The 142,323-nt window shown below is 42.8% G+C and overlaps 10 protein-coding genes and 1 long non-coding RNA gene across 18 annotated transcripts in view; 6 read left to right on the top strand and 5 right to left on the bottom strand.

Moving 5' to 3' along the window:
* The window catches only part of PIN1 (peptidylprolyl cis/trans isomerase, NIMA-interacting 1), an 11,170-nt gene extending 3,594 nt beyond the window's left edge, over positions 1-7,576 (bottom strand). The window contains exons 1-2 of the mRNA XM_081136149.1: positions 7,446-7,576; positions 5,344-5,556 (exon numbers count right to left, since the gene is read on the bottom strand). Of these exons, the coding sequence (XP_080992275.1) occupies positions 5,344-5,556; positions 7,446-7,503 (271 nt within the window). The 5' untranslated portion in view covers positions 7,504-7,576. The remainder of the gene's footprint in view (positions 1-5,343; positions 5,557-7,445) is intronic.
* A 5,282-nt stretch (positions 7,577-12,858) lies between these two features.
* Positions 12,859-17,509, bottom strand: UBL5 (ubiquitin like 5). 2 transcript variants are annotated; one of them, XM_081136150.1, is made up of 7 exons: positions 17,259-17,509; positions 14,915-14,983; positions 14,186-14,519; positions 13,856-13,922; positions 13,608-13,691; positions 13,449-13,486; positions 12,859-13,026 (listed from the first exon to the last, which is right to left on the bottom strand). In XM_081136150.1, the coding sequence occupies exons 4-7, from the start codon at positions 13,909-13,911 to the stop codon at positions 12,983-12,985; spliced, it is 222 nt and encodes a 73-aa protein (XP_080992276.1). In that variant the 5' UTR covers positions 13,912-13,922; positions 14,186-14,519; positions 14,915-14,983; positions 17,259-17,509; the 3' UTR covers positions 12,859-12,982. The 2 variants fall into 2 exon arrangements, with proteins under 2 accessions (XP_080992276.1, XP_080992277.1); XM_081136151.1 differs by lacking the exon at positions 14,915-14,983 and having other exon boundaries at positions 17,259-17,438.
* FBXL12 (F-box and leucine rich repeat protein 12) lies at positions 16,988-22,051 on the top strand. Its single transcript, XM_081136138.1, has 3 exons — positions 16,988-17,290; positions 17,379-17,451; positions 18,281-22,051. Exons 1-3 carry the CDS (start codon positions 17,205-17,207, stop codon positions 19,100-19,102), a joined length of 981 nt encoding a protein of 326 aa, XP_080992264.1. The 5' UTR covers positions 16,988-17,204; the 3' UTR covers positions 19,103-22,051.
* A 2,720-nt stretch (positions 22,052-24,771) lies between these two features.
* On the bottom strand, positions 24,772-47,922 carry LOC308556701. 3 transcript variants are annotated; one of them, XR_013998745.1, is made up of 5 exons: positions 47,619-47,896; positions 34,742-34,862; positions 34,070-34,194; positions 28,434-28,556; positions 24,772-25,851 (listed from the first exon to the last, which is right to left on the bottom strand). It is a non-coding gene; the product is annotated as an uncharacterized lncRNA (long non-coding RNA). The 3 variants fall into 3 exon arrangements; XR_013998746.1 differs by having other exon boundaries at positions 34,747-34,862; XR_013998744.1 differs by lacking the exons at positions 24,772-25,851; positions 28,434-28,556 and adding an exon at positions 33,116-33,470 and having other exon boundaries at positions 34,747-34,862; positions 47,619-47,922.
* Positions 47,923-48,907: 985 nt separating this feature from the next.
* On the top strand, positions 48,908-55,806 carry LOC308556305 (zinc finger protein 846-like; the record flags this gene model as incomplete). The annotated part of the gene is made up of 5 exons (XM_081135460.1): positions 48,908-48,929; positions 49,951-50,039; positions 50,251-50,377; positions 53,547-53,629; positions 54,128-55,806. The coding sequence occupies 5 exons, from the start codon at positions 48,908-48,910 to the stop codon at positions 54,524-54,526; spliced, it is 720 nt and encodes a 239-aa protein (XP_080991586.1). The 3' UTR covers positions 54,527-55,806.
* Positions 49,381-65,866, top strand: LOC308556689 (olfactory receptor 7D4-like). Of its 2 annotated transcripts, none has more exons than XM_081136137.1 (3): positions 49,381-49,457; positions 63,441-63,550; positions 64,489-65,866. In XM_081136137.1, exon 3 carries the CDS (start codon positions 64,502-64,504, stop codon positions 65,501-65,503), a length of 1,002 nt encoding a protein of 333 aa, XP_080992263.1. In that variant the 5' UTR covers positions 49,381-49,457; positions 63,441-63,550; positions 64,489-64,501; the 3' UTR covers positions 65,504-65,866. The 2 variants fall into 2 exon arrangements, with proteins under 2 accessions (XP_080992263.1, XP_080992262.1); XM_081136136.1 differs by having other exon boundaries at positions 64,486-65,866.
* A 3,748-nt stretch (positions 65,867-69,614) lies between these two features.
* Positions 69,615-89,774, bottom strand: LOC308556686 (zinc finger protein 177-like). Its single transcript, XM_081136131.1, has 6 exons — positions 89,486-89,774; positions 74,471-74,556; positions 73,725-73,851; positions 72,981-73,073; positions 72,381-72,469; positions 69,615-71,835 (listed from the first exon to the last, which is right to left on the bottom strand). Exons 2-6 carry the CDS (start codon positions 74,501-74,503, stop codon positions 70,723-70,725), a joined length of 1,455 nt encoding a protein of 484 aa, XP_080992257.1. The 5' UTR covers positions 74,504-74,556; positions 89,486-89,774; the 3' UTR covers positions 69,615-70,722.
* On the top strand, positions 80,212-82,331 carry LOC308556693 (olfactory receptor 7D4-like; the record flags this gene model as incomplete). The annotated part of the gene is made up of 2 exons (XM_081136142.1): positions 80,212-80,244; positions 81,377-82,331. Exon 2 carries the CDS (start codon positions 81,393-81,395, stop codon positions 82,329-82,331), a length of 939 nt encoding a protein of 312 aa, XP_080992268.1. The 5' UTR covers positions 80,212-80,244; positions 81,377-81,392.
* Positions 89,775-94,981: 5,207 nt separating the features above from the next.
* On the top strand, positions 94,982-108,691 carry ZNF699 (zinc finger protein 699). Of its 4 annotated transcripts, none has more exons than XM_081136122.1 (7): positions 94,982-95,472; positions 96,229-96,345; positions 99,095-99,147; positions 100,104-100,230; positions 102,524-102,622; positions 103,018-103,201; positions 103,551-108,691. In XM_081136122.1, the coding sequence occupies exons 3-7, from the start codon at positions 99,100-99,102 to the stop codon at positions 105,004-105,006; spliced, it is 1,914 nt and encodes a 637-aa protein (XP_080992248.1). In that variant the 5' UTR covers positions 94,982-95,472; positions 96,229-96,345; positions 99,095-99,099; the 3' UTR covers positions 105,007-108,691. The 4 variants fall into 4 exon arrangements, with proteins under 4 accessions (XP_080992248.1, XP_080992245.1, XP_080992246.1 ...); XM_081136119.1 differs by having other exon boundaries at positions 103,548-108,691; XM_081136120.1 differs by having other exon boundaries at positions 95,052-95,472; positions 96,229-96,299; positions 103,548-108,691.
* A 9,674-nt stretch (positions 108,692-118,365) lies between these two features.
* Positions 118,366-121,274, top strand: LOC308556304 (olfactory receptor 7E24-like; the record flags this gene model as incomplete). Its single annotated transcript, XM_081135459.1, has 2 exons — positions 118,366-118,373; positions 120,323-121,274. The coding sequence occupies 2 exons, from the start codon at positions 118,366-118,368 to the stop codon at positions 121,272-121,274; spliced, it is 960 nt and encodes a 319-aa protein (XP_080991585.1).
* Positions 121,275-129,808: 8,534 nt separating this feature from the next.
* Positions 129,809-130,747, bottom strand: LOC308556695 (olfactory receptor 7D4-like; the record flags this gene model as incomplete). The annotated part of the gene is made up of 1 exon (XM_081136144.1): positions 129,809-130,747. One exon carries the CDS (start codon positions 130,745-130,747, stop codon positions 129,809-129,811), a length of 939 nt encoding a protein of 312 aa, XP_080992270.1.
* Between the last annotated feature and the right edge of the window lie 11,576 nt (positions 130,748-142,323).

Below are 142,323 nucleotides of genomic sequence, written 5' to 3'. Positions count from 1 at the left end.
TGCTATGGCCTGCCAGGAATGGTGGCTTCTGCCCACAATGCCCTGGTGTGGTCAGAACACCCCCCTGGGGATGATGGATGGTGCCTCTGTGCCAGGTGCATCCATAGGTGATGTCACTAGGATATCCCTCCTTCTCCTCTCCCTGTACTTCCAGTTATCTCCTTGCCCTCACCCTTGCAGCACCAAGGTTCCTCCTCCTCTCTCTTCTGTCTGGACCTCAATTTGCCAGCCCAGGAATCCTGAGCACTCAGTGCACCAACCCATTCATATGGCATAACTGGTCTGGTCACTGTGGCTCAGTGGTTGAGTGTCGACCCATGCACCAAGAGGTCACCGGTTCAATTCCCCGTCCTGGCACATGCCCAGGTTGTAGGCTTGATCCCCAGTAGGGGAGGGGCATACAGGAGGCAGCTGATCAATGTTGATGTTTCTGTCTCATCAATGTTTCTATCTCTCTCTCCCCCTTTCCCTTCCTCTCTCTCTAAAATCAATAAAAACATATTTTTAAAAAAGGGGAAAAAAAGAGGCACAACTGTGCCTTTCTAGAGGCTGACCTTTAGGGAAGGGTCTGGTCCTGGCCACAAGCCAAGATGCAAGGGAACCTTCAGGCCCCTGTGTCCCCTCAGCTCAGTCTTTTACCTCCCTGATGTCCCTCCCAGTCCTGCCCTGCTTCTCTGCTCCCTCAGCCCCAGCTACCTGCCACCTCGATGGTGTCCATAATGCTACTCTTGCTTAGGCGTCTCTTCCCACCTTAAGCTTGCCTGCTGTCTCCTGGTCTCACCTGGGAGCCTTCCATAAGACCCTGCTCTGTGAGGTGCCTCCCCTAGGCCTTGCATTTAACACTGTCCTGTTTGTGCATCTGTGGCCTGCCTCATACTGGGAGGACAGGGGCTGGGTCAGCCTTGCTCACTGCTGTGTCCCCAGCACCTGGCACTGTATACAGAACAGATGTTCACTAATGTTGAAGGAACTCATAAATAAATGAGACAGAAACAGGCCACAGAGAAGGAGGGAGAGGGATCCACCACTGAGCTCTGTAGGCAGAAATGCAGGAATCTCATACTTTTTCTGTGAACCTCAGGTCCAAATGCTAAAGAGGAGCAGAAAAGAAGTACAAACCAGTCCGGCTCCCCCCTGGCCTTTCCCAGCAATGTCCTGGCCTCACCTGTGTCAACACCAGTCACCATGACAGCACTCATCCAGCGCCCATCCAACCCTCATCCAACGGAGCTCCGGCTGGGACACTGAGAGCTAGTCAGACCATGGCGGCCTCTCAAGGAGCTCCCAGTCTGGAGCAGGCACCTTCCACCTGCTTTGGGGAGTTCAGGAACTCCTGAAACAGGATGCACAACAGACCAGCATCTGCCTCTGCTGGCAGATCACAACATAGCCCCAAGGCTGGGGAGGGTAGACTCTGAACCTTAACTGCTGTGTTCAGATCCCAGATTTACTGCTCCTGAGCTCTGACCCTGGTGGGTGACTTTCCCTCTTGGAGCCTCACTTTCCTGATCTGTAAAATGGGCTAATTAGCAGCTCCCACCTTGGAGGGTTATTGTGAGGAGTAAAGAAGTTACTGCTGGAGCAGGGCGTGGCCCAGAGCAAGCCCTTGACAGTGCTGTCAGTCCCCATAATACGGACTGAACTGTGTGCCTCCAATTCATGTATTGAAGCCCTGATCTCTAAATGTATTTGGAGATGGGTTTTACAGAAGTAATTAAGGTTAAATGAGGTCATGAGGGTGGGGCCTTGATCCAATAAGTAGTGTCCTTAGAAGAGACACCAGAGAGCTCCATCTCTCTCTTTCCAAATGGGCACGCACCAAGGAAAGGCAGTGTGATGACAGCAAAATTACCTAAGGGAAAGTGAGTGAACAAATGGGGTGGTCTCTGACCCTAAAAAGGTTTGGAGACAAACAAGGGAAGAAACTTGGATGGGAGAAATGTGATAGGCTTAGTTCTGTCATTCCAGAAGTCCCAAGATCCAGCAGAAATGGCCCAGAGAAACCAGAGACCTAGCCTGAAGCCAGCAGGCTAGAAGTCACCAACCTAGGGTGGAAAGATTTGACCAAAAGCACTCATTGGCCTTCGCTCCTTGGCATGTGTATGTTTGGGGGGACTTCTGTTCACACCAGGCCTCTCTGGGACCCTCAGGCCCTGGGCATGCAGGGCAGAGGGATGGAGAGCAGGTGCGGAGGGCTTCTCCATGGCCTGGCCTCCTCATACAAGGACACTAGCAATTACAGGCAGCCAGTTCTTGGATCTCTGACCGCCCCTGGCCACAGCCCAGCAGCTGCAGAGGAGCCGACACTAAGAAAAGGAGCATCAGCAGAAAACTTGGATGCGCTGGTTCTCACTGCAGGTAGCTGCTACTGTCCCCTTGGGGCGATGGGGAGCACTGGCTCTAAATGGATACTGATGAGACTCCAGACCAGGCTGCCAGCTACAGAGTGTGCTGCCCAAATCCTCACCTCCTGATCACCTGGAACAAGCCCATGACAGGGGGAACACTCACTTTCATGGGAGAAAAAGGAGGCCCAAACACTCCAAGCTCGCTGACATGGCACCACAGCCCGCATCTTGCTTCTCCCTCCGAACTACCTGAAGGAAGCCTGCTCCAACCCCATCTCAGTGTCTTAGGACACTGAGGCCAAAAGAGGGAAATCACTGCCCAAGGTCATCAGAGGGTCTGCCCGCTGAGCCCACCAGCCTCCCACGTCCCTGCCCAGAGCTCTTCCCATGGGCCCAGAGCTCTTTCCATCTGCCTTGGGGAAGTAGCAGGGGCTGCCTGCGAGTAAAGACCTTGTCTTGACCTTGGCCCCCACCACACACTCCTAAATGACTGACGTCAAGGCTCCACCACCTAGACAGTAAGCACCAGACACTGAGCCCATTCCATTGGTCTACTGAGTACTCTCTGGATCTTCATGCCCACCTTGTCCCCATTTTACAGAAAAGGAAACAGAGGCTTTGAAAATGAAGACACTTGCTTAAGGCCACACAGCTGGCACCAGGATCGACCTCTGTGTGACTCCAGGTTGGGCCACACTGGTTCCGACTTTACCCCACCCCCGGCCATCTAATCCATCACCCATTCCTCTGGATTCTGCCTCCTAAATCTCTCTAGAATCTGCTCCACCCCTCCCACCCATCTCCAAGTTCACTTCACATCATCTCTAGCTACAATTCCTCCCAGAGCTTCCACCAGGTCCTCCAGCACAGGCGGGCATGCCCTACCTGTAAACCATAGTCTGCATCCACTTAAGGTGTCTCCAGGGTCCAGCTGCTTAGTGGAAACACAACCCCTCCCCCCCCCAGGTTACCCTCCCCAAGACCAAAGCTGACTTCAGCACTCTCAGGCCCCCACCAGCGTCAGTCCCACCAGATATACATCCCATCCTAGAAGTGGGGGAGGCATCCTTACCTGCCACTTCCAGGCAGCCCTCACAGCCTGACAGTTTTCCTTCCAAACCACAATGAGATCTTACTGTGCTCACCTGTCTTAGCCTCCTATCTTGTCAGGACTGTTCTAAGAGCTTCTGTCTCTGGCCTGGCTGCTCTGCTGAACCCAAGCGCTCTCTCAGTTGCCTCCCCAATGTCTCTTCCTCGGGCCCCCTCAGATTTAGTGAGTCCCTCCCCAGACATACCTCTTCCCAAGTCCCCTCTACCAGCAGTTGTTCCTCTTGCCACTCAATCCCAAATGTCTGTTACCTCTTGCTCACTCTTGTGTGGTCCAGAAGCCTCAGAACAGGGACCACGTGAGCTGGGAGGAGGAGACATCACCTCAAGATATTCTCTGAGTTTTCCCCACCCACTACCTTCTTTACCCTGGGGCAGCCCAACAACCTCCCTACCCGTTCTCCATCACTCATAGCTGGTCCCAGCCAGCCTGGGCCCTGGACCTTCCGGCTTCCCTGGCCCTTCACCCTCCAGCCACACAGTTCTGAAAGCACAGCACTGCAGGGCCCCTCTCCGGTCAAACTTGGCCATGTTTCCTGTTATGACCAGGAAAGACTCCAACTCTTTGCTTCACTCTTGACCCTCAACCTGGCAGGGACCTGCCCTTGAAGGATCTGGTCCCTCTTCAGCCCCCTGCACAGCCTTCCAGAATTCTGTTTACAGTCTAGCCCCAGGCCTTTATTTCTGTCATTTCCTCTGCCAAGAATCCTTCTCACTTCCTACTGGTTCACGAAACAATGCTGTGAGTGCTAACATGGGCCAAGCTAACATGTGTGTTAGGTGGTGGGAATACAGCAGGGAAAGACACTGATCTCACGAAGCTCAGGAGGCAAGCTTTCAAATCTGCCTTCAAGATTCTGTGCAAGAACTGAGATGCTCTCTACAATGCTATGAGGTATGAGGCTAACAGGTACCACTAATGGTGCAGACATCATATGGGGGAGGGGGTGTTGCATGTGTGTAAGTAATATCTTATAGGCCAAGCACTGGAACAAGTGATATGATACTTAAACAACAGCCAAGACTGACTGGGTACTCTTTGCCAGACTTGTGCTAATAACACCAATCACTATCACCGCTAGCAATTATAGAACATTTACTAGATGCCAGGTGCTGTTATTCGTGCTTTACTGTATTAGGTCAGAGTCCTCACATCTACCCTATGAGGTGGGTCCTATTATCACACTAATTTTATAGGTGAGAGACTGAGGCTCAGAGATGCTAAGTAACTTGCTCAAGGTCACACAGCCAGGACCTGGCAGAGTCCAATGGGAACTTAGGCTGGATGGGCGTGAATGAGGGACCAGTTATATGGAAGAGCAACCACGGAGAGGTCTGGGGTCTCTGGTGGGAAAAGATGAGTGGGTGATTAAATCACACATGAGATCCAGACCAGCAATGTCCAATAGAACTTCTCGCAAGGACGTAAATGTTTTTACATCCTACCTGCGCTGTAGAAGGCAGCCACCAGCCACTAGTTGAAGTGCGACTAAAAAAACTAATCTTTAGTGTTACTTCATTTTAACTCATTTAAATGGACATAGCCATATGTAGGTAGTGGCAGCCATACTGGCCTGTTCTAGATCAGGGTTCTGCCAACAATGGCCCACAGGACAAAGCCTATTTTTTTTTCATCCTCACCTGAGGATATTTTTTCCATTGCTTTTCAGAGAGAGTGGAAGGGGGAGGGGGGGAGGGAGAGGAAATAATAGTTGGTCACGTGGGCCAGGCTCATTTTATGTATAGGCACTTTGGTGTCAGCCAATGCCACACCTGACAGCTGAGCAAGCTGGGGTGTAGGGTCTAGTGTGATTTCTACAAGGCTTGTCCTGACGCTCTTCGGGAGAGGTACCCTCCCTCCCCCCAGATCATCTCTAGCCCTGCTCACTGTTGATCAGCTCCAGGGCCTCTTCCTTGGTCCGGGTAATCTTCTCTTGCCTCCAAGACGAAGGCCGCCGTGACTGGCTGTGCTTGACCAGCAGGTGTGAGCAGCGGACCCTGGTGGGTTCCCCCTGTCCATTTTTGCCGCTCCCACTGTTGTTGCAGCTTGGCCGTTCCCATTGGCTGGCGTTAGTGATGTGATTGAAGTAGTATACCCTGCCTGGGGGAAGAGGAGGTGGGAATTCAGCTGGCACTGCTCATAGGACATCACCCTGAGGCCAGAATAAGGGACTGGCCTATGAGATGCCATGATTCAGCAAATCCACTGTGTGTCCACCACGTGATACAGGCCCTTAGGGAGCTAACATTCTAGATGGGGAGAGATCAGCACCAGTCAAGCAAGTAAGAAAATTAGAAATGATAACTTCAGTCACTGATAACTTTGAATAACCCAGGGTGACAACAGAGAAGCCAGGGTAGGGGAGATGACGTGGTTCAAAGCATGCACTCAGCAGCTGGACCACCTATTCAAATCTGGCTCTGCCCCATACTCACTGTATGATCTACCTTCCCCAGGCCTCGGTCTTCTCACCTGTAAAATGGAGAGGACAACAGTACCTGCCTGTTGGGTTGCTTAAGGACTGAATGAGTTCACATCTGAAAAGTACTTAGGATAGCTCCTGGGACACATTAAGAGTGTGAGAGATACTATCTCCATTTTATAGATAACAAAACTAGGTAACGTTTCTTGAGTGTTTACTGTGCTCCAAGCACATTATGGAAGGAGGCAGGAACTGTACCCAGGAGTGTCAGATACCAAAGCTCTGCTCTTTCCCCCTACAATGTACTGTGGTACACAACGAAGGTCAAGCATTACTGGGGGCCAGATATTAACCAGGGACTGAGGAGCATGGAGTGAACACAGCACACAAAAAATTTTAAGTGGGAGGGGCCCAGAGTTTGCCTGTGTTACATAGAGGACTTGTGCCCAGCACTGTGAAGGGCTGAATGTCACCCCGAGGAGGACTGTCAGGGGCGAGCCAAGCAGATATGGCAGAACTGGGGACTCAGAGTTGAGCAGAGCATCAGGTTATGCCACAGGTCACAGTCACAGGCCAGGGCTGGAGCAAGGTGAGAGCTGAGCCACTGATGGTCTATAAAACTGTGGTAATGGACTCTATCTCCTTGAAAAGTGGCAGTGGAGAGATAAGGCCACCAAACTACATGGGGGTTAATGTGGAGAGTCAATGACGATGTATGCAAAGTGCTCACCAGAATTATTACTGCGACTATGATTAATATGGGCAGTGAAGGCAGTGGAATACAAGACGCAGTGCCTGCTTCTCTGCAGTTTGCAGAGACAAGGGCATGGGGCTCTGCAGTCAAACTGACTGGGTTCTAACCCAGCCTCAGCCCCCACCCCCTGTAAGGAATGACTTTGGTAAAGTTCCTTAAATTTTCTGGCCTCAGTTTCCTCACTTGCAAAATGGGGGTAATGACTGCCGACTTCCCAGAGTTGTGGCCATTCAGAGAAGTCACTTAAAACGATTGGCACAATGCTTACAGCTCATACAAGTGCCCTGTTGTTGACATTATTATGGATAAGCCTTAAACTGGACCCAAGAACAGAGGCTCAGCATTAGGTGTGGGTGGCAGGCGTGGTAGCAGGAGTAGGTTGTGCATCCCAGGCTGGGGTACACCCTAGGGCCACGCCCTAAGCACGGGCTTCGGGTGTCCTCCCCCAGAGGTGAACCCCCCCGGGACCAGCGGGGTGCAGAGGCGTTCCCCCGCGACGTCAGGTGCATTGGGCCGAAAGGTGCAGCCCGATCCACAGGGCCAGGGGCCATCGCCCGGAGGAATGCCGTGGGATCACCAGCCCTTCACCGCCCCCCGCAGCGCGCTGGGCCTCCCGAGGCCCGTCCCAGACTGTTTTCTCCAGCTTCCCGGCTCCAAACCTCAAAAGGGCGGGCCGAGCCGTTACCCGGACGACGCGGAGGAGCCAAGACCCCACCACCGGAATCAGGCGGCGCCACCGCGCCCGAGGGGCGAGCTCGAGCCTTGCTTCCGCAGACCCACGCGGCCCCGCCCCAGCCCGGACCCCCGCGGCACCTGAGCTGCGGCTCATGCGCTTCTCCCAACCGAGAGGCAGCTTCTCCTCGTCCGCCATCTTCCCTCCTGCAGCAGAGCCTGCTCCGCCTCCGCCTCACAGACTATTCCGCCCGCCCCCGCCCCCCGCCGCTGCCTATTGGCTGGGCGTGCCTTGCACCGGGGCCTGCCGACGGCTCCCATTGGGCACCTTAACTGGACTTCTGGCTTTCTATTGGGCAAAAGCGAGAGTGGGCGTATCCTCCCCACTTTTTATTACCTGGGCCCCGCCCCCTTCCTCTCCTCGTCCCCTAAGTGGTGAGGCAGGAATACGCTCCCGCCTTCTCAACGCCCTTTGGCAAGCTTCAAAGAAGTCCCGATCCCTCCTTTGCGTCCTTAGCCACATAGCCTATCGGATTGGCTACTGCAGCAGCAATTCCTGTCTTCCTAACCCGTTTCCGGAGGGCCGCAGCCCACCATACGGAAGTGTCCGGCTAGTGTGGAGGTAACGGCAGCCGACGAGGTGCTTGGGAGATGCGGCGCTGTCTCTGCTGTTGCCATAGTAACGCAGTTGCCGTGGTGATGAGCAGCTAATAACCAGAAGCCTAAATTTGGCTTCTCCATCCTCCGTTTTCTCACCTCTTTCCTCCAGATGTCTAAGACTAACCCACCCCCTTTTGTTTTTTTGTGCAAAGCTAACCCTTTCCCTGTGCCACTGACCCAAACACTTTCCACTTACTCTGGCACCTACTCACTTCACTTATTCCCTCTCAAACTGGCTCTTGCCTCCATCCTGATGACTAATGGGTGTTGGCATTGCCACTCAGATGGGGACATAGGAGGAGGCGAGGGTGGGAGGATGATGAGTTCAATTTGAGTCAATTTAAAATGGAGTTGGCAGCGCCCATGGGACACTGAGGAGGTGGTTGGGGACCCAGGGCTGGAGATAGATATGGAAGTCAAAGACACTAACAGGGAAGAGTTCAATTACAGCTCATCTACCGCATGGGCCCTCATGTGACCGTTAAAAAGAAATGAGGCCCAGTGAAAAACAGGGAAACATGTTCACAAGAAAGTAGAGACAGGATGCGGTAGAAGGTAAGAGCACTCAAGAGCCAGATTGCTTGAGTTCAAAGCCTGGCTCTACCATTTGCTATGACCTTGAACAAATTACTTACTTAACCTCTGCATTTCAGCTTTCCCACTTACAAAATGAGAGTAAGAAATAAAACATATTTCATGCATACCTTTGATATAAAGCTTAAAGGAGTTAATTTATATAAAGCACTCAATACAGTGCCTGGCCCATACATAGCAGGGATGTATTTGCTGGGTGGAAAACAGCAAATCATAGTACAGCATAGCAATGATAGTATATAAAAAAGCATAACAAAAAAAACCAACAAATAAAATTACTTAATGACATCGTTTATGGAAATATATCAAAGAATTAAAAAAAGTATAAAAAAGCCGACGAAGCTGCTGAACAGTATCAATATTAGATAGTCTGTATAATTGTGTAAAAACTATAGGATTATATCACAGAAAATTTCTGGATTCAAATATGTTAATGACTACCACTGGTGATGCGGGTGAAGGAAGAAATGAGCAACTTAAATATGCCATTTTGATTTTTTTATGAGCACATATTATCATAATATTTTTTTAAAAGATAATTTTAGATTTAGGGCAGAGTTGCAAAAGTAATATAGAATATTTGAGTTTCATACACTCTTCATCCAGCCTTCCCTTGTATTAGTATCCTACAGATGGTAATAACAGAACAGAGGTTCTTAACTAGAGGTGATTTTGTTCCCCAGGGGACATTTGACAATGTCTTAAAACATTTTTGGTTGTCACAAATGGGGGGTTGGGGATGTCACTGGCAGTGGGTAGAAGCCAAGGATTCTGCTAAATATCCTCCAATGCAGTCCCCACAACAAAGAATTATCTGGCCCCAAATGCCACTAGTGCCAAAGCTGAGAAACTCTGCCACAGGATAATTATCAAAATTAAGAAATCAACATGGTGGGCAGGAACGGAATGGAGAGTGTCAATGGGGGAAAAAAGGGGACATCTGTAATACTTACAACAACAAAAAAGAAAAACAAATCAACATTGGTACAATACTATTAACTAGATTAGACTTGAATCTATATTGTCACATCTCCTTAGTCTCCTCCAACATGTGACAATTTTTAGGTCTTCCTTGTGTTGCACAATCCTGATACTTTTGGATAGTAGAATGGCCCCCATTCTGTTTTGTCATGATGGGGTTTGTCGGGCATTTTCTCATGATTACATTGAGGTTATACATTTTTGGGAAGGATACCACAGAGACAATATCTCAGTGCACCATACCTGGTATGCAATGTATTCCTGGTTGTATTAAGGTATCTATTGCTGCAATAACAAATTACCCCACATCTTAGTGGATTAACACTTATTTTCTCACAGCTTCTATGGGCAAGGAATCCAAGCATAGTTTAACTGGCGTCAGCAGCAGCGGCTGTGGTCTAATCTGAAGGCTTGACTGGGGCAGGATCTACTTCCAAGCTCTCTAGGGTGGCTGCTGGCAGGATTCAGTTGCTAACAGGATGTTTCTGAGGATTGCAGTTCTTTGCTGGATACTGGCTGGGGGCATCTCCATAATGCAGCTCACAACATAGCAGCTGGCTTTCACCAATGAACAAGTGGGCAAGCAAGACAGAAGCCAGTCTCTTTGCAACCTCATCTCAGAAGTGATATTCCATGACTTTTGCTATGTTCTATTTGTTAGAAGCTAGGACTAGCCTAAACTCAAGAGGAACGGATTACACAAAGGTGTGAATACACAAGGATGAGGAGATTAGGGGCCATCTTAGAGCCTGCCTACCAAACTTACAGTATTAACTTTGATAACTTGGTTAAGGAAGTTTCTGAACTTACTATTGTAATGAATAAATACTTTTGAGGAGATACTTTGTGAGATTGTGCCCTTTCAACATGTTTCCATCCTTTTTATTTGGGCACTTCCTACTTCCTGACACAAGATGTTCCATACTCAGCTTGTATTTTCCCTGCCCTACCTGTGGAACCAATCACTTCTCCAAGAATCCCTAGTTCCTTTCATTGGAGAATATTATTTAGAAACTAAGATCTGGGTGCTGGGCATCCTCATTGCTACTTGGGTGTCACTGCTTCTGGTCCCTCTAAGTGGAAAAAGCAAGGAAATATATGTATACACACATATCTGCATTTCTGCATGTGTATATACATAGTAAGTAAAAACCATGAGTCCACACTGATGCCACCAACTCTAATCCAGTCCCACAGGGTTCATTCTAACCACACCCTTCCACCCACCCCTGCCTCACTTTATTTCTAACTTCTTTCTCTAGCAGTGAGAAACCTGGCTCTCATTACCTACAATATATTTACCCATTTGTTCAACTGTGTGTGTGGATACGCATGTACAAAAGTTTCAGTATTGTTAAATCATATCCCTGTGAGGAACATATTTACCAACTAGAGTACAGTGCTTTTGTACACTTCCTTTTGTCTTCAGCTTTCCAGTATCCCGTCATATACTTTCCCAAACTTAGGTCAGCTTTCTTCCCCACCTTCTTCAGTGTGGTTATGTGATTTATTTGTAATACAAGCAGATTCATTTGATGGCCTGCATTCCATTTCTTCCTACATCCTTTCTGACAAATGAAGAGTCCTGCATCCACCACCACAAAAATCCCTCCATACTGCCCTTTTATGTAAAGAAAAAAAATTTTTTTAAAAGATTAATCAATAAAAATACTAATGAAAAAGAATGAAACATAATTTACATGGAAAGATATCAAAAGCATAAAAAAGCAAACTGCTGCATGGTATATGAATATTATAGAATGTATTAATTATCCCAACTGTATAACTATAGGTTGTATTTCAGAAAAAATGTCTGGATTCACTCAAATATGTTAACTGCTACTGGTGGGCAGGTGGTGTTAATATAAAACAATTTTTAACAAAACATTTAGATTTTTTTTACAAGCAGATATTAGCATAGTTATCTTTTAAAAATAAAACTGAAGTTTATACAAATGCACTGAAAAAGTCCTCACCTCAGAGAGAATGGGGTGAGAAGAGGGGTTTTACTTTTAGCATGTATTTTCTATGCTGATTTGAAATGATAAGGAATCACCCTGTCAAGGCTGTCCTGTGTTTATTTATTTTGCTTTACCTCAGGTCTTATACTTCTTTTTATATATTTTTTGTATTACATTTATTGGGGTGACATTGGTTAATAAAAAGGCTGTCATGTTTAGTTAAAAAAATTTTTATTTTTTTATTTTTTGACAGGCAAAGGGGAAGATTGAGCTCTCAGGGTAGGAAGAGCAAAGGTAATAGGAAACAGACATGTCTTACGGGTAGGAGGGAAGCCAAGAGGCAGGTAGGAAGGTGACTAATGGAAACCAAAGAGAAACCATTCTCAATGGACTACAGGCCAGCTGCATCCCAGGCAGCTGGCACACATACCTCTGAAGAACCTTGGTGGTTAAGGGAAGGCAGGGGCTGGGAGGAGCTTGCAGGGAAAGGGAGGAGCAGTGGGCTAGACTTGACTGTATTTACATCCTGAGGATAGGGCAGGGGAGAAAGAATGGAGCAAGGTTCTGGGTGAAGCTCCTGAGAAGGGCCCCAGAATACAGCTCTGGGAAAAGGACAGGGCCAAGGTCAACCTCAGGATCTGTGGCTAGGGGAACAGAGATGGGGTGTTTGGTATCCTGTCTACTCACACGGAGAAGAAAGCTGGAGATAGCAAGTAACACTATGTAGCAGACATCTTGCTGTTTTAACTGCATTATCTCATTGAGATGTGGGTATCATCATGGTACCCCATTTTAGAGGAGGAAACTGAAGATCAAAGAAGCTGACTTCCTCAAATCCCACTACTGATGATCAGTCAAAATTCAGCCTATGCCACAATGTTTTGCTCTGTCCACTAGGATTTCATAAGTGCCAGGAACTGTAGATGCTTAACCATGTTTTATCTCATCTACACTTCACAACACGACAATGAACTATCAGTTCCAGTTTGGAAAAGGATATGAAGGCTTAGGGAGGTTAAGTAACTTGCCCAGGGTTACCGTTGATATGAGCTGGGATTCTACCCATAATCTGTCTGAATCCAGAACCTGTATTCCTAACTACTCCATCTATTATCCCTACCCAGAGGCCCCTTGGCCTATTAGGATGACAATAATCCCAGGATCTCTTGCCCTTCAGAAACCCATGGCAAGCTCCAGAGCTCTGGGCTTCCACACAGGGTCCCAGTCTCCCGGCTTCTCTGCCCTCACTGATCCAGTCAATCTTGAGCTCTTATTGGGCAGCTGGGCACTGAGAGTATAGCGACAACCAGATACCAACCTTCCCTCATTAGACAGCCCTCATTCAAAGATGACAATAATGAAGCTGCTTCTACATTTTTATTAACATGAATTTTTAAAAACAAGCATCCATACCAGTGTGGGGGGTGAGGGTGGAAGAAGAGGGAAGGGGAGGGGGGCAAGGCATGGGGAAGGAATTCTACTTTATTGGTAATAAAGCTCCAGGTTCATCCCATCATGGATTTCATCTGGAGTAAAGGTGTTAAGGAATCCTTACTGTGGGTTTGGTTCCCCACTCTTTCATCTCTCATAACTGGGACAGGGTGGCCTGAGGGATCAGGACCAAGGAATCCATTTTGGACTGGGTCATTTTGATTTGCAAAGAATACAAACTATAAAAAAAAGTTCATGCTCCTTTTGCACAGCAGACATGACCCAGTCTCACTCCACCCTGACCTCCTTGAAGTGTCTCCTAAGTCTCAAAATATGTTACCAGTCAACCACCCTCCTCCCCCAACAAAATAATTACATGGCCCCATTTTGTAAATGCTTATCACGTGCTACATACTAAATTAAACACTTCATGTACATAATCTCAGATAGGCTGTTTTGAACAAAGAACCAGGACACGGTGTGTAGACCCTTCCTCAAGAAATCACACAAAGGATACAGTCTCCCAGAGAAACGTGGTCCTTAAAAATCGTGTACCTATGGGATAGAAAACTTTCAGACAGAAACCTAAGGTGGTCTTCACCCTGGAGGCAAGCACTACCCCAACCCAAACCTTCTGGCATAGTCCTGTCCAGGCCCCAGCGGTCACTGCACTCACCACTTCTTTAATACGATCTTGTTCCAACGGGTACCCGTTTGGGCTGCGATGAGCTTCTTAAGGTCCCCGATGGTGTCATCGGTGCTGCACGCAGAGGAGTTAAGGAAAATGGTACGGGGTGCTAGGACGCAGAAAAGGGCTCTGCAGGGCTAAATGCACTCTGCCAGGACCCCACCCGCCCCTTCTACAACACAGACTCTCAGGCCAAGCACCCCCCGGGCCACTGTCTCTCCGCCACCGGTGGATACTTGCACTTCACGCGGACTTTCTTCCCCAGACGGTCGTTGCAAACAACCTCGATCATTCTGTCTGGAGCTGCACAGGGCGGGGGTTGTGAGGCAGCAGAGTCAGGACATCAGGGGCCTCCGAGACCCCCAGACCTCCGGGTGAGACGTACGCTCACCCCCCCCCCCCCAGACCCGCGTCCTCCGCCACCCAAGTTCCGTGTCCCAGAGCCGCGTACCCCAGGCAACCGCGCCTCCCCCACTTCAGGTCGTCTCCCGCAGGCCCTTGGGCCGCCGATGGCCGGATCCCACCAGCTTTCTCCGACTCCGGACCGCTCCACCAGACCCCCTTACCTCGAACCGCCTAGAACCTGCCGACGCCACAACCTCGTCGCTCCGGAGCAAAGCTGGAGTCCGAGCAGACGCTGAGAACCGGAAGCGGAAGTGCGCAGCCTACAGCGTCCGCCCCTCCCTCGGTGCCACTTTACGCCTGGGGCGTATTTCGCGGTCGAAGCCCCCGCGTGGGCTAGCGGTCCTCAGGCGCGGCTTTGGGGTCGCCACGGGAACGCTTGCGATCGGTGCGTGGGACCGAGTGGGGGTCCCGGCCCGTGAGGGTTGGGGGAGGGTCGTGGAGGGAGAGTCGGAGGTCAGGGGCCGGGGCGCAGCTCCTCGGTTGAGGCGCTGTTCGCTGTGGGGAGACACCGTCAGTTGGTGGGGACCCTAGAGGGGCGCGGGTGACATCGGGAGGGGTAGGTGACCTGCCGTTCCTGAGCCCGACGAAGCCTCTTACTGCAATTATGGGGATACGGGGAGGCGGGTGGAGCCCTCCAGCTATCATGTTCGGCCCCCAGCCTTCATTCGGGGCTGGCCTCCCCGCTCACTATTGCTCCTGCCGCCTGGGGGCACCTGGGGTGCGGACTATAGTCAATAAGCGAAGGAGCCGCCTGATCCTGGCCTAGGTACGAGCACTTATTAGAATGGACTTTGCAAGCTAATGGGCAACATGCAAAATCTTTCAGGTCTTTATCTTAAAGAAAGGTCGCTCCTGCCCTGAGGGGGGCACTTTGTAGATCTCAAACTTACCCTGTAGCCCCTGTATTGTAGGTCTGGTTCCCCAGGGCTGGTGAGACAGAGGACACCCCTCCCTAAGTTCTGTGGATGAAAAGGGGGTTCTAAGGAAAGTAACTTCATAGGGTGATGTGATCATAATTCCAAACTGGGAGGTCATGGTGGGTTGCTTGTTCCAAACATATGATGTTCTTGTAAAAGTTTTATTTTTGCTTAAGGCCAGTCCTGTCCATTGTTTCTGTGCATCTAGGTTAATCATGCTTTTGTAATAAGCTTCACTACCATCAAGAGAGCACATAATATTGTTAACTATCATATAATCCAATCCTTGCCTTGCTTTCTCTCATCTCCATGTAGGTTCCCTCTTTAATTTCAAATGCATAAAAGCTGCAAAACTGTTATTCTCTGGAGCATTTCAGATCTTGCCTCCCAGCATGTGTCGTCAGTTTGGCTCATATAAACTCTTATAAAAATTCTCTACAGGTTTGGATGTTTCTTACCACGACATCACCAGATGGAATTGCTGAGGCTTTTTCCATGTTTGGTTTTTGGTATTTTCCCAGATTATCTACAATGAACATATATTACTTTTGTAATTAGGGGTAGGGGAGTAAATTTTTTTGAAAAGTTCTGATTTCTCAATGTTTGATCAAAGATAGCTCAAGTACAGGATCTTGATGCTGAGTTATGCGCTGGGGGAGAATTGAAAGGGGTAGGGAGTGCTTTTGAAAGGGGAGGAAAATAAAGTTTGGGATTGCTGGGGTCTTGGGCTTCATGGGGAGTGGTGAGGATCTTGGCAGGGGGAGGGCTGGCTGCCAGCTCCCAGCGGTCTAATGGGAAGTCCCAGAGCTAGACTGCCAATGCTACAGACACTTCCCTGAACCCAGGTGAAAGGGGGAGGGGCATCAGGAGACATGACACTACACCTTAGTGACCATCCCCACATCCTCGTAATTATAATTTGGAAGTTTCACTTGCACTGGAGGCTAACGTTGCCTTTAGCTCAAAACAATCTGCATACCACAAAGGCACATCTTGGGGTGACTCATTCTGAACCCTTCACAATGCATATACATACATACAAATGCATGAACATACGTACATATGTAAAAGAATGCTTAGCTCCAACAATTGTGGTGAATCTGGAAGCAACCTAACTGAAAATGTTTCAATAAACCTCACTTTCCTTATGAATTGCTATTTTAAAAAAGTGGTATTTGATGAGATTGTCAACAGCCTCTGTGGGAACAATTTGTCACTATCAATAAAAATGAAAAACTCAACACGCCCTTTAACAAGTTATTTCACTTCTACAAATTTATCCTCGTGCATATGCATCAAAAAGCAGTTAAGCCAGCCGGTATGGTTCAGTGGTTGAGCATCGACCTATAAACTAAGGGGTCACTAATTCCATTCTGGGTCAGAGCACAAGCCCGGGTTGCGGGGTGGGCTCATCCCCAGTAGGGGGCGTGCAGGAGGCAGCCAGTCGGTGATGTTTCTCTCTCATCAACGTTTCTACCTCTCGATCTCTAAAAATCAATAAAAACATTTTTTAAAAAAAAGCACCGTTAAGTATTAAAGCGTAGAAGCCTCGCTCTCCACCACGTCCTCCGCGGGCAACTCTGACCCCAGGCCTCCTCACTGCCTCAGCTGCGCCTTCCCAGCCTGACCTTGGTCCCCAGCCCCGCCTCCCAAGACTCGTCTTGATTTGCTCCCTGGCCACCTCACCTCCCCCAGCTACGCCCCCGGGCCTCTAGTCACTGCCCCAGCTACGCCTTCCGGGCTTGGTCCCCGCCCCCGCCTCGCCCCGCCCCGCCCCTGAGTATCGTCACCGCCCTTAAGCCCGCCCCTGACGTCGTCACCGCCCCAGCCACGCCCCCGGCGTCGTCACCGCCCCAGCCACGCCCCCTGCGTCGTCACCGCCCCAGCCACGCCCCCTGCGTCGTCACCGCCCCAGCCACACCCCCTGCGTCGTCACCGCCCCAGCCACACCCCCTTCGTCATCACCACCCTAAAAACACGCCCCTGTGTCGTCACCGCCCCAGCCACGCCCCTGCGTCGTCGCCACCCCAGCCGCGCCCTCCGAACTTAGTTCTCGTTTGCTGCGGCTTTCTGCGCGTCAGAGCCGGGTCTGCGGCGGGGATCGGGCCGCGCTCCCTCAGACCGAAAGCTGAAACTCTCCACCGGCTACCGGAGGCCGTGGCTACCTCCCTGCTGGCACCCCCGCTACCCCCGCCTCCTGGGGCGCTGCCAGGGCAAGCCCGGGAGTCCCTTTAGCCACAGTGGACATGCGTGTCGGCGGATCATGGCCGCTCTTTCGGACCTGCCGGACTCGCTCGTACTGGAGATCTTCTCTTACCTCCCGGTGCGGGACCGGATTCGCCTCTCCAGGTGCGGTCTCGCCCCACGGTGGCGGCGGGGTGGGGGGCCAAGGGCCGGGCAGGGTCGGGGTTGTTCTAACCGCGGTCTCCCTCCTCAGGGTCTGTCGCCGTTGGAAGAGGCTGGTGGACGACCGGTGGCTGTGGCGACACGTGGACCTGACCGTCTGCCGGGTAAGTGCGCTGGGCCGGGCGCGCCTGGGCCGCGCTCGCGGCCGGACCTCCAGGACCCGCCTTCCCAGCCGGATTCCGAGCCAAGGCAGACGGGGCGCGTCCTGGCCGCGTCGCTGACCTGCTTCTCTGCGACCCGCACATACACAAAACCTCCTCTAAATCCACCGAGACACAAAACAAAGAGAAAAATCAGGACATGTGAAAATGTACCTGGAAAAGAACTGAAAACCAGTCAATTAAATCAAGTTGGAGTACAAGGCAGCCTTGCTTCTGAAATCTGTGTGTGGGTTTTGTTTTTGTTTTTTTAGTGAAAATGTACATGCAGTGAAATGCACAGTGCTATCAGTTGTTTGTTTTCTACTAAGTCTAACTTCCTAGGGTTAATTTTTGACAGCTTTCGCTCTTACCAGGCTGTGATTTTTTTTTAAAGCCTACATCTAATGTACCCTGGGCAGTTTTAGCCTTTTTCAGTTTTCTTTTACACTGCTTATTTCTTTCCATGGTGGTCATTAACAAAGGAATAAAAACCCGAGTGGACTGCTTTGCTTTCTTACTTACTCCAGAACATAATGAGAATCCACTCTGTTGCTAAAGACAGATCTGTTATGATCTCTTTCCTTGCTTTTGTTCAAATCTGGGAGTCAGAGTGGTGGGGTTAAACTTTTGTTACTCCCAGAGAGGTGTCCTGTCTGGTGAGGCTGGAGATGGAAGGACAATTCCAGGGGAGCAGCAGAACCTCCCCTGGGGCTTGCCTGACTTCAGACAGGTGGGGACCTTGAAAGATCTCCTGTATCTCTCACCTAGTCACCCCTATCTTTGGTTCTTACAGATGCGGCCTAAAATCATGTGGCACCTCCTACGCCGGTACATGGCATCCAGACTCCATTCCCTGCGGCTGGGTGGCTACCTGTCTTCAGGTTCCCAGACTCCCCAATTGTCTCCAGCCCTGATGAGGGCCCTGGGCCAGAAGTGCCCCAACCTCCAGCGTCTCTGCCTGCATGGTGCTGACCTCAGCATGGTGCCAATCACCAGCCTGCCTTCCACCCTGAGGACCCTGGAGCTGCATAGCTGTGAAATTTCCATGGCCTGGCTCCTCAAGGGGCAGTACCCCACTGTGCTGCCCCTGCTCGAGTGCATCGTGCTGGACCGTGTCCCTGCCTTTCGGGATGAGCACCTACAGGGCCTGACGCACTTCCAAGCCCTGCGTTCACTGGTGCTGGGTGGCACCTACCGGGTGACTGAGACTGGGCTGGATGCAAGCCTGCAGGAGCTGAGCTATCTGCAGAGGCTGGAGGTGCTGGGTTGTACCTTCTCGGCGGACAGCACCCTCCTGGCCATCAGCCGCCACCTCCGAGATGTGCGGAAGATCCGGCTGACCATCACAGGGCTCTCTGCCCGTGGCCTATCTGCCCTGGAGGGAATGCCAGCCCTGGAGAGTCTGTGCCTGCAGGCCCCGCACATCACCCTGGAAATGCTTTCCCTGGCTGAAATAATCTCCTGCTGCCTCACCATGCCCAAGCTAAGGGTCCTTGAGCTGCAGGGGCTGGAGTGGGACGGTCAGGAGGTAGAGAGGATCCTGTGCCAGGGCTTGCCCCACTGTCTGGTCATCATCAGGGCCTGCCCCAAAGAGTCTATGGATTGGTGGATATGATTCACCACCTGTCTCTAAGAGCCATCTCAGTTTTCATTAACGAGCAAGCCATCTGAGCAGCACCTTGCAGATGGCAGGTAATTAGGCTAGAGGGGCCTGAAGGCCAAAGATAGAGAGAAATGAGGCCTTGGCACCGCCAGACAATGGGAATTGTTTGTCAGTTGTGTGGATTCTGTGACATCAGCCAGCTGGTCCCCAGATCTGGAAATGGGGAAGACTACATTTACCTCATGGTTATGTTGCAAAGCCTTATACTTGACCCAACCCAAGAAGGTCCTCAATGAAGGGTCATTCTCAGGGCAGTCCTCAGGAACAGGATGGATGCAGAAGGGTGTGGTTAGGAGGTAGGGGGACCTGAGGAGCCAGGGCCCCTGGAAGAGCTGTCTACATGTGCACCATCACACCTACACCACTAATTTTCCTACATGAGTGGAGGAGACACAGAAAGTACAGGTGTGACTTGTCTTTGGTGATCAAAATAATGAAAGTTCTAAACTATTTTTTTATATTTCCCAAGTTTTCCACAATCTATATTATTTTGCTATTAAAGAAAATTACTCATTTTTTCAAAACATTCAGTTTATTCATTGGACAAACATTTCTAAGCCCCTGCAATTTTGCAGGCACTGTCCTAGGTGCCGGGTCATATCAGTGAACCAAATGCACAAGACCTGAGAAAACAGGGTGATAAACAGGCGAGCACATCCATGGAACCGTTTCAGAAATGGAGACAATAAGCCAGGGTCACTTGATGGAGGTGCAGGTTTCGTAGAGCGGGTCTGAGCCAAGACATGAGAGGAGAGGACGAACCAGCCCTGGGAAGTGCTGGGGAAGGTGGAAAAGCAAAGATGCTGAGCTGGGAGTGACCTTGGCATTTTCCAGGAACCAAGCAAAGGTCTGTGTGGTTGGGGGAACAAGGGGTGAGCAATAGGGAGTGAAGGGGTGAGGTTGGACAGGGCCTCACAGATGGCTCAGGTTTTAGGGGCTCTTCTTCCTGCGTTTTGAGTCTGAACCACTTGAAAGGTGCAGGTGGCAGACATAGTGATCATGGGCACCAACCCGCAAGGTGAGCGTTACTTCTGATCTGAGCTGGGTAGGAGGGCTCTGTGGGCTCACCACCTGCCCCATCAGCTGGTGTGCCTGCTCTGTGGTGGGCAGAGCTAGGGGAGAGAAAAGGGGCTGAGCTGGGTACTCTTGGTTCCTTATTGGCCATGGTTCGGGTCTACTGGTCCCACACTGTGACAAACCTGGCAGTTCCAGCTTGGCCGGGGGCGGGGGGGGGGGGACCGACACGACTAGGTTGATCCAGGCTGAGGCATGGGGGACTGGAGAAGTGTCAGGCAGGGAAATGAGGTATGTCTGGAGATCTGGGGTCCGTTGCGGGGAGTATGATGGGAGGGTCAACACCAGTCCTGGGCTGAGCCCTCCTGGTCCTGGAGGTGGACTGCAGATGCCCCACCTGGAGCAGCTCCAGGGGAAAAAGCTTCCTTTCACTCTGCCTTTCCAGTAGAAATGGAGAAGCAGATGTGAAATTCAAGGCAGTGGCACACATGTAAACGTTTAACAGACAGTGTTAGCAGGTGGTGGTTGGGAAGTCCTGATGTGTAGCATTTGTAGAGTATGCAGACTTCTGTGGTATAAATACTGTCATCATGGCTGGTTTCAAGCTGCCAACAGTTTAACAACTGATTCACAAAATTCCTGAAAGTTTAGAAATTGGTTCTCCTGAGCTGCCATGAGCACAGCACTGGTGAGAGGTCTCTCTTCTAGAGGACTCTGCCTTAGGGATCCCTTCCCTGGCTTAGCTTTCAGGAGTGGTGGGGTTATGGGACATCAGACAGAGCTCTTCCCCTCTTTGGATCCCCCACCCCTAACCATTGCCTTCTCCCAGATAAGAGTCTGCAGGTTTAAGAATACCCTCCCGTGGGAAATAGTGAAATTACTTATTTAAGCATGTAATGCAACATCTGAAATCTACTAGAGTCCCGTTTGCACTTATACTCTAGCCTTCCCGAACCAACCCACCATTACCACCAAAAAAAGAAAACACCACACACACAAAAACACCTGGAATTTGTTTCAATCAAGGATAGTGACAGACAGGAAGAAAACTGTCTTTGAAAAATGAGTTTATTACATACAATTCCCAAAAGAAGGGGGCACACCATGCCACACAGGGCCACACGGGAGGAGCACCAGAATTGGTCAGACTGAGGGGAAAGCATGGCAGAGCCTTTATTATGACTTTTGTGGGAAGGAATGGGCAAGGCAGGGTAGGCAAGCTGAGCAAGCTTAGAATTGGCTAGTTTGAATAACTGCAGTGGTCCTGGGGTGGTCCCTTGTGTGTTACCTGGTCCTGGGGTGATTTAGGGCAGAGGGCAGATTGGTTTAGAGTGGGAGAGTTAAAGGAGGTGGTTGAGTTGGTTGGTTTGCATTTTAAAGGTGTGCTCAAAGGCAAGTTGTTTGCTGCCTCTAGCAATTACCTGACCCTTGGAGGGGTGATCCTTCCCCAGGTTTGCAAGGCCCTAAGATGTCAAAGCATCATAAAATATAGGAAATTTAAAAACCATGATTAATACTCCCTCCAATAAAAGTTAAGGACAATCATAATAGCTGACATTTATTGTTTATTTTATGTAAGGAACTGTGGTTAGTCCGTCACGCATGGGCTCCTACAGGCAGCCCAACGAGGAAGGTACAGAGGAAGAAACAGAAACGGAAAAGTTACCCAAAGTGACACAGCTGTTAAAATAGCAGAACTCAAGGAATCTTATTCCACAATCTTAACCATTGTGCGAAGTTATCTCGTTGACATGTAACAGCATCTGAAAGGACGGCTCAGTAACTGTGCCCATTAAAAACTAGACATATAAGCTATTTTTACAGCTTTATTGAGGCATAATTAACGTATAATAAACTGTACATATTTGAATAATTTTATGACGTTTGCCATATATATACACTCATGAAACCATTGCCACAATCAAGATGACAAACATATCCATTATCCTCCCAAATTTCCTGTGGGCCCTGGTAACTCTCCCTCCCTCTACCTATGTCCCCAGGCAACCACTAATCTGCTTTTTAAAAACTTTTTAGAAAATTTATTTGAGAGAGAGACAGAGAGAGCGGGAGATTTGTCGCTCCACTTATTTATGCATTCATTGGTTGATTCTTATATGTGCCCTGACCAGGGACTGAACCCACAATCTTGGTGTATTCGAATGATGCTCTAACTGAGCTACCGGGCCGGGCTCACTAATCTGTTTTCTGTCACTAAAGAATATTTTGCTTTTCTAAACATTTTATGTGAATGAGTCATAGAGTATATATTTTTTGTGCATAGGGGGACCAATCTTGTTTTTCACTTGGCATAGTGATTTTGAGACTCATACGGGTTGCAGTAGGGATCAATAGTTTCTTCTGAGTAGTAGTGTCCCTGCTCCTCCATAGAGTTTCAGTTACCTGAGGTCAACCACAGTCTGAAAATATTCAATTTCTCCAACCATTGACATCATCTGCTCCTGACATTCAACTATTGAGGTCATCATGTCTCAGTGTTCCAGGTTCACCTGAACCAGATGGTCCTCCTCCTGACTTATCCTCAGAAGGTCAGTAGTTGCTTAAATTATGTCACAGAGCAAATGTCATTTACCTCACTTCATCTCATCATGTAGGCATTTTATCATCTCACATCATCACAGAAAAGGGTGAAGGCAGTATAATTATTTATATATATTGTTAATTCTCACCCGAGGATATTTTTCCCACAGTCTCTGGAGAGAGTGGAAGGCGGGGAGAGAGAGAGAGAGAGAGAGATCGGTTGCCCCCACTGGGCTGGGGATTGAGCCTGCAACCCAGGTATGTGCTCTTGACCAGGAATCAAACCCACAACCCTTTGGTGCTCAGGCCAATACTCTAACCACTGAGCCACACTGATGAGGGTCAATAAGATATTTTGAGAGAGAAATACTACATTCACATAACTTACTACAGTATATTGTTATAATTGTTCTATTATAAGTTAATTGTTGTTAATTTCTTAATGTGCCTAATTGATAAATTAAACTTTAGCATGGCATGTATATACAGGAAAAAACAGTATATATAGGGTTCAGTACTATTTGTAGTTTCAGGCACCTCCTGGGGGTCTTAGAACATACCCCTGTGGGTTAGAGGGAACCACTATATTCCATCGTGTGGCTATAGCACAGTGTGCTATCCATTCCCTGATGATGAATATTTGTGTTTAAATGTACACTTTTTGTTGTTAAAAATAATTTTCCTGGTGGAGAAAATAATACATGCTTGTAAAGAATTTTAACATTACAGATAGTGAAACTCTTTCTAATCCAGGCCCCAGAGGGAATCATTGTGGAAAGTTTGGTATATAATCTTCTAGAACTTTTTGTCTACTATTGGGACTTTGGAGAAAATGACGTATCTTAATTTCCCTCCCAAGTTTAAGACCAGTCATAGGAATCAGAGATCATTTAATCAGCTATATGACTGACAAAAGCAGGATTGGAGCATGTGGCTTCACTTCGAGGACCCAGTGGGCTTTTTGATGATTTCACCCCTGAATTTGCTAAACCTATGGGCACAGCACAGCTGGTCAACCAGAAGGCTCCTCTGGGTGATTACTGCCTGTCCTCAGCTGATCAAAATACCCTCTCTCTGGGCTCCAACAGACTCCCAAAGGGAGAGAAAAAGGGTATGAGCCACAGAAGCTCAGTTCCTTTTTTCAAACCCACTGTTAGATAAAGTGTGTGGGTGTGTATGTGCAGAGACGTCAGGACTGGCACTTCAGCTCAGATTCCCTCTACTTGGACTCAGGAAGCCAGAGGAATGGAGTTTCCTCCCAAAGTCAGACTAAAGTAGATTGCATACCTGTTTTGTGTAGGTTGCAGCCTACTGATAGTGATGTTATTGGCTAGGGCCACCTAGAGCACTCAACTGGGCTCCCTACAACTTGTGGTAAGACCCCCTAGACATTTTCCTGACCAAAGCCAAGGTTGTGCCTCCACCTGCCCTTGTAGTTCCTATTATGATCGAAAGACACACTTCAGCAACAACCATTAGTGAACTTTGAAAAGACAACGTTCATTACTCACAGGTTCCTGGAGGGTACATAGCATTCCAAAGGCCGTACACTGAGGTCATAGGTAGAGAGAGTGTGGACCTGGAGCTCTGTCTTTATTGGGGTCAAGGGTGGGGGGCCTAGGGTTTCAAGGGTTCACTCTGTAGTGGTGAATTTAAAACACAACAGTGGGAATTAAGGCCTGAGAAGGGAAAAGTAGGGTCAGTTTTCTAGGTTACTAGGGCTTTCTAAAAGGAAAACCATGGGTGGGGCAGCCTGGTTTCTGTCTGGTTGTTTAGGTAGTAAGTGATTCACGCAGTGGCAATATGTTTGAGATGGATGTCTCTGAAATGGATGCCTCAGCAATCAAAAGCTTAATGTCAGGCACCCACACTGCACCTCATCGAACACAGACATTCCCTGAGCTTTTCTTACTACTCTCTACAAAAGTTTTTTTCTGCCTAATCTTGAAATGCTTGTAGAATCTTTTTTTTTTAAATATATCTTTATTGATTTCAGAGAGAGGAAAGGAGAGGGAGAGATAGAGATAGAAACATCAATGATGAGAGAGTCATTGATCGGCTGCAGCCCGCAACCCGGGCATGTGCCCTGACCAGGAATCGAACCCTGATCGCCTGGATCCTAGGTCGACGCTTAACCACTAAGCCACGCCCGGCCGGGCGCTTGTAGAATCTTATGGTCTCCTCATTGCAATAGGCCTTTTCTCCCTGTTGCAATAATCTTTTTGAATGAAGTCTCTCTTTACTGATGTCCAGAATTATTTTTGACAGTGGAAAACAAACAATCCTTGGAGTCATTCTTGACTCCTTGCTCCAAACTACACATCAAATCCATCAGCAGATACCCATCTGGTTGGCCTTACTACCCAAGTCCCAACTCCGTCCCTTTTCCCTTTCCACCCTCATCCAGCCATTTCCATTTTTCCCCTGATTTGATCTTTGCCTCCCTTGAGTCAAACAAAAGACAAAGAGGTCTTTTAAAAATATACATCATATATGTCAGATAATGTTGTACCTGTAGCGCAAAACCCTTCATGGGCTCCCCATTGCACACAGAGTCAAACCTCAAATTCCTATAGTTGTCCAGATGGCCCAGTATAATTTGACAGTTACTTTTCTGACTTCAGTTTTTTTCTAATCTCCATCCTGCCCAACTCACTTCAGCTCTTTCAGACACTGGGCTTCTGCTGTTAGTTAACGAGGCCAAACACTCAGGGCCTTTGCACTTGCTGTTCACTCTCTCCCCAGAAATCCACAGACATTCCCTAAATTCCTTCAGCCTGGTTGCTGGGGATGAAGTGTGAGAAATTCTGTGTCCAGATGACTCGGCCTCAGTTTTCTCATCTGTCAAATTGTCACTCCTCTCCACCATCATTCCTTTCTCCACAGCGCAAACATTAGGCAGATGTTATAACCCAAAGGTATAGTGCTTTGAAAATGCTTTAAAAAAATTTTTATTTTTGAAAACACTTAAAAAATAGGACCTTTCTAATGGGGAAGGAAAGTGACTGGTTTCAAGAATAGCTGCTTGAGATAGTAATACCCGTCATTACCAGCAGATGGCAGCACGTCCCTGGATTTGCATGTAAGTTATGTCTTCATAACACAGAAACTGAGAAATTCCCAGCATTTGTAGACTTCTTTTTACCCTTCAGAAGGGAGAAAGAGAAAGAAACGTATATTTATTTGTTGGGCACCTGCTGTATCCGTTGGATGCTCTGATTTACATTTGTGATTTAAGTTAGAGTATGTCTCTCATCTCTCAGAACTCCCCAATAATAAAAAAATGGGAAATGAAAAGAAAAATTAAGTGTATTATATACAGTGGCTAGGAGTTAACCTAGTTGAAAGATACAACCTACTAAAGAAAGTTAAAACCTTCTTCAAGAGCCTAAAGGAGGAATGGGATGAACGGAGGCGTGATCCGCTTTGCGGACTGGCTGGTACCTTCGCAAGCCTAGTGTTCTCGGATATAGTCTGGGGATGTAGAGGAAAGAGCTGGGAAAGCTTTTATTGGGCAGCCTGAGGACTGGGCAACTAGCAGCGAGGCCCCGCCCAAGCCCCGCCCTCACACCTGGCCCCCCGCCCCCCGGATTGGGCCGCCGATCCCGGAGCCCGCCCCGCCCCGCCCCGCCCGCCCCGCCCCCGCCCCGCCCGCCCCGCCCCCGCCCCGCCCCGCCCCGGGCCCGGCGGCTCTTAGCCGCGCTGGTCTTCCTTCTAGGCTCGCTTTCCCGGCGCTGTGCCCGCCACTGTCCTGCTCGCTCAGGCTGGAAGGCGTTCCGTCCCTGACGGCCCCTCCGGCTGCTCTAGGCTCCTTCCTTTCCTCCGCTCAGCCCGCGCAGCTCGGGGGCGCGCCTTCCCGCTCCCCCAGCCGGGCGCCGGGTGAGCCTCGGCCCGGCAGTGGGGGCGGGGCGCCGGCCCCCAGCCCGAGTTACACCGAGCAGTACGCGTCCGTCCACAGCGCTGAGCAAAAGAAACTAAATTACAAAAAACCAGTGTATGATTCCGTAAAACTCAAAAAGAGGCAAAATTAAACTGTGGTCTTAGGAATGAACACTTAGGTGGTAAAATTATAAAGACAGGGAAGTAATTACCATAAAGGCAGGGTAACGCTCCATTTCAGGTGGGGACCCGGGGTTTATAAGGTGGTGGATTTTAAAAGTATTCATCGCAGTATAAAATTGTTTTCTGTCCTTTTTCCGTGTTCTACTTATTTTTGAAAAGGCTTTAAAAAGCAATGATTGGCCCTGGCCGGTGAGCTCAGCTGTTCCAGCGTCGGTCGCCCTCCAAAGGGTGGAGGCCTCGACCCGGCCCGGGGCGCGTACCGGGCTGCGGGCTGCGGGCTGCGGGCTGCGGGCTGCGGGCTGCGGGCTGGGCCCGGGGCGGCTGGGGGCAGCCGATGGACCGGTCCCTCTCACATCCCTGCGTCTCTCCCTCTCTCTCCGTGTGGTCGCCCCCCCCCCCCCCCCCCCCCCCGGGCCTCTGAAAAAGCAGCGGAAAACATCCTCAGGTAAGGTTTAACAAAAACAAACAAAGATTGAATGGCTCCCCTCAGAATGAAATTTGGAGACGTACTGGAAACACTGCCATGTGGCACTGACACGACGCTGTCCTGAATATTTGTTCTACCATCTTTCCTCTTCCCTGATTGAAATAAAAGTCCTGTGAAGGGAAGACTCAAATATTTGAACGAACGAACGAACGAATGAATGAATGAATGAATGAGTGGAAAGCATTTTTTGAGCCTCCCTCTACCTGGCGGGTCTGGGCAGTCGCGCGGCCTCGTGCAATCGGCCCTAACCCGGGCCGGGCTCCCAGCGCCGCCCCCCGCCGGGCTCTGACCCCCAGGTCCCGGGTGCAGCCCGCAGGCCCCGCAGCCCCGCACGCGCGGGAGGCCCTGGGGCTGCAACGCCTCGGTCCGCCCCGGCCGGGGGGAGCCTTCCAGCCGTTCAAGCCCCGAGCCGAGGAGCGGACAGCACGTCGCCAGGGCGGCCGCCTCCCCGGCAACGGCTCCTCCGGCCGCCGCCTCCCCCGTAACGGCCGCACCGGCCGCCGCCTTCCCCGTAACGGCTCCTCCGGCCGCCGCCTCCCCGGTAACGGCTCCTCCGGCCGCCGCCTCCCCGGCAACGGCTCCTCCGGCCGCCGCCTCCCCGGTAACGGCTCCTCCGGCCGCCGCCTTCCCCGTAACGGCTCCTCCGGCCGCCGCCTTCCCCGTAACGGCTCCTCCGGCCGCCGCCTCCCCGGTAACGGCTCCTCCGGCCGCCGCCTCCCCGGCAACGGCTCCTCCGGCCGCCGCCTCCCCCGTAACGGCTCCTCCGGCCGCCGCCTCCCCCGTAACGGCCGCACCGGCCGCCGCCTCCCCCGTAACGGCCGCACCGGCCGCCGCCTTCCCCGTAACGGCTCCTCCGGCCGCCGCCTCCCCCGTAACGGCCGCACCGGCCGCCGCCTTCCCCGTAACGGCTCCTCCGGCCGCCGCCTCCCCCGTAACGGCTCCTCCGGCCGCCGCCTCCCCCGTAACGGCCGCACCGGCCGCCGCCTCCCCGGTAACGGCTCCACCTGCGGCTCCCGGGGCGGCCCCACCGCCCGGGAGGTGGGAGCCGAGCTGGCGTTGCCCCGGCCCCGCCTTCCGTCCTGTGACCTGGGGACTTCGTGGGTTTGGGGGTGAAGGGGTGCCTGTGAAATTTACATCACGGAGACCCCTTTCTGCCCTCCTTTTGAAAGAGAATTCTACCTGTGACTTGCTTTTGCGAGCATCGTTGAAGTGAGATCGTGAAACTTTCTCAGTTACCTACGCTTGACAAATTCACTTGGGAGAATACTTTCTCAGGATTCTCGGGTGAGTGTAAATAAATAACTGTAAAAAAGAAAAGAAAATGAAGTAGAATGAGTGAAAATGAAAATAACAGGAGTTAAAATTAAAGTAAGATTATTCAGCTGTGTACTTCTCCAGTCAGCTCCACCTCTCCTCCAGAGGCTATGATCCCCGCAGAATTTTAATAAAAAAATATTTTATTGACGAGAGAGAGATATCCATTTGTTCTTCCACTGATTCGTGCGTTCAGTGGTTGCTTCTTGTACGTGCCCTGCCCTGAGACTGAACCCTAAACCTTGGCTTATCTGGGCAGTGCTCTAACCAGGAAGAAGGGTGGGGCAGGGGAGCTACTGACAAAAGAAAATAAAAGTATATTTGGGCTAGAACTTCTTTTCTTTAAGGAGAGAAGGGTGTCGACGTAATAAATGTCCAAAAGTGTAGAGAATTTTTGAGAGTTTATTTGAGCCAGACTGAGGACATATGCCAGAGAGCAACATCTCAAATGCTCAGAAGAATAAGTTTGCAGTTTTCTTTTCTTGATCGGCTTTTTAATTTTTAATTATTTTTTAAATCATTATTTTTCAATTACAGTTGACATACATTATTATATTAGTTTCAGGTGTACACCCCAATGATTAGACATTATACAACTTACTAAGTGGTCATCCCGATAAACCTCATACCCATCTGACACTGTGCATAGTTATGAGAATATTCCCTATGCTGTTCTCCTTTACATCCCCATGACTATTCTGTAATAACCAATTTGTACTTCTTAATCCCTTCACCCTTTTCACCCATCACCTCAACCCCCTCCCATCTGGCAACCATCAAAATATTCTCTGTATGAGTCTGTTTCTGTTCTGCTTGTTCATTTATTTTGTTTTCTTAGGTTCAATTGTTGATAGATGTGTACTTATTGCCATTTATTGTTCGTATTTTTAACCTTTTTTCTTCTCCAAGAAGACCCTTTAACATTTCATGTAATACTGGTCTGACGGTTATGAACTCCTTTAGCTTTTCCTTGTCTGGGAAGCTCTTTATTTGTCCTTTGATTCTAAATAATAGCTTTGCTGAACAGAGTAATCTTGGTTGTAGGTCCTCGCTTTTCATCACTTTGCATATTTCTTGCCAACGCCTTCTAGCCTGCAAAGTTTCTGTTCAGAAATCAGCTGACGGTCTTATGGGAGCCCCTTGTAGGTAACTAATTGCTTTTCTCTTGCTGCTTTTAAGATTTTCTCTGTCTTTAACCTTTTGAATTTTAATTGTGATGTGTCTTGTGTGGGCCTCTTTGGGGACTCTGTGCTTCCTGGACTTGTAAGTCTATTTCCTTCACCAAAACTTAGGGAAGTTTTCTGACTTATTTTTTCAAACAGGTTTTCAATTTCTTGTTCTCTCTTCTCTTTCCAGCACCCACATGATAAAAATGTTGGTGTGCTTGAAGTTGTCCCAGAGGCTCCTTACACTATCTTCATTAATGTATGTCAACTGTAATTTTTTTTTTCTTTTTGCTGTTCTGATTGTGTGTTTTTTGCTTTGTTATGTTCCAAATTGCTGATTTGATTCTTGGCTTCACCTACTCTACTGTTGATTCCCTGTAAATTATCCTTCATTTCAGTTAGTGTATTCTTCATTTCTGATTGGTCTTTTTTTATGCTGTTGAGGTTCTCACTAAATTCATTGAGCATTCTTATAACCAGTGTTTTGAACTCTGCATCTAGTAGATTGCTTGTCTCCATTTTTGTTTAGTACTTTTTCTGGAGTTTTGTTCTCTTCTTTCAATTTGGATATTTTTTTGTCTTCTAGGACCTTTTGGCAGCCTCCAAGTGTTTGTTTCTATGTATTAGATAGAGCTGTTATGTCTCCCAGGCTTAGTAGAGTGGCCAAATGTAGTAGGTGTCCTGTGGGGTTCACTGGCACAGCCTTCCATGGTCACCCTAACTGGGCATTTAAGGTGTGCCCTGCCCCCATGTGTGGGCTGAGTACATCCTCCTCTTGAGCCTGAATTGCAGTTGGCACTTCAATGGGAGGGATTTACCCTCAGGGCGATTAGCTGCTAGGACGGGCTTTGACCACTGACCCACTGACCTCCAACTACAGTCTAGGATCAGCTGTGCAGAGGTCTACTCCACAGAGTTACAAAGCAATCCACAGATGGCTGCTACTTGTGCTGGGCTTGGAGGTGCCCAGTGTTGCAGGTTTTTAAAAAAATGCATTTGAAATTAAGAAGGAGACTGAGGAAGATTGGGGAAAGCAAGGTGGGATTTAATTATAGGATAGTTAACAAGATTATGTGCTCTCTTGAGGGTTAATGCCTCCTCCAGGGATATTACTTCTGGTATTTCAAAGGTTTGTTAACCTAGATGCACAAGAAAAATGGACAGGGCTTGCTTAAGGCCAAGGTAAACCTTTTACTAAAAAGTTATAGGCATGAGGCATGACTACTCACCATTACCTGCCCAGTTAGGAAATTATGATCAGATCACCCTGTGAGGTTACTTTCTGTGGGACTGCTTTTTGTTCACAGTACTTGACAGTTTAATTCCTCTCAGTTGCACAAGTAATACACGGGTATGCTTTTTTTGTTGTTTAACATTCAAATAATTTGGGAAACTATAGTGTAAAAAATCACAGTGCCAAATGCATACACAGTATCTTGTTTTTCTCCAGAGGCCAACTGTGTTACCAGTGGCTGTGTGGCCTTGCAGTCATTTTCTTTTTTTAAATTGTAGCAAAATATACATAACAAAAATTACCTTCTAACATTTTCTGAGGATACTTTTCAGTGGTATTAAGTACATTAACATTGCTGTGTAACCATCACTAACCATGTCCAGAACTTTTTCATCTTCCCAACTGAAACTGTACGCATTAAACAAAAATTTCCCCAAACTCTAACTCCCTGCCAACCTCTATTCTACTTTTTTTTTTTAATGTCTTTATTGATTTCAGAGAGAAAAGGAGAGGGAGAGAGATAGAAACATCAATGATGAGAGAGAGTCATTGATCAGCTGCCTCCTGCATGGCCCCTATTGGGGAATCGAACCTGCAACACTGGGCATGTGCCCTGACCAGGAATTGAACCTCAGTCTCCTGGATCAAAGGTTGATGCTTAACTGCTGAGCCACACCAGCTGGGCTCTATTTCTCTATGAATTTGACAGTTGTAGGTACCTCATATAAGAACCATACAATATTTATCCTTTTGTGTCTAGCTTATTTCACTTAGCATAATGTTTTCAAAGTTTATCCATGCTGGGGAATTAGAATTTATGTCTAAAAAATGTTAGCTATTCCTATGCCTTCAACCAGCAACTCATAGGATTGTAGACAAGAGAAACCCTTGTACTTGTGCAGATAGTGTATTCAAGCATATTCACTACAAACATGTTTTTGTTTTGTTTTCAGTCTTTACCCGAGGATATTTTTTCCATTGCTTCTCAGAGTAGAAAGAAGGGGCGGGGGGGAAACATCGATGTGAGAAAGAAACATCAATTGTTTGCCTCCCCCACGAGCCCTGACCAGGACCAGGGACGAGCCTGCAACCCAGGTATGTACCCTTGGCTGGAACTGAACCCAGGACCTTTCAGTCCACAGTCCAATGCTTTAAGCACTGAGCCAAACTGGCTAGGGCTTTCCATTGATTTTGAGAGAGAGTGGAAGGGAGGGAGAGAGAGAGAGAAACATCGATGTGAGAGAGACACATCAATTGGTTGCCTCCCCCATGAACCCCTACCAGGGCCAGGGATCAAACCTGCAACCGAGGTATGTGCCCTTGACCAGGAATCAAACCTGAAGACCCTTTGATCTGCAGGTCAATGCTCTAACTGCTGAGCAAACTGACCAGGGCTCAGTACACACTGTTTGTATATGTGTAAGAATTTCATTTCTTTTTAGGGTTGAATGATATTCCATTGTAAGTTGTAGACAATAAAAGGGGTTCTACATAAAGTAATCTCAGAGGGTGATCTGGTCATAAATTCTGAACTGGGCAGGCCATGGTGGATAGTCACACCCTAGGCCTATAACTTATAAGTAAAAGGCTTATCTTTGCCTTTTGCAGGCCTCGTCCATTACTTCTGTGCATGTAGATGAACAGTGTCTTGAAAAAAGCCATAACCACCCTCAAAGCACATAATCTTGTTAACTATCCTGTAATCCAATCCCTACCTTGCTTTCTTCTACCTCCAAGTAATCTTCCTTACTGTCCTTCGTTGATTTCAAATGGGTAAAAAGAAGCTGTAAAACTGTTATTCTCTGGAGCATCTGAGATCTTGTTCCCTGACATGTGTTGTCAGTTTGGCTCAGATAAAGGTCTTATAAAAACTCCCTTTATTTGCAAATCAGTTTGGATGTTTTTTGCACCAACAGAGTTCTATACATTTTGTTTATCCATTCATCTGTTGATAGGCACTGTTCAGAAAATGCTGCACAGAGACGTGATGCTGGAGAATTACAGGAAAACCTGACCTCAGTGGGTAAGGCCAGCTTTGTCTTCACTGGTAGATTTTTACTGCACATATTTCTTAAGCACCCGCTATGTCCCGGGAATCATTCTTGGTCTTGGGAAGAGAGTGGTGAAGAAAGAGATGTGACCTACACTTTGAGGAGTGACAGTGTAGAGCAGGGGCAGGCACACTTTTCCTTTAAGGGCCAGAGAAGAAATATTTTCAGCTTAGTGGCTAATAGGATCTCTGTTGCAACTACTCAGCACTGCCAATGTAGTGCCAAAGCAGCCACAGATGGTACTTACAGAAATAGACAGGGGTGTGTTCCAATAAAACTTTATTTACAAAAGTAGGTGGCTAACCTTTGGGCTGTAGTCACCAACCCCTAGTCTAACATCTTCTCTTGAGAATGAAGATTCCTCCATTATGATGACTTTATTCTCTCCTTGATAAGAAGCTTGGTTTTCCTGAAGTGCGTCTCTGTACTTGGGTCTGAGGATCCCTGATTCCTGTAGGGCATGACATTAGCTAGTTTGAGTTTTAGGTCCTGGGTACCATCAATTTACTGCTCATGGGGTCACACATGCCCATCTCTTGAAAACGCTGGCCCCACTCTGGGGGGGGGGGGGTGGTCCCTTGTCATCCCTTCACATCCCTCCTACATGTGCAGAGTATCATCTCTGTAAGTCCACTGTGCTCACTTAGGTGGAGCAGGAGGAGCTGGGGAACAAGAGGAGAATTCTCCCACACACCAGTGCAGGTGAGCCCTGGATGAAAGGAGCCCCTTTAGGGAATTTCTAAAATGTTATTTTGTCTGAGAGATTGTCTCAGCCCACTTGGGGGGTGAGTTTCCTCTGGAAGTTTCAGCTTTCCTTTCTCACCTCCTCTCTTTTCTCTCCACTTTCTTTTGCTCTCAGTGAAAGCTTTGTCCTGCTTCCTCTTTCCAGAACATTTCCACTTTTGTAAATGAAGTGTTACTGGAAATAGCCTACTTGTTTGTCCATTCCCCCCCCCCGCCGTTCCCAAACTTTGCTTGCCTAATAGTACCCCTCTATCAGACTATTAGCTCCCATCTAATTTTTGACAAAATTATTTCTTAGCAAGTCACCTGCCACTTTCCACTTCTTGTTCCTATCATTATCAAGTTCTTCACATTGCTGAAATCCTTGAGGTCTGCCTTTAGCTGCTGGTCTATTCCCTGTCACATTGACTTCTCATGCTGAGGGTCCGTATCTGAAAAAAAATTAGCATGGACCTGGCATATTTTTAAAAATTACCTTTATCTCATTTATTTCTTTAAGAGCTTAGTTTTTTTCTTTCCATTAATTTCAGACTAGAAGTCTTGACTTCAACCTAAAACCAAAGAGACTACTGCAAAGCAGAATAAAATTTGGGAAAAACCATCTACTGGCAGGAAAAGGGTAAGGGCTGTCCAGGGCTCATTGCTGGCTTTCTGTAGTGGAAGTCTGGGTTTGCCTTGAGGGAAAAGAACAGTACAGCCACAAGGAGAGACAGTTGGGGCCAGTGACCTTCACTCAAGAGAAGTCATTTCTTAGGAGAGAGTCTCTGAGTATTATGAGTTTAGGGAACATTCTATACCAATTTCAAAATTTATTTATTCATGGAGAATTCCCACAAGCATATCCACAAATATGACTCAGATAGTGAATATTAACATGTAATTCAGTTTTTGTTTAAACAATTATCAGAAAAAAAGTCTGTACATAATAAGCAGTATGAATGTCATGACTGTGATAGAACGTTGTGGCAGAGCATTCACCTTACTTAATTTGAAAGAACTCAAAGAGGCTGGAAGCAGCAGGCAGGCTCTGGAAATGGTAGCAACTTCTAGTGTGGGATTTTGCTTTCTTGATACTTCAGACTTTCTCTGGGGGAGAATCCTTGTGAGTGCAATGAAAATGAGAAGCATTTAGTTACCACTTATCCCTTAAGTAACAGGCACCAACTCATCCTGGAGTGAAACCCCATGAATATAATCTATGTGGAGAAGTCATCAGAAATTGACATTTTTTTGCCCAAGAGAAATTACACAAGAGAGAAGTGTAATGAATGTAAAGAATGTGGGAAAGTGCTATTATCCTTCAACCCTTAAAATCCATGCTCAAGCTCATGCTGGGGAGAAACGCATATGAATGTTTTTGGTACGGGAAAGCTGTTAGTCATCACTAATCCTTTAGGACACACTTGGGAACTCACACTGTAGAGAAACTGTAGGCATATAACCTGTGTGGGAAATTCTTCAGATCTAGCTCAAGCCTTTTCATACACAAGAGGGTACACACACTTGGGAGAAACTACATGAATGCTGTTACTGGGGAAAAGCCATCAGGAGCAGTGACCTGACTGCATAAGAGTGCATACTGGGGAGAAACTATCTGTGCAGTGACTGCAGCAAAAACTTAAGCAGGAAGTTCTATCTGCTGGTGCACATGAGAACCCATACTGGGGAGAAGCCCTACCAATGCTGTGACTGTGGAAAAACCTTCAATAGGGGCTCTAACCCAACTGCCCACAAGAGGGTACATATAAGGGAGAAGATGTACCAATGCAATGACTGTGGGAAACTTCAGTGGTCACTCATTCCATAAGAAACATGTGAGAACTCACAGTGAAGAGAAGCCCTAGGAATGGAAGCATGTGGGAAAGCCCAATTGACGTTACATGTGAGTATCTTCAGTCTTGAGAAGACTTCTGCTGGGACTTCACCTTTGTACGAGGAAATTCAGAGTGGGAGGGAAACTGTAAATGTTGCAAATGTGGGATTGTTTTATTTTTTTTAAATCAATGTCTTATCCTTAAGTTGGAAATCTAACATTATTTTTCAGCCTTTGTTTTTTAATATAAGCATTTAAGGCCCTAGATAACCCTTTAAATACCCCTTTTGCAACATTACACGAAGTTAAAAAATAATTTTTATCTTTTTGGTGTCTCCCATATATATAAGTGCTATAGACACATAAGCATAGAGTAAGAATGGTTTATATTACATTTTTCAGCTTTTTTAAAAAAATGTTTTTATTGATTTTTAGAGAGAGAGGAAAGGAGAGGGAAAAGGGGGAGAGAGAGAGAAACATCAATGGGCTGCCTCCTGCACACCCCCTACTGGGGAGTGAGCCCCCAATCTGGGCATGTTCCCTGACAGGGAATTGAACCAGTGACCTCTTGGTGGATGGGTCCACACTCAACCACTTAGCTATACCTGCTGGACTCTGCTGTTCTCTGATATTTTTAATTTTTTGAATACTCAATGCCTCAAGCTGCTGCAGGGAGTTCCTGAGTTTGCCCAGGTGGAGCTGACTCATGGCAGCATTGTTGTTGCCCACTGCATTTGTTGGGTCAATCCTTAAAATTTCTGTGAATCTCTAAGCTTCTGTGAAGTTATCCTGACTGTGGTGAAGGAAAGCTCTGTTTTTTAAAACCATTATCTTCCCCTGCAGTCCATCCAGTTTCTGTGTTAATTCCTCCACATCTTGAAACCACTTTTCAGCTGCTTTTAGGTCTCCAGTATGAAGGGAAATTCAGGGATGCACTGAGCAGCTTCTGCCCGGGGTGGGCCTGGGTGACAGAGTGGTACCATCTACCACCAGCACATAGTCCCAGGAAGTGCATGCCTCCCTGGGCTTCCACAGCCAACCTGGAACTGAGGCCCTTCTCTAAACAGAATCAGTGAACATCCTCCCATCATGGAGGCTATCTGAGGAGCCTCTGGTGGTTATTTAGGCCTGAGGGTCTTTCTGCTTCCACCTTTTAAGTAGCAACAGTATTTCACCTGGACTGTCTCTAATGCTTTCTTCTTCAGAAGCAAGCAGTTTGCCATGGAGCACATCATCTGGCCCAGGTGGGACCGCTGCAGCTGCATGGAGGCTTACTCTGACCTTCCCGCTTACTGAATGTGCTTTTTTCCATGCCAGGACTAATGGTCAATTTTGAGATGATGATCACCTAGAAATTATGCTTAATATTGGAGTGATTTATTCCTGGGATTATCTGGTGCAGGTGGGTCTTCTTCACTGGGCTATGTTTATAGGCAAAATTTATGTCTTCAACTGTAATTATGTCCTTGAGGAGCTGGCAGTAGTCCACTTTCCATACAGCCCAATTGTCCTGAAACTCATAGGCAAGAATAGTGGCTCCCAAAGCAATTCTTTTCCAGTTAGTGGGACAAATGTCAATCTTGGCATAAGTCAAAAGCCTTTCAAAGTAAACCAGTTACTATTGCAGCCAGCTGTTAGCTGTGTGGCTCTGACGAACAAAATCTGTATATAAATCTGGCTTTGGGATTATGCTTAAAGTATCCTCTGGAACCATTTCTCATATGAATGGACATGTTTTTTCATCAAAAATATCATATGATCTACTTCCAGCTCTGTTTTCTTCTTTTTTGTTTCCAAGGGGTTGCACCATTCCTGGAAGTACTGCAATACCAGGTCGATGTGCAGCATGAATGGAGCAAGCTCCGATTCCATCTCCCTGCTCCAAAAATCCACTTAATATGTTGTCCTCAGATAGAGGATGGATCAGATGTTAAACTGATAAGAACAGATATCTGTGCTTGATCTTAGGCAAAGGCCAGGAAGTGGTCCATCTCTGTTTTTTAGGAGGAAACATATTTCTAAGCTCACACACTGGACTGTGGTTCTAAGATTAGGCTGGCTGGCTGTGCTGCCATCTAGGAATACTATTGAGCATGAGCGAGTTACATTTTTTGGTAAGGTGCACTGGAAATACGTGGTTTAAGAAGTTCCTCTTCTCTTGCTCATTCGTTTCAGACTTGTTCAGAAAAATTGTGCTTGCCTTTGGGTAGTCAGAAGGGTTTGATTCTAAAGGTACCTCTTTGGGCATCTCCTTGTTGCTCAGATGCTGCACATTGTGGCCCTGGAAGGCTCCAAAATCCAACTTGACAGGCTCCAGAGCAGATTGGGCTGGTGGAACTGTCACTGAGTCCTGGCCTCCACCTCATAGACCTCAGACTCATTGTCAGGCTTCACTCACCTGGAGTGTGGGCCCAGATTGGGGCTGACATTGGGCTTCAGGCAACAGATCAGTTTGTTCCCCATGAGGAACCTCTGCTCCTCTCTGCTGTGACCACCTTGGCACTCAGCAGTCTCCCTCCCTCTCCCAACAATGGCAAAGCTCTGTGATGCACAGGGACCCTTGAGCTATGGGCCCTGGGCAGGGCTTAAGGCCTGGCTGCAACCCCCACTGTGGTGCTGCTACTGCCTCTCTTGAGTTACCTAGTCTGTAGATACATTTTTTTTGTTACATTTTTTTTGTTAATCAGCTGAGGATATTTTTCCATTGTTTTTTTTTTTATCCTCACCTGAGGATATTTTTTCCATTGCTTTTCAGACAGAGAGAGAGAGAGAGAGAGAGAGAGAGAGAGAGAGAGACATCAGTGTGAGAGAGACACATTGATTGGTTGCCTGCTGCATGCACCCCAACCAGGGCTGAGGATAGAACTTGCAACCCAGGTATGTACTCTTGACTGGGAATCGAACCCAAGATCCTTTTGTGCATGGGCTGATGCTCTAACCACTGAGCCACACTGGCCAGGGCTGTGCCCTTTATTTCTTCATATGCAGTTAACAGTAAGCTTGCAGAGGTCCACAAAAAATCATTCTGGTATCATGTCTGGAATTTAACTGAATTAGTACTGGTAGAATCAACATCTTTATGTTGTTAAATCTTTCAGGCCATCAACTCAGTATCTGCACTTATTTAGGCATTCTTTAATGTGTTTCAGTAAAGTTTTATATATTTTTCTATGGAGGTTTGGCACATTTATCATCAGATATCTTCCTAGGAATGCCATATTTTCTCATGTTTTTCTCTCATGTTTTTCTTAAAATTGTTTTTTTCTAAATACACAATTGACTCTGAACAATGTGGGTGTTAGGGGCACTGATACCGTTAAAAATCTAGGTCAAGACAGCCCAATATACTTCATATAACTTTGAACTCCTCAAAAACTTAACTCCAGTTGTACCTCAATATCTGGAGGAGACTGGTTCCAGGAACCCCACAGATGATATAAAATGGGATAGACCAATGCTATATAGTTGGCCTTCCATATCCATGGGTTCTGACCCATGGATTGAAAACAGTATTTTGGTTGAATCTGTGGATGTGAAATGGAGATATAGAGGGCTGACTGTATATTTATTGAAAAACTACTAAAATGGTCAAAGTCATAGAAGCAGAGGATACAATAGTGGTTTCCAGAGATTGGGAGGTGAGGAAAATGGGGAGTTATTATTGTTCAATGGGTATTTAGTTATGTTAGATGAATTATTTCTAGAGCGCTGCTGTATAACATAGTGTCCATAGTTTACAATACAGAATTGTCCATTTCAAAATTTGTTAAGAGGGCAAATCTCTTAAGTTCTCTTCCCACACACACAGAAGAGAGACACAAGGAAACTCTGGGAGGTGTTGGATATGTCTATTACCTTGATTATGGTGATAGTTTCATGAGTGTTTTCATATGTCCAAACCCATCAAATTGTATACCTTTAATATTTGCAGTTTTTTATATTTCAATAAAGCTGTCTTTAAAAAATTTGCATATAAGTGGACTTGTGCAGTTCAAACCAGTGTTCTTTAAAGGTCAACTGTATAGTAAAAATGTAATTTTCTTTGTGCACATATAATCTTAATGTTTTTGGATGCTAGAGATCAATGTTTGTTAAAAATTCTAACCCAGCCCAACCAGCATGGCTCAGTGGTTGAGCATCAACCTATAACCCAGGCAATTGCTTCGATTTCCATCTGGGCACATGCTTGGGCTGCAGGCTTGATCCCCAGTAGGGGGTGTGCAGGAGGCAGCCAATCAATGACTCATCGATGTGTCTATCTCTCTCCCTCTCCCTTCCTCTCTCTGAAATCAATAAAGACATATTTAAGTTAAAAAAATAATTCTAACCCAGTGATTCCACTTCTGGGAATTTATCCAAAGAAACCCAAAACACTACTTTGAAAGAATATATGCATCGCTATGTTCACTGCAACATTATTTACAATAGCCAAGGTTTGGTAGCAGCTCAAGTGCCCATAAGTAGATGAGTGGGTAGAAAAAAGCTGTGGTACATTTACACAATGGAATAGTTTTTGACATAAGAAAGAAGGAAATCTTACCCTTTGCGACAGCATGGATGGAACCTGGAAAGTATTATGCTAAGTGAAATCAGCTACTCAGAGAAAGACAAATACCATATGATTTCACTTGTATGTGGAATCTAATGAACAAAATGAACTAACAAGCAAAGTAGAAATTGACTCATAGATAGAGAGCAGGCAGACAGCTGTTGGGGGTGGGTATTGAGGAGCCGGGTTGGAGGAGGGTGGTGGTGGTGGTGGAGGGATTGAACAGAAAAGAAAAAAAAGAATTCATGGATATGGACAAGAGTGTGGTTATTGCCAGGAGGAGGGATAGTGGGAAGAGGTGGAGGAGGGTATGGGGGGGATAAAGGGTGATGGAAGGAGACTTGACTTGGTCGGTGAACACAATACAGATGATGTGTTGTGGAATTGTACACCTGAAACCTGTATAATTTTGCCAACCAGTGTCACCCCAATAAATTTAATAAAAAGGAAAAAAATTAAAAAAATCTAAATCTTGTCGAACATTTCCAAAAAGATCTCTAAACATAGTACCTTCTTTTTTGAAGGGTAGCACTTTGGAGACAAATATGGTAAGACAATGCAATTTGAATTAACAGTTCAAAATCTTTACATCTTTGACCACATAATTTATGTTCAAAGTCAAAAGGTGAACACCATGAAATGGAAGTTTGTGCTAATTGATGAATCACAGAGTTTTATAGTTCAATATCTGTTCTTTTTCTATTCCCTATTTCCAAGACCAAAAACATCTTTAAACATGTATTTCATGCAGGCAATAATTTCTTTCAATATATCTTAAAATTGTTTAATTTTGTCTCAAAATGTAATTTACACATAATAAAACAACCATTTTAAATGTACAGGTTGATGAGATCTGACAAATGTTTACACCCCCATAAATCACCACCCCAATTCAGATATAAAACATTTCTATCACCCCAGAAAGCATAACATTTATTTTGCAGAATGCTAACAAAGCTGTAAACTGGAAATGGAAATGCTTTTGTCTTCCATAAAGAAGTAGTAATTTGACAGAAAAAAACCACCTGACAGTAAGCCTGTTCAGCGGTTTAACCTGAGCAAACAGCCTAGGAAGAATATTGGCTTTTTTTCCTGTTTAAGCATTCCTACATCCACATGACCTGGAAGTCAGCATCCTTGCCAGTAATCCAATTAATGGCTATGTCCCCAACTGTAAACTCCTTGAAGCAGTCATTGCATTGGGGCTTAAATTGCAAGCTGAACTTACTGTTCTAGGTCAAGTTAGCTTGCTATATACTCCTTTCTATTCTTAGCCCCCCAAAACTGTAGTTTAATTATTTGTATTTAGTGCAAATTTCTGAACCTTCTGTTATCAGTGGAAGTGGAGTTCTTGAAGTGCCATTGGGAAAATAATTTCCTGAGGCCTCCATGGGAGGATGGGGTATCACGGAAAGCTTTATTGATGATGTAAAATTAAGGGAGTTCCTCTTCAAGGTATCATCTCCATTCATCCCGCCATAGAAAAAGTCAAAGCTTGTCTTCAGAAGGGCTAGAATTAAGGCCACTGCCCAGAGCCTCCACTCTATATTAAAGCACAGTCTAGTCTAGCACCTGGCTAGCTTATCTTGTGTTCCCAGCTGCAGTCCATTGAGAGTGGGGTCTGCATGGCCATAGGCCATGCAGCTGCTTAAGGCTACATGGTGGGCAAGGGCATAGGGTGACTGTGGGTCATGGAGCAAGTGAGAGCAAGAAGAGAGAACTCTTTGTGGATTTTAATCTAAGATTTCCCGCACTTGCCAATTCACCCTACAAGCCAATGATCTTTTTCCCAGGTTAGACTGACAGGCAAGCACCTTCCCTGTATCACCCCAACTTCACTGTGCGTGTGTTCATCTGCCCCTTTGTTCGATTTCTTCCCCCAGTGATCTGTAGGGAATGGGCTAGTGGTTTCCTGGGGAGTGTGAAGCTGTAGCTTCCTGGCAAAGCTGCTCTGATGACCATGCTTATAATGTCTGGCCTTTCCTTTGCTCTTCTTTCCTTTATTAATCTTAACTAGCTAATTATGACAATAACACTACTGTTTAAGACAGGAGTCTACAAGCTTCTTTTGTAAATGGACAGATAGGAAATACTTTAGGCTTTGTGGGCCATAAGGTCTATTTTGCAACTATTCACCTCTGCCATGTAGCAAAGAAGTGGCCATAGAAAATTCATAAATGAATTTTGGGGACTTGTGCCAATAAAACTGTTTATAAAAACAGAAGCCAGGCCCAGCCAGGTGTGGCTCAGTAGTTGAGCATTGACCTAGGATCCAGGAGATCGTGGTTTGATTCCCAGTCAGGGCACATGCCTGGGTTGCGGGCTCAATCCCCAGTAAAGGGTGTGCAGGAGGCAGCCAATCAATGACGACTCTCTCATCATTGATATTTCTATCTCTCTCTCTCTTCCTTTCATCTCTCTGAAATCAATAAAGGTATATTTAAAAAAAACAAAAAACAAAACAGAAGTCAGGCTGGCCAGTCCTTTTTTTAAGGCAAAGAGCTTGCATTTAAAAAGTTATGAAAAGACTGGAGTGGTGAACATACAATACAGTGTACAGATGATACATTACAGAATTGTGCACCTGAAACCTGTATAATTTTGTTAGCCAGTGTCACTCCAATAAATTTTTTTAAATCCTCACCCCAGGATACGTTTTTATTGATTTTAGAGAGAGAGGAAGAGAGAAACATCGATGTGAGAAACATCAATTGGCTGCCTTCCACACATGCCCCAACTGGGGACTGAACCCACACCCTTTGGTACATGGGAAAACACTCTAATCAACTGAGCCACAGTGGCCAGGGCACCCCAATAAATTTAATAAAATGAAAAAAAGTAAAAAGTTAAGAGGCTTATTTTCCAAAAGCCTTTTACCTTTCTAAAAACACACGCACAACTCTGAAGTGGACATTGGATCCTTGATATCTAAAAAAATCATTTCTATTGACAAATATGAATCTTGAAGGGAGAAGGGAACCAGAAAAAAAGCAGCTTTCAAAATTCAGGGAACATTCCATTTTTGGTGAGCATGGTAACATGGTGTGGCCATTTTGAAAAATCATTTTGTAAGGGTCCTTTTTAAAACATAAATTACTGTTAGACCCCAAGAGAAATAAAAAGATATGTCCACACAAAAGACTTGCACACAAGTGTTCATAATGTTAGAAAGGACATGGGTTTCAAGGTCTGGGTAGTTCTTACTAAATGCTAATCTTGCTAAATGTTAAAATGCAGCGCAGTATTTTGCAGATGTAGCTGAGAACATGATGAGCTTAACAGGAACTCAACGGGGTAAGTGTGGCCAACTGCAAAGAAGAAATTAGTGTGTAACTGACCAAATAGTGTATATAAGCAATGACTAGGCCCTCCTGGGAGACAGAGCTTTGAATGTGAGTCCCGTCTCCTTTACTTGCTGCAAGTAAATAAAACTACTTAACAATGACCACATCTCGATCTTGAACAGAACACCCAAGCAGAGAACATCAAGTTCTGTGACAATAACATGTTTTATAATTGCCAAAGGGGGAAAACCCAAGAGCCCATCAACTAGGGAATGGATAAACAAAATCTAGTTATCCATACAATGAAATATTACTTGGCAATACAAAGAAATGAAGTTCTGATACATGCTACATGGATGAAACTTGAAAACTTGTTCAGAGAAGGAAACCAGTCACAAAGGACCATGTGTTATATGATTCCATTTATATGAAACATCCAGAATAGGCAGAGTCATAGGAACAGTAAGTTAGTGTTTGCATGGGCTGGGGGTGGGAGCCCAATTAAACAGGCATGAGGCATTTTTTTTTTTATTAATTAAACCATTCAGACTGTTCTCTCCCCTCCTACTCTCTCAAAAGAGAGAGAACAGTCATTGAAGGCAAATGGCAGTTACTGAAACAACATCAAGAGCTGCCACACCCCAGAGAGAGCGCCTCCTTCTCGTGGTTTTGGGGGCTCTACACATGCAGAGAAAGTCCTCTAGTAACGAACTATAGAAATGATCCCTGAAAGTATAGTCTTAGGCACGAGGTATCTTATTGGCTTGATGGAAACGTTCTAAAACTGGTTCATACTGATAGTTGCACAACTCAGTGAATTTACTAAAAATCACTTGAATTGTACACCTAAAATGAATGAGTTTAATGGTATTTAAATTATGCTTCACTAAAGCTGTTATTACAGGAGTTTCTATTGTGTGTTCATTTGGATAAATCTATCTACAGCCTCCATTGTGGTAGGATATATTCATAATAGTTTTGAAGTCATCCTTGCAATTTTGGTGTTCTTCTATTTGGTTTTCTTTTATTACTATTTGTCTGTTATATATTTCTTCATCCTTCTCATTTTAATCTTCTATGTACTTAAGCTTTATTTTAAATTTTTCTAAATATGTTTTTATTGATTTCAGAGAGTGGAAGGGAAAGGGAGAGACAGAAATATCAATGATGAGTCATGGATCGGCTGCCTCCCACACGCCCCCCGCTGGAGATTGAGCCTGCAACCTGGGCATGTGCCCCGACTGACCAGGAATTGAACCACCATCTCCTGGGTCATAGGTCGATGCTCAACTGCTGAGCCATGCCAGCTGGGCTGTACTTAAGTTTTAGATGTGTCTCTTGTAAATAGGATGTAGCTGGATCCAAAAAAATTCCAATCTGAAAATGTATTTTAATTTGTAAACCATTCCAATTTTTTATTGTGATTCCTAATATATTGGATTAATGTCTACTACCTTAATAGTTATGATTTCCATTCTGCATTTTTCTTTTCAAAAAATTAAAAAAAACATATATATCTTTATTGATTTCAGAAAGAGGAAAGGAGAGGGAGAGAGATAGAAACATCAATGATGAGAGAGTCATTGATCAAGCCCGCAACCAGGGCATGTGCCCTGACCAGGAATCGAACCCTGATCGCCTGGATCCTAGATCGACGCTCAACCACTGAGCCACACCTGGCTGGGTTGCATTTTTCTTTAAAAAGTTGGAAATAGATGAAACTGTATACATACAGTTAAAAAACAATAAACTTGTACCCATCAACTAAGCTAAGAGATTGAAGATTGCTCTACCTCAGAAGTCCCATGTGTGTACCTTCATGATTATTCTCAAGAAATAACTATTGTGATTTTTTAAATGTATCAATGTTGTTGTCCCTGCATAAGCACATGCTATCCAGGGTTGGGGGAAGGTGAACACAAGGGAGCTTCTTTACAGTTTTGTATCCCAGTTGTGGGAATGGTTACTTGAACGTACAGGAGCGATAAAATGTCACAGAACTTTATTATTCATGTATTACCCACAGAACTATGTTATTTCCTCCCTCCCCCAGCCCCAGAAAAAAAAAGCAACAACTAGATAAGGACTGTACTTGAGTTAATACTAGTGCAGCAATGTCAGTGTCCTGGTTTTGAGAATGCACTATGATTATGTAAGATACCTTCACTGGGGGAAGCTGGGAGAAGAATAGATGGAAAATCTGTATTATTTTTTGCAATTTCTTGTGAATCTTAAACTATTTCAAAATAAAAAGTTACTAAAAAATCAGGAAGGAAAAAATATAACATCCTATTACGTATACACACTTTAACAGCTGATAGCTCAATTTTGAAAATGAAATGTATTTTAACAAACACTACCTTTATAATTATTCAAAGTGTGTGTATACCTTTTTTTGGGACACCCTATATTCCTACATGCCATACTTTTGTTCACATATTTTAAAGATTTATTTATGTGTCCCATGTAGCTGTAGTTTATTTAACTGCTGACTGGGATATTTTGTATGAGTATATCACAATGTACCCAGTCTCTAGTGGAAGAACCTCTTTGGGCTGTTTGCACATTTTTTCCATCATGAATAATGCTGCCATACACATTCTTGAACATCTCTCATTGCACATATGTATGAGTTACTTTAAAGATGAACTTGCGCCCTGGCAGGTGTGACTCAGTTGGTTGAAGTGTTGCCCAGACACAAAAAGGTCCAGGGTTCATTTCCTGTCCAGGGTACATATCTAGGTTGTGGGTTCAGTCTTGGTCGGGGTGCACACGAGAGGCAACCAATCAATATTTCTCTCTCACATCGATGTTTCTGTCTCTCTGCCTTTCTCTCTCTAAAATCAGTAAAAAACAATATCCTTGGGTGATAATTAAAAAAAATAAAAATGAACTCGCTGGGTGTAGAATACGTATGTACAAATTTGTTTTGTATTTTATGTTTTTGTATTTTATATTTTATAGTTAAGCAATGTTATTTTATTGTTTTAATTTGCATTTTTTTCTAATTACTAATGAGAATGAGCATCTTTTTATATTTATTGGTCATTTTGAGTTTCTCTGTAAATCAATGGAAAAAATATCCTCACCCCTTGGGTGAAGAGAAAAAAAAAAAAAGACCACTTGTAAATTCTGCCGCAGCATCAAAGAAGACTGCACACAATTATCCGAAGAGGCTGTAAAAATATGCCATCCTTTTCCATCTGTGTATCTGTGTGAAGCTGAATTTATTCACAAACTTCAATCAAAACAACAATATATCACATCTCTTGGCTACTGTGAATAATGCTGAAGTGAACATAGGGGTACACATATCTTTATGAATGTTTTCAAATTTTTCATTGGTTGATTCTTGTATGTGCCCTGAGTGGGATCAAACCTGAAACCTTGGTGTATTGGGATGATGCTCTAACCAAATGAGCTACGGGGCCAGGGCCTCAGTTGGATGTATTAAAAATAACAGAAGAAACAAAATTTCACATGTTGATAAAACTAGACCTGACAAATTAAAAAGACATAATTTCTCAGGAACAATCAGGGAAACATATAATTAAAATAATGCTGAGACACAAGTTTCCTCCCATCGGAATGGCAAATTATTTTAAGCTAAAATTTGTATAATCCCCTACTTCAACCCCAGCCCAAGGCAACTACTAATCTACCTTTTGTCTCTGTGGATTTGTCTAGTCCCACATTTCATATAAGTGGAATCTTACAATATGTGATCTTTGCATCCGGCTTCTTTCAGTGTTATACCATGTATTGGTACTTAATCTCTTTTTACAACTTAGTAATATTACATTGTATGGATATATCAACATTAAACCATCAGCTGATGTACACTGGGTTGTTTCCATTTTGGGGGCTATTACAAATAACACGAGATACCTTTTAAGCAGTGATCAGAAAAAAATTCACGTTACTAAACACATCAGCGCAATGAGAGAACAAAAAATGAATTCTGAGCTCAAAAAATCTCCTCACAAAAACCATGAAATACAGTATCCATGCAAACCAAGATATAAAAAGTTATATAAGACGCTACACTACAAAAAACCCATCAAACCCAGGTAGGTTGATTTTGGTTTGGGGGGTTGGGTTTTGGGGTGTGTGTTGGTTCTGGTAACGGTCTCCTTGAGATAGAATTCAAATGCCATACAATGCTCCCACTTAAAATGCACATTCAGGCTTATCTTTGTAAATACTTACACGTCGTTGCATAACGTCGAAGAAACAGGGAAAAGCCTGCGGGAAAGTGTCTAATGAGCCTTAGATCTGACTCTGCCCGGAACCCGACTCCTGCGGCCAGGCCTCGACTTAAACCAACCCCTCCGCGTCTCTCCGCTTCTAACTCGGTCCTCTGCGCTCCGCTCGGCCTTCGGCTGGGCACTGCCCTCCAGGACTGGTCCATGGGAGAGCCCGCTGTCGAATCAGGGCTACGGCTTCCCCTCCATCTACTAGCCACGGCCACCCCGGTAGGCGTCCATCTCGGCCTAACGGCTTACTGAGGCTCCGCCCCTTACGCTCTTCGCCCTGCGGCACCGGAAGCGGAAGTGCTTTCCGTGTACGTCCTACTTCGCGTTCCTCCTCGTATTTGAGATGGGTTTTCTCCTCTGTAGGCGATCGGGCTCGGCTCTCAGGCCCAGCCGCTCGGGCTGACCGGAGTCGCGGAGCCTGCTCGCCGCCTGTGCGCCGTGCTCGAGGCTTCCGTGGCCGCCGCGGCTCGTCGGGGCTCCGCCCGTGCGGGTCCGGCTGGTGGCTCGGAGTCTCGGTGGAGGCAGGGCCTTTCCTCCAGCCGCCGCGCACCTCTCCTCAGAATCTGCCAAAGCAACCTCCTCGCCTTTCTCCAGAGGGAAAAACATTTACGCTGTTCTGGGAAATGGCCCCAGCGTCCTCTTCTGCTGACCGACCTGGTGCGTTCCGATGAGCGCTGGCCGGAAATGCCTCGGCTGTGGGCATGTTAGTGAAGTTTGATGAATGATTTAAGTGTTACCTGGCCCGGAGTGAATTCCGGTCATGTCAGGAAAACAACCACAGGAGAGCAGGCGCTTCACACACTAACCTGTGTCTACTCCTGGCTCATGCTTTCTAACTGGTGATTTTGGGTCAATTACTAATTATGGTGAACCTTAGTTTTCTCATTTATGAAATGATAGTATTAATACCCAATTTGGAGGGTTGTTTGGATAACTGAAGGAGTTTATATATGTAGAATTACTTAACAGGTGCTCAGTAAATAGCAATTGTTAATATTTGCATAGTGTATTAGTTTTTAATGGCTGTCACATGTTTCATCTGCAGAGATGGCTAAAGAGTGATGGTTGACAATTGAAAAATATTGCTTGATAATCAAATGTTGTGAACCAGTTACCAAGACACTCTAGTATGTGAAGATAAATTGAAATCAACCTCTCACTTTAAATTCAAAAGCTTCTCTGATGTGATCTGCTGAGCAAGAAGTGAAATGTTTTGGGAAATCTCACTATCAGGTTCACAGTATGCCAGTTATCGATCTGACTTGTGAGTGGTGAGTCCTTTTTGATGCTTCGCAAATCGTATATATAGTTTCTTCACAAATGGCACGTCTAGTGCTCAAGGGATGAGTGGGCCATATAAGTGGGATTGAAATGGCCAGAGTGAGTATAAGTCAGGCTCCTGGAATTTGAGATGCAAGAAAGTGTGTGTGCTTTTTTGGGGGAAAATGTTTATGAATCTTATCATGTCTGTCAAACAGCTCTGCAGCTTTGTATTTTTAATTTGTGTACTCTAAGATGGAATTTTTAACTGGTTCCTCATGGTAGCAAAATACTGAAAACCATTTTCTTATGCCAGGTAACTCAAGGCTTTGTCGTATTATGGAAGTAGTGTGTGGTGTGTTATGTGTATGGAATGGAACAGCTTATAGGCATGTGATTGTTGGAATTGAATTGGCTTCGAAGTCCATGTCATTATTCTCTCTCAGATCATCTTTCTTGGAATCCTTACTGTCTTTGTGAAAGGAAAATTGAGGCAAGGATGGTGGCTGGGTTACTGATGGATTCTTCTCAGGTGAGTAGAAAGTTGACTTTTTTTCAGAATATCATGTTTGTTTCTGTTAGGCAGACATGACCCCAAGCTTCTTAAAGCAATTATGACTATGCTGAAGGAATGATTCCTGGTGAATTTCTCCAGGACCCATGCTCTCTCAGGTTATACAAGATAACACTGGAAATGATTCTTTTTTTTTAAATTAAAATTTTTTTAATTGATTTTTTTTTTTTTTAGAGAGAGAGGTGAGCGGGGAGAGAGAGAGAGACATTGATGTGAGAGCGAAACATCAAAGCAGCAACCTTTTGGTGCCTGGGATGATGCCCAACCAACTGGGCCACACTGGCCAGGGCTGGAAATGATTCTTTAATCTCAAAGAATTCACTCATTCTTTCTGATCCTCAGTGATGCTTATTGTTTTACCCAGTATTATAACAGATCTTATGAAAGAAAATGAAAGTACTTAATTTTTTAAAATTTGGTGTCACCGTGGCAATAATTCTTTTGTTTTTAGCTTTTACAAAGTGCTACATTGTGTTCAGTGCTAACCATGGCCTGTCAACAGAGGAGGATAAGACAAGAAGAGCCCATGGTAACGCTGTGGTAAGATAAATTCAGTTCCATGCTAGTGATCCTGATAAAATCTACCTGACTGAGTGTAATCACCAGGCTGTATCTAAAGCTAGAGAGAAGAGGTCTAGGCCCAGGAATACTGTAGACTTCTGGTCTACCTTCCTCACTGCCTTATGCATCTTCCTGAGAACATCAGTGAAGGTGGTACTTAGCTGCAGCCAGCATGTGTTTGATGGTTTAGCACTTAGTGACCTTTGAGGATGTGGCTGTGGACTTCTCCCAGAAGGAGTGGACTTTGTTGGACCAAACGCAGAGAGATCTCTACAGAGACGTGATGTTGGAGAATTATAAGAATCTCATTACTCTAGGTAAGGCTGGCATCGTTTCTTTACTGAGTCCTTTATGAAGTGAAAGTTGCTTCAGTAGCTTTGCTATCAAATGGGAATACTGTGATGAATAAGACAGAAATAGTCTTTGGCTTCATGGGCCTTTACTGTCTAGAGGATTCTCCATGAAAATAAAAATCTGTGCAAATAAAATACTTTATTTTCTTTAGGGACTAAAAACCTAAGGGCTTTAAATATGGATGAGGTTGGACATGGTTTTCAGGTCTTAGAGATCTCCAGGCATTTGAGGGTACAGAGAGAGAATGTGCTTGGATTTCTGTTCCTTTAAAAATAAGTTTCATTGGATTTATTCAAAATTCTGTTTGATTATTTGCTGTTTGTAAAGTGAGACCTTACCATCTTGAGAAGCCCTGAAGGCTAAGGGTTGGTTCTTGAACCAAGGACATGTTTTTTATGTCTTACAAGACCTTCCTTAGGTATTTTTCCCTTATATAGGGTATGAATCAGACAAGCCCAGCGTCAACTGTGGTTTGGAAGGAGCAGAAATGCTGAGCTTAGGAACTGGAGTTCTGCAGGGTAAATTCACAAGCAGATACAGTTTTGTGAAGAGCAGTGCGAGTCTGGGAAAGGTGCAGTACCTTTGCAAATGTTACTTTGCAAGCTTTTAAAAGCATACTCTTTTTCTCAGAAGGCTGAGGCCATTTGATTTCTGAGTTTCCTCAGGAACCTTCAACCTCCCTGTACCCTTAATTGCCATTGATCTCAATCTTTTTTTATTCTCTCAGAAAGATCTGTTTGGCTTACTTGAAAATTTCATTAATTGAGGATAGCTTTTTCCCCAGTACCTTCCTATCTTGTCTTCCTGATTCTCCCATCTTATTTATTTACTGTCAGCCTTAGTTTTGTCTTAAATTTTGTAAGTTACCTACAATTTTGACAACATACCTTTATCATTGCCAAACTCCTAACACAGCCAAACTCTTTATGGTCCATCTTTCTTTTTGTTTCACCATTTTTGTTATGTTTCATTCATATTTAAATGTATACATGTGCCACATGCTTTATTTTGAGGTAAAATACACATAAGTTAACCATTTTAGTGAGTATAGTTTATTGATATTGAGTACATTCACAGTATTAGGCAACCATTAGCTCTTTTTAGTTTCAAAATATTTTTATCACCTCAAATGGAAACCATGTACTCATTAAGCAGTCAGTCCCCACTTACCCCCACCCCAATCCCTGCAACCACTAGTCTGCTTTCTGTCTTTACCTGTTCTGTAGATATCTTATAAATGGAATTATACAAAATGTGAGATTTTGCGTCTGGCTTTTTTCACTTAGTATAATGTTTTCAAGGTTCATCCAAGTTTTGGTATATATCAGCTCTTCATTCTTTTTTATGGATGAATAATGCTCAATTTCATGACTATATCACATTTTGTTTATCTAGTTATCCTTTGATGGACTATTTTTCACCTTTGGAAACTGGGAATACAGCTGCTGTGAACATTTGTGTACAAATATTTGAATACCTGTTTTCAACTCTTTTGGGTACATAACGAGGAATGGAATTACTGGGTCCTGTGGTCATTTTATGTTTAACTTGTTATAGATTACCAAACTATTTTACACAGAGGCTGTGCTGTTATATTCCCACCAGCAATTTAGTGACTTTTACCCATTACTTTTGTACGTTGTACATTCTTTTTAGTGCAGCCCCTGAAATAATGTGTTCTGCTAGCTTAGTTGTCACCTTAGAATGACAGAAATTCCTTAAATGCTTGGAGTCAAGAGAAGAAAACTAAACATTTTCTTTTAATTTTTGTTCATTTGCTGTGGGTTGGGCCACTTCTGCAGTGCTTAGCCAGGCCATTTACAACTCTGCCTTAGCTTTCTTTCCAAATGAGTAGATTTTTAAGATCAGCTGGAGGTGGAAGCTTTCATTCTCTTCAGCCTTTCTGAGCAGGCATGCTTATGGACTTCTTGATTCCGTTGTAAACGCTCAAGTTTTTAAAAGCCTTATTCACCCACATATAACATCCCCAACTCATTTCTTCTCAGACTTGTCTCAGCCATTTTCCATTTCCTCATGCTGTTGTGGCCAGTACTTCACCTCTATACACTTTTAGCAGAAGCTGCCTGGAATGTTTCCCCACTCCTGGGAACACTGAGTTGGGTGAAATAAGGGGAAACCTGTGCACCGGTACCTGAGGAAGCTGCCAGACAGATCAAAACACAATGGTAGTTCTTTGAGAACAAGGTCCATATTGCTTCTATTGGCATGAGCAACTTGCTCAAGGAGCGTTTCCTGCCATCTATGTGGCTGCAGCTTATCTGGAGAGTGTGGGTGGTAGGTGGGAACATTCTCTTGATGAAATACAGCTGCTTCTTTCTTAAGTGTTCCTTGACTTTTGTACCTTTTGATTAGATTCCAAATTCTGCAACTTTTGGTTCTGATAGTTTTTGTAAGCTTGTTAGTTGTTTTCTGGTGGGAGCCCTGGAGTTCCCTATGCTCCATATTTTGTGGTGTCATTTTCTGTGCCATTTGTATGTTTTTAAAAATCCTCACCTGAGGACTTGTTTATTGATTTTAGAGAGAGGAGAGTGGGGGGAAGACATCGATATGAGAGAGGAACATCAATCGGTTGCCTTCCCAATGCACCCTGACCTGGGATTGAACCTGGAGCCAGTTATGTGCCCTGACCGGGAATTGAACCTGCCACCTTTTGGTGCACAGGACAACACTCCAACTAACTGAGCCACACTGACCAGGGCTGTGCATGTTTTATTTTATTTTGAGAGTATGTTTATTAAATCTGGAGTCAGTGAAACAAGGAATGGCTTAGGATAGAAGAAGCAACAGGGGAGTGCCTGGGCAGGGCTAGTTTGGCTCTCTAGAAGTGTTATAGGAAAGAAATGAGCCTAGGCAGGCTGCTTTGGCTCACTGAGAAGTCAGAGAAAAGGGGGCCTTGGAGATAGTTTCAGGAATTAGCCCAGGATGAGCTGCCACTGCCCATTGCTCCCCTGGTTACAAGTCTTGTGGGCACCCTTAGAGTTTAGGAGATGCATGCCTGAGAGGGAAGAAAGGTATGGGCATGCTCCTGAGAGGGAGAGCGCTGCTGTATGTTTTTAAACAACTTTATCCCACAAATTTTCTTCAAATTTGAATTTTTCTACTTTCTTTCAGAATTTGATTTACAACTCAAAACCAAAGTTTCCACACCTCTTCAAGATATTTCCATGGAAAAAACATCAAATGGAATACAATTGGTAAGATCTCCGAGAAGTAACTTTTGTCCTCCATATCAGGACCAGAAGTACAAAATCCATGCAAATTATATGAGATAAATACCATTTACCCAGAGAAAGCAGAGTGAGTCTATGAAAAGATTCTCTGAGTATCAAGAATTTGAGGAACACTCTAAACTTACTTCATATCTGTTTCTCCATAGAGGGATCTCACAAATAAACATCCACATATATGTAACTCTGTTATCCAGTTTTTGAAATACAATTTAGTCTAAATAATTGTCAGAAAAACTCTCTAAGGTGCTCTATGAAAGTAGAGAATATATTGCAGGGTCCTGGCCTCATAGTCAGCTTATTCACCTTAAAATAAAAAACAGGGCAGGAACTTCGTACACTTAATGGAAATAGGAAAAAAATTAATTATGGTAATGTATCCAGTGCATAGAAGTTATGATGGGAGACATTCTGTTAATACAATAAATGTGAAAAAGTGTTTAATGATCATTTATATCTTAACAGGAGAGAAGCATTGCTAGAGTGAAACAATATGGCTCTATCCTCTGTGGAAAAGTATTTAGTGAACACTTGTTTCTTATGACTCACATTAGACAGAAAATTTCTAAGGGTAATCAGAGTGGAAAAGCTTTCAAAAAGAACTGTATTCAAAGCTTCAAGGAAGTCAACACTGGGGATAAAACTTACATGTGTGTTCAACATGAAAAAGCCTCTGGTCAGCTTTCAAATTTTATTTGGCACAAAAAAATTCAGACACGAGGGAAATTGTGTGAATGCAAAGATTATCAGAGAACATCTGTTAATCAGTCATCCTTTAAGGTTTATTTGAGATACCACAGCCTTCACCCATTCCTCATACCTTACAGATCATATAAAAATTCACAATGGAAAAAAGCCCTATGAATGCATGGAATGTGGGAAAGCCTTTACTCGATCCACAGGACTTATTTTACACATACAAATTCACACTGGAGAAAAACCGTATGAATGTAAGGAATGTGGAAAAGCCTTTATTCATTCCTCATACCTTACAAAGCATGGAAGAATTCACAGTGGAGAGAAGCCGTATCTATGTAAGGAGTGTGGGAAAACTTTTACCCGTTCCTCAGGACTTGTCTTACACATGCGGACACACACTGGAGAAAAACCCTATGTATGTAAGCAATGTGGGAAAGCCTTTAATAATTCTTCAATGCTTAATCAACACATAAGGACACACACTGGAGAGAAGCCATATGAATGCAAGCAGTGTGGGAAAGCCTTCATTCAGTCATCGGGCCTTACTACACATTTAAGAACTCACACTGGAGAGAAGGCCTATGAGTGTAAAGATTGTGGGAAAGCATTTGCTCGTTCCACAAATCTTAATATGCACATGCGGACACACACTGGAGAAAAGCCGTACAAATGTAAAGAATGTGGGAAAGCCTTTAGATACACCACATGTCTTAATATTCACATGCGAACTCACACTGGAGAGAGACCATACAAATGTGAGGAATGTGGGAAAACCTTCACTCAATCTTCAGCACTCACTGAACATCTAAGAACTAAGCCTTGTGAAAAACCCTGGAAATGTTCCTCAGGACTTACTATTCACATCTAAACTCATCGGCCTAAAGACCTTATGAAAGCTCTTTTTCTTCAGTGAGGGGCTGACAGTTCCCCCAGCAGACGCAGAGAAGCATATCTTTGTGAATACTCTGATAGGCAAGACCATCACCCTCAAGGTCGAGCCCAGTGACACCACTGAGAATGTCAAAGCTAAAACCCAAGACAGGCAGGGCATCCCACGTGACCTGCATCTGATTTTTGCAAACAGCTGGAGGATGGCCACACTCTCTGACTACAATATCCTGAAAGAGTCCACCCTGCGCTTGGTGCTTCCTTTGCAGGGAGGCATCATCAGTCCCTCCTTCTGCAAGTTTGCCCAGAAGTACAACTGCAACCAGATGGTCTGCTGCAAGTGTTATGCCCACCTGCACCCCTGTGCTGTCAACTGCCACAAGAAGTGCAGCCACACCAACAACAACAGCCCAGAGAAGGTCAAATAAGGCTCCTCTACCTCCTCCTTGGTTGGCAGGGCAGCTTCCTGCCTAAACCCCAGCCCTGGGAGCTCAATAAAGTAGTTTCCCTGTGGTTGGGAAAAAAGACCTTATGAAAGTAAAGAATATTGAAAACTTAAGTCAGTTTTTATCCTTATATGATATGTGGGAACTTACTCGGGGCAGAATTTCCATTCAGTTGGGTCTATGGGAGAGCAGTAATTGTTTACTCCTTACAGAATGTGTAAGAACTCACACTTGAGAGAAAAGCCTAGTTATATGGCATGTGAGAAAGCCTCTCTGGTTAATTTTTGTTCTCACATTAATTTTACATATTTAAAGTGGCATTCCCCTAAAAAGCAGTATCTCTGGTAAGATATTCTGAATATGATGAACTTAGGGGTATCCTAATGTCATAGATGGAAGTGAGCTGTCCACCTGTGAGGATCCTTTCCCCAGTGGGTACTGGGGGTCAGGTTCTTACAATATCTTGAGAAAAAGAATTTCCCAAGAGGTGCATGGGAGAGTGAATGACTTTTATTTGTGTGGAATTATATTCCTCAGTTTTAATAGTCCTGTTTTCCTTTGACCAGTTCTGGAAAATATGTAGGCGGGGGTTCAGCAAAGCTAGAAGCAAAGTCAGTGTTCAGAGTTTCCATTCTATGATGGAGCGAAGTCCATCATAGAATCAGGCTAACCACAGTCCATTAGTCCATTGTGTGTGTGGTCCACATGGCTGTGAGCCATTTTGGCAAGTGAAGAGAGCCCCACAAGCCAGGAGTCAGGTTCCAGGAGCAAGAGAGAGAGAGAGAGAGGGGCCTCCTTTGTTCAGGAGCTTAAATATCAAATCTTCCCATGCTTGCAGTGGCCACGGCTATTCTGGCCAATGCCCTTTCGCAGGTATGACTTACAGGCAAGCACCTTCCCACATCACTCAGACTTTACAGGGCATGTGTCTCTTGTCCAGTTCCTTCCCCCAGGATCTGCAGGGAATGGACTTGGAGAGTTTTAAACTGCAGTTTCCTGGCAAAGCTGTACAAAGGCATGTCTATATTATCTAGCTTCCCCTTTGCTCCTTTCCTATTAATAACTGGGTTATTACAACAGTATCACTAAACCTAGCTTGAAATTTGTTGTTTAGATTTTCCATACTCGTTCATATATATATATATATAATGAGACACTGAGTTTTTAAAATAATCCAAGAAACTATCAGAAAATTTAAGATTGGAGCTGAGGCAGAAGAATTCATCATCCAACTTAAAGCAGCAGGGTTGGAGGTGTATAAATGTAATGGAAATGGTAAAAATAATCATTGTATTGATGTTTTGATTTTGAGATGAGTAGGATTAATGAGTCTGAGATCTTTTAATTATTTATTCATTGCCACAACAGAACACACAATGGATGGGAACTCTGACTATAAGCATAGTAGAAAAGACTCCAGCAAAAATTCATGCCATAAACTCAGAGGATATCTCAAAATGGAGGGAACACTCAGGATGGTGATCAGTACAGAAAAAGTGACCTTGCTCTGCAGAAAAAAACCTCTGCTGGAGAGAAACTTTCCATGTTTAATTGGCATGGAAAAGCTGTCAGCCTGACTCTAAATATTAGGTACTGGAAAACTAGCATGCAAGAGAAAGCCTTCAAATGCAGTGGCAATGGGAAAGCCTTTGTAAATAACTCTTACCTTCAGCACATACGAGTAGTCAGAATGGAGAATACCATGAATGGAAGGAATATGGGAGAGCTTTTATTAACTCCATAAACATTGGTGTCACTGTAGAAACCCACCCTGCTAAGAGGTGTTATGAAAGTAAGGAATGTGGGAAAACCATTCGATACTCATATTTGAAGTTCACATGGGGATCTACACTGGAGAAAACCCTATAAATGTAAGGACTGTGGAAAAGCCTACCTTTAATCTCATTTTAGGGAACATATAGAATCTAATACTGGATAGGCACTTTCCATGTTCAGGATATATTCTATCTATCATCACATTATATGCAAACCCTTACTTGAGAAAAATCCTATGAATGAAAACAATGTGGAAAATCCTTCTGAAGTTCCTTAGACCTTAAGGACATTCAAATCTACACTGGAGAGAAACCCTATAAATGTGAGGAATGTGGGAAAGCCTTCACTCAATGCTCAGGCCTTTGTGAAGATGTACAAATTCATAGTGGAGAGAAACCCAAGAAATAATGTGAGAAAGCTATTGGGTATTTCAATTCATTTTACATATATTAAAATCTCACCCTGTAAAGAAGAAAATGTAAAATGTGTGGGAAAGCCTTCTGTTCTCTCAGTTCTTTTTAATTTCATGGAAAACGTGACTCATAGTCAAAAGAAAGTGAATGTAGGAAATATAGGATGTACTACCCTGGGTCTGAAGTCTAAGGGTTTGCTGAGAGGCACAGTGGTCTGGGTGGTTCTATAGATCTATTTTAAGCATTAGTGATTTGACCCTTACCATACCTGTGCACCATGTGTGTTCTTTCTGCTGATAGCCAAGGCAGGCCAGTTTAATTGCTACACCATCCAGGTTGCAACCTGACCAAAAGTGGGTCTACAGGATTGACTCTCAATCATCTTCTAATCACCTGGATTTTCTTGTTGGGTTAATATGCTTTTACACTGTAAAGATAGCGACTGCCTCACTGTCTACACTGCTCACTGAGCCTGTTTACATTGAGTCACTCTGGCCAAGGCAGTGTGGGAGAGCCTCCCTTGGTTGAGGCTATGTCTGATAGGGACGTGGATACCCCGTGGGGAAGTACTTGGTATCGTTAAAAACAATGAACAGAAAGCACTCTTGTGAGGTAAAAATTGGCTGCCTCCTTCAAGGGACACAGCAGTGGAGACTGCATGATGGCCCCATTGCTAACAAAACAGTAATGATGATGGGGGCAGGTGCTCTCCCACTAGTCTCTGGCTTTGCCTGCAGATTTCACCTTGTCCTATCCCATCCCAGAGGAGTTTGGTCCTGGCTGTCTCCCTCAGCCCCCAGTAATGTCATCCATTGAGGGTTTCATGGGAATTGTCTCTTAGTATTTTGGTGGCTGCTGCAGTCACTGCAGCTCTGGCCCTTTCTTCACTCTCAGCTGAGACCTGCCTCTCTCACAGGCCATTGCCTTCTCTCACCTTTCCTATTTCCTTGACTCCTCTGCCACTTCCTACATAAGTGGTGGCCTGTGGGTCTGGGGAGGGGGACTTTACAAAGAAAATTGCTGCCACTAAACAGTATATCTTTCCACAGAATATAACAGCAGGAAGGCATCCCTTTAGTACAAGAGCCTTGAGGTGGGGCAGGTTTTTTTTCATTAGAGGTGAGGAGAGCAGGGTCAGCTTTTGCATTTGTGTTCAATCAGGGGGAGAGGACATACTCTTCACTTTGAGCTTGTGCACCAGGTAACTTCTGACTCATTGGAATATATCTCACCACTGCCCCTCAATGCAAAAAGGAATCACTTTTATCAGTGGAATCAATTTCATCATTTTTAGTGTAATTGAAAAGTTAATGGGACTGGGTGGAATTCCATCTCTTTCAGTCTGTGTGTGTCTTTCAATTTAAAATGTCTCTTATAGGTAGCATATAGATGGGTTTAGTTTTTGACTCCCAATATTGAATGCCTTTCCCCTATTTCCCCTGGTTTTTCTTGATACTGTGGAATGGGTGCTTTTATTTGTTCTCCAAATCCTCTCAAATCCTCTAAGTATACTATAAAGAAACACTGCCAAGGCCATGCAAATTCAGCATCTCAGGAGAAACCTAACATTAGGGAACTCAGTATTTTACGGGTGCCCAGGGGACTTCTAGTATGCAAATGGCGCTAGTTACTCTGTTGGCTACTGCCCAACCACAGGAGTTCCCCCTAAGGACTAGGTAGAATGGGAAAAGGTAGCCAAACCACTCTTGCAGACACATGGAACAAAGTGACCGGATTAATAATCAACACTGTTTGGACAGATTTGATCAAAAGGGGGAAATATGAAACTGGAGAAGAAATATATCTGTCAAAATGGGCTCCTCATGGTTAACTGAGCTCAGGGTCTAGAAGCCACTGTAGAGGCCTCCCATGCACTCTGCATTTCTGCAAAATCCACAGACTGAGCTTTCAATGCTGTACAATGCTGTGGCCTGTTGCCTTTCTGAGTCAACCACTGCAGGGAAGCCCTGGTTTTGTATTTAACCAATGGACTGAGACCTGTCCTGGCCAATCAGAACTACACCAACTTATCCTCATTTGCATCTATACCAACCAATCAGAGCATTGTGCAATTTGGAAACCTCATTGACATAAAATTGGGAATTTGGGCAGAACTTTTCTCTATAAAAGACAGCCTCCTCTTTGTTTTTATGGAGCACAATTTAAGTTGCTAAATGAATCTGTGTCTCCTGGGCTGCAGCTCCCTTGACTGAAATAAATGCTTTTATTTTTATTACAGTCTAACATTAACTTGTTTAACAATGTACAGAAATATGCACACCTTTGGCACCTAAGAAAGTATTTTATTTTTCTACTTGTATATAATAAAAAATAACAGCTAAAGGTAAAGCCAAATTTTCAGATGACAATATTCTCAAATAAGAACATTTTTATGCAACAAAAGAGGCCTCAATCAATTTCCCTCAGTGTTCACCAGAACACACCCTCCAGGTATGTGAGAACAGGGGGCCTGGGAGGTAGAGCAACATGACTCACACAGTCAAAATTATTTTCCTTCTGGAGAGAAATCAAAAAGGTTAGACTGAAGGTTTCTGAAGAAGGACCACAGTGGATGAAAATACCCCACTGACACACTCTTACTGCACTTCTTAACCCAGCTCAGTTATGGGGATTGAGGGCCTGGCTGTCACAAGTGGAGGGGGCCTGTCTAAGGAGGCCTCCCGAAGGTCAGGTCCAAACCTGTCCTTAACACCCTTCTTGTGCCCCAGGGCCCTCCCTTTACACGGGCCTCACTCAGGATGGGCTCAACCACACGAGAACCAATGTGAATCACTCCAAAAGGCTGAATCTACTAACAATCCCTAATTTCTAGACCCATGATTTCGCTACCCTGGTGATACAGCACATCCTTCTTGTCATTGATTGAGGGTGTGTACCGCATCCTGTGAATCATGTAGCCAGACTGCCTGTGTATTCTAATGCCTGCACTAAATATGATCTTCCTCTTTGAAAGTACATGTGTTCCCATATTGTCTATTAAAAAAAAAATTGAAAGCTCCCACACTCCATACTTCCTTTCGGCTATTTTACCTCTGTTCTCCCCTTCCCTCACAAACTGTATAGATAATTTATGTTTGCAACCTATATTTCCCCAATACTCACTCTTCCACCCACATTAGCTGAGCGATTTCTGTTCTTACCCCTTGATGTAGAGGTAGTAAGTGGGGCTCCTCCCAATATCAACAAAGGCTTCCACGTCACCAGCAAATGTCAAGGGATGTTTTTCTGTTCCATTTTGCTTGGTCCTTTCAACAGAACCCAAACTATTAGCCACTCTGCTTTTCTTGAGAAAGGATCTCTTTGCATGATACTGTGAACACCAATTGATTATTAAAATCTCAGATTCTTCAGGGCAAGAACATCATAGAAAGTTGGTTCCTGAGAAAATGAAATGTTCCTTAGGGGACACCTTGTCCCTTTTAAGTTTAACCAAAGAAAGAAGAATCCCTCCTTGGAGAAAATACCTCCTTCCCCCACTGTTGCCTAAGCAGACACACCACCTGCTGAAAGTTTTCCATTGTTATCTTCGTGCCCCAGTGGAGCTGTATTGTTTGGAGAAAGTAAAGTCAATAGAACAATTTATTTAATAAGGAGCTCTGAGAATTCAAACGTTGAGGTGGTAATAACCTGCCCCTGTGGCCCACTTCCTATAATTCTTTGCTCCCAGCCTATGTGAAAACCCAAATGGACTTCTGTGGGTCAGACCTCAGAGAACAGAGAGCTTCAGTGATAACCACTGGAGAGGGCCAGTGAGACCTAGCGGGGCTGGGAGAGTGAGAAAGAGGAGAGGGAGTGAGCACCGGGCTTTACCTCTAGAGCAGTGGGACTGGGAAAGTCTATGAAGGTGAAGTCCCTGTGGCCTTAAGGTACTTCAATTGCTATTGAAACCGGTCTTTCCCAGCTCTTACTCTGTTTCCTTCTGTCTCTTTTTGGAATCTAGAGCCTCTCTCCAATAGGAGCTATTTCCCAGGGACTCTCCAGCTCTTCTCAACTCTTTCCCATAACTGTAGGCTCTTCTTGGGTTTTGTGTCCATTATTTCCTTACTAACCACTCACGGAGATCTGCTTTGCACGAGGTGCTGTTGGTTTTGTTCCTCACGGGGTTGGAGTTTTCCATTACAGTCCCTGACCATTTCTGCAGCAGAGTGGACTCACTCAGAGCGCTTAATACTTTTGTTCTTTACTGTCCACAATATTATCTACAATGCACTTGTTTTTGACGTTCAGGACTCAGACTAATTTCTTTTCCTCGTCTTACTAATCTCTTTGACTACTCAGGAGACCACTGACATTGGAATGATTGATGGTGGAGACCACTGATTCAGGAGTGATTGATGCTGGGGCAGGCTGCCTTGGCCTGTTCAGGAATTTAACTCAAATATTTTAGTGTTTTACTGTAGGACATACAGTTGGCTGCAGTTTAAAATGACTGTTCTTTACTGGGTTAAGAAATTGTCCTGTTTCCTCACTTAGTGAGAGGCTCTGTCCTGACTGCTAAACACAGCAATGGCTGTTACCTTTTCTCAGTTATGTTTTATATTGTGATTAGGGTTATGGATCTTCTTTACTGACCTATGTTTTTTTGGGTGAGATTTGTTAGCAAACAATTTGGTACTAAACCAGCTTTTCATACTTAGAGTGGGTAGTGCTTGTTCACGATATATTCTTTTAAAATAGGTAAGAAGGCATTTTATTAAGCTTTTCCATTTCGTGTCTCTATGCAGGCATATGATGCCCTTGAAGATTCCTTTCTTTTGTGTTATAGTTGATGCTTTCAGTCCCAATCTCTATTATACATGTAACATTTGCATGTGTTGAGCACCTACTATGTTCCAGGCACTATGCAAGTCCCTGGAAGGCAGTGGTGAGCAAAACAGTCCTGACATCCGATCCACAAATAAACATAAAATTGCCAGCATGAGAGGCACTCGAAGGGATACTGGGGGATGCTTGACAGATGGGCTCACACTCTGTGCTCTTGACCCTCACCCTCTGTTCTCCATCTCAATGGTCTTTCAAATCCTTCCTTCCCAACCTCACTGACCCACAGGGCAAACATGGATTCTGTTCTCTCAGCCCCCCAAACTGGCCCTTTCCCTATTTTCTCTGATTAACAATTACTCATCCTTCCTCTCCAGGTCAAATATTTACGTTTCAGAGAAGCCTTTTCTAAGCACCTCCCCAGAATAACTGGGTCCTCAATTATTTTTCTCTCTCTGTAATTAACTGCATTCTCTAGGTATTTCTTTTCTTTTTCTCTCTCTAGGTTATTATAATGCCAGTCTCTTCTTTCTGTCACAGAGATTGTAAATATGTATTTTCACCTTAAATTGGCCTTTTAATCTTTTAGGGATGATTTGATTTATAGACTCTTTGAATATTTTAAATCAAGTCTATTAATATATATATACATTTTACAATTAACTGCCGATTTTTAATTCAATGTGTTTACTCAATAACATGTACACACTCGTACACATGCTTTGTATTCCTTTTTAATGGTGCTATTTTTGTTTACCCCTCTTATCTATGCAGTCCACATGCTTTTCCCCTCTCCTTGGAAGAGTCCACATGGAAGGCAGTATCTGAAAGGGGAGCCATAAGGACTGTCACTAATGAGAAGTGCTGCGTGGTGAGCCAAAGAGGTAACAGACCTGTTGTGTTTAGGATGATCAGATTCCATCTTCACTGGCTTGTCCAGTTTAAGGGGGAGTACTGATCAATGACGGCCATGCAAGACAGACTTGTGATGTTCAGAAGAGAAGTTCACATTTATCAGGTGTCCATTGTATGTCACATGAAACACACTAGAAAACTACATGCATCATCTCATTTAAACCACACATTAGTCTTACAATGTAGAAAATATTTATGACTCCCATTATAGAGGGGAGGTATCTGCAGCTAAGAGAGATTAGAGAACTTTGTCAAGGTCACACACAGGAAGTTGGTGGACCAAAATTCTATTCTAGGAAGTCTCAGTCAAGATCCCATTTTCTGAATCACATCTCTGCCCTGCACTTTGGGAGAGTTATCAAAGGTCATTGTAATAAAAGGAATAGGTTATTAATAATAATAGTAGCTATAATTTTACTGAGATCCTACTGTGCACAAAGGCATTTTTAATACTCACAGAGAAGGTAATAGTAGTAACATTTTTAGAATTAAAATAAGGTAGTTGAGAGTTAAGTTTCACATCAATGGGAAGCATCAATTGAGAATCCAGGAATTAATGTCTGTTATAGAGCTATTTAAATCAAAGAAGTGTGGAGATTACCACAGAAAAGAGGTTCAATGTCTCCAATTATTTTGGAAGGGTCATATCATAGAAGAAATTGGTTAATGTCCATAGCTTAACATAGAATTAGAACCAGTGAGTACGAGATAAATAAGATTTCTGATAAATTTAAAACAGGCTAAATAATTACATTTAAAATGAAAGTGGCTGCCATTTGTCTGAGTGAATCACTGTCATTGGAAGGACTAATTGAGGGTGAAGGATGTCCTTACAAGGTGGAATCTAAAGGTGACAATTAGCTCTTGGCAGTTCACTAAACATTGCTTTGGCTTCTCTCTCCAGCAGACACACCAGCTGCATGGAAGCAGGAAACCACACAGAAGTGTCAGACTTTCTGCTCCTGGGTCTCTCAGAGGATCCTCAACTACAGCCCTTCCTCTTTGGAGTGTTACTGTCCATGTACCTGGTCACTATACTTGGGAACCTTATCATCATCTTGGCCATCAGCTCTGACTCCCGCCTCCACACCCCCATGTACTTCTTCCTGTCCAACCTGTCCTTTGTTGACATCTGTTTCACTTCCACCATTATCCCAAAGGTGCTGGTGAACATCCAGAAACAGAGCAAAGCCATCTCCTACACAGGATGCCTCATTCAGGTGTATTTTTTTATGATTTTTGCTGGAATGGACAACTTCCTCCTGACTGTGATGGCCTATGACCGGTACGTGGCCATCTGCCACCCCCTGCACTACATGGTCATCATGAACCCCCAGCTCTGTGGCTTCCTGGTTCTGTTGTGTTGGTTTGTCATTTTCTGGGTCGTCCTGGTTCATACGCTACTGATGAGGCGGCTGACCTTTTGTGTAGGTACTGAAATTCCACATTTCTTTTGTGAGCTGGCTCAGATTCTCAAGGTGGCCTGCTCTGACACCCTCATCAATGACATCTTCTTATATGTGACTACTGCCCTACTGGGTGTGTTTCCTTTCACTGGAATTCTCTTTTCTTATTGTAATATTGTCTCTTCCTTAATGAGAATGTCCTCTGCAGGGGGAAAATATAAAGCATTTTCCACCTGTGGGTCTCACCTCTCCGTGGTCTCCTTGTTCTATGGGACAAGCCTGGGGGTCTACCTCAGTTCTGCTGTGACCCCTTCATCCATACAAAACTCAGTTGCCTCAGTTATGTACACTGTGGTCACCCCCATGCTGAACCCCTTCATCTACAGCCTGAGGAACAAGGATGTGAAGGGGGCGTTGGGAAGGCTCCTTGGCCAAGGAGTCCCTTGTCTGTGGTGGGTCACTCGCCTCAGAACTAAGTGGACACCGAATTCCCAAAGACCAGTGTTGGGGATTTAAACCTGGTTCTTTTTCTTTTCTGAAACATACTTTATTTCTTCTATTCTAACACTTTTTCTCTTCTCTTTAAATTTTATTTTTCCATCACAGTTTACATTCAGTATTATTTTGTATTAGTTTCCAGTGTACAGCATAGGGGTTAGACAATCACACACTGTATAAAGTGTTTCCCCCAATATTTCCAGCACCCACCTGGCACCACACATAGTTATTACAATATTATTGACTCTATTCCCTGTGCTGTGCTTTCCATCCACTGAGTATTTTGTAACTATAAATGTGTACTCTCAATCCCTTCACCATTTTTACTCTGTCCCCCAACTTCCTTCTGGCATTTATGTGTTCTGTGTATTTATGTGTCTGTTTCTATATTGTTTATTATTTTTTAAGTTTCTCCTAGTAAATCTGTTTGTCGTCTTCTCTGCTTGCAGCCCCTGAATCTTCATCTTTCTTACAGCCATTCCTGGGGTTTCCAACATTAAATCTGAAGCACTTATATGAAGTGCTGACATGGTTTCCCCCCAAAATTATCCTCTCAAATGTCGATATGCTTCACCTTAATTTGGTTGTGTGTTTGTTTTCCTTTGGAAGTAATGGAATAAAAATCACACAGTGGTCATAAAAGTGCTTACCATATCAGGACTCTGCTTGTTGCTTGACATCAGCGATTTTCACCTGGTGTGCAACAAGAATTTTTAAAACTTGCAATATTTGACTATTTAGTCAGGGGCACTTTCTCGTTAGATTGTTAAAGAAAAAAATGACAACAGGCAACACAATAGCTGTCTGGTGTAAATGAATCACAACTACATTTTTTTTTTTTTGTCAGATTGGAAAAAAAAATTTTTTGTGTGTGTAGCAGAACTTTAATCATTAGTTTATGTGCCATGAGATGAAAAAGGTTGACAATTGCTGTTTTACATGTACAGTTTTCCGTGGTCATGACATTTCTTTGAGTGATTTTATCTCATTTACCCCATTTTTCAGAGAGATAGGTTGAGATTGGGATGGACTCTCACCTGACCCTGAACCCACAGTCCTAACTCAGCTAGCATGCCTTTCCTGGAAACAGCGATGAGATTTCCAACTTCAGGAGTAGAAATCCAGATTTGAAAGCTAGTTTGTTCAGGTGATTAATTTCAATACACTGCACAGGCTAACTCTGAGGTATTGCTCCAGTCTTTGCCTTTTTCCCTCCCCTCCCCTCCCCTCCCCTCCCCTTCGTCACTCTCCTTGCTTTATTGGATCTTTAGTTCCCATCATCGAAACTTTAAGATACACCCCAAGATCCTAAAACAGGCACTAATGAATACAATAGATTAAGACTTGTTGTGTTAAGTGCTTTATCTTCGGGGGAGGCTACTCTCTGGAGGTGCCACCAGGAATGGTAGTTACACGTTGTGGAATATATTCAGAATTTAGTCTGCTTTTTGACATGAATGTTGGTAGAACTGAGTCTGCAGTGAAGGGTGGAGTAGCAAAATCTGTCAGCATTGCTCCCATGCCTCTGAGATCCTTTCAGTATCTGCATTGCATACCAGCCTGACTGCCATGGTCAGCAGCAGGTGGAACCTACTTTTCCCAAAGCATGGTGGCAGAAGTGACAGGGAATCATGCCCTGTCAGGGACAGCTCTTGATGGAGAGATGTGGAGCATCACATTATCCTTCACACCGTAGCTGGGATAATTCTGAAGTTTGGCTCCTGTGCACACACTTTCTAGAATTTCCCTACAGTTTGAAAACTCAGGTTACTCATTGTGGGAACTGATGTGAGGTAAATTTTATCGGATGTATTTACTTCCCTGTATCACATCTCCTCTGTCCAACCCATGTTCCGTGTTTCTTGCTCCTTCCAATAAAGCACTTACACAAGAGTCCTTGGCTCATTGTCTGCTTCTGGGAGAACCAAAACTAACTGATAAAGGCTCTGAAGGGTGGGGCAAAAAAGAAAGAAACCAAGTAGTAGGTGTATAGTAAGATCCTCAAATTACTTAAAAATCACAATGTATTAGTAAGGAAAAGCACACTTGAAGTGGCTTTGTCTTTGGTTCTATTAAGTTTAATCCAATGTGTACTTATTGTCTACTGTACACAAACTGAAGAGGGGCCGGAGACGTAGCCATGCTTTCAACACAGAGTGGGAAGCGTAATAAATTTGTATGTAGTAGGGGATTGGAGGCGGGGGTGGGCGGGTGCAGGGAAGAAGGGGTCGATGCGGAAAAAGAGGACATCTGTAATACTTTCAACAATAAAGATACATTTAAAAAGTAAAGAAATGAAATAAAGAAATAAAAATTTGTATTTAATAGAGCCTAAAGGTAAAAGTTTTCAACTCACTTGAATTATTTCCAGAGAAAACTCTAACCGCACCTCCTCCTGCTGATTTTGCTAATGGCTCGCTTGCTCCACTCTTCTTCCTAATAAAAACCTCCACTGGGACAGCCCTTCTGGTTGCTGGACAGGATGCCGGCTCATTCCTGTATCACTCAATAAAGCCAATTAGTTCTTCAGATTTACTTGGTGGAATTTTTTCTTTTTAAACAGGTCTGTACTTGCCATTTCCATGCTTCTCATGCTTGTCAACCCATCTGGCATCTCTCTGCCTCCGTCACAATTGGTCTCCTTGAGGTCATCAGTGATATCACGTACCCAAGAAATACTAAGGGGTATTTTCATTTTTCAAAATGTTTGATTTTACAGTAGAAATGTCACTAATGACTGCAGTGTCCCCAGTGAAACTGTCACTGCAACATCTCTTTCTTGAAATAGGGACCTTTCTCATTCATTTCATTTTTGTTACTATCAGATTCTGAGGGTCAAGGGTCCTTGTAACATTAACACATCCCTCAGGAAGAAACTCCTAATTTTGAAACCAACAAGAAAAACAAAATTGAGATGTCCTAAATTAAATTACAAAGTCAGAGAGTGGGAGAAAGAACAGTTAGCCTGTTAATAGCTCAGGGACAGCTGTGACAGAAGGCTGCCCACATTCCTGTATGTCTGTTGGGACTTTGGATTAACTTCCATGTGGCTATTTCTACTATTAACCAAGAGAGAGACTAGCCAGGCACCATTGAACCCCAGGTGCCTCCACTTCTTATTTATGCATGCACTTTCCAATTTGCTGCCCACAGGAGCGGATGCATCCTTGCTGATTCTGAGCCTATCCCACAACTGGTCCAGCACTAAATAGATTTATACATTTTAGCATTTTGCATGTTGCCTCTCTCTGTAGATAAAGACATACAGTTTTTGGTAAACTGTTTGAGGGTAAGTTGTGTGGACCCTAAGAAAGATGATAACTGCTAAAAAGGGCTCCTGGTAGCTTAACTGGGCTTGAATTAAACAAACAAACAAACAAACAAAGCCAGTGGCTGCTTCTGAACAGCGTCCTCTCACACAAACCACACTTTAGGGAGAAGCCTGCACTCAGCTGCCCGCGGGCACCGTGTTCCTGCCCTCTGAGCCAGCCCTCATAGAGTTCCCGGAATCCTATTTCAACCAGTAGGACTGCGTTTTCCCCTCCAATAGGAGCTGTGTAGCCAAATCCATCAACATCTTCACTGACCAATCAGAACAGATCCACTGTGACCAATCAGGCAGTGCTTTTTGAACCAATCAAATTGCAAGGATTTGGAATCCTTATTTGCATGAGGCTAGATCAATCAGGGACCAGGGATAGGGACTTCTGTGTATATAAGTCAGCTCCCCTCTGCCTCTGGGAGTGCACATTCCTATTCCACTGAACACAAAACTGCGTTTCCCTGGCTGGAGCTGAAACATGAAGAATGTCTCACTGGAGCCAAGTGTCTCACAGGCGCTGAGTGAGGCAGACCATTGTAGAGCCAGAGTAGGTAGATCAGACCAGAGCGGGTGGATCACATCAGATCAGAGCAGAGCTGCCTGCCCAAAGAGGGGCCTAGCCCAGGGCCGTCTGTCCCCAGGGCCATCTGTCCCATAATTGAGCTATAACACTAGTAAGCTGTTCCGTAGCTGTGCTGTTTCACAGTTGAGCTGTTTTGCACTGAATAAAGTCTCCTTCTTCACTGTACCCCAAACTGGTGATTCCTGCTGGCATAATTGACACCAATCATTGGTTGATCAGGAAATAAGGTTTGTAATAATACAGATTTAATAGAGTAAGATTTATCTATCAGGATATCTGACAATTAAAGAATATACATTGCTTTCAACCATAATTGAAGGATTCATAAAACTTGGCCACATATGAGATCTATCCATTGGGACTGAACTCTGTTCTAACAGAATCTTTCCACAAGAGTGGTTTAAACCAGTTTGGAGTTTATTTTTTTAATGTTACATGAAGTCTAGAAATAAGCAACCCAGGGTTGGTACAGCCAAATACTATTGTATGTCCCTGTTGTATAACCAGTAGCCTATAGCTGCTGCTATCCTTTTCATTTATTTCCTAAGAAACAAGAAGAGATAAGATAAAGGGGAAATGGTAAAGAGAAAATTCCGGATGAGATGCTCCCATTTCCATGGTTTTCTTTAAAAGCCATAAGCACTGACCTCTCACTATCATTGGTCAGGACTGTGGGCTCATGGGCACTCATAGCTGCAAGGAAATCTAGGCAATGAGTCTTGAAAAAAACTGTCCACACTGCCAACTTGAACACAATTGTAGTTCTGTTACTCTAAGGAAGGAAGGTAGCAATGGATATCAGGCCAGCAACTCTTTGTATCTGACACATTAGGCCACAAAGCAAATCTCCAACAATTTTTTTGCCTGAATCTTTGTCATTTAGGATCTATATCATGAAGACCACACATTCAGTGCACAATACAATTAAGTTAGAAATCTATAACTAAAAGATAACTAAAATATGCAGAGTCTGTACATTAAAAAACACATTTCTAAATAACCTTATAGGTCCTGACATCATGATGAGAATTGGACAATATTTAGTACTAAATTACAATGAAAACATCAAAACTTCTGTGATGTAAATCAAGGGAAATTTAGAGTGCTACATTACATTTAATACTCATCGATTAATGAGCTGTTGAACTTTAAGGATGAAACACTCACTAATACAGACAGAGAACAGTAACACTAATAAGCTTGGTCCCAGCATAGGGGAAGTTGAGAGTTGTGCCTAAAGGCACATTGATCACAATAAGGTTTCTCTCCAGTGTGAGTTCTAAAGTGAGGAAGGAGCTGTGAAGGAACACTTAAAGCTAGCTTGTAGTCATTTCATTCATAAAGTTTTTGCCCAGTATGTATTCGCTTGTGCATTATAAGGTTAGTGCTGGTGCTGAATGCTTTTCCACAATGAATACATTTATAGGGCTTTTCTCCTGTGTGAGTTCTCACATGTACCCTCAGGCAAGAGGAATTCCTAAAGGCCTTCCCACATTCCTTACACTCATAGGTTTTCTCTCCAGTGTGCGTTCTCTTGTGCACAATAAGATAAGAGCCTGTGCTGAAGGATTTTCCACATTGACTACACTCATAAGGTTTCTCTCCAGTGTGAGAGCGTCGATGTTTCTTAAGGGATGACTGATCAATGAAGGCTTTCCCACAGTCGCTGCATTCATAGGGCTTCTCTCCAGTGTGGGTTCTCATATGTTTTTGGAGGGAGGAAGGAACAGTGAAAGCCTTGCCACATTCCTTACAGTCATAGGGCTTCTCTCCAGTGTGAGTTCTTTTGTGCACATTAAGATGAGAGCTCTGGCTGAAGAATTTTCCACAATGACTACACTCGTAAGGTTTCTCTCCAGTGTGTGATCTCACATGTTTCTTAAGGGAAGAGTGAAAAATGAATATTTTTCCACAGTCACTACATCGATAAGATTTCTCTCCAGTGTGAGGTCTCACACATTTCTGAAGGGACAAGGGGCCACCAAAAACCTTCTCATGTTCATCGCATTTTGAGCTTTCCTTCACAGTACACGAGTTTTTGTGCACACTAAGGGAAGGTCTTTTTCCATAGTCACGGCATTCACAGAGCTCCCCTCCAATAGGATTTTGCACATGTACTGAAAAGGAAGCATGTAAGCTGAAGGACGGAAGACACTGATTGCACTCACAAGGTGTCTCTCCTGTGAGAGTTCTTGAGTGGGCCCTAGGGGATGACTCTGGATGGAAAGCTCTGCCATAATCATTACATTCAGAAATGTTCTCTTCAGAGTGAGGGCTCACATGACTCCTAAGAGTTAAGAAATGGCCAAGGTCTTTCCTGTATTCTTTATATTTGTAGCATTTCTGTCCCTTGCAATATCTTGTACACGTAAGGTGACAATTCTTTCTGAAGAATTTTCCAAAGTGATCAGATTCCAAGGGTTCTTCACCAGGGTGAGTTGGTGCCTGTTGAATAAGGAATAAGAGGTGACTGAAGGCTTTCTTACTTTCATTACACGTATGAGAATTCATTTCTCTATGGATTCTGCTACATGCAGGAAGTACATTATTATGACCGTCATTTTCACTGATTTTAGGGCATATGTCCGATTTTTGCCTCAGTAATTCTTTCAAGCTGAATGCGCTGAATGCTTCCCAAGGTGCCATTGTATTCATCCCTATCAAAGGGCATCCTAAATACAGAATTTCTGTAATAGTGAGTAAGGGATAAATGAACTGTGCTTTAAGTACTTAATAACAAATCCACACTTAAGTAAATGTTTATTCTTTGGTATTCTCTGTGAAGTTGCTTACTGTGAAGCAGCAAGTGCTGAGGTAGGATTGGAGATTTCTCAAATTTTGTGAGATTCTTAAAGTCTTTCCTGAGACAGCTTTCTGTCACTTGCCTCAACTGTCTCTCCTTGTGGGGATGCTGCTGCTGTTTTAATTTACTGAAATTCACAGACTTCTCCTACTATAAAAAATCAGAAATCATCCCTAGTGAACCTTACCGTTTTTATGCCATTAGAAGTGTTTTCCCCAGGAACATTCTGCATAGGATTTGCATGTTTTGATTTAAGTTGAGTAGCCCAGCCTGAAACTGAAGGAGAAAAATTTTTATAACTATTGAGAGAAAAAGTAGGGATGAAAGAAAAAGAAGGCAGGCACCCTGCAGATGTGTTTTCAAATAATAACACTAAATACAGAAAGAAAAATGTAAAAGAGGAGATGAAACCAATGACCAGAGTAATTGTTTTAGTTCCTCTGTTCCTCTGATAGGAACAAGCAATGGAAATGGGAAGTGTTTTACTTAGAATGGATTCTGGAGGTTTGAGACAATAAGAGAGGGTATTACCTGGAAAGCAAAGGAGGGAGAACTGACCAAAAAGTTTTCAAGGAAATGTGAAATTGAAATTCAAAGTCTTTTAATTAAAAGGAATTAAAAGTCTTTCTCTGAGACGAGATCAACATAGGAACGAATGGAGAGATGGTGGAAGAAGGAAAGCTCACACAATGGCCTCAGCCTTCTTGTTCCACACTGACATTCCTCAAAGCACCACCCCTCCAGCTATGGCTGCTCAACACAATGACGCCTTTCGCCTGGGGCTCACCCGAACAGGCACCTTGGACAATTCTTCTCTCCCCTAGCCTCAGTTCTTCCTGCTCCACCTCAGTGATCAGACTGTGTTTGCAGAGATGATACCCTGCCAATGGGAAAAGACATGATTTGGGGACACTGTGAGGGAGGCAAGAAACCTTTCCATAAAATTAATTCCAATCCTCTGGCCTGAAGTGGACAGAAAGCGAAACTTTAGGAGCAGCAAAATAGATCAGGTCAGAGATCTTTCACAACAAACACCCACATGCCATGTCCTACATGGGACTGTCCCATGAATCCAAGCCCAAAATCAGATATATAATGCAAATTACCTGAATGTTTTAATGATAGAGAAAATGAAACCAGTGCATATTCATGGGAAGCCATGAGACTGTCCCACAAGGGCAGGGACCATCCATTTTGTGTTCACCACATACCGTTATTCTTTTCTTTTTAAAAGAAGATTTTTTAATTGATTTTTAGAGAGAGAGGAAGAAAGACGGAGAGAGAGAAACATTGATGTGAAAGCAAAACATTGATCGGCTGCCTCCCGCATGCCCCCTACCAGGGATCAAGCCCAAAACCTGAGCATGTGCCCTGATCAGGAATCAAACCAGCAGCCTTTTGGTGTAAGAGATGATGCCCAACCAACTGAGACACCCAGCCAGGGCTTGTTACTCTTTTCATGGATCTTGGGACACTATATGTGACAAGCTATTTGCTGCATGAAGAAACGAAGAAATGAGGCCAACCTTACCCACAGAGGCTAGGTTCCTAAAGTTCTCCGTCATCACATCTCTGTACAGGATTTTCTGAGCAGAGTCCAGCAGTGCCCACTCCTCCTGGGAGAAGTCCACCGCCACTTCCTCAAAGGTCACCAAGTCCTAAAACATCACACACATTCTGCCTCAGCCAACCATTCTTCATTCACGGAACCAGAAGAATGGTGGGTGAGGCGGCCAGGACTGGGGAAGGAGACTCAGTGCACAGGGAGCCCAGACATGCTTTGGGCTCACTGTCTGCCCCAGGGCTCAGTTCTTGGAACTCTCCCCTTTCATTCTTACTCCCTGGACCATCTCATTCAGGCTCATGGTTTCAGCAGCTTTTCTAACACCCAGTTGACCTGATATTTCCACACCTAGGTTCTGAGGACTCTTCCAGTCTTATTCAAGATCCAGTACAGACTGAGTGTACACCAGGATGAGAAAGCATATTTGGACAATGAAAAAATGTTTTTCCTAGTGAAAAATCTCTCTTTTCCTTCATAGCACCCCACAGAATATGGAACTAATATTCAACTTGGAGGACTATCTGGAAAAAATTAACAAATGTTACAGTAATAGAAACCTTTCCTAAGGTGTTTGCTCTCTGGTTCTAAGAAGCCCAGAGAACTGGGGAAGCCTGAGGCCGGCACAGTAGGGCTGGGAATTGTGGGTCATGGGCAAGAGGCGTGTCCTTTGGGAACAGCAATGTTTTTTTGAAAGAGAATAATTTCCCACACACCTGTGACCAAGTGGTCAGCAATCCTGCATCCATTCTTCCTCCTCTGTGTGTCCCTCCGGAACTGGCAGAGTTCTGAGCCAACAGAGCTAGAGAAAAAGAAAGAAGCCATGAGAGTTGGGCCTGACAGCCCGTACAGACCTGCAACTTCCTCATGCTAGCTTCGGAATATCCACACCCACAGGCACATACACATACACACAGCACATACAGTGTGCTCTTAAGGTTGTATCTCCCTATCTAAGAACAACTAGGAATTGTGAATATAGTACTTTTTTTTTTTTTTTTTTAACTTTTTCCTAAACTGAACCATGGAAAAATGCCTAGAGTCAGTAACAACTCAAGAGCAATGAACCCCTCTAGTGCCAAAATGCTTCTAAACGCCATCTGCCTGTGAAAGCAACCAGGACTCATTTGGGAAATAGCTGAGTCCAGTGTAAAACAGGATGTTCAAGATGACTCTGGAACATCTTCTACCAGGAAGCAAGGAGCCTATCGAAGGCTGATGAGGTCGTGTTGAAAAGACATGGGCAGGAACTTAAAAGGGCTCCCACTGGCTGCGATGGAACCATTTTATAGAGAATAACGGCTGCAGTCTGTTGAAATGTGTCAAAGGTAAAGCGAACTCATGAGTTCCTGATGATACTCAAAGAAAACCCCTCGGTGATTCCCACCGAACGTGAACAGGACAGCAAGTCATTTTCTGAAGATTTGTGAGGGGAAAGAATCAGGCATGCATCCCCCCTTTAGGAGCAATATTTTATGATCCCCAAGGTGGCTGTGATAAGGGCGAGTTCTTTACAGAAGAACCACAGGAGCCTTATCGGAGGCTTCATCAGTTATGAAGAAAATGCCAGCGGTAGGAAGTCACCATTCTGCAGCCACTAACGAGTGAACGGACCTGGGCAACGACAGTCGATGGCTACCAAAACATTAGGTGAAAAGTGAGTAGGATGCTTACTGTCAACTTTTAAGTTTGAAAACATTTCAACTCAGAAGTTGTACAAATAGGGAGATGATCAACTTCCATATACTCTGTACATAGACCCTTCACCAACTGTAAGCTCTGTCCCACTTCCCTTCTTTCTCCTCTCTCTGGAGGGGGCTGTGTGTGTCCTTCAGCAAGAATGATATTGAGAGGACTCCATTTGAGAGGAAACCACAGATGTCATGACCATTTTCTACTATATCCTTGAGGATGTCATAGGAACTTGGACATTCTCTGACATAACCACAACAATGAAGATCAGGAACACTTAACATGGGTTTAAAATTATTGTCTACCATATAGTCCACAAACAGAATTTCACAAACTGGCCCAATAATGTAACTTTATAGCAATCACTTTTGTTTTTGCTTTTTGTTGAATTTATTAGGGTGATACTGGTTAACAAAATTATATAGGTCATAGGTGCACAATTCCACAGCACATCATCTGTACATTGTATTGTGAGTTCACCACCCCAAGTCTCCTTCCATCACCACTTATTCCCCCTTCACCCTCCTCCACCTACCCCCCTTCTGGCCCTGCAATCGCCACACTGCAATCACTTTTTAAATTTCCATCCAGCTGATACCCTCAAACTCTCTCTTTACTCTTCTCTAAGCTGGATCTGGCCATCGGCCTTTATTCATCTTTGAGGATTTGAAAGACCAGGCCCAATTATTTTACAAACTGTACCTTAGTTTTTACTTATCTGGTGTTTTCTTTGATGGAATTTATCAAGTACATTTTTGCATGAAGAATTATATAACTGACATGTGACGTTCCCAGTGCCTCACTTCAGGAGGCATATAATGCCAGCTTGTCTCATTATTGATCACCTGTCAAGTGGTATGCAACAGGTTTGTCCATTAAGTTACCCTGTTTTTCCTTTTGTAATTAATAAGTAATCTTATTAATTAAGGAACAATCTGACTATAAATAAGCTGAAGAACTTTATAAATGAAGGACTGAGCAAACACCAGAATCAACCGATAAATCTTAATGTCACAAAAGAGGCATCTGGATATCATGTGAGTTCTGATATGATGCAACAAGAAACAGGACCAGGTATAAAATATTTTTGCCAAAAAAAAAAAATCTGACAAATCCTTTAACTTAATTAACAGTTTATGGAGGAAAGGGAAGAGGAGAGACCCAGGGACATGTTAAATGACATCTGAGGATACAACTAGCCAACCCTATTTGGGGTAGAAAGAGGACAGGAAAGTGTTACTGATTAAGACACATAACCATCCACTGCAAGGTGTGTACCTTAAATCTTGATTCCAACAACACCAATTGTAAAAACACATTTTGAGACTTTTGGAGTAAACTGGACACAGACAGGGTACTACATGATATTGGTAAAGAGAAAAGCAGCCCCTGACAGCATGAACAATTTCACAACAACAGAAACAAGGCCACTCTGTAATCATGTCTGAACACAGACAAAACGTTTTTATCCAGGCCTCAAAAAGGACTAACACCCCTCTTTTTCTGGTTAATATAAGTGACTGCGTCTGTGAGAACTGGTGGACTGTGAGTTGGAGCAACGTGACGCACATAGCAGAAATTATTTTCCTTCTGGAGAGAAATCACAAAGGTTAGATTAAGGTTTCTGAAGAAGGGACCACAGTGGATGAAAATACCCCACAGGCGCACCCTTACTGCACTTCTTAACCCAGATCAATATGGGGATTGAGGGCCTGGCTGTCACAAGTGGAGGGGGCCGGGCCTGTCCTTTAACACCCTTTTTGTGCCCCAGAGCCCTCTCTTCATGTGGGCCTCAACCACACGAGAACCAATGTGAATCACTCCAAAGGGCTGAGTCTACTAGCAAGCCTTGATTTCTAGACCCATGATTTCGCTAACCTGGTGATACAGCACAGCCTTCTTGTCATTGATTGAGGGTGTGTACCGCATCCTGTGAATCATGTAGCCAGACTGCCTGTGTATTCTAATGCCTGCACTAAATATGATCTTCCTCTTTGAAAGTACATGTGCTCCCATATTGTCTATTAAAAAAATTTTTAGAGCTCCCACACTCCATACTTCCTTTCGGCTGTTTTACCTCTGTTCTCCCCTTCCCTCACAAACTGTATAGGTAATTTATGTTTGCAACTTATATTTCCCCAATACTCACTCCTCCACCCACATTAGCTGAGCGATTTCTGCTCTTACCCCCTGATGTAGAGGTAGTAAGTGGGGCTCCTCCCAATATCAACAAAGGCTTCCACATCACCCGGAAATGTCAAGGGACATTTTTCTGTTCCATTTTGCTTGGCCCTTTCAACAGAACCCAAACTACTGGCCACTCTGCTTTTCTTGAGAAAGGATCTCTTTGCCTGCATGACACTGTGAACACCAACTGAATCTTTAAAAAATTTTTTTTTTAATCTTTATTTTTGAAAGTATTACAGATATCCCCTTCTGCCTGCCTCCATTGATTCCCTACAGCCCTTAATATCTCAGATTCTTCAGAGCAAGAACATCAAAGAAAGTTGGTTCCTGAGAAAATGAAATGTTCCTTAGGGGACACCTTGTCCCTTTTAAGTTTAACCAAAGAAAGAAGAATCCCTCCTTGGAGAAAATACCTCCTTCCCCCACTGTTGCCTAAGCAGACACACCACCTGCTGAAAGTTTTCCATTCTGTTATCTTTGTGCCCCAGTGGAGCCGTGTTGTTTGGAGAAAGTAAAGTCAATAGAACAATTTATTTAATAAGGAGCTCTGAGAATTCAAACGTTGAGGTGGTAATAACCTGCCCCTGTGGCCCACTTCCTATAATTCTTTGCTCCCAGCCTATGTGAAAACCCAAATGGACTTCTGTGGGTCAGACCTCAGAGAACAGAGAGCTTCAGTGATAACCACTGGAGAGGGCCAGTGAGACCTAGCGGGGCTGGGAGAGTGAGAAAGAGGAGAGGGAGTGAGCACCGGGCTTTACCTCTAGAGCAGTGGGACTGGGAAAGTCTATGAAGGTGAAGTCCCTGTGGCCTTAAGGTACTTCAATTGCTATTGAAACCGGTCTTTCCCAGCTCTTACTCTGTTTCCTTCTGTCTCTTTTTGGAATCTAGAGCCTCTCTCCAATAGGAGCTATTTCCCAGGGACTCTCCAGCTCTTCTCAACTCTTTCCCATAACTGTAGGCTCTTCTTGGGTTTTGTGTCCATTATTTCCTTACTAACCACTCACGGAGATCTGCTTTGCACGAGGTGCTGTTGGTTTTGTTCCTCACGGGGTTGGAGTTTTCCATTACAGTCCCTGACCATTTCTGCAGCAGAGTGGACTCACTCAGAGCGCTTAATACTTTTGTTCTTTACTGTCCACAATATTATCTACAATGCACTTGTTTTTGACGTTCAGGACTCAGACTAATTTCTTTTCCTCGTCTTACTAATCTCTTTGACTACTCAGGAGACCACTGACATTGGAATGATTGATGGTGGAGACCACTGATTCAGGAGTGATTGATGCTGGGGCAGGCTGCCTTGGCCTGTTCAGGAATTTAACTCAAATATTTTAGTGTTTTACTGTAGGACATACAGTTGGCTGCAGTTTAAAATGACTGTTCTTTACTGGGTTAAGAAATTGTCCTGTTTCCTCACTTAGTGAGAGGCTCTGTCCTGACTGCTAAACACAGCAATGGCTGTTACCTTTTCTCAGTTATGTTTTATATTGTGATTAGGGTTATGGATCTTCTTTACTGACCTATGTTTTTTTGGGTGAGATTTGTTAGCAAACAATTTGGTACTAAACCAGCTTTTCATACTTAGAGTGGGTAGTGCTTGTTCACGATATATTCTTTTAAAATAGGTAAGAAGGCATTTTATTAAGCTTTTCCATTTCGTGTCTCTATGCAGGCATATGATGCCCTTGAAGATTCCTTTCTTTTGTGTTATAGTTGATGCTTTCAGTCCCAATCTCTATTATACATGTAACATTTGCATGTGTTGAGCACCTACTATGTTCCAGGCACTATGCAAGTCCCTGGAAGGCAGTGGTGAGCAAAACAGTCCTGACATCCGATCCACAAATAAACATAAAATTGCCAGCATGAGAGGCACTCGAAGGGATACTGGGGGATGCTTGACAGATGGGCTCACACTCTGTGCTCTTGACCCTCACCCTCTGTTCTCCATCTCAATGGTCTTTCAAATCCTTCCTTCCCAACCTCACTGACCCACAGGGCAAACATGGATTCTGTTCTCTCAGCCCCCCAAACTGGCCCTTTCCCTATTTTCTCTGATTAACAATTACTCATCCTTCCTCTCCAGGTCAAATATTTACGTTTCAGAGAAGCCTTTTCTAAGCACCTCCCCAGAATAACTGGGTCCTCAATTATTTTTCTCTCTCTGTAATTAACTGCATTCTCTAGGTATTTCTTTTCTTTTTCTCTCTCTAGGTTATTATAATGCCAATCTCTTTTTTTCTGTCACAGAGATTGTAAATATGTATTTTCACCTTAAATTGGCCTTTTAATCTTTTAGGGATGATTTGATTTATAGACTCTTCGAATATTTTAAATCAATTCTATACACACACACACACACACACACACACACATTTTACAATTAACTGCCGATTTTTAATTCAATGTGTTTACTCAATAACATGTACACACTTGTACACATGCTTTGTATTCCTTTTTAATGGTGCTATTTTTGTTTACCCCTCTTATCTATGCAGTCCACATGCTTTTCCCCTCTCCTTGGAAGAGTCCACATGGAAGGCAGTATCTGAAAGGGGAGCCATAAGGACTGTCACTAATGAGAAGTGCTGCGTGGTGAGCCAAAGAGGTAACAGACCTGTTGTGTTTAGGATGATCAGATTCCATCTTCACTGGCTTGTCCAGTTTAAGGGGGAGTACTGATCAATGACGGCCATGCAAGACAGACTTGTGATGTTCAGAAGAGAAGTTCACATTTATCAGGTGTCCATTGTATGTCACATGAAACACACTAGAAAACTACATGCATCATCTCATTTAAACCACACATTAGTCTTACAATGTAGAAAATATTTATGACTCCCATTATAGAGGGGAGGTATCTGCAGCTAAAAGAGATTAGAGAACTTTGTCAAGGTCACACACAGGAAGTTGGTGGACCAAAATTCTATTCTAGGAAGTCTCAGTCAAGATCCCATTTTCTGAATCACATCTCTGCCCTGCCCTTTGGGAGAGTTATCAAAGGTCATTGGAATAAAAGGAATAGATTATTATTGATAATAATAGCTATAATTTTACTGAGATCCTACTGTGCACAAAGGCATTTTTAATACAGAGAAGGTAATAGTAGTAACAACATTTTTAGAATTAAAATAAGGTAGTTGAGAGTTAAGTTTCACATCAATGGGAAGCATCAATTGAGAATCGAGGAATTAATGTCCGTTATAGAGCTATTTAAATCAAAGAAGTATGGGCCAGCCAGGCGTGGCTCAGCGGCTGAGCATCAACCTAGGATCCAGGCGATCGGGGTTCGATTCCTGGTCAGGGCTCATACCCAGGTTGCGGGCTAGATCAATGACTCTCTCATCATTGATGTTTCTATCTCTCTCTCTCCCTCTCCTTTCCTCTCTCTGAAATCAATAAAGATATATTTTAAATCAAAGAAGTATGGAGATTATCAAAGAAAAGAGGTTTAATATCTCCAATTATTTTGGAAGGGTCATATCATAGAAGAAATTGGTTAATGTCCATAGCTTAACATAGAATTAGAACCAGTGAGTACGAGATAAATAAGATTTCTGATAAATTTAAAACAGGCTAAATAATTACATTTAAAATGAAAGTGGCTGCCATTTGTCTGAGTGAATCACTGTCATTGGAAGGACTAATTGAGGGTGAAGGATGTCCTTACAAGGTGGAATCTAAAGGTGACAATTAGCTCTTGGCAGTTCACTAAACATTGCTTTGGCTTCTCTCTCCAGCAGACACACCAGCTGCATGGAAGCAGGAAACCACACAGAAGTGTCAGACTTTCTGCTCCTGGGTCTCTCAGAGGATCCTCAACTACAGCCCTTCCTCTTTGGAGTGTTACTGTCCATGTACCTGGTCACTATACTTGGGAACCTTATCATCATCTTGGCCATCAGCTCTGACTCCCGCCTCCACACCCCCATGTACTTCTTCCTGTCCAACCTGTCCTTTGTTGACATCTGTTTCACTTCCACCATTATCCCAAAGGTGCTGGTGAACATCCAGAAACAGAGCAAAGCCATCTCCTACACAGGATGCCTCATTCAGGTGTATTTTTTTATGATTTTTGCTGGACTGGATGGTTTCCTTTTGACTGTGATGGCCTATGACCGGTACGTGGCCATCTGCCACCCCCTGCACTACATGGTCATCATGAACCCCCAGCTCTGTGGCTTCCTGGTTCTGTTGTGTTGGCTTGTCATTTTCTGGGTCGCCCTGGTACATACAGTACTGATGAAGCAGCTGACCTTTTGTGTAGGTACTGAAATTCCACATTTCTTCTGTGAGCTGACTCAGATTCTCAAGGTGGCCTGCTCTGACACCCTCATCAATGACATCTTCTTATATGTGACTACTGCCCTACTGGGTGTGTTTCCTCTCACTGGGATTCTCTTTTCTTATTGTAATATTGTCTCTTCTTTAATGAGAATGTCCTCTGCAGGGGGAAAATATAAAGCATTTTCCACCTGTGGGTCTCACCTCTCCGTGGTCTCCTTGTTCTATGGGACAAGCCTGGGGGTCTACTTCAGTTCTGCTGTGACCCCTTCATCCATTCAAAACTCAGTTGCCTCAGTTATGTACACTGTGGTCACTCCCATGCTGAACCCCTTCATCTACAGCCTGAGGAACAAGGATGTGAAGGGGGCGTTGGGAAGGCTCCTTGGCCAAGGAGTCCCTTGTCTGTGATGGGTCACTCGCCTCAGAACTAAGTGGACACCGAATTCCCAAAGGCCAGGTTGGGGATTTAAACCTGGTTCTTTTTCTTTTCTGAAACACGCTTTATTTCTTCTGTTCTCAAAGCATCTGAGACTTTCTTTTTCTTTTCTTTTTAAATTTTATTTTTCCACCACATTTTACATTCAGTATTATTTTGTATTAGTTTCCGGTGTACAGCATAGTGGTTAGAAAATCACATACTGTATAAAGTGTTTCCCCCAATATTTCCAGCACCCACCTGGCACCACACATAGTTATTACAATATTATTGACTCTATTCCCTGTGCTGTACTTTCCATCCCTGTGACTATTTTATAACTACTAATCTGTACTTCTCAATCTCTTCACCATTTTTACTCAGTCCCCCAACTCCCTCCACTCTGGCAACCATTAGTCTGTTCCCTGTATCTATGAATTTGTTTCTATTTTGTTTACTTTTTTGTATTAGTTTCTCCTCAACACCTAGTAATTTTTTTTGTTGTTAAGCCTTACCCAAAGGTAATTTTTTCCATTGATTTTTAGAGGAGAAGGGAGGGAAGGTAGGAGATAGAAACACTGATGTGAGAGAGACACATCAATTGGTTGCCTCCCCCATGTTTTCCGATTGGGGCTGGGAGATCGAACCTGCAACCCATGTATGCGCCCTTTACTGGGTATCGAATCCGCAACCCTTTGGTGCCCAGGCTGATGCTCTACCACTGAGCGACACAGTAATTCTTTTTATCTTTTTCTTCTCTATTTGCAGCCCTGGAAGTTTTATCTTTCTTACAGCCATTCCTGGGGTTTCCAACATTAAATTTGAGGCACTTATATGAAGTGCTGACATGGTTTTCCCCCAAAATTATCCTCTCAAATGTTGATATGCTTCACTTTAATTTGGTTGTGTATTTGTTTTCCTCTGGAAGTAATGGAATAAAAATCACACAGTAGTCATAAGTGCTTACCATATCAGGTAGTTACACGTTGTGGAATATATTCAGAATTTAGTCTGCTTTTTGAAATGAATTTTGATAGAACTGAGTCTGCAGTGAAGGGTGGAGTAGCAAAATCTGTCAGCATTGCTCCCATGCCTCTGAGATCCTTTCAGTATCTGCATTGCATACCAGCCTGACTGCCATGGTCAGCAGCAAGTGGAACCTACTTTTCCCAAAGCATGGTGGCAGAAGTGACAGGGAATCATGCCCTGTCAGGGACAGCTCTTGATGGAGAGATGTGGAGCATCACATTATCCTTCACACCGTAGCTGGGATAATTCTGAAGTTTGGCTCCTGTGCACACACTTTCTAGAATTTCCCTACAGTTTGAAAACTCAGGTTACTCATTGTGGGAACTGATGTGAGGTAAATTTTATTGGATGCATTTACTTCCCTGTATCACATCTCCTCTGTCCAACCCATGTTCCATGTTTCTTGCTCCTTCCAATAAAGCACTTACACAAGAGTCCTTGGCTCACTGTCTGCTTCTGGGAGAACCAAAACTAACTGATAAAGGCTCTGAAGGGTGGGGCAAAAAAGAAAGAAACCAAGTAGTAGGTGTATAGTAAGATCCTCAAATTACTTAAAAATCACAATGTATTAGTAGGAAAAAGCACACTTGAAGTGGCTTTGATTCACTTTGGTTCTATTAAGTTTAATCCAATGTGTACTTATTGTCTACTGTACACAAACTGAAGAGGGGCCCGAAGATGTAACCATGCTTTCAACACAGAGTGGGAAGCATAATAAATTGCATGTAATGGAGCCTGTTGAAAACAAAGGTGAAAGTTTTCAACTCACTTTGAATTAATTCCAGAGAAAACTAAATTTTTTTATTTCACAGTTTTATTCAGGTATAATTTACCCTACAATTCACCCCTTGAAAGTATAAGTTCAATAATTCTATTAAATTTACATAGTTATGCAGCCATTACTGCAATCCAGTTATAGAATATTTTGATCATCCCAGTTTCCTCGTGCCCATTTGTGGTTAATGTCCACTCCCACCTCAGTACTAGGCAACTACTTACGTGCTGTCTGTATAAGTCGGCCTTTTCTAGATATATCAATGAAATCATACAATATGTGATCTTTTGTATCTGGCTTCTTTCGATTAGTTAGCATAAAGATCTTTTAGGGTTATCCATGTGGGAAACATGTATCAGCATTTTGTTCCCTATAATTACATAACAGTATCCAAATGTATGGTTGTACATTCTGTTTATCCATTTACCAGTTGATAGCTATTTGGACATTCCAGTTTGGGGTTATTATGAATATTATTATGAACATTTGTATACATGTCTCTGTGTTGACTTGTGTTTTCATTTCTTTGGGGTAGATAATTTGAAGCATAATTGCTGGTTCATACAGTAAATTTACATTTAATTTTTAAGAAACTACCAAGATGAGAAAAGACATAGGGCACAAGGCCATACGGAGACAGAGGAAGAGATTGAAGTGATGCAGCCACAAGCCAAGGAATGCCAAGGATTGCCCCACAACCACCAGAAGCTGAAAGATAGGCGTGGGGCAGATTCTCTTTCAGAATCTGTTGACACCCTGACTTTGGACTTCTTACCTCCTAAATTGTGAAAGAATAAATTTCTGTTGTTTTAAGCGAAAAAAAGAAACTTACCAAACAGTTTTTTCAATGTGGCTGCACCATTTTATATTCCCACCAGAAATGAATGGAAGGGGTCTGTTTTTCCACATCTCCACCAACACTTGGGATTAAGAAACAACTTCTAATGGGAGACTATAGTTGAGTATTGAGAAACAAATAATCTGTAGAAATTCAACTGGAGAACGGATTTGGGTAGAAAGCAGAGTACAGGAAACTAGGAGCTAGAGCAGGGGTGCGGAACCTTTTTTCTGCCAAGGGCCATTTGGATATTTATAACATCGTTTGCAGGCCATACAAAATTATCAACTTAAAATTAGCCTGCTATATTTGGCCAAACATTTAATTAACTCACCCCTAATGTGATGGCTGGAACTACCTCTCTTTGGTGAGGCGTCTGATGTTAGCTGGTACTGATGTTGCTACTTGCAACTGCTTTTCCAGATTTGCGTCAGTCAGTCTGGAGTGCAATCGACTCTTTGCTATGGTAAGTTTTGAAAAGAATTGCTCATGGCAGCAAGTTGTCACAAACACAGATGCATATTTCAATGCATGTTTCCTGAAAGTGGGAAATTCATCACTGCTTCTGTAACGTTTATAGAACTCAAGCAGCTGGGGGTTGTTGTACTTAGCTTTTAGCTCATCATCGCTTTGCAGCTTAATGATTTCGTGTGGTAGGTTATCAGGCACATCAGCTGGTTCCACATTGAACAGTGTAGCAAAGATGTTCAATCCCATTCATTTACTTTTCACGTCCTTGAATCTTTCATTAAATGCCTCAATTGGTTTCGCACATTCACCAGCATATTAAAATGTCATAGAAGGCTTTTGTCTTTCCAGAGTGGGGAAATGTGTCATTTCAGTGTGTCATTCCTTTCAAGTTGCAGTTTCCCCAGACTTAATTTAGCTTCAAATGATTTCACATTTGAAAACAGGGAGCTGAGAAGCTGGTTGGGGGTCCTGCAGCTTGATGTTCAGCTCTGAGAGGTACTTGGTAATGTACACTAGATCACACAGCCACTTGTTATCATTGGGTTCCCTGACAGGTTTTCCCCTCAGTTCGTAAAACCTCAGGAGTATGTTGCTGCGACCAGCCACCGAACTTCACAGTGATAAACAAGATCACCATACTCAGAGTCAAGATCATTCAGTTACTCCTTAGATTGGTAGCTGTTAAACCCTCTGCTTTTGACAAAATTTATGCAAGACACTACTGTTGACATCACATCGTTGAGCCGCAATGACTATGCATGGAGACTTTCTTGGTGTATGATGTAGTGACATAATTAAATCACTTGGATCAAGACTGAGACAATTCAGTTCTTTCTTGACAAATGCAATTAACACTTTTTGTGAGGCAACTATGGCTGGAGCTCCATCTGTAGTAAGGCCACTAAACTTTTCAAATGTTAGCTCAAGTTTTTTCATTGATAAAACAAGTCTCTCAAACAAGTCCTCACTTCTTATAGTGCCATGCATGGCTTCCAGTGACAGGAGTTCCTCTTGTATGTCAAACTGCAGTTATTCCACGAACAAAGATGGCCAGTTAGACAGTACTTGCTATATCCGTTGTCTCGTCTACAAGCCAGAGAGAAAATCTCCTGTAGAATCCTTCAGTGAGAACACGCCAAGATAACCAAATGGGAACTATGTGGACTAGCTGAGGAAATCACATAGCATCACTATGATGTACTCCCCTTTAGGAGAAACAGTCAAAAGTTTGCACAGCTTCAAGGGGAGGGAAGAGCATCAAAGAATTTTGGGGCCATGTTCTAAAATGATCACAGTCTGTACTTTGGCCACACATTATTTACATACTTCCCACACATACAGTCACTGTTTCCTAAAACCATGCCAAAATCTCATGTCTGTAGTATCAGACTCAGCTTCTACGTCCAGGATCTTAACATCTAAATCTGACCCAATCTGGAAAAGACACCCTGGATTTGTTTTTTTTAATATGTTTCTCTTGATTTGAAGATCCATGAATTAAAGAGACATATTATCCACTTCCCAAATACCAAACGTATAATTGTGAGACGAGGATAATCAGAATAGACATTTGTATTAAAAAAGCAGTGTGGTCCTAGCCGGTGCTCAGTGGTTAGAGCATTGGCCCACGGATGGAAGGATCTTGAGTTCGATTCTGGTCAAGGGCATGTACCTTGGTTGCAGGTTTTATCCCTGGCCCTGGTTGGGGCACATGTGGGAGGCAACAAATTGATGTGTCTCTCTCACATTGATGTTTCTCTCTCCCTCCTTCCCTCTTTCTCCCCCTCCCCACTTCCTTCCACTTTCTCTCAAAATCAATGGAAAAAGTATCCTCAGGTGAGGATTAACAAAAACACACACACACACACAATAAAAAGGACTTCCCTTGGCCAAATTTGGGAGCGTTTAAGCATCAAAATGAATGACAGCAATTGACTACAATATAGTAAATGAAAGAAAAGTCCAAGAATATGTTGTGATACTACAAAAAGAAAAAAAGTATAGAAGGGGGGGAGGGAGAGGAGGAGAGGAAGGAAAGCTCCTCTTCACAGAAGACTGCCAGCTAAAGAATGGAAAAGGAATAACAAAATTTGAAAAAACAACATTTGTATCCCCCAATATAAAAACAGGTTAAGGCAAAAATCAACCAACTGATGCTAAAACCACTGGGTGAAAGGCTTTGGGGAACAAAGTGCCACCGATAGATTACCACAAAGAAAAATGTGGTAATGTATTAACATCACTAATAAACAGCAGGACAACTTGCATTTCAGTGTTCCCTGATGAGATACAATATGAAGTACACATCACCTAGGAAACTTTCAAGTCTCTAAACCTGTGCAGTTATAGCCACTGGCTGGCTACTGCAACTGAGGAACTGATTTTTTTTTTTAAATCCTCACCCAAGGATATTTTTTCCATTGCTTTTCGGAAAGAGGGGGAGGGAGGATAAGAGAGAAAAAAAGAGAGAGAGAGAAAGAGAAAGAAACATCAATGTGAGAGAGAGATATCGATTGGTTGACTCCTGCATGCACCCAGATCAAGCCTGCAACCAAGGTGCATGACCTTGACCGAAATTGAACCCAAGACCCTTCAGTCCTTGGGCTGATGCCCTAACCACTGAGCAAAACTGGCCAGGGCTAAGGAACTGAGTTTTTAATTTTATTCACGTTTAATTAAGTTTAGATATAAAATTGATCCCATTACTAAAAAATTTTTAGTATGTTTGGAACAATCTGAATTTGTAAATCTACTTTTTGAACAGTACATTTTACAAAATCTGAATACAGATCAACAATTTCCAATGAAAATTTAGCATCCACATTGAGATTTGCTGTAAATGTAAAATACACAGTAGATTACAATCAGTAGGAAACAAATGTAAAAGTTCTACTAATAATTTTATATTGACTACATTTAGTTTCACCAATAATTTTCTATTGATAACTGGGTATGCTGGGTTAAATAAATTATAGAAAATAAAGTCACATGTATTTTTAATTTTTCTAATTTGGCTGGTAAAAATTTTAAAAATTACATCTATACCTTGCATTGTATTTGTATTATATACTGCTCTAGACCCAACCTGCACTTCACAAGAACTCCAAGAGGCAGACAAGTAAACAAAATCATGGGAAAACAACATTGTATCAGAACACGAACATTTTACAATACAGGGATTGGCAAAAACAGATTTACAGTTTTTGTATGGAAAAAGAATGCATGTTATGATCATTACAATAGCTTTATTAACTCAAAAGGATGACAACTGTAAACCTACTTTTGACAACCCCTGTAAAACTCTCCTGGAATCTTCAAGAACCAAAATTAAATTTTAAGAAGTGCAGGGAAATGTTTAGTTGTAATAGATTAAAGAGATCGAAAAAGAAAATGTAATGTCAGAATCTCATTTGGATCTTAGCTTCAAAAAAACCTTGCGGCTCTAATAGATACTTCTGGGAAACTGGAGAAATTTGATTTTCTTGGGTGGACAATGGAGTTTGTTTTTGTTTTTGAAGGAGACAGGCCCTTTTTTTAGGAGGTGCATGTTTAAGGGGTGAAGTGAATGTCTGCAATTTACCACTAAATGGCTCATCATCACAAGTATCTATATCAAGAGCGACAAACGAGACAAATCTTAACAATTAGTGAATCTGAGCAAGGATTCGTGGATGTTCGTTTTACTGGCGCTACATGTAGAATTCCTTCAGATAAGATTTTCAAAATGAGTAACTGGGAGAACATTCCACCCGTCCAAACTCATAAAACTCAGGGTTAATTCAATTCCAACTTCTGCTAACAGCAGAAATCAGCGTGCACCGTATTTCTTCCCAGAGACGCCCCCGTTTCGACGCGCTGGGGGGTTGCAGGGCTCTCAGGTGAGCAGACTTGAGATCAGAGCAGGCAGCCCGCTTTTCCTCCGTGGTCAATGCGGCATTTATAGTCCTTCATCCACTCACGCATTTATTTACATCTGACACTCGTGCTCCCTAACAACCTGGAAAGGTTTTGCTTTCCACTGGAATGTAACTTACCAAACCTCCATAACGGACACCCACGGCCGGAACAATTCCACGGAGCGCTCACCGGGACCCGACGGAAGTGCCGGGCTGGTGGGGACAGGGGAACCCTGGGGCCCAAGTCTGTGACGCCAATGACTGGGATGCTTTTCCTTCCGAAAAAGGGGCACAAAACGTGAAGCAGGGGCTTTTGCACAGGAAAGGAGGCCGGCCCGCCCCTCCTCAGGTTGCTGCGCCGCGCAGCGCCGGCCGAACTCTGGGGTGGGGAATGGGGCCGCGTCAGCGCGCGAGGCCAGCGCCGTGTGACCCCGCCTACTCTTACCTCAGACTCCAGAGGGAGAGCAGTCAAGATGGCCGTCGCTTCCTGCACACGCACACGCGCACGCGCACGCGCACGCGCACGCTCAGTCTCCGCGATCAACGTGAGGGGCGGGGCCTCGGGAGCTTTGACAATCGCGGGGGAGTCGTCGCTTCCAGCTCTCGGAAATGCAGTTGAGCTCTGGGTTTGACCTGGAAGGCGGGGCGGTGGCCGAGGACCCCTGCGGTGGTTTATTTTCCTCCCTAGCCCATGCCTCTTACACTTCTTACATGAAGAACAATTGCTTTGTGGACTAAAAAGTAATATCACTAGGTGTTTAATCACTAAAAAGAATTTATTGGGGTTGGGGGGAGAAGAAAAGATTGCAACCCGGTGCATGCAGACATGGCAAGCCATGTGGTGGTCTGCATGCGAAGATGGAGGGGTGTTTGTAGAAGGGAAAAGGAATTAAGGGAAGGGGAAGTTAGAACCACAGACCTGTATTATAAACAGAGTTCTTTCTGTAGGGTTCTCCCAATGACACAGTGTGAGAACTTCCATAAACCCTAGCTCTTCCCATAGACCAGCCTATGTTCCCTTAAAGTTCCAGTTAGTCTTTATCACTCTCAAATGTTGCTGCATACTTAAATGCATCGTACTCTTCTTGGCACCATTGCTGCTAAACTCTCCCGATAAATTTAGTACCCCTCTGACCCCATACATAGTTATTAGAATATTATTGACTATATTCCTTATGTGTACTTTACATCTCCATGACTATTTTGTAACAACCAATTTGTACTTCTTAATCCCTTCACCTTTTCACCCACCCCCTCCCATCTGGCAACGGTCAAAATATCCTCTGTATCTATGAGTCTGTTTATGTTCTACTTCTTTGTTTTTTAAGGTTATTTTGTTGATAGATATGTATTTATTGCCATTTTATTGTTCATATCTTTTCCTCCTCCTCCCCTTCCCTCCCCCCCTTCTTTTAAAGAAGACTGTTTAACATTTCAAGTAATACTGGTTTGTTGATGATGAACTCCTTTAGCTTGTTCTTGTCTGGGAAGCTCTTTATCTCTCCTTCAATTCTAAATAATAGCTTTGCTGGGTAGACTAATCTTGGTTGTAGGTCCTTACTGTTCATTACTTTCAATATTTCTTGCCAATCCCATCTGGCCTGCAAAGTTTCTGCTGAGAAATCAGCTGAGAGTCTTATGGGAGCTCCCTTGTAGGTAACCAACTGCCTTTCTCTTGCCGCTTTTAAGATTCTCTCTTTGTCTTTAACCTTTGGCATTTTAATTTTGACGTGCCTTGCTGTGGGCCTCTTTGGGTTTTTGTTTTTTTAAAAAAATATATCTTTATTGATTTCAGAGAGAGGAAAGGAGAGGGAGAGCGAGAGATAGAAACATCAATGATGCGAGAGTCATTGATCGGCCGCCTCCTGCACGCCCCTGACTGGGGATCGAGCCCCCAACCCGGGCATGTGCCCTGACCAGAAATCCAACCCCGGTTGCCCAGATCCCAGGTGGATGCTCAACCACTGAGCCACCCCTGGTTGGGTAAGGGTTTATCTTTTGAGACTCTCTGTGCTTCCTGGGTTTGTATGTCTATTTCCTTCACCAAGTTAGGGAAGTTTTCTGTCATTATTTTTTCAAATAGGTTTTCATTTTCTTGCTCTCACTTCTTCCAGCACCTCCATGATGCAAATGTTGGTATGCCTGAAATTGTCCCAGAGGCTCCTTGCAATATCTTCATTTTGGGGGATTTTTTTTTTCTTTTGCTGTTCTGATTGGGTGTTTGTTACTTCCTTATGTTCCAAATTGCTGATTGATTCTTGACGTCACCTACTTGACTGTTTATTCCCTGTAAATTGTTCTACATTTCAGTTTGTATCCTTCATTTTTGACTGGTTATTTTATTGGTTTCCATGTCCTTTTTTATGCTTTTTAAGTTCTCTCTAGGTTCAACTACTCTTCCCCTAGGTCTATTGAGCATCCTTATAACCAGTGTTTTGAACTCTGCATCTAGTAGACTGCTTGTCTCTGTTTTGTTTAGTTATTTTTCTGGAGTTTTGTTCTGTTCTTTCATTTGGGATGTGTTTCTTTATCTCCTCATTTTGGCAGCTCCCTTGTGTTTGTTTCTATTTTATTAGGTAGAGCTGCTATGTCTCCTGGGCTTGGTAGAGTGGCCTAATGTAGTAGGTGTCCTATAGGATCCAGTGGCTCAGCCTCCCTGATCACCCAAGCTGGGCATTCCAGTTGCACACACTTTCTCACCCCATGTGGGCTGTGTATACCTTCCTGTTCTAGTTGAGCCTTGATTGCTGTTGGCATGTTAATGGGAGGGATTTATCCCCCAGGATGATCCATTACAAGGACTGGCTGAGACCACTGACCCATGGAGGATCAGCTGTGCAGGGATCCATTCCAAAGAGCAGAACTTACTTCAGTGGGGCTCTGGTGCCTGCTGAGTCTGCCCCTTGAATGTGTCACTGTGGAGGTGGTTGGGTGGTGTTTTGATGTGGTCTGAAGCGAACCACTGGGTGTGCTGGCTCTGGGCCTCCTAGGAGGTATAGGCCAAGATCAGCTGCCACCTATGTTTTGCCTAGGGCCACCTGGCTTGAGCTAGAGAGTAATCTGCAGCTGGATGCTACTTGTGCTCAGAGGTGCCCAGGAGAGGCCAAGCTATGAACCATGGCTGGATGCTGCTAGTGCTGGGCCTGGGGCCACTTAGTGAGAGGTACAGGGCATGCTGAGACCAGATGCTGCTTGTCTGAGAGATTTTAGGAAAGTCTGAAACATGAACCAAGACAGGCCATTTGAATGGAAAAGGCATTGGAAATAACTTGGGTGTGCTCAGAAGTTGGGTGGGGTAGGGCCTCAGAGAGTCACCAGGGCAGGGCAAACAATCATAGCCAGGTTGCTGGAGACTCAGATATGGTGCCCGCCTGCCAGCTCTGTGTGGGGAGGGTTCATCAAAGGAACAATGACCTCTGCCCGCTCTTCTATCTGGTAGAAAGCTCCTCCGACCCATCCCTCCCAGCTCTTGCCCTGATGCCAGACACTCAGTTCCTCCCCACATGTCCCTGGTGTCCTTTGAGCTGCTATTCCAAAGCTGGAACTCAGAAAGAGTGAGTCAGGGTAAGTCCATGTGCAGGTCCTTTAAGAGGAATTGCCTGGGACTCCAGCCGCCTTCCATCTTACTCAGCCTGTTTTTATAGCCAGTAGTTATAGGGACTTCTCTTTGCAGCACTGGAACCCTGGTCTTGGGGTCCTGGTGTTTGGCTGGGATCCCCACCCCCCCCATTGCTCCTCAGGGGCGACCTCTGCAGCTGAGATATCCCTCCTGATTTTTCTTTTTTTGTTAATCCTTACCTGAGGATATTTTTTTCATTGACTTCTAGAGAGAGTGGAAGGGAGGGAGGGAGAGAGAGAGAAACGTCAATGTGGAAGAGACACATTGATTTGTTGCCTCCCACACGTGCCCCAGCCAGGGCTGGGGATTGAACCTGCAACCCATGTATGTGACTTTGACCGGGAATCAAACCCACAACCATTCAGTGCGCAGGCCGACACTAAGCACAGAGCCACACCAGACAGAGCCACACCAGCCAGGGCCCTCCTGACTTTTATCTGCCTCACATTGATGTGGGACCAGCTTGTTCTGTGTCTCCGCCCCTCTCACCAGTGTCAATGGGGCTTTTTCTTTAAACCTGTAGCTGTAGGACTTGTATTCAGCTAGATTTCAAGCAGTTCTGAATGATGGTTGTTCTGCAGTTTAGTTGTAATTTTGATATAGTTGTGGGAGAATCAAGTACTGCACACATTTACCTACCTGCTATCTTGACTAGACGTTGGAAACCATTTTTAAAAAAGTATAGACTTACCCGGCCAGTGTTGCTCAGTGGTTGAGCGTTGACTTATGAACCAAGAGGTCATGGTTCGATTCTTGTCAGGGTGTATGCCTGGGTTTTGGGCTTGATCCCCAGTAGGTGGCAGGTAGGAGACAGCCGATTAATGACGCTCATCATTGATGTTTCTATCTCTCCCTCTCTCTAAAATCAGTAAAAACATCTTAAAAAAAAAAGTATAGACTTACTGGGCTAAATGAAATTAAACATTTTATACAGATGGCCCGGCCAGGCGTGGCTCAGTGGTTGAGCGTCAACCTAGGATCCAGGAGATCGAGGTTCGATTCCTGGTCAGGGCACATGCCCGGGTTGCGGGCTCGAGGCCTTGTCAGGGGTGCGCAGGAGGCAGCTGATCAATGACTCTGTCATCATTGATGTTTCTCTCTCTCTCCCTCTCCTTTCCTCTCTCTGAAATCAATAAAGATATATTAAAAAAAAGATTTTATACAGATGTTATATGATAAAGTAAGTTAAAGGAGCAAAGCTATGTTATCAATTCAATAGATGCATAAACATTTGATAACATTAATAAAAAAATGATAGAATGTTTTCATAAACCAGATTTAAAAGGGACTTAATTTGATAAAGGCTACCACCTACAGCAAATAGCTTGATAATCATTACTGATCATGATAAGAATGCTTTATTTCTTTCTGACTTTAACAGTTTGAGAGGCACTGCACAAACAAGAAAAAAAGTTAATATTAGAGGGACAAAATATATACAGAAATTTTTTTATTTAAGTCCAAAATAACAAATGGACAACTATTAGAGGTCAGCAAGGTTTCCAGGTAAATGAACCTACATAAATAATTATCAGTAGCCTTCCTCCACATGAGCAGTTATCAATAAAGCAATGAAAGGGAGCCCTGAAGGTCTAATGAAAGGACAGAATGAATGGAAGGGAGATCTCATGGGCTGGTATGGGCTGAAGCCGTGCGTCCTGATCTCCAGCTCCTGAGCGCCTGGTTAGGAGCCCAGAACCCCAACCCACTCTCTAGCCCCGCCTACCTCAGTCCCGCCCCTCGACCTGGCCCCCCTTAAGCCCCGCCCTCTGAATAGTCAACTAAGTCCCGCCCACAGGAGTAGTCCACCAAGCTTCTCCCTATTAACCTGGCCCTGCTCCACCTCCGTCCAACCCCAGCTCCTGCGCTGCTCCAGCCCCAGGCCCAGCCTCGTCTCTCCCGGGAAGAAACCAGCAACTCTCCACTCTCCGCGGCCAGCGCCCCGCGCCCCGCCCTCCCGGCGCCTCCGCCTTCGAATCGCGTTTCCCAGCCCCCGAGGCTCCGCCCCTTTCGCTGAGCGCGGCGCGAAAACCGGAAGCAAACGTGTACTTTTGCGCGTGCGCGAGCCGTGGGCCTGGGCTCCCCGCACCCTCACTAGGGTCTGAGGTCGGTTTTCACCTGGGTCCTCAGCCTACCGGGCTCGGGCCCGGCCTGCCGCAGGCCCGGTGCTTCCGAGGCGGAGAACCTGGCCTTGGGGAGGCCAGCGATCGAAGGGGGCTGCCGCCGGGACCCCGCGCCCGAGGCCTCCCGTCGCCTCGGAGCCCCGGTGCGCTCGGCTCGGGGCTGTCGCTCGCCCCTGACTCACTGAGTCGGGAACTCCGGGCTGGGGCCGGCAGTCGGAGTGAGAGCGAAGTAGAGTTGGAGCATCACCCTCCTATTGAATTCGCCTCCAAAAGCGTGCTTTGCTCTCCTTCCAACAAGGAACCGCATCCGTGCCATTAGGGTCACGGGGACGAGAGCCTCACCTGGTCGCTACGCTGACCCGTGGATTTCGGCGGCGTGTTCGGTGAGCCCGGGCTGACATTTGCCTTAACTGCGCCCCCACCTCTTCCCTCCTGGTGCAAAAAATACTATTTAACCTTAATTTTAACCCTGCCTGTGGGCATCCCGTTTGTTACACTATATTCAGTATATGTGCTGCCGAAGCGAGCACAGCTACATTATATTCAGGTGCATAAGAGTGAACTGATTATGAAATATCTTTGTAACACTACTCGCCGAATGCAGCTATACATTTTAATCACTTGTCTGTAGATTTTTTTTTTTTTAGTTTCACACATAATGTGTGATCCCCTGCCAGCTTCAGCTTCCCGCCCCCCGTCCCCCCCATACCTTGAATTTCTTTTTTATTTTAGTGCACTTGCCAGGACCTTCATCCAGTTCAATGTAGAACAGCACAGGATACAGATAATTTGTATCCTTGCGTTGTTTCTGATCCCAGAGGGAATTATTCTACCCTTAACTAGGATGTTTACTGCAGGTGTTTGTAGGTTTTTTTTTTTCCTCCTAGTAAAGTGTTTCCTTCTAGTTCTGGTGGGTTAAATTGTTATCACCAATGAACATTAATACAGATCAGTTACTGTGTATGATCTTTTTCTGTTACTGTGGTGAATTATATTAATTGATGGTTCCATTTTCAACCACATTTTATTCTTAGGATGAAATGAACTTGATTTGTGATTAATATCTTCATTATTCATTTATCGACTCTACTAATATATTATTTGCACTAATGTGTATGAAATCTTTTTTTTTTTTTCAGCTGTACTTTTCTGGTCTTGGAAATACTCCGGAAAACAGCTTTAATGGAATTTTGAATTTTTTACTTCTTTGGTGAGCCTGCTGGTAAAACAGTTTGTAACTTCTGTTTTCTGTGTGGGTATGTTTTAAATTGGTGATTTTTTCCTTTAATAACTTGATATAAGCAAGTGCTGTATTTATTTTAGATCATTGCTGGAAAGTTGCACTTCTCTCTCTTGAAATTCATTCATTACTTGTACATTTTCATATCTATTTCCTTATTTTTTTTGTTATACCCCTGTAACATCTGTAATTATGACTCATTCATAACTCTTTTTGTCTGTGCCCTCTTGTTCCTAAAGAAAATTGCTATGGGTGTGTCGACTTCATTAGTTTTTGAAGGACACATTCTTAGCTTTTCTAATTTTGTTTATTATTTTTTTTAAGTATCATTATTAATTGTGCCTTGTTTTCACTTTTCGTTCTAACACCTTATGCTGTTCTTTCCCCAACCTTATAAGTCAGTGGTTAGCCCATTGATACTGATTTTTTTTTCCTCTGGGAATGGGTGATATTTATAAGTATATAAATATATATACCACACTAGCTATGGATTTCCAGTGTTATCAGAAACAGTTATTTTAATTTTCTGCTTCTGTTCTGCCACATGAGTAGTCCTGACTCACTAAAGATAAATATGTGTGCATCTCCTTACCCTATAATATGCTGCATTTTTATATAGCATATACCACCACTTGATACTTTGTTAATTTACTGCCCTCCCTCCAAAAATTATAAGTCCATGTGTTACCGGGGAGGCAAAGACACCTTGGTTCTTGTCTTCTTGAGGGAAAGGTTCAATCAAGAGACAGTGTAGAAAAGAGAGCAAGAATTTATTGACAGCAGCAAAAATATACTTAGGACAATGAAACAAGGAAGGGCCTAGAAGAAGCAACAGGGGAGTCTAGGTTGGGTTGCTCCGGCTCACTGGGAAGTCAGAAAAAAGGAAAGAGGGGCCTTGAAGACAGATTCAGGGGGTTAGCCCTGGATGAACTGTCGCTGCCCATTGCTCCCCTGGTTGGAAGTCTCATGAGGTCCGTTAGACGTCAGGGGACACGTGCCTGAGGGGGAAGGGAATGGCATGGGTGTGCTTCCTGGAAGGAGAGTGCATTAGGACATTCATTTTCAGGGGTTTTAAAGTCTGGGCATTTGGGGGATGTCTTAGGGATGGATCAATAGAATATTCATTAGCTTTATGCTGATGTACCAAAGTGAGATTTATTCTCTTAATTTGTCTGTCCTTTGGTGTGGTTGGCAAATGGCACTAATTGGATTTTTGTTATCTGTCTCCCTGAGTAGGGTAATTTAAGCTATTTACCCTTGGTTGGGAAGGAGAAGTACAAACCATTTATTTACTCTTTAGTGTCCTTGGTTTAGAGAAGATAGGATTTACTAGGTGACTGCAAACTGCTGTTTATCTCTCTCAGTTTCCCTATTCCGCTTGCCCTGGGATTTTCCTAGCTTTTACTAGGCTAGAACACATGTGCTTCAGTATTTTTCTGTTTTGTTCAGTGCTGTATCTCCTGTAACTGCATGTAGTAGGATCTGGGGAAATATTGGGAAATAAGTATGAAATGAAGGAGCAGGCAAGACATAGGTCTTAGTCAAGAGAAGGAGCTCAAAGGTAAAACATTTGAATAACTGCTTCATTTGTTTACTCTCTGTGGTGTGTCCATCAGGGTTCTAGATCAGACCCTGGCAATGTTAGGGAGCAAGGGCCTCACTAACACTAAGTTGTAATGTCTATGTTCAGAAATATATTCATTGGCCACTTAGACTTTGAAGATAAATAGACCTGCATACACACTCTGACAGCAGCTTTCTAATTGGGTGACATTGTGTGCATGGTTATAAATTAGTTATAATAATATCTGATTTGCAGAGTTTCTATGAAATATAATTTCTTTGCAAAGATATGGGCATTTCTTTGTAAAGTCATTTTCACATCATGGTTGCTCAAGTGCAATATGTTATTAATATAGTAAAAACTACTCACAGTTTTTGACTACTTATAGTTTTTATTGGCTTTAAAATACATACTTGATCCATTGTAGCGAAAGAAACAGTTGTGTTTTCATTGAAATTTGTGCAACAGCACTGAGATATTACTATCAGAGATGACACACCTTGCTAACTTCACTTAAGTATTCTTTTTCTGCTGCTCTGTACAGGCAAAATTTAGCATGAGGACTGCAGTGTGGCAGTCTTCTCTGCTTCCCGTGTGTGGAATTTAGTCAGTAAAAAGTTGATACTCTTTCCAAAAACCAGGTTTCAGGGCCCCTGCAGTGATCAGGGGCTGAGCAGTCATGCCTGTTAGCTCGCCCAGGGGTGCAGAAGTAAGGAATATTGGGAATGGAGCACCCAGAAGTTTGGTATATGAGCCAGTGCTTTCTTGGATTTGAGACAGAGTATACTTCTTAATATATTCTTAAGGTTGAAGGTATTGCCTGATACTTTCTATGCTTTTCATTATCATGGGAAAATTGACAGCTAAGCTTTTAGACTTCAGTTAACTTACTTGCAAAATGGGACTCTTAACCTTTTTTTTAAAAAAAAAAAATGATCAGCAAGAACCAGAGCATAGTTTTCTAGCTCTGGATGAGGTGAGATTGCTCTGCTTTCTTACAAGATCAGTGTATGTTTGCTTGGGTGTCTTGGGCTTATGCGTGCGCGCGCGCGCGTGTGTGTGTGTTTTCAGGGGAATGGTCGCTCATAATGTGCTGCACCCAAGCTCATGGGTGTGCAGATTGTGGGGAGACCTAGATTATCATGTCATCTTCCTCGTGCCTCAGCTGTAACTTCTCAATACTCTGCCTTTCTTCATGAAGGGAACATGGACAAAGAAAGAAGAGCTGCTGAGTTACGGAAAAACATGACACAGGTAGGTAAGAGCTAACAATTCTCAAAAGAATGTTCTCGTTTCACCAGTTCATAGATCTGATTGTTTAGAGCAGGGATCAACCTATTTCTGTGTTGGGCCACATGGTAAGTATGTTAGGCTTTGAAGGCCAGAGTTTCTTTTGGAACTCAACTCTGTCATTGTAGTGTGATAGCAGCCACAGACGTTGTATAAACATGTTTTATTGTGTTCCAATAAAACTTTACTTACACAAACAGGTGGGAGGCTGGATTTGGCCCTGGCCTAGAGTATAAGAAAATATGCCCAGCTGGGGGCCTGGGTTGAAAGTGTGCTTCTGAAGGCTTATGGGCCTCTTGGGTTTCTGAAAAGCACCCTTTCTCTCTTTATTCATTAGAACCTTACCCAGATATGACCCAGTGTTTCACGTTGTGCTTATTGCTATAGTGGGAGAGAAGGAAGCAGGTGAAATTGTTTCTCACTTAACATTGTTGATAGTTACTGCGACTTTAAGCAAAACAATGGATACTGAAACCAGTTTCACCTTAGACTAATTGATATAAACAAGACTTAAATTCTCACAGCATCTCATCAACATTATAACAAAATGAAATCATTCGAGGACCTGCTGTATTTCATTTTTAGAGCATTTCTCTCAGTTTTGCATATATGCTCTGGACTGTTCTGGATCATTGTAAGACTGGAATTGTTTACTATCAAACTGTGGAGAGATAAATTGAGTGTTTTAGAAGTGTCATTCGGTCTGGGAGACAGGATTTGATCTGTCAGGAAGGATGTGTGGGGAGAAAGAGAAATGTATCTGATGGCTGAGTCCGAGGGTCAGTGTTCGGAGACCATAAAGCCTTTAGAACTTCCTACGACTGCATTCTTAGTTCCCCCGTGTTGTCAGCATCATCCATCCTCCTGAAAATGTTTGGGGAGTTGGTGCCTTTCTGAACAGAATATGTGGGATGTTTCAGGACTCAGTGGTCTTTGAGGATGTTGCTGTGGACTTTAGCCAGGAGGAGTGGGCTTTGCTGGATCTTGCTCAGAGGAGCCTCTACAGAGAGGTGATGCTGGAGAACTTCCGGAACCTGGCCTCACTGGGTAAGAATGGCAGCATTCCTTTATTGAGCTGGTTAGAACACAGATCTGACAAATCAACCTTACTCCTTGTTCTAGGTTTTGGTCTGAGGAATTGGAATACATTGGTGAGTAAGACAGACACGGTCACTGACCCCAAGGAACATGTACTATAGTCTAGTGGCTTCACCATGAAAATAAACATCTGTGTGTTGAACTGACTTTTTATTGTGATTGAAAGTGTGGGCATAGACTTCAGGAGTCTCTTAGGGACACAGGGAGGTTTATAGTTTAGGACCTTTTGAGAATTTTGCTGACATCAGTGCCCTTTACTCAAAGACCACTGCTAACACACCTAAAGTTAAGCCAGTTGGGTTTATTACTCAGTGAAGTGAGGGAGACCACATGACACAGGGAGCTGTGGGGTGTCACAGTAAGAGGGTATTAGAAAGTAAATATAGGATGTGAACTTTGGTTGAGTGATTTGGGAATGGGTCTGTGGAAGCAGGCTGTATTAAGTTTCCTAGGCCGTTTGTACCAAAGTACTACAAGCTGGGTGACTGAAAACAAATGAAACTAATTCTTTTACATTTCTGGAGCTGGAAGTCCAAAATCAAGGTGTCAGCAGGGCCTTGCTCCTTCTGAATGCTCTGTGGAAAAAATCCTGCCTGCCTCTTCCTGGCTTCTGGTGGCGGCCAGCAGTCCTTGGTGTTCTCGACTTGCAGATGCATCGCTCTCATCTCTGCCTCCATCTTCACACAGACTTCTCTCTGTCTCTAAGTCTCTCCCTCTTTATAAGGACACTAGTCATTGGATTTAGGGCCCACCCTAATCCAGTATAACTTCAGCTTAACTTGATTACATCTCTTTTTATGTGTATGTAACCTTTTCACAATGGCTTTGTGTGTGTCCACTTAGTAACATGCATTTAAAGTTCTTTCATGTCTTTTCATGGCTTGATAGCTCATTTCTTCTTAGCACTGAATATAATATTCCATTGTCAGGATGTACCACAATCTATTTATTCATTCACCTACAGAAGGACATCTTTACTGCTTCCAAGTTTTGGCAGTTATGAATAAAGCTGATATAAATGTGTGTGCAAGTTTTGTGTGGAAATGTTTTTAATTCCTTTGGGTAAATTCCAAAGAGCAGGATTGTCTGATCATATGGAAAATTGGATGTTTAGTTTTCTAAAATACCTCTAGCCTGTCTTCCAAGGTGGCTGTACCATATTGCATTCCCACCAGCAATGAATAACAGTTCCTGTTGCTCCACATCTTAACCAGCATTTGGTGTTGTGAGTGTTCCAGATTTTGGCCATTCTCCTAGGTGTGTAGTGATATCTCATTGTTTTAATTTGCATTTTCTGATGACATGTGATGTGGAGCATCTTTTCATATGCTTATTTGCCATCCGTATATCTTTTTCGGTGAAGTGCCTTTTAAGATCTTGGGCCCATTTTTAAATTGTTTTATATTTTTTATTTTATTTTGAGTTTTAAGAGTTCTTTGTATATTTTGGATAACAGTTCTTTATCAGATATGCCTTTTGCAAATATTTTCTCCCAATCTGTGGCTTGTCTTTTCATTCTCTTGACAGCGTCTTTTGCAGAGCAAAAATTGTAATTTTAATGAAGTCCAGCTTATCAGTTCTTCCTATTGTAGATCATGCCTTTGGCGTTGTACCTAGCAAGTCATTGCCAAACCCTAGATCATATAGATTTTTCTCTTATTATCTTTTAAGAGTTTTATAGTTTTGCATTTTAAATTTAGGTCTATAATCAATTTTTGTGAAGAGTGTAAGGTCTGTGTGTAGATTAATTTTTTTGGATGTCAATGTCTAGTTCTAGGCTTTTTTGAAAAGACTATTGTTTTCTCCACTGTATTGCCTTTGCTCCTTTGTCAAAGATCAGTTGACTATTTATTGGGTCTATTTCTGGACTCTCTATTCTGTTTCATTGATCTATTTGGACGTGGATTTTTCAGGGACACTATTATACCTTGTCTAAAATTGGTATTCTGTGAGATTATTTATGTTCAGCAGGAGAACAAAATATACTGGCTGTAAGTATCAGACCAACTTCTAATGATATTGAGGATTAGATATGAATGTCAGATCAGTTTTAGACATCAGAGGCTATGTTGCAACTCCTCCCCCTTAAAAAAATTTTTTTGACAAACATTTTGTTGCAATTAAATTCACAATTGCCCCATCTTTATAATATCAGAAGACCAAAGTTTTGGCCTTGTCTCATGGAAATGTTTATGGTTCCTCATTGTTTTCTTTCATGTGATCTGCATTTCTGCATTAATAGGGTATCCACTACGTACACCCTGTCAGATCTTCCAGTGGAAACAAGAGGAGGACCTGGAGATAACAGAGAGAGGGGCTATCCAGGGAGAGCACCAGGAAGGCAAGAATTCCCTGGGGGAAGTTGGTCTGGTTGGGGGATATTACATTTGGAAAAATCAAATAAAAGCAAAATGAAACTTTTGCCTGAGGCAGATTTTCCACAGATACCACTGATTACTGTTTTGACTTTTTATTAGTCCTCTCACACTTTCCTTATTTTTGGGAAAGACTTTCCATGTTTTCTCTTTGTAAGTTAGTATTTGGTCTTGTACATTTTATCCAGTTCCTTTTCGTTTTGTTCTCCTAATAATACCCTATTCATGTTACCATCAATCTCAATCTTCATGGAATTGTTTCTTAGTCAGTTGCTCAACATTTTGACCCTTGGGCTTATTACCAGTCTAGCTGCACTGCCAAAACCCCTTAGCTCATAGGTGCCTTTACCTTTTGTTTCAGGTTTTGAGACTCAACTTAAAAGTAATGAATCAGTCACTTCACAAGATATTTATGGAGAAGAAACATCCAATGAAAAGAAAATAGTAAGATTCAAAAGGAATGATTCCTGGTCATCCATTTTATACAAAAACTGTGAATACCATTGTATTGATTATGAGAATGAAAACCACAAGAGACTTTTGAGGTGAGTGCCATTCTTATAAAAGAAAGCAGTGCCTCAGAAAAGAACCTTAAAATGTCACAAAATTAAAAAACATGTATGTAAAACTTGGTCAAAAATTGCGATCTCATAAATAATTTTCACAAGATATTTTTCCCCACAAACAAGACTGAGATCTTCAGGGTTTGGCAGTTTTAAGCAATTATGAGAAAAATCCCACAAGTCCGAAACTCAGTGATAAATATTGGCTGTTGTAGAATCCTTTGTGAGACCTTTCAGCTTATAACCTGACAGGACAACAAACATACATAGTTACTGAAAATGGTAAAAATGTATTTATTACTAACAGTGTGCTTTTTATTTTTGAAAGAAGTAATGTGGTGGAGAACGTCTATGAATGTAGTGAAGAAAATCAATGTGGACAAACCTTGAGCCAAATTTCAAATCTTATTATACCCAAGAGAACTACTGAGATAAAATCCTATGAGTGCCATGAATGTAAAAAGGTCTTCATGGATCATTTATCCCTTAAGAATCACATCAGCTCTCACACTGGAAGCAAACCCTACCAGTGTAAGGAATGTGGGAAAGCTTTCCATTTTCTCGCTTGTTTCAAGAAGCATATGAAAACTCCCAATGAAGAGAAACCCTATGAATGTAAGGAGTGTACCAAAGCCTTCAGTTGTTCTTCATTCTTTAGGGCACATATGAAGATTCACACTGGAAAGACAAACTGTGAATGTAAGGAATGTGGAAAAACCTTTAGCTGCTCTTCATCTCTCACGGAGCACAAAAGAATCCATAGTGGAGATAAGCCTTATGAATGTAAGGAATGTGGGAAGGCCTTTAGTTGCTCCTCCTCACTCTCCAAACACAAAAGAATCCACAGTGGAGATAAGCCATACGAATGTAAGGAATGTGGGAAGGCCTTTAGTTCTTCCTCTCATCTTATCATACATATAAGAATTCATACTGGAGAGAAGCCTTATGAATGTAAAGAGTGTGGGAAGGCCTTCAGTGAGTCTTCAAAACTCACAGTACACGTCAGAACACATACAGGAGAGAAACCCTATAAATGTAAGGAATGTGGGAAGGCCTACAATTGTCCCTCCTCCTTAAGTATCCATATGAGAAAACACACTGGAGAGAAACCCTATGAATGTCTGGAATGTGGGAAAGCCTTCTATCTTCTCACTTCCCTTAATACACATGTGAAAAATCAAAGTAGAGAGAAACCCTATGAATGTAAGGAATGTGGAAAAGCCTTTAGCTGTCCCTCATCCTTTAGAGCACATGTGAGAGATCACACTGGGAAGATACAATATGAATGTAAGGAGTGCGGGAAGGCCTTTAGTCGGTCTTCGTCTCTCACTGAACACTTGAGAACTCACAGTGGAGAGAAGCCTTATGAATGTAAAGAATGTGGGAAAGCCTTCATTAGTTCCTCCCACCTTACAGTACATGTAAGAACTCACACGGGAGAGAAACCTTATGAATGTAAGAAATGTGGGAAAGCCTTTATTTATCCTTCAGCTCTTAGGATTCACATGAGAACGCACACTGGGGAGAAACCATATGAATGTAAGGAATGTGGGAAAGCCTTTCGTCATTCTTCATACCTAACTGTGCATGCCAGAATGCACACTGGAGAGAAACCGTTTGAGTGTCTGGAATGTGGGAAAGCCTTCAGTTGTCCCTCATCCTTTCGAAGACATGTAAGAAGCCACACTGGAGAGAAACCGTATGAATGTAAGGAATGCGGGAAAGCCTTTGTTTGTCCTGCCTACTTTCGAAGACATGTGAAAACTCACACTAGAGAAAACATATAAATGTAAGCAGTATGGAAATTTTCTGCAAGGCTTTTCAAATCAAAGGCAACATGTGAGATCCCACACTGTGGAGACATCCTATGACTATAAGAAAGTAGGAAATTTTCCCTCATCTTTATGAAGACATGAGAATTCACAACTGAGATAAGCCCTTTGTATGTAAACCATGTGGTAATGCCTTCATGAATATCACATTTTATTGGTCAAAATTCAGAAGAAATAATTGTATAAGAAAATTTATACTAGAAGCAAAGATCAGTGCCTCACCCTTAAAGTGGAATATTGGCTCATTGATTTCTGGTTTTTCTTCTTAAATTTAAAAATCTTTATTGTTGAAAGTATTACAGATGTCCCCCCCCCTTCCCCTGCATTGACCCCTTCTACCCCCCCAGATCTCCACCACACTTTTGTCTGTGTCCATGGGTTATGCATATATGTTCTTTGGTTAATCTCTTCCTACCCGCCCACGCTTGCCTTCCCTCTGAGATTCATCAGTCTGTTCCATGCTTCTATGACTCTGGATCTATTTTGCTCCTCAGTTTATCTTGTTCATTGAATTCCACATATGAATGTGATCATGTGATATTTATCTTTCTCTGACTGGCTTATTTTGCTTAGCATAATACTTTCCAGGTCCCTCCATGCTGTCTCAAAGGGTAAGCTATCCTTTTTTACAGCTGTGTGGTATTCCATGGTATAAATATACCACAGCTTTTTTATCCACTCATCTACTGATGGGTGCTTGGGCTGTTCCAGACCTTAGTTACTATAAAGCGTGCTGCTATGAACATAGGAGTGCATACAGGGTGGGGTAAAAGTAGGTTTACAGTTGTGAGTATGCAAAACAGTTTAATCTTGTATTATTACTTATTAATTATTGTATTATTTTCCATATGAAAAACTGTAAACCTACTTTTGCCCCACCCTATATATTCTTTGTAACTGGTGTTTCAGGTTTTTTAGGATATATTCCTAGAAGTAGCATCACTGGGGCAAATGGCATTTTAAAGTTTTTTAAAAATTAATTCCATTTATAATTTTTTGAGGAAACTGTTTTCCACAGTGGCTGCTCCAGTCTGCATTCCCACCAGCAGTGCACTAGGGTTCCCTTTTCTCTACACTCTCTCCAGCACTTGTTTGCTAATTTGTTGATGGTGCCATTTTGGCAGGTGTGAATAAGAGTGGTGATACCTTGTTGTAGTTTTAATTTGCATCTCTCTGAGGATTAGTGATGTTGAGCATTTTTTCATATGTCTAGAGTTGACTATACAGAAGTGGGTTGATTTCTGGGCTCTCAGTTTTGTTCCATTGATCTGTATGCCTGTACTTATACCAGTACCAGGTTGTTTTGATGACAATGGCCTTGTAGTATAGTTTGATATCTGGTGTTGTAGTCCCTCCAACTTTGTTTTTTTCTCAAGATTGCTGAGGCTATTTGGGGCCTTTTTTGGTTCCATGTAAGTTTTGGAATATTTGTTTTAGGTCTGTGAAATCTGACATTGGTATTTTCATAGGGATTGCATTGAACCTATAGATTGTTTTGAGTAGTATGGGCATTTTAATGATGTTAAGCCATCCAACCCATGAACATGGTATATATCTCCCTCAATTTCTTCAGTGTCCTATAGTTTTCTAAGTATAGGTACTTTTATCTTCTTGGTTAAGTTTATTCCTGGGTACCTTATTTGTTGCAATAATAAATGGGATTGTTTTCTTAGTTTCTCATTCTGATAGTTCATTATTGGTGTATAAAATGCCATTAAACCCTGGCTGGATGGCTCAGTTGGACCATCCTCCCATACACCAAAAGGTGTGTGTTCAATTTTTGCTCAGGGCATATGCTTACGTTGTGGGTTTGATTCCCCTTTGGGGCGTGTAGGCAACTGATTGATGTTTCTTTCTCACATTGATATTTCTCTCTCTCCCCTTCCTCTCTCTCAAATCAGTAAAAACATATACTCGGGTGAAGATTAAAATAAAAATGCCACTCATTTCTGAATATTCATTTTCTAGTAGTTTTTTGGTGGAGTCTAGGGTTTTCTATGTACAATATCATGTCATTTGTGAATAACGACAGTTTTACTTTCCAACTTGGATGCCTTTTACTTCTTGTCTTATTGCTGTGGCTAGGACTTCCAGTACTGTGTTGAATAAGAGTGGTGAAAGCAGATGTCTTGTTCCTGATCTTAAGGGTAATGCTTATAGTTTTTGCCCATTGGATATGATGTTGGCTTAGGCTTTTCATGTATGACCTTTATTATGTTGAGGTATTGTTCCTCTATTCCAGAGATTGGGAATGTCTGGCCCTGGGCTGTATACAGCCTACAAAACCATTTGGTCTGGCGCTGCCAAGATAATCGCAGGCAGGACTCGAAATTCAATAAATCCAGCATATTTTTCATAGCTAATTTTTAAGTTGGTAATTTCATATGGGGCCTGTGAATGATGTTATAAGTATCCAAATGGCCCTTGGCAGAAAAAAGGTTCCCTACCCCTGTTCTGTTCCCACTTTGCTGAGGGTTTTTATCATAAATGGGTGATGTATTTTTGTTTTAATTTGCATTTACCTGACATGTAATGATGTTGAATACTTTATTATGTGCCTGTTGACCCTTTGGATATCTTTAATGAGGGCACCTGTTGAAGCATTTTACCCATTTTTTTTTTTAATTTGAAGGGTTTCCTTCTGGTTACTTGTCCTTTATTGTACGTATGTGTATCTCTATAGTTACATATATATGCCATGTATTATATATTATATATATGTTATAATACGTATATTATATATACATATATTTCAGAAAACTTTTCTTAGTCTCTGGCTTGTCTTTTCACTGTTTTTATATTTGTTAGCTATATAGGGAATCTATTGGTTTGATTATTGGAAAGTCCTTGGGTATAACTGGTTTTAGGCATGACTGGATCCTGGGGCTAAAAATTATTATCTGAATGAATTCTGTTTTAGTATCTTGCTGTGTATCTTCCTGCATTAGCTATTCTTGGCAGGCTATCTCTCTTTATAGTGGGCCCCAGAAGATTCAAGCTGCTTTCTTTCCAGGTTGAATTCTCAGGGAGAATAGAGTGATGGTCATTTGGGACAATTTCAATATGATTATTGCAATTGAAACTTATTGGCTCACTTGCCCACTCTTATCCAGTGGAATGTAAAAATCTGATTTGTTTAAGACTGGCTCCCATGCTCATCCAGAAGCCAGAGTAGAGTCTATATTTGCCTTCTCAATTCACCATTTGTTTCTATATTAATTTAGAATCTCCTTATCAATTTTACAAATAAAACTGGGACTATGTTTGGAATTCCATTGGTTTTATAGACTAACCTGAATGAAATAGGTATCTTTACAATATTAAGTCTTCCAATTGATAAATGTAATGTAATTGTCCATTTACCTGGGTCATCTTTAATTTTAACAGGGTGTGAAGTTTTAATTGAAGAGATATTGAATACTTTTATTTATTTCTAGGAATGTAGTATATTTTACTTTGTAAATATTTTTATTTATTTTCTTTTTTGATTTTCCAGGCTAGCACATAGAATTGCAGTTTCTTTTTGTACATTGATCTTTTATTCAGTGACATTTATAAATTTAATTATTTATTCAAATATTTATGGCTTATTTTAGATTTTCTTTGTATACAATCCTGTCAATACCAATAAAAAATTCTAAATTTTATCTTTTATTTTTCTTGCCTCATTGGTTTACAGTGATGAATAGATATGATGAAAATGAACACTTTGTCTTGTTTCAGATTTAGGGGAAAGTATTCCATATTTCACAATTAAGTATAATAACAGCTCTAAATTTTTCATAGTTAATGGTATCTTTTAGGCAAGCACTAGGTATCTTTTCAACCATCCACATCATATGGGTTCCCTATGTTATGTAAGGAGTGTTAAAAGGAAGGTGAACATCCAGTCAGTAAAGTATGAGAGAGCAAGATCACTCTATCTTTGAGTGAAAACATATGGCACATTGTTATTATTATATAAATATTGATAGTTTGGTTTGACCAAAATAGCTAATGTTTATTGAGTGATTAGTTTATGTCAGACACTATTTGGAGCACTTCATAGCTATAATCCGTTACTCTTCACATCTTTGAGATAGATGCTGTCATTATCTACGTTTTTACAGGTGAGGAAAAAGAGGGAGAGAAACAGCTTGCCCAAGGTCACATAGCTTGTAAGTAGCTAAATCTGCCTGGCTTCAGAATTCACACTTTTGCCCACTACATATTAGTTTTCAAGAGTAATCTGTGGTAATAGTATCTGTTGCACAGTAGTAAATGCTGACATTCTTTAGCTTCAATATATAACTCAAAGTACAACTTCTGAATAGTAATTTGTAATACTTAACATTTAAAAAAATTTACCATGTGCCACATACTCATGAATCCTCTTTTTGTTATGTACTTTTCTTTATTCAAAAACTTAAACTTTAGCCCTGGCTGGTGTGGCTCAGTTGGTTGGTGTGCCATTCCACACACCAAAAGTTTGTGGGTTTGATTCCCCATCATGGTACATACCTGGGTTGTGGGTTTGGTTCCCAATTGAGGTGCATGTGAGAGGCAACCAGTTGCTGTTTCTCACATCGATGTTTCTCTCTCCAAAATCAATAAACATATCCTTGGGTAAGGATTAAAACAGATTAATTGCAAAATTTAATTTTATAAATTGATTCCTTCTGATTTCCAGAAGAACATCTTCCTTCAGTAACCCTCTCATTTTCTTCTATCTTGTTTTCCCTTGTTTTGATTTTTTATTCTGGCAAAAAATAAAACATAAAGTTCACCCTCCCCAAAATGTCCAAGTGTACAGTAAAATGTCAATCATTTGCACATTTTGTGCAACAAACTCGCAGACTTCCTTGTCCCCATCCTTCATGACTGAAATTATACCCCCCCGACAACAACTCCCTATCACCCCTTCCTCTCAGCCTCTGGTAACCATCATTCTACTTTCTGTTTCTATGAGTTTAATTACTTTAGATACCTCATGTAAATGGAATCATGCAGTATTTGTCTTCTTATGACTTATTTCACTTAGCATAATGTTCTCAAGGTTCATCCATATTGCAGTATATGACAGTATTTCCTGTTTTAAGGCTCAGTAATATTCCATTCATGTATACACCATTTTCTTTATTCATCTGTGAATGGGTACTTAGGTTGCTTCCACCTTTTGGCTGTTTGGAACAATGCTGCAATAAACATGGGTGTGCAAATATCACTTTTCTTCTGTGAGCCTCAGATTCCTAACACCAAATTGGGATTATTTGCATTTACCTCTCAAATAGGGCTGCCAGATTCAGCAGGAAAGAAATCAAAACAAAACGTGCCCAAATTGGAATTTCAGACAAACAATGCATTTGGGACATACTTGTACCAAACAATTCTTGGTTGTTATCTGAAATTCAATTTTAAATGGGCATCCTGTATTTCATCTGGCAACTCTACTTCCAAGGTCATTATGAATGGCAAGTTTACATCAAATGTGGTATCCATTTTTATAACTTCTATATGTTTCCATTTAAAATAAGAATCCCAGGAATTCAAAATTAATTTGATATTGCTATCTTTATGATCCTGGACAAGTTCAAGCTGTGATCCTGAGTACTTCACCTAATTTCTAACTATCATTACAAACTATGATCTTTGGGCCAAATCTAAGCTGCTACCTTGTTTTCATAGACAAAATTTTATTGGAGCACAGCCTTGCTCATTCATGTATATGTTTTTGATGGCTACTTTTATGCCATGATGACAGAATTGAGTAGTTATAACAAAGACCATATGGCATACAAAGCCTAAAATATTTACTACCTGTTTTTTCACAGTAAAATTTGCTGACCCTTTCTTGATGTTACTGGGATAATTGTTCATTTTATGGGGTTACTACGAGGAGAAATCTTAATGTGTGTAAAGTGCTTAGGACAGTGTTTGACACATAGTAAGTATTAATAAGTGAAAGTTGTTATTGTATTAAAGAAGCCAAAGGAAAAAATATACAATATTTCTAGAGATGTTAAAATGGCATTTGGTAAATTATAACCTATTCCAGATTAGATATATTAACAGAACAGGTATATAATGAACAAAATATGTACATTAACCTAGAAGTAGTATGAGGTTAATTCAGGAACCTTGGGATCATGTTCATCATAGTGAACAAAGATACAAGTTCATTCTATCACTATTATGTTTCTAGAAGAGGTAACCTATGCATTAGGACAGAAACAAAAAGGAAAAAGATCACCATAATGAATTATTTCAGATAGTATGATTCTACTCAAGAAAAACAACTAGCCCAGCCGGGCGTGGCTCAATGGTTGAGCATCGACCTAGGATCCAGGCAATCAGGGTTCGATTCCCGGTCAGGGCACATGCCCAGGTTGTGGGCCCGATCCCTAGTTGGGGGCTTGCAGGAGGCTGCCGATCAATGACTCTCTCATCATTGATGTTTCTATCTCTCTCTCTCCTTCTCCTTTCCTCTCTCTGAAATCAGTAAAGATATTTTAAAAAAACAAAAAACAAAACAACTAGAAACACTTAGAATAAAGAAGAGTGCTAGAAAACAAAACAATAATTTAAAAACATGAGGAAAGGTTAAGGGAACTTTGGGAAAACATGAATGTAACAACATCTGCATCGTAGGGGTGCCAGAGGGAGATGAAAGTGAGCAAGGGATAGATAGAGAACCCAAGTGAAGAAATAATGACAGAGAACTAACCTGGTGAAGGAAAAAGTCACACAAATTCAGGAAGCACAGAGGGTCCCAATCAAGATAAACCCCAAAAGACCCACACTAAGACACATCATAATTAAAATGGCAAAAGTTAAAGAGAATCTTTTTTTTTTTAAATATATCTTTGTTGGTTTCAGAGAGAGGAAGGAGAGAGAGAGAGAGAGAAACAACAATGATGAGAGAGTCATTGATTGGCTGCATCCTGCATGCCCCACACTGGGGATCGAGCCCGCAAACCAGGCATGTGCCCTGATTGGGAATCAAACCACGATCCTCTGGGTCAGCCATACCCAGCCGGGCAAGACAAAGAGAATCTTAAAGGCAGCAAGAGAGAGAGAGTCAGTAACCTACAAAGGAGTTCCCATAAGGCTGTCAATTGATTTATCAACAGAAACACTTCAGGCCAGCAGGAAATGGCATGAAGTATTCAAAGTAATGAAAAGCAAGGATCTAAGACCAAGACTACTCTATCCAGCAAGGCTATCATTTAAAACTGAAGGGGAAATAAAGAGCTTCCCAGACGAAAAAAGGCTAAAGGAGTTTATTATCAACAAACAAGCATTGCAAGAAATGTTAAAGGGACTGCTAGAAGAAGAAGAAATAGAGAAGGAGGAACATAGGCATAGACAATAAAAATGGCAATAAATATGTACTTATCAATAATAACCTAAAATGTAAATGGATTAAATGTTCCAATCAAAAGATACAGGGTAACTGAATGGATAAGAAAATATGACCTGGGCAAAATGGACAAATTCCTAGAAAATACAGTCTTTCAAAACAATCAGGGAGAATCAGAAAACCCAAATAGACCAATAACAACTATTGAAATTGAAGCAGTCATAAAAAAATTTCAGCCAACAAAAGTCCTGGACTGAATGGCTTCAAACGCAAATTTTACCAAACATTCAAAGAAGAACTAACACCTAGACTTTTCAAGTTATTCCAAAGACTTTAAGAGGAAGGAAGACTTCCAAGCTCTTTTTACGAGATCAGCACTACCCTAATTTCAAATCCAGATAAAGACACTACAAAGAAAAAAATTATAGGCCAATATCCTTGATGAACATAGGTGTCAAAATCCTCAACAAAATATTAGAAAATTGTATCCAGCAATACATTAGAAAGATCATACACCATGACCAAGTGGGATTTATTCCAGGGATGTAAGGTTGGTACAATATCTGTAAATCAATAAACACGATACATCACATAAACAAAATGAAGGATAAAAATCACATGATCTTATCAATAGATGCAGAAAGAGCATTAGACAAAATCCAGCACTCATTTATGATAAAAGCCCTCAGCAAAGTGGGACTAGAGGGACCATACCTCAACATAATAAAGGCCACATGTGAAAAACCTAGAACCCACATCATACTTAATGGGAAAAAACTAAAATGCTTCCCTTAAGATCAGGAACAAGACAGGGATGTCTGCTTTCACCATTCTTATTCAACATAGAACTGGTAATACTAGCCACAGTGATCAGACAAGAAGAAAAAATAAAAGACATACAAATTGAAAAGGAAGAAGTAAAATTGTCATTCATAGATGACATGATATTGTACATAGAAAACACTAAGGACTCCACCAAAAACTGCTGCATTAGATTTAATAAATGAATTTCGCAAAGTATCATGATACAAAATTAATATCCATAAATCAATGACATTTTTTATACATCAATAATGAACTTTCAGAAGGAGAAACTAAAAATAAAAATCCCATTTACCATTGTAACAGCAAAAAAATAAGGTACCAGGAATAAACATAACCAAGGTTGTAAAAGACCTGTAAATGGAAAACTATAGGACACTGAAAAAAGAAATACAGGAAGATACAAATAAGTGGAGGAATATACCATGTTCATGGACTGGAAGAATTAACATCATTAAAATGTCCATACTACTCAAAGCAATCTATAGATTCCACACAATCCCTATGAAAATACCAACAGCATATTTCACAGATCTAGAACAAGTATTCCAAAAATTTATATGGAACCAAAAAGACCCTAAATAGCTGTAGGAATCTTGAGAAAGAAGATCAAAGTTGGTGGGATCACAATGCTGGATATCAAATTATACTACAAAGCCATTGTAATCAAAACAGCCTGGTACTGGCATAAGAATAGGCATACAGATCAATGGAACAGAACCGAGAGCCCAGAAATCAACCCACTCCTCTATATGGTCAACTCATATTTGACAAAGGAGGCAAGAACATACAATAGAGTAAAGACAGCCTCTTCCATAAATGGTGTTTGGAAAATGGGACAGGTACATGCAAAAATAATGAAACTAGACCACCAACTTACACCACACACAAGAATAGACTAAAAGTGGATAAAAGACTTAAATGTAAGTCTCAAAACCATAAAAATCCTAGAAGAAAACATAGGCAGCAAAATCTCAGACATCTCACATAGCAGTATCTTTCCCTATAGATCATCTAGGGCCAGGGAAACAAAGGAAGAAATAAACAAATGGGACTATATCAAACTAAAAAGCTTCTGCACAGCAAAAGAAACCATCAGCAAAATGAAAAGGGAACCTACTTTATGGGAGAACATATTTGCCAATGACACATCTCATAAGCGATTAATTTCCAAAATATATAAAAAACTTATACAACACAACACCAAGAAGACAATTCAATTAAAAAATGGGCAAAGGACACTAATAGACACTTCTGCAGAGAGGACATACAGATGGCCAATAGACATATGAAAAAATGCTCAACATCACTACTCCTCAGAAGATGCAAATTGAAACTAAAATGAGGTATCACCTCACACCTGCCAAAATGGCACCATCAACAAATTAGCAAACAAGTGCTGGAGAGGGTGTGGAGAAAAGGGAACCCTAGCACACTGCTGGTGGGAATGCAGACTGGAGCAGCCACTGTGGAAAAACAGTATGGAGTTTCTTCAAAAAATTAAGAATGAAACTTCTGTTTGACCCAGCGACCCCACTTCTGGGACTATATCCTAAGATTCCTGAAATACCAATCAGAAAAAATATATGCACCCCTGTGTTCATAGCAGCATTATTTACAATAGCTAAGATCCGGAAACAGCCCAAATACCCATCAGTAGATGAGTGGATAAAAAAGCTGCGGTACATTTACACAGTGGACTACTATGTGGCTGTAAAAATGAAGGAGCTCTTACCCTTGGAACAGCATGGATCAACCTGGAGGTTATTGTGCTAAGTGAAATAAGCCAGGGAAAGAACGACAAATATCATATGATCTCATTTATATGTGGAATCTAATGAACCAAGGAAACTGAGGAACAAAATAGGACCGGAGGCATGGATACATGGAACAGACTGACAGATCTCAGAGAGGAGGCCAGGGGACTGAAGAGATTAACCAAAGAACATATATGTGTGTATGCATAGCCCGTGAACACAGATAATAGTGTGGTGAAGGCCTGTGGTAGAATGGGGCTGGGTGGAGGGGGGCAAAGTGGTGGAAAATGGGGGACAACTGTAATACTGTCAACAATAAAAAAAAAGAGTGCTAGGTAATGGAAATATACAATTTGATTGTGTTTTAATATGCCAATATAAATCAATTAGCAATAAATGAAACCAATGATGTGACTTAAATTAGCAACAAAAAATTGCCAAGGAATGAACTGCATAAGAAATGAGAAGAACCCATATTAAGAAAAGTATGAAGCTCTCCTTGCAGACATAAGCATGTTCAAATCTGGAAATATTTTTATATTCTAGCATGGGAAATGCATTTCAGATAATCAAAATTGCAAGTGAGATTTTTTTTTTTTTAAATATTTTTTACTGATTTTTAGAGAGGGAGGAAGGGGGAGGGAGAGGGAGAGAGAGAGATCGATGTGGGAGTCAAACATCAATAGGCTGCTTCCTGCATGCCCCCTGCTGGGACCAAGCCTGCAGCCTGGGCATATGACCTTGACAGGGAATGGAACCAGCAACGGTTCGGTGCATGGTACAACGCCCAACCAAATAAGCCACACTGGCCAGGGCAGCAAGTGAGTTTTTAAGTGGAAATAATAAATCTAATCTTTACAGGGAGAGCCTTCCTTGGATATGTGACTAGAGGTGACAAGTGAACTCTCTCCTGGGATGGGATAGAGGTCAGAAGTAATTGAGCTGGGCCAAGGACACTGACTTTCTCCTCCCATGGTTCTCTAAGATTGTGAAATCTTTAGGGAATAGATTTCATGGACCAATTTGGCTAATTGTGAGCTCTGTGCATTGAGTGCTCAAGGCCATACTACCATAAATAATTAGTCTGCGTCTCCAGCCTTTCAGGTTGCCGGTCCCTGTGTAGCTGGCTTCACACCTGTGCCTCTTCCATTCAGAACACTAATGTCCTTCCGGAGGCTGGCCTGAGTCTGTCCTTCTGCCAGCCCTGGGGACGAGCCTCAGCCATCACTGCTCGGCAGACAGAAGGGGGCAGCAGCCTGGCCTCCTTGGTCATGCATCAGCAGAGTCGCAGCCCAGCCCAGTGAGTGCCCTGGGAGACAGCGGGGGGCCGAGGGACTGGAGAGCATTGCTTTCTTATTGCCGGGACAAGCAGGGCATAGCCAGCACTCTCTTGCCAACCCAGCCCATCATTTCACTTGGCAGGTCACCCCAGGCAGAGACCCCCTGATCACTGTCCTGTTCCCTTTGGGGTTCCCAGTAGGCCTCAGCGGAGAGTAAGGGGTGCCCTTGCTGCACCAACTGTAGGAGGGGTAGCTGAGCTCAAGGTGGGGATCATAGAAAAATAAACAGATTATAATTTAGGGCAGACCTCGCTCTTGCCGCCGCTCCTAGGTTTTCCTTAAACCACCCTCTTCCTCCGTCATTTCCGTACCTTGGCCCTTCTCAGTCTCTGCGGGAGACACACATTGGGGGTGCTGGGTGCTCTTAGGAAGTGGAAGCCGGTTCAAAGGTGTATCTTAGGTGTACTTTTGCTAAAGACCTCCGAACTGCTGTGTTCAGCTTTCTGAAGTGCCAGGAGACAGCGTGAAGTTTAGCATGTGGGCACCGGAGACGGGCAATTTAGTTTAATTTTTCCTGCTCTTTTTATTGTCTTGTGCAATATGGGGCAAGTTCTTGGCATCTCCGAACCTCCGCATTGTCATCTGAGTTGATCCCTCGCTGTCAGAACTGCACTGCTGTAAGGACTCAACAATACAGTGGAAGCTACATATGTGATTACATATGTGATGAATGTATAGAGAAAGGACAAGATACATCTCAAATATTGTTATTAATAGTAACAGGCTAGCTTTATACAGTTTGACGAGAATATCCTGTAATTTGAAGGTATGAGCTCCCCTGGATCTCTGGCGGGACATTTTATTTTGTCCATACACAAGTAGATACTGAGCATATGAAGGGAAATGACTGAATCTCATTGATTTCTGATCCCTCAGAGCCCGTGCTGACTTTGGCACAGAGTAGGCAACAAAAACACAAAGTCTCTGTTGAACAGGAAATAGGTCCTTAGCTCCCACAAGCAGAGCAGGGGGAAGGCTCCCGCACCGAGCGCTTTGCGCCTGTCCTTCCATCCCGCGCAGCAGCCTCCACGGGACTAGAGACAAGAGGCAGTGGGGATCATGCATATCTCTGACACGGTTCCTATGAACCGATTCTTTTCCTCTCATGAGATACACGTCATTCAGTTACCAAAAAACTGTGGCGATTTAAAATACTGAAAATGATAAAGGATGGAGAAGGGGGGGGTCAATCTGACTTCATGGACTGAGACACTTTCAGGATTTCACATTTGGGATGCCAAGTCACTCCATGCTCAGGCTCCCTGGGACAAGGAAGGCTTTGACGTCTCTGCCATGTAATTAAAGAAAAGTCTTTAAATATTTCTTGAGATTAAATTTATCAATAGCCTGCTACTGCAATAATAATTTAATTCTGATTAAAATACAATAACTGAATATTAACTTCCAAACTTCTGGGGGTACTATTCTCCCCATTTCTAGGTAAAAAAAAAAATACCATCAGAAGGAGGCTGAGACATTTGCACACACTCTAAATTTACTGTGTGAGAGATGTGGGACTCAAACTTTCATCTCCCAGCTCCTGTCCCAGGACTCTCTCCTTTCCGCTACAGCTGAACCAATGTTTTTTTCAAACCTGCTTCATCCAAGATGAGGAAACAGAGACAAAATCATTGATTTCCCCTCTTGAGACTCAGTGAGCTCATCTGTAAATAAGGGAATGGACTAAGCAATTCATAGGGGTCTTTCTGGACTATATATTGTGAACAACCCTATATATTGTTTATAGGGTTTTCTATAAATAGTAATGTTTTTTCCATCTCACTTAGGAAATCTGAGATATGCAAGCATTATTTCCAATACCAGTTGAGAATTTCATGTGAGCTCTCATGAAATGACTATGACTAGACAGACTCCAGGGACATCCTGTTTCTATATCTCAGCAATAAGGCCAGGTAATTGATTGTATCTGATTTGTTTTTTTTTTTGGTTAGAGAAAAATTTAGGCTACTAATAGTAAAATTCAGTGGGCACTGATTTTTACAGTGCAAACAACTAAACTTCACATATATCTTATAGGTATTTTCACTTGTGTGATATGGAGAGGTAAAAGAATTTGCATAGGATTGTCATTATACTGAATTGAAAATAAAATGAAGTCCACTCCTCTGGTAATATTATGCATTAGCTTAAATGTTTAAACTAGATGCATGTACTTCACAGAAAGATTGAAAACATAAAGTTTTAATGACGACATTTCAGGGACATGTGTAGTATGACACTTTACAGCCAAATTTTCAGGAAGACTGTTTATGAGTATAAAATCAATCCTAACACCATGGAAACAGTGGCAGGAAAATATACCCACCAAATTCACTGACAGTGGGGTACCGTGGGACAGGTATAGAGGGGAAGGGGATCACGAAGGGACAGCAACAAAGCTGAACTTTGGTAATATTTCAAATCTCTATAAAATATAAGTTCTGAAACAAATATTACTGAATGCTCACATTTTTAATATGGTAAGGGAGCAGTAATGACAATAATAGATAATATTAATGAAACATTTACTAAGTGCCTGGTAATATTCTAGGGCAATGATTCTGAACTCTGGCTGTACGTTAGAATCACCATCAGACTCACAGGTAGAGGTTCTTATTTAACTGGTTCTAGGCTGTAGCTAGGGCATCGGTATATTTTAAAAGATCCACAGGTAATTATAGTAGCCAATTAGGAGTGAGAGCCACTGGTCTATATTAATTTAATTTCTTGCAACAACCCTATAAAGTAAGTTCCATTTTTATCCCCATTTTATAGATGTAGAAACTATCCAGGCTTTTGTTATATTATTTTCTGTGCTTTCCTCTTTTGCATTTTTCTCAAATTAAATCATATTGCTACCTGCCAGGAGAAAGGAAGTCTCAAGTTGTCTTCAGGGAGCTGGTTTAAAGAGAATTGTAATTCCTGTTATTGGGAAGGAGTTACAGAAAAAAATTCTCAACTAGGCTTAAGAAGACAGAGTCTTAGACATAGCTTTGGGATGTCCCTTGGTTGTAAAACCTCAATTGTAAATAAGAGGGCTGATTTGATGAGAAAAGAGTGCGTCACAGATTTTCAAATGAGGAGCATGTTTAAACACTTTAACCTATAGCCACTACTTAATGGAGGAAAGCAAAGAGCAGCTTCAAACACAAAGACTCCCTGAGGCTATAGGGTGGTTAAAAAAAACCTGCATAAAATGCCTAGGGTAACGATTGATATTTGAAAAGACTTTTAAAAGAAAACTCACATATTTGAGTGAGCACCTGTGTCCATTGATGATGGATATTGGGGAAAACCAAATGATAATAAAAATTCAGGATGATAACTGTCCTGAATAAAAATTCTAACTGATTTAATTACATTTGACTTTAATTTAGAATTTGGGTAATGTTATGAAAGGGTATAAATATTCCAAATTAAAGAATTTCTTTGCATAGTATTTGGGTAAATAAAAGCATATTTGCTTCCCAGTCTTTTAACTGGAGTGGTTTTTTAAAAACTTTTTTATTGATTGATTTTAGAGAGAGTAGGGAGAGAGAGAGACATTGCTTTGTTGCTCCGCTTATTTATGCACTCATTGGTTGACTCTTGTATGTACCCTGACTGGGGATTGAACCCACAACCTAGGTGTATTGGGACGATGCTCTAACCAACTGAGATACTGCCCAGGGCTGAAGTGATTTCTTTTAAGGGAGAAAGATATTTCTTATTCCAATATTTCCTTCAAAGGAAGAAACTAATATTTACTGTGCTCATGACTTTATCAACTCTGTTAACTTTAGTGTCTCTCAAGTCGGTAAATACAGGAGCAGGTAAGTAGTCAAGATACCAGTGAGGAAAAATTCCAGTGAGGTAATGAGTTTGTCATCACTGAGAAATATTGCTGAAGGGACTGGAGCACATGTGCCTAGAGTGTAAACGCCTTACTTTGATTTGATTGGATCCAAAATATAGACTCAGCACTGGTTGCCTTTTAGTTGTTTCATCTATTCCAAGCCTCTTTTCCTTCTTAGAAGGTTTCTCAGCCCCAGGGAACTAAAGAATCGAACACGTGTCTCAGAATTCTTCCTCGCGGGCCTCTCAGATGATCCGGACCTGCAGCCTTTCCTCTTCGGGCTCTTCCTGTCCCTGTACCTGGTCACCGTGCTGGGGAACCTGCTCATCATCCTGACTGTCAGCTCTGACTCCCACCTCCACACCCCCATGTACTTCTTCCTCGCCAACCTTTCTTTGGCTGACATGTGTTTCACCTCCACCACCGTCCCAAAGATGATTGTGGACATCCAGACTCAAAGCAGAGCCATCTCCTATTTTGGCTGCCTGACACAGATGTCATTTTATATAGTTTTTGCATGTTTGGATAGTGTCCTCCTGACTGCGATGGCCTATGACCGGTTTGTGGCCATCTGTCACCCTCTGCGCTACTCAGTCATCATGAGCCCCCGCCTCTGCTGCTTCTTCGTCTTGGTGTCATTTTTCATCAGCCTTTCGGACTCCCAGCTGCACTATTGGATTGCGGTACAACTTACCTGCTTCAAGGATGTAAACATTTCTAATTTCTTCTGTAATCCTTCTCAACTCTTTCATCTTGCCTGTTGCGACAGCTTCACCAATAACATAGTCATGTATTTTGTTGGTGTCATCTTTGGTGGTGTTCCACTCTCTGGGATCCTTCTCTCTTACTATAAAATTGTTTCCTCCATTCTGAGAGTCCCATCAACAGGTGGGAAGTATAAAGCCTTCTCCACCTGTGCTTCTCACCTGTCAGTTGTCTGCTTGTTTTATGGAACAGCCATTGGAGTTTACTTTGGGTCAGTGTTGTTCCCTTCCCCCAGGAAGGATGTGGTGGCCTCAGTCATGTATACCGTAGTCGTCCCCATGCTGAACCCATTCATTTACAGTCTGAGGAACAGGGACATTAAGTGTGCCCTATGGAGGCTCTGCAGCAGAGGGGTCTCATCTTAATATCTGTGGAATCCTTTCTGGAGTGTGGCTGGAAAAACTAGTAAACCAAACTTGGAGACCTGTGAATACTGTTTCCTTGGTCACATTCTTTTTTAGTCTCATGGTTTTCATTCCTCTGTGCTTCATCTATGAACTTTGCTTCTTTTGATTTGTCCTAAATTGAATTGGCAGAGTATCCTGGGATCCTTTGTACATCACAGTAAATGCATGGGAGGTTCTCCTCATTGACTCTGTATCCATGTGAAATGCACAATTCTCTTGGTATATACTTAAACTTTACATATTTTTCCATGGTTTTAAGGTATTTTCCATACAAATTTTGCATCTGTCAAATCTATTTATTCGGGTAATTTCTTAGGATGCAGTTTATTGGTTTTCAGTGGAGAATTTCATTGGAATGCCCTGTGGAGTTTTATAAATACTGATGACTGGCCTGTTGGAGGAGTTCATCAAGATGTGACTATTAAATACAATATCTGAAAGAAATCTTAACCTTTCTCTATTATTTTGTTCTATTTAATATTTCTTATTGTGGTTAAATTTATATTTCAGAAAATGTATCGTTAAAAAGTTCATGTACCCAACACTTCAAAGGGCCAATATTCAAAGTGTCAGAGTTTGGAGTAAGGAAAGGTTTACTGATCAAGAAGGTGCCCAATGAGAAGAAGGTACCTCTAATTCCTCTTCCCTCAGCCCCAAGTTCAGGCTTCTTTTAAATCAGGGAAGGGAAAATGGGAGGGACAAGAGGTGAATGATGACAGCAGACATCTGGGCACCTGCAGGGATCTGAGGAAGAGCAAGAAATCTCTCAATCTCTCTATTGACCCCTGCTGCTCTGAGTCTGGGTCTTGAGGCTCCTCTCTTGCAAATGCTTGATAAACACTCATTATTTTGCACATATTTACCCACCTCCTTGGGGAAGACACCTTCTGACAGGGGGCTGTTCTTCCAAAAACTCCTGGCTCAAGCAGAATTCCCCTAATAAATTAGCATATCTATAGCAGGAGCTATTAGCCTGAAGATCAAGGGGAAAATGCAGGCTAAAATTAACATAGAGTCTCCAAAACCAAGCTTTTTATTTTGTTACACTATCATTTTAACCGTTTTTAAGTGTACACTTTTGTACACTTGGCATTAAGTACATTGACAGTGTTAGGCAACCATCAGCAACACCTGTCTGAAGAACTTTTCCATCTTCCCAGATTGAAACTCTGTAGAGCTACACATTGGACGCTGTCCCCATTCCTCCACTCTTTCAGAACCCTGGCAAACTCCATCCTACTTTCTGCCTATGGATTTTACTACTCTTGGTACCTTATATAAGTAAAATACTATAATATTTGTCCATTCAGAATATTTCAATCTGGACATTTCAAAACCTGAACTTCTAACGTTCCCTTTCCTTCCAGATTTGCTCCACTCATGGCCTCCCTGTCTCAGCGGAGGCAATTCCAGTCTCCCAGTTGTCCAGGCCCCAAACCCTGGAGACATTCTTGGTTTCTCTCTCTCACATCCAGATCCTGACTGATAACAAATTCTAGTAGCTCTTCCTTCAAAATATAGCACAACTGACCACTTCTCAACCCTTACACTGCTCTCCCTACTCTGGTCCTAGCTATCTCTATCACACCTGGATAGCCTAAATCAGCTCCAGGCAGGCTGCCTCACAGCGTACAATCCACGCTCAGCCCAGCAGCCATAATGATTGTTAAAATTCCTAAGTCAAATGATGTCATTCCTAAGTCAAAGCCCTTCAGTGACTCCTCAGGCACCAGAGTAAATGGAAGGAAAAGTCCTTCAGTGGCAGAGAAAGCCTCACACAAGGACCCCTGAGACCTGTCCTCCTCTTAGCTGCTAGGCTCTCTCCCACTGGTTTGCTCCAGCCACATTGCCCCAGACAACATCCCACTTCAGGATCTTTGTATTAACCTTACCCTCCGCCTGGGGCACTCTTTCCTCAGATGTGCACTCACCTAAATCATTCACCACCTTCACAATATTACTTTCAAAATGAGGTTTAAGAAGACCACTGGTCTTAGTATGACAACCAGCTCCTTCCCGTACCCCTGATCCTCTTATTCCTGCTGAGGTTGAACCTAAAATAATGACTGACACATAGTAAATAGTAAGGAAAACTAGGTTTGATAAGTTGAAGAAACAAATGTGGTTCTGTAGGGACTGCAAGTAACATTGTCTCCTCAGCAGAGTCTCCTGATCGGCCAATGTGGAAAGAAGACATGCCTGTGCCAATCAGAACTTTTTCTAAGTTTTTCTTCTTCTTCATATAGTAGCTTAAATAAATCTAGTTTCTATTAAGTAGTGAAGCTTACAGGATGTGAGTAGTGAGAGCAGCTGTTTCCCATGTCTCTTTTTATGTAGAGGTAACCAGTCTGAGAATATAAAGCTGATCTTTTGAAATGAAATCCTCAGGATGTCTGAGCCCCTATGTGCAATTGTGTCAGTGTACAGCTGAGCCTCTGCTCCACTAGGATCAGATGAATCAGGAGATTCTCTTTTCTGTCACTTGCCACCAAAGCACACCTATCCAGTGCGGCCTCATCTCTATGTGAGTCAGTGTCATGAGGTGGTGATGCTCAATGAAAGTTAGCAAGAGACTTCCCACCTTCTCAGCTCAAGACTTATGGATCAATTGTTGGCAAATTCTATATCACACACATGTCTTGTCATAGGTTGAATAACCTCCCAAAGATTTTCATGTACTAATCTCTAGAACCTGTGAATATGTTTCCTTGGATGGCAATAGGCACTTTGCAGGTGTGATTAAGTTAAGGTTCTTCAGATGGGAAGATAATTCTGAATTATCTGGGTGGGCTCAATGTAATTACAAGAGTTCTTATAAGAGGAAGTCAGGAGGGCTAGAGAGAGATTTGATGATGTTATATTGTTGAGTTTAAAGATGGAGGAAGGCATCACAAGCTAATGAACTCAGGAGACTTCTAGAATTTGGAAAAGGCAAAGAAAGACTCTCTTCTAGAGCTTCCAGAAGGAAAGTAACCCTGCTGATACATGTTAGACTTCTGATCTCCAGAGTTGTAAGATAATAAATTTGTGTCATTTTAAGCCACTAGACTTATGGCAATTTGTTATAGTAGCAAAAAAAACTAATACACCTCTCTTTAAAAATGTCCTCATCTCCTTGCCACTGGCTTAGATCAGGTCCCCATCATCTCTCCCCAGGACTATTTCGATTGTCTCCTGTTTCCTGTACCTCAAATTTCTCCTAGTCAGGGAAATTCTAAAGTGCTCACATGATAACTATGATGATGACATGGCCCTGGTGCTAATTTGCTTATAAAATCCTTGGTGGGTCAAATTATACGATTTATGGTCTATCCCCCATCTATGTATCCAACCTTAGTTTTAATAACTGACCTAAAAGTTCCGTGTACTTTTCTGATATGCCTCATCCTTGAATGTCTCTTGGAGATGACCCAAACCTATTCTCCATGAAACTTCTACTCATGATCTGTTATTCAACACTCAAGTATATTTTCCTATTACAATGTCTTCTTTAATACGAAGTGTTGGCAAAGATGTGGAAAAACTGGAATCTTCAGTTGCATTCCTGGTGGGACTGTAAATTGGTACAGCCACTTTGGAAAATAGTGTGGCAGTTTGGTTAAAGTTAAAACTCAGTTTACTATATGACTCAGTGTGTCCTCCAGGTACTGAAGAGAAATAAAAACAGAGTTTGCAATACAAAGACAAATGCACAGATGTTCATAGCAGCATTATTGACAATAACCCCAAACGAGAAATATTCAAGTGTCATTAACTGGTAAGTGCATAAGCAAATTGTGGTATATAAATGCCATATAATACTTTGTTGCAATTAAAAAGACAAAATGTTGATACTTCAACATGGATGACCCTCTAAACATGTGCTAAGAGAAAGAAGCCAGAAACAAAAGCCCACACATTGTATGATTCCATTTATTTAAAACAAATCAATATCTAGAAAAGGTAACTTTATAAAGACAGAAAATGATAGGTGTTTTCCTAAGGTTGAGGTGGGAGTGGGAAGTAACTGGAAATGTGCACAAGGATATTTTTTGAGGTGACAAATATTTTAAAACAGGATTGTGGTAATCATTGCATAACTCTAATTTTACTAAAATCAGTGAATTTACATGATCATTGTGTGAATTTCAAGTATGTAGATTATACCTCAATAAAAATGTTAAAAATGTTTAAAGATTTTTCTGCAATTACTCAAGGTGAGTTGGGGATTTTCCCCTTAGTTCTGTTTTTTAATTTTTTAAATTTCTTTTTTATTTTTATTTATCTTTTTTGTTGAGAGTATTACAGGTGTCCCATTTTCCCCCCCAATTGACCCCCTCCACTTCGCTGCCACTCTCTCCCCAGGCCTTCACCCCATTATTGGGTTATGCATGTATGCATATAACTTCTTTGGTTAATCTCCTCCCACCCTCCACCCCCTTTCCCTCTTTCCTCTGAAATATGATCATCTGTTGCATGCGTCAATGTCTCTGGATCGTCACATATTTAGTTTATCACATTCTTTTGTTCATCAGCTTCTTCTTAGAGATGACCCTTCAACATTTCCTGTAGTGCTGGTTTGGTGGCGATGAACTCCTTTAGCTTTTCCTTGTCTGAGAAGCTCTTTATCTGACCTTCAGTTCTAAATGATAGCTTTGCTGGGTAGAGCAATCTTGGTTGTAGTTCCATGTTTTTCATCACTTTGAATATTTCTTGCCACTCCCTTCTGGCCTGCAAGATTTCTGTTGAGAAATCAGCTGACAGTCGTATGGGTGCTCCCTTGTAGGTAACTAATTGCTTTTCTCTTCCTGCTTTTAAGATTCTCTCTTTGTCTTTAACCTCTGGCATTTTAATTATGATGTGTCTTGCTGTGGGTCTCTGTGGGTTCCTCTTGTTTGGGATCCTCTGTGCTTCCTGGCGTTGTAAGTCTATTTCTTTCCCCAGGTAGGGGAAGTTTTCTGTCATTATTTTTTCAAATAGGTTTTCAATTTCTCGCTCCCTTTTTTTCCCCTTCTGACACCCGAATAATACAAATGTTGGGCCTCTTGAAGTTGTTCCAGAAGCTCCTTGTGCTATCTTCATATTTCTGGATTCATTTTTCTTTTTGCTCTTCTGGTTGGGTGTTTTTTGTTTCCTCATGTTGCAAATTGCTGATTTGATTCTCAGCATTCTCTACTGTTATTTCCCTGTAAATTATTCTTCATTTCAGTTCGTGTAGCCTTCATTTCAAATTGGTACTTTCTTATGTTATTGATTTTCTCAGTTATTTCCCTAATAGTATGCTTAAACATCCTTATAACCAAAATTCTGAACTCTGTATCTGTTAGCTTTCTTGGATCGATTTCATTTAGTTCCTCTTCTAGAGATTTCTTCTGTTCTTTCCTTTGTGACATGTTTCTTTGCTTCCACATTTTGGCTGCTTCCAGGTGTTTGTTCTATGTATTAGGTAGAGCTGCTATGTCTCCTGGAATTTGTAGAGTGGCTTTGTGTAGTAGGTGTCTAGTAGGGTCCAGTGGCTCAGCCTCCCCAGTCACCTGAGCTGGGCCTTCTAGGTGCTCCCCTGTGTGGGCTCCTGTGAACTGTCCTGTTGTAGTTGAGCCTTGGTTGCTGTTGGTGTCACTGGGAGGAACTGACCGCCAGGCCAATCAGCTGTGAGGACCAGCTGCAACTACAGCCAAAGAGCTGCTGAGCTGGAGACACCCCTGTAGAGCAGGATTTACTTCAGGGGAGCTTTGGTGTTCACCAAGTACGACCCTTGAGTGTGTCACTCCTGGATGTGGTAGGGTTGTAATCCAGTGTGATGAGTCTGCCCACCAGGTGCACTGTCTCTGGGGCCTCCTGGTAGGTGCAGAGTCAGCCTGTGCCAGTGCCTTCCCCAGGGCCACCCAGCATGAGCTACACAGCAAACCCTAGTTGGCTGCTACTTGTGCTGGGCTTGGAGGTGTCCAGGAGAGGCCCAGCTATGAGCCAGTGCAGCTGCCGCTAGTGCCAGGCCTGGGGCCCCTTATCAAGCCGTATGGGGCCCGCTGCTGCTTGTTTGAGAGATTTTAGGAAAGTCCTAAGCATGAGGCTCCAGAGGCCACTTGCACAGAAAAGCCCCTGGAAATGGCCTGGATGAGCTGCAGGTGGGGAGGGGCGGGGCCTCCGGGAATCACGGGGCGGGGCCAAAGGTGTGAGTCAGGTGCTGGCGATTCAAATATGGCGCCTGCCTGGCGGCTGTGTGCGGGGAGGACTCACCACAGGAGCCATGGCCTCCGCCAGCCCTTCTGCCTGGGAGGAAGCCGCCCCTCCGCCTCTCGCCCGGATCTCAGGCAGGTTAGTTCCTCCCCGAGTGTCCCAGGTCCTTTCAGGCTGCTGCCCGGCGCTGGGCTCAGAGGGAGCGTCCGAGTGAGTCCGTGCCGGGCCCTTTAGAGGAGCTGCTGGGGCTCCCGCAGCCTCCGTGACCCTCAGCCACAGTCCCCGCTGGTTTCACAGCCCGAAGTTGTGGGGACGTCTCTTCCTGGCCCTGGAGCCCTGGGCGGGGGGCCGGCTGTGGGGCTGGGACCCCTCACTCCTCCAGGAAACCTCCACCGCCGAGATTCCCTCCCGGGTTTACCCCAGGGCACCAGGTGTGGGCCCGAGACCACGTGTCTTAGATTCAGCCCCGATCCGCCCGCCTCTCCGCCCCTCCTCCTGGTCTCGATGCTCCTTCAGTTCCCTGGTTGTGGGGCTTCTGTGCAGCCAGATCTCAGGAGGCTCTGAGTGATGGTGGTTCTGTATCTTAGTTGTAATTCTGATGTGGTTGCGGGAGGCGGCGGGTGCAGCTGTTACCTTCGCCGCCATCTTGTTTCTCCCTCCCGTAGTTTTCAACAGGATCTACTCCACACCAGTGTTATTATACTTAACACTCTGCACTGCAATAATTTTACCTCTAAGATCCCCTCCTCAGTTTGTATGCAGTTAGGTAAGAAATGCACACTGGATTAAACTTAATGGAACCAAAGTGAGTAAAAGTGAAGTAACACTTCCCTATTTAGCAAATTATTGTTTTTGAGTAATTTTGCAGTCCTTACTCTGTCTCCAAATAATTAATTCCTTTATTCTCAAAAGTTTCCACTTCCTTTCAGTTCTTGTCTTAATACTTCTTCAGTCTTTATCACCTGTGTTATATGTGGTTCCTGTAGATGGAGATGCTCAGGGAAGAGCTTTATTGGAAGGAGCAAGGAACATGGATAGGAGGGAGCAGAGTGAGGAGGGGACGAGCAGACATCCAAGAAAGTTTGCAATAAGTCAGCCACAACAGTGAATGAGCCGTTATCACCCTGTGGGGAAATTCTGGAAATTGGTACAAAATCCAAATCCCAGCTGAGGAATGAGAGATAAGGTGTACCCCACACCTCTCCGTCAAGAGCTGTCTCTGACAGGACATAATTCCCGGTCACTTCTGCTACCACATATTGGACCTACCACAAGTAGGCCCCAGCTGGTGCTGGATGCGGGCAGTCATGCAATGGCCATGGTGAGAGGATCCCAGGGAACGTGGGAGGAGTGTTGACAGCATGTACCACTCCATGCTTCACTGCAAACTCGGTTCTGTCAACATTCTTCCCCCGAAGTGAATTAAGTTCTAAACATGTTCCACAAATGTGTCACTGTTATTCCTGATGCACCACCACAAAGTTCCAGAAAAAATTAAGTCATGTGAGAAAACAACTCTTATTTTATTGTATTCATTATTACATGGTTTTGGATCTTAGAGTGTATATCTTGAAATTGCAATAATGGGAAATATAAGTCAAATGAAAAAAAAGGAAAAGAAGGAAGGATCAGAAAGAATGACACATCTCAGTTTCCTAAGGAGTAAATTCCCGTAAGTCATTTGAAGGAACCATCTTTCAAATCTAGATTCCTACTCTGAACTTGAAAATCACACTACTGTTCTTGAGGAAGGTAGGAGAGCAAAGTCAGGTTGCCTGGCTGTAGTCCAACTCAATCTCAGTCTCTTCTTTTGGAAAGTGGAGTGAATGACAGAAAATATCTCAAAGAAATATCTTTAAGAAGAAATTAAGTCACTCAAGTGAAGAAACAAGTAGAGTCCTGATATTGTAGCATTTTCTTCTGATTACTGTATGAGCTTCATTCTATATCTTCTGGGATAAACAAGCATATAACCAAATTAAGGTGAAGATCAGGAAGGTATGAAGACAACATTTTGGGAAACTAAATCAGCACTTGATGTGATAAGTGCTTTAAATTTAAAATTACAAACCTTAAGAATAGCTGCAGGAATGCTGGCCAAACATGGAACACTGTGGACAGCACATGGGGAAGAAAAGTAAAAAAAAAAAGGAATTTCGGAGGGAGTTTCTGAGAAGGAACTAATACAAATACAAACAAAAGCGAAATCAGACATGCTTTGGAAATAGAAGAAACGAAGCCTGTCTTTTATGGGAGAAAAGGAACCAGATATTTAAGTTAGCAATGTTCACCTTTGGGGCCCACAGTGTACACTTAGTTCTGAGGCCATTGATCCATCATGGACAAGATGCTGCTCGGTTGAGGAGCCTTCCCAGTGCCCCCTTCACATCCTTGTTCCTCAGGCTGTAGATGAAGGGGTTCAGCATGGGGGTGACCACAGTGTACATAACTGAGGCAACTGAGTTTTGTAGGGTAGAATGGGTCAGAGCAGAGCTGAGGTAGACCCCCAGGATTGTCCCATAGAACAAGGAGACCACGGAGAGGTGAGACCCACAGGTGGAAAATGCTTTATATTTTCCCTCTGCAGAGGACATTTTCATTAAAGAGGAGACAATCTTACAGTAAGAAAAGAGAATCCCAGTGAGAGGAAACACACCCAGTAGAGAGGTAGCCACATACATGAAGATGTCATTGATGAGTGTGTCAGAGCAGGCCACCTTGAGAATCTGGGCCAGTTCACAGAAGAAATGTGGAATTTCACTGTTTATAGAGAAGGTCAGCTGCCTCATCAGTAGAATATGAACCAGGGCGACCCAGAAAATGACGAACCAAGACATCAGAACCAGGGAGCCACAGAGCCGGGGGTTCATGATGACCGTGTAGTGCAGGGGGTGGCAGATGGCCACATACCGGTCATAGGCCATCAGGGTCAGGAGGAAGTTGTCCATTCCAATAAATATCATAAAAAAAAACACCTGAATGAGGCATTCTATGTAGGAGATGGCTTTGCTCTGTGCCTGGATGTTCACCAGCATCTTTGGGACGGTGGTGGAGGTGAAGCAGATGTCAACAAAGGACAGGTTGGACAGGAAGAAGTACATGGGGGTGTGGAGGCGGGAGTCAGAGCTGATGGCCACAATGATGAGCAGGTTTCCCAGCACAGTGACCAGGTACATGGACAGGAACACTCCACAGAGGAGGGGCTGCAGTTTAGGATCATCCGAGAGACCCAGGAGCAGGAATTCGGACACTTCTGTGTGGTTTTCTGTGTCCATGCAGCCGGTGTGTATTCTAAACAAGAGGGAAAAGGAACGTTTAGTAAATAGCCGAAGGCCTTTCAGTCACCACCTTTTTAATTTTGATTTATTATTTAAAAATTTTTTAAAATTAAATTTAATTTTTTTTGTTGTTTCAAATATTACAGATGTCCCTTTTTCTCCCCACTGACCCGTTCCACCCCATCCCCTCCCCCTCCCCAGTCCCTCTCCCCACCATTGTCTGTGTCCTTGGGTTGTGCATATATGCATATAAATTCTTTTCACTCACCACCTTTTGATTCCACTTTTGCATGGACCTCTTTCATGACCCAGTAGTCATTCCAATGGCAGTGATTCACTCATTTAAGTGGTAACCCAATTTTATTTCAAATTGTGTAATTATTCAGACTTTCTTTAATTTAGTAGAAATCTTTCTCTATGTTCTACTCACTGGTTCTAATTCTCTTATCCAAATTATGGACATAAACCAACTTCTTATTTCATATGAGCCTTGGGAAAGAACTAAAGACATTTAAGGTCTTTTCCTTGATAATTGCCATACTTCCTCCATTTCATAATAGTGAGTAAAACATGTGTTTTCAACTCCGACAACCTTAGTTCTGTTATCTGATGCTTTATATCGATGTCATAGTGAACTCTCCATGGACCTTATTGTGTTTCTTTCTGAAAATGTGGTTAGTGCTATTACCATCTTTGTGAGGTATGAAAGTGCCTTTAATCACAGTAAGATCTCAATAAATTATAGCTATTATCATTATTAATCTATTCTTTTCATTACAATTATTTTTGACATATAACTCCTCCAAAGTACAGTATAGAGCTGTGATTTAGAAAGGAGGATCTTGAGTCAGACTTCCTGGAATAGAATTTGGTCCACCCTGTCACACCTCTGTGACCTTGATGAAGTTATTTAATCTCATTTAGCTGCTGATACTTCACCTCCACCATGGGAGTAGTGAATATTCCCTACATTGTAGGACAGATGAGTGATTAAATGAGATGATGCACAGAATATTTCTAGTGCAGTTTCTGTGACGTACAGTGGACACCCGATAAAAGCAAACTTCTGTTCTTCACATCACCATAAATCTGTCTTGCATGGTCATCATTTTTAGTATCTCTCTGAAATTGGGGCAGTCATCAGTATAAACACAACAGGTCTGTCATCTTTTTTAAATCATCATGCAGCACTTTCAATTAATTACGATCCTTATGGCTTCATCTTTTAGAGACTTCCTGCCAAGTGGATTCTTGTAAGAACAGGAAAACGCATATGGATACATAGATAATGGGGGAAACAGAAGCACCCCACCATTACAATGAAACAGAAAGCAGGTGTGTGGGCATGTGCCCATGTGTACATGCTCGCAAGTGGCAATGTGTTGTATTAAAATCAGTGGAATTAACTGGGAAAAAATAGAATTTATTTAAAAGTATTCAAGGTGTTTATACATGAAATCACCCTAAAAAGGGAAAGGACAATTTAAGATTTGAAAATAGAAAGGCAGCTAGTCAAATGGGAGAAGATATTTGCAAACAGTATCTCCAATAAAGGGGTTAATATCCAAAATATATAAAGAACTCATACAACTCAACAACAAGAAAACAACCAAACAGTTCAATTAAAAAATGGCCAGAGAAATTGAACAGACACTTTTCCCAAGAAGGCATGCAGATAGCCAACAGATATATGAAAAAATGTTCACTGTCACTAGCTATGGGGGAAATGCAAATAAAATCCACAATGAGATACCACCTCATACCTGTTAGAATGGCTATTAGCAATAAGACAACAAATAAGTTTTTGAGAGAATGTGGAGAAAAGGGAACCCTAGTGGGAATGAAAATTGGTGCAGCCTCTGTGGAAAACAGTAGGAAGGTTCATAAAAAAATTAAGAATAGATTACTTTATCACCCAGTAATTCCTCTTCTGGGTATCCACCTGAAAAATTTGAAAACACTTATTTGTAAAGATACATGTATGTACCCTCATGTTTATTGCAGCATTATTCACAATAACCAAGACATGGAAACAACCTAAGTGTCCTTTAACGGGTGATTGGGTAGAGAAGATGTGGTGCATGTACACTATGGAATATTACTCAGCCACTAAAAAGATGAAATGCTGCTGTTTGGACAACATGGATGGACCCTGAGAGCGTCATGCTGAAGGAAATAAGACGGAAAAGAACAAGAACCACCTGATTTCACTCATACGTGGGATAGAAAACTGAAACCAACAAATGAGCAAACAACACAAACTCACAGACCCAGACGACAGAATGGTGGTGACAAGGGGCGGGGGCGGGGAGGGTGGCGGGTGAAGGGCCAAGTGTATGGCGATGGATGGAGACTGGCCTCTGGGTGGGGAGCACACAATGGACACACAGATGATGTGTTTATATAGATCTTTGCACCTGAACTTGTGCAATGTTATTAACCAAGGTTATCCCAATAAATTTAATTTTAAAAAGACAGTAAGTAAATGCTTATATTCTCAATGGAAAAAATGTTTCAGAGAATGCTGATTAATTAAGGAGAGAAAAAATCACCGAGGACCCATTTAGTCTGGGGAGGTGGGTTGAGACCGCTTTTCTGAAACATGAATATTTGAGCTGAGAGAGGAAGGATGGGTAATTGTGAATTGGGAGAAATTAAAATGGGCAAGCATTTGGGGCTAAGAGAACAGAATAACCAGTTGCAGTTGGGTCGCTGAGCTTGGTAACAGAAGGGATTTGAGAGACCAGTGAGATGGAGAACAGATAACTGGGATCGGGAGGGACAGAGTGGGCGAGGCCCACAGTTCGAGCTCCCTGTACTATTCCTTCAGGTGCCCCTCGTTGTGGTACTTTTACATTCATTTGTGGGTTAGAAGTTTTAACTGTTTTTGCTCACCATTGACATTCCAGGGACCTATCTGGTGCCTGGCACATAGATGCTAAAGGTCTACTAATGTTAGAAGTATAATAAAGTTTGAGAACAAAGTGTCACCTATAACACAAAAGAGAAGTCTTCACGCTCATCATATAATTGGTTTCCACTTGCTAAATGAGGAAACCAATGGCAATTTTTTAATAAAGAACAGCTGTTTTAAAGCTGCAGGCAACTGAACATTCTACATTAACTCACTAGAATATTTGTGTTAAATTCATGAACAGACCAAGGCAGTCAACTCCAATTTCAATTACTTGAACATCTAAAGAGATTGGTAAAATGAGGAATAAAAATTTGTCTGATTACTGAACTTAAGAAATAATTACATTATTTGTAGATAATATTGTGCACACTCAGGTGAAACAATAATAACATCAATATAGAAATATAAGTGCTATCAGTGAGTCATATCTGCTGCAAAATTGGTAGGAAATATAATAAAGAAACTCCAATCACATTGGGAACAACATAGACAGTATCTCATGCATAGACGATCTCTAGTGAGTGGTTAATAAATTGTTGAGCACAGAAATCAGGAAGAGGCTACAATTACGGGAAAGAGTAGAAAAGACGTGGAGATTCTCTGGAAAACAATTCTCACTGTAGAGATCCCTAGATTCCAAAAAGAGAGAGTAGGAAACAGAGCAAAGGGTGGAAAAGACACGTTTCAGTGGAGACTAAAGTACCTTCAAAGTACCGGACTTCATTGCTGTAAACTATGTAAGACAGGCCTGTCCCAGTCTAGCTATTCCAGAGGCAAAACCGGTACCCACTTGGCCTCATTTCCTTGTCATTCCACCAGCCCTCACTGGAATACAGTGACCCTCTCTGAAGAATGTCACCGAAGCTTTCTGTTCTCCAAGGTCTGTCCCCGGAAAGCCCAACTGAGTTTTTATTTGGCTGGGATCAGAGAATTAAGGAAAGGGACAACAGGAGCACGTGGACAGTTTCCAGGGTCTCAAGGGCTGAATTCTCAGAGCTCCTCATTAAATAGACTGTCCTATTATCTTCTCACTCTCCAAACAACTCAGATCTCATGGGACGCTAAGATAACAGAATGGAAAAATTTCATCGGATGTGTCTGCACGAGCATCAAAGGGGGCAGATACATTTATTTCCTCCAAGGAGAAACACTTCTTTCTTTGGTTTGACTTGAAAGTGACAAGGTGTCTCTCAAGGGATGTTTCATTGCCTCAGAAACCAACGTTCTGTGATATACTTTCCTTGAGGAACCTTTGGAGATTTCATGGATCACTTGGTGTCCACAGTGTCATGGAGGCAAAGAGGTCTTTTTATACAAAAAGCAGATTTGTTAAATCATTTGGTTCTGTTGAAAGGACCAAGCAAATGAAGGCTAGAAAATATTCTTGACGTTGTTAGTGACATGGGCCCTCTGTTGACATCAAAGAGGGCTCCACTCATTACCTGTAAATAGAGGGGTAGAGACAGAAACCATCCAGGTAGAAGGGTTGCAGAGTGAGTGTTGGGGAAATAGAGGTGACAAATATAAAGCACCTATCAGGTTTGTGGGGAAAGGGGAGGAGGGAGTATGAAGCATAGTGTAAAGAGAGTGTGGAACGTGAGAGGGTTTAAGGAAAATGGAAGATACAGGAACAGGTTAGTGTGAAAGAGAATGACCCAACTTGGTGCAGGCCTTTGAGTGCACAGGAGGTGCTGACCCCATAGTCCCCAGGATGCAGCACCCGTTCCAAGTCCCTGACAATCATAGTGCGCTGGATGTTGGATGTATAGAATATGTGGGTCCATAAATCAAGGGTTGGAAGTAGAGTGGCCCCTTCTAATGACACTTCCATTGAGCCACTTGGGAAGCTTGCGCTTCAGATCTCCACAACTCTGGCGTGTGCAAGCCAAGAGATCTTGACTCCTAAAGAGAGACACTTCCAGACACAAGGCAAAAGTCCCAGTGAACTTCAAGCTGTACTGCTGCCTGGCAATTCAGGTCCTTTATGCCAAGAAGAGGAGTCACCATTCTGGCAGGGGTAGCCGATCCTGGTCACCAGTGTCATTGTGTGACCATGGCAATGGGCATGCACTGGCAGCCTGCTGTTCTCAGTAAGTGGTTGGGAGCAGCTCAGGAGCAACCTGAATGCAGACACAGTGGTGAATGCAAATGTCTTCAGCCAGTGAGACGTTTATATGATTTATGAAGTGATTTTCCCTGATCGGTTTAGTACCAACCTGGCACCATACATAATTATTACAATATTATTGGCTATTATCCCTATGCTGTTCTTTATATTCCTGTAACTATTTTGTAACTACCAATTGGTACTTTTTTTTTTATCTTCATCTAGGATATGCTTAGAGAGAGGAAGGGAGAAGGGGAGGGAGAGAAGGAGGAAGTGAGAGAGAGAGAGAGAGAGAGAGAGACAGAGAGAGAGAGAGAGAGAGAGAGAGAGAAACATTAATTGGTTGCCTGGACCAGGGATCAAACCCGCAACCTAGGTTGTGCCTGGCTGGGAATTGAACCTCTTAGTGCACAGGACAATACTTAATGAACTGAGCCACTCCAAGCCCAATTTGTACTTCTTAATCCCATCACTCTTTTCACCCAGCCTCAGAAATGTCCCGTCTGGCAACCATCAGTTTGTTCCCTGTATCTCTGAGTCTGTTTCTCCTTTGTTGCTTTATTTTGTTTTTTAGATCCCACGTGTAAGTGAAATCATATGGTATTTTTCTTTCTCTGACTGGCTTATTTCACTTAGCGTAATACCCTTTAGGTCCAGCAAATGGTAAGATTTCATTCTTTTTTATGTCTGAGTAATATTCCATTGTATATGTGTACCACTTCTTCATCCAATCATCTATTGATGGGCACTTAAGTAGCTTTCATAGCTTGGCTATTGTAAATAATGCTGCAATGAACATCGGGGTGCATATATCTTTTCAAATGAGTGTTTTAGATTTCTTCAGATAAATACACAGAAGTGGAATTGTTGGATCATCAGGTAGCTTTATTTTTAATTGTTTGAGAAACTTTCACACTGTTTCCCATAGCGGCTGCAACAATTTGCAATCTTACAAATTGTGCATGAAGTTTCCCTTTTCTCCATATTCTTGGCAACACTTGTTTGTTGATTTATTGATGATAGCCATTCTGACAAGAGTGAAGTGAAATCTCATTGTGGTTTTAATATGCACTTCTCTAGTGATTAGCGATGTTGAGCATCCATTTATCTATCTGTATGTCCTCTTTGGAGAAATGTCTATTTATGTCCTCTGCCCATTATTTAATTTGTATTGTTTGGTGTTTTTTGGTGTTAAGCTGTATGAATTCTTTATAAATTTTGTATATTAACCTCCTATTGGATGTATCATTGGCAAATATCCTAATCAGTAGGTTGTCTTTTTGTTTGTTGATTGTTTCCTTTGCTGTGTAAAAACTTTTTAGTTTGTTGTAGTCTCATTTGCTTATTTTCTTCTTTTGTTTCCCTTGCCCAAGGAGATATATCAGGAACAATATTACTAGGAGCAATGTCAGAGGCTTTACTTTGTGTGTTGTCTTCTGGGAGTATTATGGTTTTGGGTCTTACCTTTAAGTCTTTAATCCATTTTGAGTTTATTCTTGAATATGGTGTAAAAAGGTGGTCTAGTTTCATTTTTTTGGCATGTATCTGTCCAGTTACCAAGTCATCACATTAAACTTATCTTCTTTTACATTACTCTAGAATTACAAAGGATGATGTTGTCAGCAAAGGGGAGTTCTCTTCGCTTACTAGTAATGGTCTGGTTAAAATTTCACTTTATTACCATTCTTCCCTGTCGTCTGTCATGATAACTCATTCTTTGGGTTCCTTTTGAGTTCAACAAAATAGTATCTACAGTTTTCTTTATATCACTTAATGAGAAACCAACCTTCATGTTCCTCAGCAGAGAGATCTCTAAATCAGGAAGCTTGCATGGATAGGATTTAGAAGGTTACAGCACACCACTATCCACAGACATCCCACTTTATCCAGTAGAAAAAACACCCAACAACACATAGAGAAACCCAAACTACGTTTTATTGTAGTTTTCAAGAGCTAAGAACACAAGGAAATATAAACAAAATAGATTCTGGAGTGAGTAGATTGCTTTCTAGTTAGCAGAAATCCGAACTGCTGGGGATATTTGTTAAATTTGACTGTGGAATGAGTGCAAATTGGACGGATGTTGATGGAGGAGCTATCCTGGTATAACAGAAACCAAGGGGTCTATTTGAGACTGTGTGACCAGAAGTAATAGAGAAGTAATATAGTCAGATCTGCAGAAGTTTCCAATGGAGAGGAAGTTCTACCCATTTGCAAGGTTGTCTCCAATGAATTTTTGTTGTATGATAAATTTGAGACTATGCTGGAAGGCAGACAAATGTGATCTGAGTCTTTAAGAACCTGAGCACAAAGCCTTTCTAGATGAGGCCTATGTGGTGGGCAGTACCTGAGACCCCAATTCCTGGTTTCCATGCTCTTGTGTATTTCCTCCCATTGAATTTGTGCTGGACATAGTGACTTGCTTCCAACAATGAAAATAGAGTGAAACAAACCTGGCTCTCTTCCTGATGTCCCTCTTTTGCTCTCCAGGCTGATATAACCCAACTGCCATGTTGGGAGCTGCCCCATCAAGGGGCCCACTTGTCAAGGAACTGGGAAAAACTTCTGGCCAATAGCCTGCAAACATGGGCATCCTACCAACAGCCTTGTGAGTGAACTTGGAATTGGGCCTCTGCCAGTCAAGCCTTGAGATGACTGCAGCCCTGGGCAACACCTTGATTAAAACCTTATGAGAGGCTCCCTGAAGTAGTTAAGCACCAGTTATCAAATAAATATATAAAAATCAATAGTACTTTAATACACTAATATCATTCAATTAGAGAAAAATCTTAGAAATGAAGATTCATTCAAAATAGCAAAACAAGAATAATAACAACCCCCCCAAAACAAAACAAACAAACCCACCCCAAACCCCCCAAACCTGTAAATCTTGAAAATACAAAATGCGAACCCAAGCAATATCTAAGGAAATGAAAATAAGAAGTTATCCTCAGAAACAAATGTTAACTGATAAAATGGAAATAGTATCACATTCTTGTATAGAAGGCCTAATTCTGCATAGATTTCATGAGTAATACAATGGATTTACAGGTATTAAAATCATACATTAAGTGGTTAAATTGAAAAATAAGTCTAAATCTTATATTAAGATCCTGAAACTTGGAAGTAAGATGCAAGGAGTAGGTGACCTTCCTCCTCAGGAGAGAAAGGACCAAGACCCTCCAAGGGCATTTAGTTTTTTCTTTTTTGCCTTTCATTAACAATAGCAAATACACAGAGATTAAGACAACATGGACCAGTTGCCTAATTAGGCGATTTGAGCATTGAGTCCCTCAGGTCACACTATAGTAAATAATTGGCTGGTGCCTCTAGCCCTTATGTTTGCTAGTCTTGCTACAGTGGCTACATATCTGTGTCTCCTTCCTTTGTGGGCATATGCATCAGAAGGTCCCAGCCTGAGTCTGTCTTCCTGCGAGTCCTGAGGAGAAACCCCAAGGCCTTATGACACACAAGTCAGGAGAAGGGCAGCAGATCCATCCATACTCCTTGGTCATGCTCCAGCAGAGATGCAGCCCAGCCCAGTAAGTACTGTGGGAGATGGTGATTGCAGAGGAACCATTGAGAGCATGATTTCCTCCTCAACAAGATGAACATGGCAGTTGGGACAGATCGGTGAGAGGGCACCAATATACAACATTTCAGATCAGAGCTCTATGAAGTTTGTGTTCTTGGTTCTGGTGGGGGTGTGAGACTCTCAATCAGAGTTCTGCTTCCACACTCATTGGTTCTGGCTCTAGTTGGCATCTTTCCCAGCATAGCAGAAAATGAGTCTCTCTAAACTTTCCCCTAAGCACCCCAAAATGATCATGAAGGTGATGACGAGAGGGATGACATTAACCAGAGCATCATGTACTTTTACCGAGGGCTTCCCAAGTGCCAGGCTCTGGGACATGTGTTTTATATACTTTGCTTGGTTTCATCTGCATAATCTCTCCTGAATGATAAGTGCACAGATTATTTATTACTCTTTTACATAAATGGAAAGGAGCATAGCATGTTATGTAACTTGTACCAGGTCATGAGATAGAAAGAGCTGAAGCCAGGTTTGAATCTGGGCAGTCTGACTCCAGACACAGGGCATCTGGCCAGCCTTCTCCTCTGCTGACCCAAACAGTCATTTCATTTTCTGTCAATCCTGACAGGAACCCCTGCTCACTCTGCTCTTCCCTATGGAGTTCTCTGGTAGACCACAGTGGAGAACAGTAGGTAGCATTTGCTGCATCAACCATAGAAAGGATGGCTGAGATCAGAGGCAAAGGTCATAGAAATAATTGGCACAAGATCATTTAGGGAAGATCTCTCTCTTGTCCTTGCTCCTGGATTTCACTTCAACTGTCCATTTCTTTCTCTATTCTTATAATCAACCTACTCAATTTCAAAAAGAGACAAAGTCAGAGTCTTGGGGTCCATTCCTACGGAGGATACTGAAAACAGTTTTAAAATGAACCCTGGATGTACCTGTGGTTAAGTTCTCTGCACTCCTGCTTAAAACTTTCAGAAAATCTGGGCACACTGAAGTTTAGTGCATGAGACTTCAGAGACTGAGAATTTAATTTTGAATCCTGTCTGCTCCACATATTATTATTGTGTTATAGGGAAAGTTCTTAGTGTCTTTGAAACTTTGGATTGTCATCTGAGTCGATTCCTAGCTGACACAGCGTCACTGAATAAAGATGAAAGAAATAATGGATGCCCCTCTATGTAATAAATATGTGACAGATGCATAAAGAAAGCAAGGGCAAAATAAATTTAAGATATTTTATTAGTAATAATGATAAGGCTAATTCTCATGTCATTTGACTTAAAGATTTGGTGACCTGAAGTTATGGTTTCCCTACGTCCCTGACACGATGTATCATTTTTGTTTTTACAAGTACATCCTTAGTATATGGAGGGAAATGATGGAGTCTCATGCATTTCTGATCTCCCACCCCAAGGCTATAACTTGGCAGAGAGGAGGCATCAAAAACAGAAAATCCCAGTTAAATATTGAATAGTCTCTTCCATTATTTATAGAAACAAAGTGGGCAATGTGAATTCCACACGTTTGACCATTCATGCCGGTGTTTTCACCCCTTTCGGGAACGTCCCATAGGACTATAGACAAGATAGAATAGTGCTTGTTTGTGTCTATGTTATGGGTTTTATCTGAGACCTATTATTTGTCATTCAATATTATCCATCGTATTCAATTATTGAAAATCCATTGGAGAGGGTTTTCATAAATATAAAAATAAGAGGCAGAAAAATAGGGTGTAGTAAATCTTGTTGTTGAGCTGAGACACATTTTAGGATTTTGTGTCATTCCACGCTCTAATGCCTTGAGACAGGAAAGGCTTCACTTTTTTCTGTTATAAAAATGGCATTGCATTTTTGGAATTGTATTTTATTAATGAGCACACTATTCTAATAATGACTGAAATTCTTTGTTTAAAAAAATGACCAGATATTTCTTGAGTTCCAAACTTCCCTTAGGTCTTACACAAGTTCTGGAGATGGATGTTAGGCTCTCCATTTCCAAGAAGGAACACAAGCACAGAGAGATTCAGAGATTTGCACACACTCCATATCCAAGGCTGAAAGATTCAGGACTCAAACATTGACCTCCTTAATTCTGCACCAGGGCTCTGTCACCTCCTCTTTAGCTAATGAGTGGTTCTCTCAAATTACTTTGGTCCCAGATGAGAAATGGAGGTAGAAGTCCTGATTCACCCTGTTTTGGTTCATGAGTTCACCTATGAATTTGGGAATGAGCCAGAGGTTTACAGGGCCATAATGTCACACATATTGTGGATTATAGGGTTTTCTAGAAATAGCCATTCATTGTACAGTCCAGTTTTGAAATCCAAGATGGAAAGTAAATTACTATGAAGATAAAAATTTCATGTGGATCTATCATGGAATGATTATAACAAAACAGACTTCAAGGGTATTTTCAAATGCATAGCTTTATAATAAGAGAATGGAGCTGATAGAAAATGATTTTTTGTATTGGGACAAGAAATATTGTCAATTAGGCACTGGCAAAATTGAACATGTACTGATTGTTAGAAATTGGACTACTAATCACCACTAACTTATCCATATGAATTCTCACTTGTGTGATATGAAGAGTGGTACAAGAATTTTCATGGGATTGTGGTAAGAAGAAACTGATATAAATAACAATATGATATAAATATAAAATGCATACTGTAAAATAAATATTTCATATACATATAAATAAAACATTAAATTATAAATGTGTTAAATATATTTTTCACATTTGTAAAATTTATATTGAAATATGTAAATATAAATTTATAAACCAAACAAAATGAAGTCTCCCTCACTTAGTAATGTGCACTAATAAAATGTTTAAGGTTGATGTATGTAATTCACAAAGAGACTTAAACACAATATTGTTGCCTGTACAGGTTTGGCTCAGTGGTTAGGGAATCAGCCTGGGGACTAAAGGGTCCCAGGTTTGATTCCAGCCAAGGCTATACACCTTGGTTGCAGACTTGATCTGTGGCCCAGGTAGGGGCA

This window comes from Miniopterus schreibersii, assembly GCF_964146895.1.
Source record: "Miniopterus schreibersii genome assembly, chromosome: 4".
Taxonomy (NCBI): domain Eukaryota; kingdom Metazoa; phylum Chordata; class Mammalia; order Chiroptera; family Miniopteridae; genus Miniopterus; species Miniopterus schreibersii.
Note: the sequence above shows the minus strand (reverse complement) of the source record. Positions and strands in the feature narration are given on the sequence as shown.

Coding starts and splice junctions, on each gene's coding strand:
- LOC308556689 (XM_081136137.1), top strand. CDS start 64,502: ATGGAAGCAGGAAACCACACAGAAGTGTCAGACTTTCTGCTCCTGGGT.
- FBXL12 (XM_081136138.1), top strand. CDS start 17,205: ATGGCCGCTCTTTCGGACCTGCCGGACTCGCTCGTACTGGAGATCTTC. Junction 17,291..17,378: donor GACCGGATTCGCCTCTCCAG/GTGCGGTCTCGC, acceptor CTCCCTCCTCAG/GGTCTGTCGCCGTTGGAAGA. Junction 17,452..18,280: donor TGGACCTGACCGTCTGCCGG/GTAAGTGCGCTG, acceptor TGGTTCTTACAG/ATGCGGCCTAAAATCATGTG.
- ZNF699 (XM_081136119.1), top strand. CDS start 99,100: ATGGACAAAGAAAGAAGAGCTGCTGAGTTACGGAAAAACATGACACAG. Junction 99,148..100,103: donor TACGGAAAAACATGACACAG/GTAGGTAAGAGC, acceptor GGGATGTTTCAG/GACTCAGTGGTCTTTGAGGA. Junction 100,231..102,523: donor CCGGAACCTGGCCTCACTGG/GTAAGAATGGCA, acceptor CTGCATTAATAG/GGTATCCACTACGTACACCC.
- UBL5 (XM_081136150.1), bottom strand. CDS start 13,911: ATGATCGAGGTTGTTTGCAACGACCGTCTGGGGAAGAAAGTCCGCGTG. Junction 13,692..13,855: donor AAAGTCCGCGTGAAGTGCAA/GTATCCACCGGT, acceptor CTCTGCGTGCAG/CACCGATGACACCATCGGGG. Junction 13,027..13,448: donor CCACGTTTCTCTGGGAGACT/GTATCCTTTGTG, acceptor CCTTTACTCCAG/ATGAAATCCATGATGGGATG.
- LOC308556686 (XM_081136131.1), bottom strand. CDS start 74,503: ATGGATGCAGGATTGCTGACCACTTGGTCACAG. Junction 72,470..72,980: donor TGTCCAAGGTGCCTGTTCGG/GTGAGCCCCAGG, acceptor TTTCTCCTTCAG/TTTCAGGCTGGGCTACTCAA. Junction 71,836..72,380: donor CTTCTAATGGCATAAAAACG/GTAAGGTTCACT, acceptor CTTATTCAACAG/GCACCAACTCACCCTGGTGA.